Raw genomic sequence first — 120,394 nt, 5'->3', positions numbered from 1 at the left:
AATATTCTGAAAGGGAGGAACATAGTTGTTGAAAACAGCGGTTACATGTGGCTCTTAGTGCTTGTCCTTGTCCCCTTCACTAACTCTGCACCAGTCTCTGCTCTCCTGTCCAGTTGTGTGGGCTGCAGGCAGCCCCAGAAAGGGGTTGGAGGTGGGTGGCAGCCAGAAGGAGTGCAGACCTGTCATAATTTATTTAAGCAATAAATTAATTATTAATTTGTTATTTAGATAGTAAATTAGTTCAAGGATTTTTTTTTTTTAAAGAAAGAAATTATATAAAATGCAATGAAGCAGTGATGTCCCTTGTGCACTTTTGTATAGTTCTCATAACTTCTTGTGTTTATGTATATTAAAATATTGCACAAAACTAAAAAATGGAGCTTTTTTTTATGTTGAGGGTGGCAGAGCAGTGGGACAGGCTGCCCAGAGAGGTTGTGGAGTCTCCCTCTCTGGAGACATTCAAAACCCACCTGGTTCCTGTGTGACCTGCTCTGGGTGACCCTGCCTTGGTGGGGTGGTTGGACTGGATGATCTCCAGGAATCCCTTCCAACCCTAGTGATTCTGTAAGACACAGTGAAGAGGGAATTTGTTCCACAACCACTTGCTTTGAGGCAGAATTGTCAGTAGGAACACTTTTTGCCTCTTCTCCGTGCTCTGTTCTTTGTAACAGGCAATTGCACAGGGGCTGTGATGGGCTCCAGGAAAAAAAAAAAAAAAAAAAACCAAAAAAAAAAAAAACCAATAAAAACCAGTGCTGAAATGTTGGGTGTATGCAGAACACATGCCCTCTGCTCCTGTGACTCGACAAGTAAGATGTGCTGGCAGCAGCGTGACTGGGGACATCTGCAGCTTGTGGGATGGTGGCTGCCCCTCGGCTGGGTTATGCTTGAGTGTAACGTGAATTCCAAGGGTGGGAATTCCTGGAGCTAAACGCAAGGGTGGCGGTGGAGTCGATGGGGTCGGGAGGGGCCCTCCCTGTGGCAGTCTGGGCTGTGGGTTGTGCCCAGGTCCTGCCCCGGCAGCGCTGATTGCCTTGCAGCTTGCAGACAGCGGCGGGGTGAGCACAGGCAGCGTCCCCTGCCCTGTGTGGTGGCAGTGCACACACGGAGCTGGGCTCAGGACATCCTGCTCTGGCCCTGCAGAGCTGTGCTGCATTAGTGCCATCTGCAGGGCTGCAGCCACATTCCTGCTACAGGAGCCAGTGATGGATGGCCCGGAGATGGCCTGAAAGCTTTGGTGGGAGTGGGCATCAGAATGTCCCTTCTGCATCGTGGGGTGCTTTGGGCTGTCATCTGTCATAGGCCACGGAATTGCTGCAAGTACAGCTTTCTATTTTTAGCCCTTGAAACACAGCCTGCCTCCCTCTGTCTGCCAGTGGATCTCCTGGGATGTATTTATGAATGATGTATTTATTTATGCCTGTGTTTATTACTTAATCTATAAGAAGTTAAGCAGACTTAAAAATAGGATCTGAAACACAGAAGGCATTTTCTCTACTTTCCTTGGCTTCAGTGAGAATGCTAATCCACCAATTCCTTTGTTTTGAGCAACTAATAAAAGCAACAGATGGTTGCTTTTATTGATTGATCACTAGAGGCATATGATAGATGAACTTTTGAATACAACTAAAATCCAACTGCCTCTGTATGTTAGAAACAGTTATATCATAAAAAGAATGATTCATGCACAAAAATATTTGGTAAAATTCAGAATAAACTGATGTAGTCTGTGTTGAAGATCAAATAAATACGTCAAGGTGTTAATTGAAAAGCTTTTTTCTATTTGCAAGTTAGAAAATTTGGAGTGTATAAACTTATAAGCAGATTAAAAAATATTCCCAGGAGCTGTATTTTCTGCAAAGGCTCCCTGAACTTTATCAGTTCTGCAAATGTTTTGTCATGATGTATGAAGGAGTTAGATACATTAAGAAAATCTGATGTGCTGTGTTTGTCCAGAAATGAAAACCTTCCAGATGTGAGTAATGCTGTTTTATTTTTTATTGCCATTTTTTCCTTTTCTTTTGAAGGATAGTATTATGAAAACATTTGAGCACGATCTCTTATTTGAAATTATTATGTGAATCATGAAGATGCACATTGGCAATTGCATACTGGAAGGTATATGAATATTCTTTTGAGAAAGCTAAGGATGTGGAGATTTTAAACAATTCTTTAACACACATATATATATACACACACACACACATGTCCTCTAAATTAAAAATATGAATAAAACTTTAATAGTATAAATATGCAATAGTTTGTCATTAATTCCTAATAAGTCTCCGTTGAGTGGGGAGTGAGGGACATCTAATGAGGAACTATTTTTCTTTTATCTGTTTGCAGAATGTTGGAGCACAAAACAAAACAGGGGCTGGAGAATGTAATGCAAGAATGCTTTAAATTCAAGTTGAAAAACTGCTGTTCAGTAAAAAACAATGAAGATACTGTTAAGGAAAATTATTCTCCCGATCTTCCAAACCTTTACATTTTAGATTGTACATTTTAGTTGTGACAATCAAGCGAAAATTTTGTTTGTTTTAAATAGAGAAGAAGGTAGATGTCACACCTCTGATAGAATCTGCAAAACTTGACTACATGCTGTCACTTATTTCTAAAAGAACTTTAGCTTTCCTTGTCTTAACAAGTAATATTCCCCCTCTTGTGGGAGGACACATTACAAAAACTATGATAAGGGTCTTTTTCTACTTAGACCATTTGGGAATTCTGTTATTTTTCATGAAACATTTTTGATGCTGTCATAATTATCCACATAATTGCTATGTCCTACTTATGCCTGGCTGAGAGCCTTCTGTCTACTTATTCTTGCCATGGACGTCACTGGAAATAAAAAGAAATGTGAAATAGCTTGTGTGGATACAGACTCTCAGAAAGGACAGGCTGGGATGCTGAGGAGGAGAGGGATTGCTTGGTGCTCCTCTGTGGGACTGGTCTGTTCATAGCTCATGGGTCAGGAGCAGAGAGGGGTGGCCTAAGCAGGCTTTGAGTGGGTCCCTGTTACACACCAACAGACATATTTCATATTTTTATTAAATTTGCTAGTAGTGTGGGCATTTTGCACAGTTTGAGCTCCCTGCTCAACTCCAATGCCTTAATGTAAAAATAGGCAAAGCAGAGAAAATTTGACAATTTTTGCTTCGTAAATACAATTGAATATGAACTCTCAGTAAATCCTGTGTCTGAAATTCTGTATTTTTCTGCAAGACTTCTTTATGCATTCGGAGAAGAGCACACAAGACAGGTTATTTGAACATCAGAAAGCAAGTCTCGTTTTCTGCTAGTCTCACTTCATGCAATGTAAGGTACACATCACAATGATGCATGTACCCTCGAAGTTTGTCTGATGCACAAACTAAGCTGTTATTACTTTCACAGAGTGGCCTTTCCAAAACTCATTAAAAATGTTACATGAGTATTCAAATAGTCTTTATAAATTTCAAATGCAACTGCAACAGTTTGCAGTCAGAAAACATAAAAATACAATTTTACTTAGCCCCATCCCTGTGTTCAAGACCAGGTTGGATGGAGCTCTGAGCAATCTGGTCTGGTGCAACATGTTGGAACAAAGTAAACTTTAAGGTCCCTTCCAACCCAAACCATTCTATGATTCCATGATCATTTCAAGTACTGAAATCTAATACGCATTTTAATAAGTGGTGAAAAAAATCCAATCCTGTACTGCACACTGTAAAACTAGATGAGAACTACTGACTATTATATTAGAATCTAAGTAAACAGGCCAAGAAAAGAATCAACTGCTAAAGGTATAAAGCTTAATTTTTGTTTATTAAGGCACTGTACATGTTAACTATATATTGTTCAGTGTAAACTCTCAGTAAATTTTAATTGAAGAGCCTTAAAAATTATTAAAGTAAGTTCACTTCTAAATTTTGCACATGGTATATCTCACAAGCATTTCTTTTTGAAGTATTACAGTGAGGGAATAGATAATCCATAACTATACCAAGTAACTCAAATTGTATTTTAAATTTTGGAGCTAAGATTCTGCATGTTATTCATGTGCACATGGACATACAAAAAACACATGGACATAAAACATATGTTCTCCATATTTGGTACTTGAGTTCATTTTCTAAAGTAATGACATAGTTAAATTTCTGCTGTCAGGGCTGAATGTGTCACTGGCACACAATGCACATGACATTCTGTTCATTCAGTTAATGGCTTCAAGGATAGTTTAACCAAGTATTACTGGCACACAATGCACATGGCATTCTGTTTGTTCAATTAATGGCTTCAAGGATGGTTTAGCCAAGTATTTGAAGAACTATACACTAAGATTAAAGATATGTATTGAATAACTTTTTATCTCTTAAATAGTAGTCACTTGTTTTCATAATAGCATAAATCAAAAAGCAAGGCAGTGCATGTGCCGTGGGAATATGGGTCTCAAAGCTGGGAAAAAAAATAGTTGAGGAAGTTATTAGTAGCCTCAATAACACATTTTAAAACCGAGCAAGTACCTTCCAACAGTTTACAAAATACCAAAATTTGATCACATTTTTCTAAATGCAGTGTAAAACAAATGAGTAAACATGAAGCATGATTTTCAAAGAATATTTTAGTTTTAAAGGGATCTCTGGTGGTCCTCCAGACTGACATCCAGCTCACAGCAGCACTAGTTTCAGATAGAGCAAATTATTCTGTCTTTCATTTTATGAGCATCATCTTGTATGTGAAAAAGGGGGAAGGAAGGCAACTGAGAACTCCGTAGACACAGTCAGAGGAGAAATGCATGTTCTGTGTGTTTGCTTCAGGCTGCAGCTCCCTTGTTTCTGTGTCCATGCCAGTCAAAGGGGCCTCCTCTGAAGGTTTCCCCAGTTTGAGCTGAGTTTTGCCGTTTCTTCAGGCTCAGTCTCCTAGGTCATAGTGAGGGAGATGTTTGCTTGGGGTTTTCTGATCACTTGGATTGATAGAGCCAGCTGACAGACTAGAACAGCTTTGAGGGTATTTCTGCCTATTCAGCCTATTTATAATACTGGTGTGTTGTATTCAGTGGAATTAACTCACCTTATTCCTTTAGACAAGACTTTCATTCCATCCTTATTGTTGACTCTGCCTTTCTTATATGAGCTATCATGCTTAGTGCTTTTCAGACAAATAATTTTATTGGAAAATGGCTAAAGAGTTACAGAAACTGTAAACTCGTTCTGCTAGGGATTGTTTGAGTTACTGAGGCATGGGTTATCAGTTGTTTCTTGAGACTCCCTGAGCTCTCAGCTGTGTACCCTGCTGGTTGTGAGCACATTCCTTGGCAAAGAAATCTGCTTACCATGTTTGGGCAAATGGGGAGCAACTCACCCTTCATTTTCTGCTTGAATTTCAGTTTGTCATTTTTTGTTTGCAATTTTCTATTTCCAAGGATCTTTTTTTCATGATCACACCTCCCTCTAGTTTAGCAGCATCTCCACATCTCACTAAAGCAGTTTCTATTTCTTGCACCTCTTTTATAACAGTGTTCCAAGACTGAACTGGACATTACTAATGAACTTTGTCACACAGCATTGGCTATCCCTCTCAGCAGATGCTTTGAACTTTTACAATTCTCCCCGAGTCTTTCTACATCATGGAACCAGTCCCAATGAGCATGGAGTGTTTCTGACACACTTTGTTATGTGGCACCAAATACTTTGCTAGTTGGATGTAAACTACACAAGTTATTACACAGAAATTGCTCATTTCATAGGCCTTTCACCTCTTTCAAAAAGATTTCTCCATCTCAGAGTAGGTAATAATTTCTTTGCATGTGCAATTCTTGCTGTGACTGCCAGGAAGAGTTCCACCCATACAATGATTTTTTTCAAAATCTGGATTTCATCCATGAGTATCTGGTCTCAGGCCAGGGAGTTAATATCAAATAGTTTGCAGCAGAAACACACTGTTATAACTCATAGAGTACGTAATGAAAAGAGTGACTTGGAAATGGAATGTCCTAAATTCTTTGGCCATCTCCCTCAGCCATCCAGTCCTCAGAAAACATTTGGATTTTTATTTACTTTCTGAAGTGCTGATAGCCCTAATTTTTCCCGAGATCCTCTTAAAGTTACAGAGTTTTGGGAGTAAAAGATTTGTGTGTTGGATAATGAACTTTCAACCCCATATGAAATGACATAATGCTCTTGAAAGAGACTGAGGTGGATATGCCTCATTCCAAATGTGGGTGACTTAAAGGGTCCCATTATGGAAAAATAAATGGGGCTTCATACTCATAATTACTTTAGCTGACATGTTTAGCTGAGCAGCAATAAAACATACATCATCTTAATATATATTGTTAATCTTGCCAATGATTTATACCATTCAAGCTGAAATTACCTCACCCAGTTAGAGAAAATGAAGTCAGTGAAAAGCAGCCAAGGATAATTAAGCTAGACAAAGTGGCAAGTAGGTTTTTCACTGCTTAATATATGCTATTATGAATTATTTAACTACTAAAAGACAACATCAAATTCCTTTCTTTTAACCCTAATTGGTCCTGCTGTGGATGTGCTTGAACAAAAAAAAAGATATTTCAGGAATTTCATAACAGTAAATAAACATGGTTTTATTTCATTTTGACAACTATATTAGAATGTGCAGATTTTAAACTAAGATCTCCAGCCTTGACATTCTTCTGATAAATCATGGATGCAAAGAAACAAACAAGAGAACTTTGCTGTTTGGGGGGTGAGTCTGAATACACTTCTGCTTGGGAGAGAAAATTTTTCTTTAGGTGTGTTTCTTGTAGTCTTTTCTAATCTGAGAGAAGTCAGCCTGGTGATGACAGGAGCTGGGAATCTTTGTAATAAGAGACAATAAAATTGTGTACTCCTCTACCTTTTCTCCTTTTCTGTTTAAGATGATTATTCTTTAGATAAAACATGCAGAATTTATACTTCTTGGGATATTTTCAAGCACTTTAGCATAAAAGGAGGTAATTATATTTTATTTTCTAACAATATCCTTCTTTTCAATTTGGCACTCAGGGCACTTTTTGTGGCATCACTGTGCAAGATGGGCTGGTAAGGTTCATGTACTTTTTAAGTATTCCATAATGAAAATCAGATGAGCAATTTCGCATACACAAAAAAAAAAAAAAAAAGTAGTAGTTCAAACCTAAGATTTAGAGAAAAAGAAAATCCATATGTTTTTAAATCTTTTGTCATTGTTGTTTGTCATTTTGTAACAGCTTGGAGCAATACTTGGTCCAAGATTTCAAACAGAACATGGTTAGCTCTTTAGTCATGGTTAGGCAGTCGCTTAAGGCCACCATCACTTATGTTCTGTATGCCAGTGAACACAGGAAAACACACATTTCTTCAAGGAAAAGGCCTGATTTAATAAACTGGTTTCTTAAACCAGCTGCTTTCCTAAAGTTTCTGGTTACTCCTAGCTTTTATTTATGACTGAGTTCTAAAGTTCTAAAAAATGCTCCTATGCAAGCCTAATTTTGTGACATGTTGTGAATTAAATTTCTATGCTGTCAGTGGAACACAGGTGCATCTTTGTGCTTCTTATACAGGCCACTGATTTGCTGTGGTAGATAAGGCCATAGAGGTTAAATGTTTTGTCTGCAATATGATGAGTTGTTCAACAGGAAAGGGAATTGCTTTATAAAAGGATGTGGGATGAGAAAATGAGATGGCTAGGAAGCATTTGGATGCACAGTTTGCAGAGAAACAGGAAATCCTGAACCTGTTCAGCATGAACATAAATATCTATGGAAGTAAATTAATTTTAAAGTGGCCAAAGTATTTGCATTTTAAAACTGTTATTTTTCTGGTTCTGGATGATCTTAGAGAAGAAGATTTAGAATACTATTCATTGAATGAATATTTGATTGATTTCTTATACAGCTGCTTAACTAAAGGCTTTATTCTGGTTTATAATTTATAGTTTTATAAAGCATTTTAAAGACATCACATATGAATGCATTTTGGGTCCCAGTGTAGGCGATAGAAAGGAAGATTGAGGATGGTCAACACCTCGGAAACCCAAATCTCTTAAGAGCCATTTGAATGTGGAGCTGCTCCCAGCCAACAGTAACATCTGGATTCCACTACAGTTTAAATAACTTTCCAGATGGATGTTGCTTATGTTCCCATTTCCATAGACAGGGCTGACATTGCGAAAAAAGAGTGAAAAGCTTGAGGATCTGTTTACAGCATCTGTATAGTGCTTAACTTGTTCTTACTGGCAAGTCATCCATTTCATGGAGTCTGAGAGTCATGGAATTGCCATGGTTGGAAGGGATCTCCTGAGATCATCGAGCATAACCCCCTGCCCAGGCAGTTCAAATCTCTTGGCACGTGTCCTGGTTCTGGCCCAGAACAGCGGGAGTAGAATGGCCAAGACTGTAATGTCACTCGATACCAACTTATGTCATTGCCAGGGGTGGGGGAAAGGGATTCTCCCTTTTTCCAAGATGAAGGACATTCTTTTTCGTGGGAAAAAGCATGGTGTCGTGGGGAGGAGTCAGATGGCATTTGTTGTGTTTTTCTGTGTAAATAGTTTCTTTCTCTTATATTTTTTGTTGCTGTTATTGTTTGTTTTCTTATCTCATTGCTGTTTCCATTAAATTGTTCTTATCTTAATCCACAATTTTCACCTTTTATGCCTGCAATTCCTAGAGCAGAAAAGGGGAGGGGAAGGAGGGAAGGGTGAGCAATCAAGCAGGATCTGATTTGGGAGAGCCCTGGTGGGGGCACTGAAGTGGGGAGTACCATTCCTGAACCACAAGAGTATGTTAGCTATGGAAAGGAATCACATTTGGTTTCTGAAGATCTTACCCTGAATGTTGAATAGAGAGTAATATGAAGAGTGTCTTGAATTCTGAAGGAGACATTACTGATCTGCTGGGTGCATCACACAGTGGGGAAAGCAGGCAGAAGGCTGCTGCAGCCCCTGCCAGGCTCTCTGCTGGACTCTGCTCTGCTGGACCCTTCATCCCTTATGTGCTCCTCTCATTTCAAAGTTTCTGAAGCAAGCTGAGGGCAGTTTGTCCAGCTCAGGAGGGCTGTACGTTTGTACAGAATGGAAGTGAAGGTATGTATAAGTGCATGAAGATTTTTAGGGGTTTGTGGGGATGGAAAGACTTCAGGGACAGCACTGAAGGGCTGAGTATGCAGAAAAAGGCAGAACTGATGTAACCTTATCCATACTGACTTTTGGCTCTGGTTTTTGAACTGAAACCTCCTCCAAACTTTGCTCATTTTGCAGCCCAAGAGATGCAAGGAGTAAGGGAAAAATGAAGTGTGGACACTGAAGGGTCTAATTAATTTTCTGGCCCTCAGTTACTTATCAGCACAGATGTTTTCTATGAAGTTCAATCCTAGTTATAATATATTTTATACTGCAGTATAAATAATAAATAAATAATAAATTAATTTCTTCTTCCTAAATTAAAAATAACCTAGGATAGCTTTTTGATTTGGAAAACTTATGTTTTCTTCACCAACATTACTGTCCACTCCCCACTCAGGGTTGCATATGACATGACAGATAACAATGGCCCTGTCCTAAAGATCTCTACATTTAAATATTTTGTCTTGAAGACAAAATTTGAGTGTAAATTGTGTCCTTGGTAGCCTTTGGGCCTTCAAAGCCATTTAGAAAGAACCAGCACCATACAGAACATCTGACAGAAAAAGAATTCAGCACCATAGATTTGTGGAAAGTAATTTTGAAATGTTGGCATTGCACTGGTATTTCCTCAGAAAACATGTGCGACACCTCTTATTTTCAGAAGAAAAAGAAAGTAAGCTGAAGTGTACCCCTGCTAGAATAGAGACAGTGCTGTGCTCCTACCCAGGCTAGTCATGGCTTGGACGCTGCTGCTGCGCCATAGAGCAAGCAGGGAATGCACTCACTAGATCAATCAGATTGCTCTCTTTGGTATTGTTTACAATAATTGCTAATTAGTTTCCTAGGATAGTACCTCATTTGCGGTCAAAATAAAATGTACACCAGATGGAGAGAAAATGAATTCCAAAGCAGTAATCTATTCATATACATAATTATTCCTTGGAACTCTAATGGTGGTGGTTTTGGCTGTTTAAACTCCAGCAACAGATAGATCAAGCAGATGACATTGCTTAAACATTATTCAGGATTTTATTGGATAAACCATAAACAATTGATATATGATTGCTTTTTGACTGGCTTCTTTCATATGTTTTAATTTGATACTGTGATTAACATTTTTTCATTTAGAGACTTTGAGTTCAAATTTTAAAGTTGCAGAAAATATTTGATAATATAAAATAAATATAATATAAAATATCTGATAATTCATGTAATTTCTCTCTCCCCTAAAATTAGAGGTTTTTTTATTTCTCACCCTTTGAAAGAATCATGTTGTTACAAAGACAAAACTGATTCAGGAAACATATTCCTATGTAATTAGTAAGTAATTTCAGTGGGAATCTCAATGTGCTTGAATTTAAGGATGTGCTTAGTAAGCTTCTTTAACTGATCCAAATTTACTTACTTTGGAATAATTCTAGTATGTCTATTACTTCTATAGTAAATAACTTTAGGGATAAGTCAGTCAAAGTTCCATAAAGTGATGCGGATTTTGTTTTCCTTATGCAGATATTTTTTGTGCTTAGAATAAAGGATTGCTGGAATGCAAATATTTCTGGAGACTTTTGGCTCTGTGGTGGAGCCTATGGGGACTTTGGGCTTGATCTTTTTGCTTTGAACAATGAAACTGGCTGAGAGATGAACTTTTATACCGCTGTACAAACTGTGAAGGATATCTTGGCTATACTCTAAATTTCTGTCACCTTCCTGAATCTGAATGTTTCAGTAATAGGGTGTTTAAAGAACACTTAATTAGATTTTTGTTTTTATGTAGAATATAAATGTAAAAATGGCAAATTAAATTTGTATCTTTGTCCCATTAAGATGACGTTAAGAAGGCTGTAGTAGGTGCCCAAATATATGGAGGTAACAAAACCAACAAAACCAGAGCTGGTCAGGGGACTTTATTTGTGCTTTGCTTTTAAAGGTCTTTAGAAACCAACATTTTATGTGCAATCAGATTGTACTCCCAAATAAATAAGATCAGACTATTTTCATAACTGTCTAAAAATATAACATTAAACATGATATAAAAGAAAATTATTTAAAATATGTAAAGAGATCCTATGAAGGTTTTCTTTTTGACATTCACCTAATTTATTTAATGGATATGACATGTTTCTGTTGGGTATGGGATAAATCAAAATCCATCTCTGATAAGGAGAAAAGCATATTACTGAAGTTTATACAGTACTGTCACAGACCAAATATTCACAGGGCACTGGCACAATGTCTTGGCTGTGTAGGAAGACATCCACACATACAGGTTAACATTTAGAAACCTAGGAAAATAAATGTACATAGATAATTCTGTAGAACACTAAAAATTATACATAATTTATGTATAAAATTGTTCTGTACAGGTTTTATTGTTAAATGTACACATTCTAATTTATGCTGAAATATTTATTTTGTTTGCTTTTTCAAAAGAAGTTTCATTACATCATGAAGTTTAACAGTGTTTCCTGTGTGATATTATATGGATATTGGTTTAAGTTGACTTTTTAAATAACACAATTTACAAATACATGTAGAAATGAATAAGGCAACATCAAAGTGGTAGATATTAATTATGCTGGCAAATGGAATAAGTCTTTGGTGGCAGACAGGGAGACAGGAGCCTCATTTAAGAGCCACTGGGATCTAGCATGGCTTGAGGCAGCAGAAGGTCAAAGAGGAGTTGGAAAACGGAATCCTGGTGCAGCCAAGTGGTGCTGTCTCTAACAGCTGCCCAAACCTTTGGGCTCCAGTGTAGGCTCTCTTCACTCCTTTGTAGTTCTTTCCAGTGGTGTAAAGGATGGTCATGAGACATCTCACTGCTTTAGCTTCTCATGAGCTGCTGAGTAAAATTTCTTTCTTCCATTTATGGATGGACAGAGAGTGTCTGAAATGTAAGAGATGATCGTGCTCAGATCTCCCATGGACACCAAAATGGTAGTTGTACGTGACAAGGTTGTGTCAGCACAGAGAGGTGAAATTAGTCTTGTTTCTCATTCAAAATGCATAAGTGAGCATGCATTCTGGTAACTAAGTTTTCTGTAGAAATAGTCCTGAGGTGTGTTTTGAAGCAAGTTGGGTTTTTTTAAATTACTGTATCTTGAAGGAAGTTTCCCCTCTCACCAGTGAAATCCTACTACAATTTCAGCTGTGGCAAAATTCACTCAAAATAATTATAGTTTGAAACAACAAATCTGTGCTATATATGCCTTATTTTATGCACTGTCCTGCCCAATGTCTAACTTACAAATACTGTACATTTCTGAATCAATGATTCATTTGAGGGAAGTAATTCTAAACTGGGAAAGTGTGCAGCTGATCAGTCATTAAGAAACCCCCAGTGAGTAATTACATCAATGCATTTGAGCACATGGGGACAGGTTTTAACAGGGTGGAAGGGAAATGCTTGTATGGAATATGGGAGTCAGAACAAAGAAATCTCGCAAAAAAGGAGGAAAATTATTTGTAAATCAGTGTAAGAGAAGACAAAGGCAACACAAGAGCTAAAAAGTCTAAATCTTGGAAGTAGCAATGGAAAAGGAAATATAAAGGGGAAGTAAAAAAAATGGTTTGTCATTTGCAAAGATCAGGAACTAAGCTAAAGCAACTGCTAAGCACCTGACTCAGCAAACTATCCAGCCATATGCTCAAGTGCATTTTTACTTAACAAAGCACTTCACAGTCAATTAAGCAATCACTGGGGTCAGGAGGAATCTTTCCATAACAGCTATGAGAATTTAATCTCTTAGATTTTATTCCTGTTTAATTTAGTAACATGTAGGTTTTGTGCCCCCATTGTTTATGGCATTAGACAAAATGAGGCTGAGAAAAAAAAACAAAGATTTTTATAGTTTCTATGTAAAATTCTAAATGCATGTATGATGAAAAGCACTCTCTTTCTGTTTACTTTACAAAAAGTATTTGAAAAAGTTGCATCAATCGCTAGGTTTCTGCTTTGGGAATATATCTTAAAAATACAGGGTTTGAAGTATGTAGGAGACAAAATTGGCATGAAATTATCTCAGTTGTCTGTACTCCCTCTCTGTAACAAGGAAGAGTGGTAACTTTATAAGATTTGGAGCTATCTAGGAGAAATATTGATTATTTGGGAAAGTGTAGAGTTCTGCACCAGTTGTTCAGCAGCAGTGGTGCATTTCTCTTGCCCTGATGAGCATCCTGCTCCCACAGAGAGCCCAGAATGGTCTGTGCCAGCCCTCTGTAAAAGCTGCCCTCCACCCTCTAGTTGGTGCCATGTTCATATTCCTAAGAAAAGCAAATACTGTGTTGTGTGATGTAGATAATTGCCTTAGAGGCCCAGGAAAGGGATCATGTTCAAAACTTTGAGATATTTACTAAGACTACCTAATATACTATTATCTATTGGTAAATTGTCTAAACTAAGTAACAGTAGATAATTAAAAAAGCACATAACTGCTGCCTTTTCTTCATCAAGGAGGTCATTAGCAATCACATCAGAAGAGGAAAAGAATAAATCCTAATTAGTGTGAGGCAGAAATATAGAGACAGAATGCATTGTTCAAGGTCATCTAGAAGAGATTTTTTTGCTGTAAATATAATTAGGACAAATTGTCAAACTCATGGAGTCGAGTACATGTAAGCATGATCATACATGGAATTAGTTTTTAAAATGATCAGTTGTTTAAAATAGCACCCATTTGCATAAAATGAACAAGTAGCAGTATTTGGTTGGCTTTTCTTCTCAATTCTGTAATATTGTGCAAATTAATATGGACTGTGGTTTGGGATTTGGGGACTTTGGAGCTGAGTAAAGGGCATTTTGAATAAAATATATGGACTCATCTATAGGGCCTATATGATTGAGCAATCTTTTTTTTTTTTTCTTTTTTAGTTGATTTTAATGGATTCTTAAGCACCTGGCATGTGAGTCATGGTGTTCTCAGCTATCCAGCACCAGTGTACCAGTGGGTTGTTTTTGTTCCTACACTTTGGAAGAACTTGCTTAAGGGGCAGCAGCATTCCTGATTTCAGGGCACTTGGCAAGTATACTGGGAGATTTAGTTTGAATCATTTGTATACTTTTGAAATTTGTAATTATTATATTTTTATAATCTATGGATGCATGTATGGGAAAGTTTAAAATACATTCTTTCAAACTGAAGTATTTTGTGTGTGTCTAGTCACTAAGTTTCAGGCAAGGATGAGAATTTTTATTAAAGTAAGCAAGATAGTTCAGTGCAGCTGGTTGTTGTGTGACTTTTCTGAGGTTAGTCTTGTAATAGTGAAATCATTTAGAGAACTAATGTTCTTATGTCTCTGTATATCTTTCCTGCTTATTTCTGGAACTAGTAAAAGCTGATGTTACAATTCAGATTATTATTAGTATAAACCTTTTTGTTTACTCTTTAATTTGGCAGCAATTGATTTCCTGTATACTCACTCATTATTATGAAGTCAGTGTGGCAAACAACAACTTTGGGGAGAAAAATCATTAAAATCACAAATTTAAGAGTAACCTCTTTTTTTATTCAGTATCTAATATGCATTCTTCATGTGAAAATTTCTGTTAAGTGTGCAGACTACTAGATAGTGGTGTCATAAAATATCTTTTCAGATATTTTAAATTGCAATGAGGTAAGAAAACACTGTGTGGATATGTTAATGCTTTTGGATTATTTCTCCTCAAGAACTGTTTTAGCTTTCTCACAGGCTGCATGGAATTTGCTCAGCTGTGATCCTGGAATTCTGTCAGTTTGCTGTCTCTTGGGGCAGGAAGATATTAGCTACTTAAATACTAAATTTTAATTATTACACTTCATAGGCCTTCCTTTCTGAATGGCTGTACTTTCTGTCACATGTTGTAAAATCTATTACCACTGTGATTTATATTATGACAGCCTACAGTTCTGGATTAATATGCTGATTTATAAATACACTGTTAACTTAGTTTCCTCAGTGAGATAATTAAGTATCTGTTTCAGCTGGATGAAATTAATTTAATGAGTGAAGTATATGGACACTCCAAAACTGCAGCTTTTTCTGATTAATGCTTTCACTGACTGATGTGTCACTCTAAAATACTTAACAAGACCACACTTTGTTGTAAGAGAGGATAGAAATGAGGCACTTAGAGGTTTTTGCATAGGGAGAGAAGAATGTGATAAGTTATTTTATCACATGATGCAAAAGAAAAGATTTCATCTGCTGAAGAGTCTGGAGGCAAGGTATTTCTGATTAACCAGATAGTGATATACTCTCTCTTTAGATTGCCAGAACAAAAAACTTAGTATTGAAGAAAGGTTATGTATTTTGGGATAATCTGTGATTTAGTATTCATTCCACTGCCATGAGATGATGTAACCCTCTATAGAGAGGAATGCAGTGAGAGGGTTAAGCACAAGAACAGTTTGTCCCTCCTGAGCAGGGTCCTCAGCACCTTGATCTGGCTTTGAAGTTATCCATTCTTCGAGGAAGTGTTTGGATGAGATGGTCTTCAGGTGTTCCCTCTCCTCTTAAATTATTCTATGCTTCTCAGGTTATCTGGAGATAAAGTCCTTCAGGAATGCTTGTTTCATAATGCTACTTCCCAAATCGTTCTCTCATGAGACAATCCATAATAAGTTAGCACCTAAATGTTCTGTGGTTGATGACATTATGTTCATTCAGGTAAATGTTAACTTGAGGGGTTGCACTTCTTGAACATAGGTACATTTTAGACCTATCTGCTGTTTGTCTAACTCATAAGACTGTTTGCACCTGAATTCCCAGGAAAACAGAACCCTGTCGTGGGAGGTGTTATGGAAACTCCTGTCTGACCACCCAGAAGTGACTCAGTCACAGTCCCATCACCTGAGCTGGGACCAAGGCTGCTTCACAGAAGGAGGCCCCAGTGACCCCATGAGTGCCCTGCACAGTGTGGGATTCCCTACACGCTCCACACTCACATCCTCCAACCAGGCTCTCTAACTGGCTCAACCCCAGGTTTCCCATATTACTCTTAGAGCTCTGGATCCTTAAAATAATTTAATCATGGTGCAACAGAATAACCTCTTGTGCTGAGAAGTGGAGCCTGAATAAAGGACTCCCTGGGGCTTTTATAACCTTACCTTAGGTGTGCAATAGTTTGGGGTGCTCCTGTTGGTTCACTGGCTCCCGCTGTGTCTCGGTGCCAGGTCACCTGGCTGGTGCCACAGGTCCCCAGCCCTTTGCAGCTCATGGCTCTTGCCACGGGCTCCTGCCACCCAGAGCTGGATTTGCAGCTGGCTCTGCAGCTGCACCCTGAGCTGCCTGCATTGATTGTGTTCCTCTACAGGAACTCAGGTTTGGCCCTCCCAGCTGCATCTGTGCCCCAGCGTCCCACAGCCTCTGGTGGGCCAGGTCTCAGCACCATCCCTTACAGATTAGGTCTCAGACATGAGAATGGACATTCAAGATGTGCTTAAAGGCTCAGTACACACTGCTTTGGAATGAAAGGATGCCCAGAGTGATCAGAAGCTTTGACTCATTCTCTGGAGGTCAAGGCTGGAAATGAAACCAGTCAAGATCTGCTTCTGTGGTGTGGTTACTCCATTCCACAGGCTGCTGAGCACCCACCAGTCAATAAGATATGCAAGAGAAGGGGTCACTTGAGTTTGAATTGTTTGGTTTCCTAAGTTGAAAAGTTCTCCTTTATTTTCGTGGCTTACAGGCTGGCTTGTGCACTCAATAATCACAAAATCTGGTTTACTCTCTCTGTCGTAACTTTTGGTTAAGCGAAATAATATGAAGAAACCAACGCCTGTGATTTAAATATTTTTTCAACATGTGTTTTTGATGTTGAAACCTAAAACAGGATTTCTCTTGCACAGACAAATCTGTGTCAAGGGGAAGGGGTTACCACAAAGTATTTCTGTTAAATGCCACTGTCTGTGTATAGAGATTTATGAATTTTGGCTATCAAGACGTTTTCTCTAATGTAAGAGTTCTTAAATCTGTTTCTAGTCCATTCGGTGACACTTAACCCAGTTTAAAAAGAAAAAAATAAGCTGTCTTTTACTAATTTGAAGGTAACCTTCAAACAGCTGCTAGAAACAACCTTAAGAGTAAATGAAAAATTACATTTTCTTTACAGATATTTTTAATAAGAAGTGGACACTGCTATGTTTCTTATTGTCATTTTAGATATGCTAAAATTATCTAATATAACTTGCTATTATTTTAGCAAAAAAATTTTTTTAAATTTCATTAGCACCTGTATGTCAATTTATTAGCAGACAGCTAATCTCATCAGGATCAGAGGATCTCATCAGGAGGATGGTTGCACTATGACTTTTTTTTTTGCCTATTCTACACTCCCTGCACAGAGCAGACTGATCCTGAGCATAAGGACATCCCATGGTTCAGTATCCTGCTGATCAATCAGCTGACCTCCTGTCAAATTTCTGGCCAGTAAACACATTGGAAATTTAGGGAGCAAAGCTTTTTTTGATGCTACAGATATCTGATTTTCAACTAACTGTGTTAATAAACTATGTAGTTCATATTATCCACTGTAGTGGACAATATAGTTCAGTACCCACCATGTCGCAGCAGCGCAGCCAAAGGGAAATACCGGGCCAAGCCACTCGATGTCAGTGTTGCTTCACCGAGTTCTGCCTAGCGCAGCATCCTTAAAAGAGCTGAAAAGTCCGTTTTACAGGGAAGATGTTTAAGTAGAGCCCAAGCCTTTTGAGCCATGCCTGGCTTCTGTGTTGCCTCGGTGTTACTGTCCCCATAGTCCCGTCAATTATCTGCATGATGAGGGGATGGAGATTCTAGCTTTATGTGTTTTGTTAAGGGTGAGAATCGTATCTTTCTCAGTTTAGGTCCACATTCAAGTAATTGGTGACTGAAATCAGTGTTTTTGAAGTTAATTATTACTGAAAATGCATTGCATCCAAGCGTGGGAGACAAATTGGCAAGATTTGGAGTTTGTGGATTTTGTCTGGCTTTGATACAGCAGAATTTCAGAGGGGGAAGTTATTTAAATATCAGTAATAAATGATTTGCATACTTGCACATATGCTTCTTCTCTGCCTAGTGTTGTGGTTTAACCCAGGTTTATATAATACATGTGGTTGATAACCTACTTTTTTACAAATTCTCAAAATTCAGGAATTCTGTTTTGAACAGTGTGGATTTCTATCACTGTTTTTGTGCTGTTGCATTTGTCAGCACTCTGTTTTAATTCTAGTAGCTTGTATTATATTCCCATGTGCTATGTTCTGCAAAATATGAACTGCACAATTTGGTCTCTCTAAATTAGTTCCTATCACCCTCTTTTTAAAACTTGACTTTCATTCCTATCCAGTTATGCTTTGTGAAAATACTTTAAATTTTTCATAGGAAAAAATTGTCTAGGAGTTTTAGCCATAATTGCTAAAGACACAAGCTTTATGTGACCAAGATTTTTGCTTGTCTTATTTTCCTAAATCTTTAATTTAGTATCACCTTAATCCTTTAGCCGTACTTGACTTCTTTTTTGACAGACACAGAGCAGTACCAAAACAGAGTTCATAAAAATTTTTGGTCAGGATAGAGGACAAGAATGAGCAGCAATTATTTTCTGCACAGAATAGAAAGGTGAGGAAAGCTCAATCATTATGTATTCATTATCTATTCAGATCTAAATTTTAAGATCTAATATGTTTTTGCCAGTGGCCAGCCAGAAGGTGTGTGTAGTTTTGGATTAATGATAGCACATCCTTCCCTTTACCCAGTGACGGTGGAAGGGAGAACTTCAGTGAGTGAGTTGGGTGCTCTGGATGTTCTTGAGGGGAAAAAAATTATGCACAGCAGCAGAGCACAGGTTCAGTTAGCTCAAACTGGTTTAATGCTGGATGTTTGCAGATATTTAGATCCTTCCTGAGAAAACTTACGAAGATCAAGTCACACTGCAGAATCACAGTGGGATTCTGTGATTCTGAAGGAAGGGAGCACAGTTGGTCACCTGGTCCCACCTCCCTGCTCCAGCAGGGCCATCCCAGAGCACATGGCACTGGATTGTGTCCACATGGTTCTTGGATATCTCCAGTGAGGGAGACTCCACATGTTCAATTTTTTCCATCTATGCCTGTCTGAGGTGTGAATAACTTCATTTAAGTTCTATGAGGGTCTGTACACATAAGTATAGTTTTTGAACTTGCCTGCCAGTTTATGTGACATCTAAGGGCAGTTCTCATGCAAGAATCCAAAGATTTCCTCCAAAGATTTTCCTGCTTCCATATGAAGTGAGGTTTAGGGCTTCTCTGTCAGTGTTTACCACAATTTTTTCCTTTTGGGGTCTAAATTGGAGTAAGGTGTCAAATTATTTTTTTTTTAATCCCTTGAGGCCAGAGATAGAGAATCAAACCCCCTTTCTTCATATATCCACCGATGTATGTAAACTTCCCATGTATGTAAATGTTAGAGGAGCTGAGGTTACCCCATTTATTTTTGGAACTTTTGCAAATCAGTATTTTAAAGCCCACCATATCTGATTCATGATGCCATAAATATCTCCTTCTATATACTATCTGAATTCTAATTTTTGACTTATGGTAATTATCTTTTTAGCATTGTACATAAATACCCTGCTAGAATTAAATTTTTATGCTTTTCCAGAACAAACAAAAAACTACTATGGGAATCACTTGAAGAAAGATTTTACTCATATGAGATTATCAAAAAAGCTAATATTGTGAAGCATCTAATATTACAAAAATATGTGAGAATACACTGACTTAAATGTATAAAACCAAAAATTTCTCGTGCTTATCCTTTGGTGTTCCAGAAAATGAAGTTTTATTCACTTGTTTCAGAGCAAGAGAGGGTCTCAGAATCCTGATAGCTCAGGTACATCATGAAACAATTCAGCCTATGGAAAGCCTGTGTAGTCTGGGAGTGTATGGACTAAAGGAATCTTGCGAACCCAAACAGAAAGGCTTGCAAACACTCTGGAAAGGAAATAGGTTCAAATGAATGCTCAGAATTCTCGGAAGATTTATAACAGCTGATGGGAAGGAGTTCAAACATTATGTGTCTGATACAACGTGTTTCCATAAGGATACTGAGGTGTTCTAGGAAAGTGGAGGGGATTTTATGTTTCTTTAAGATTCTAAGGCTGTAATATTTTGTAGTGAAGTACAGGCTTGTTATACATACCTATACTTCAGTTTTCTCTTAAAAGTGTTGATTTCTCTGGGGGTCTGTAACTGTTGCTTTGTGTCACAGGTAACTAGGATTATTTATTTATTTGAGTTACAATGAAGAATATATTTCAATAGTGATAGTATTATCAACTTCAGATTTATGGATAATGCAGTTTTTTACTTATCAAAATTCTTGTTAGGGTTAAACAAAATTTCCACAAAAATTCCACAACAGCTGTAGGATGTTTGAACTCATGCATGCACACACTTAGAGAGAGATACCATCCTCTCTTATTGGTAGGGGATAATATCTGTTGATAATGGAAATCCTAGGTGTTCAGATACTAATCTGGGAATGAGGTAAACTTGTCCAGTTTAACTGACTCTGCAATTAGGAGGTGGGAAAAGCTCAATTACAGACCTGCTCAAACATCGTCAGCATTTTGGTGCAAGAACTTTGAGGACTGGAGAATATGTTCTTGTGTGTTTAGCCATGGTTCTCTGGTTTCCCACTGTGGGTTTTTTTGCCTGTTTCAGAATATCCAGAGCTTTTAGCAAACAATGATAAAAAAAAAAAAGAGGCTAGGCTCATTGGCTCTTTTACACAAGTACCTATATTTGGGGATATTTTTGCACATGCATATTTATGTGTAGAAATGTATTTTGATTTTTATTTCATGGTAAATACTGTTATAGTTAGAGATACTGAACATTTCATCAAAACTAAGCAGCACCTTACTGCTGAGTAGCTCTCATTGTAGCTCACATAGTGGATTCCTGTCCACTTCTAACTATTGAAAGGAAAATATTTGTATTGTGAAAACTTGGCAGGCATAAATGCCTCAATTATGAAATCCTTGAACTGCACTTTCAAGTTAAAAAAAACCAAAGAAAACAAAAAACACAAACCACAAAAAGAATAAATAAAAAATAATTAATGCTTAGAGGTTTATTGTAATGAACAGAAGTAAGATTACCTGTCTTTAAAAAGTGTATGTTGTTAATGGGTGGGCAGGGCAAAGAGTAACTATGCCAGGAATAGTAAAAAGTAAGGGTCTGTCTCATGCCAAGAAATCCTTTCTTTCTCTTCCTTTTTCCTTTTTATCTTTGCAATTCTATGGGACACAGTTGTGGACATCAACTGAATGTCACTCAGCAGAATGACTTGATGCATTTGTCTTTGTACCAGTCTACCTGTTGCATTTGGAAGCAGTCTCATTTTTCTAAAATTGTTTTGGGTAGAAAATGCTTCAGGGTTTTTTTGCCTTAATTTAAACAATAAAATGTAAATTAATTTCTATTTTTAAAAAAGGAAATATTTAAAAAATATAAAATTTGATTTTTATTGCTTACTACAGAGCAGTGATTGGGAAGACACTTCCCCCATATAATGGATCTTGCATTTCAACTTAAATTTCTTTGCCATCCAGAGATACAGAAAACTTAGAGGAAAGCTTACTGTGTCCTTGCTCCATAACAGTCAAGGCATTTAAATGCCTGAACATTTAAAGCTCCTCTATGTCCTTATCACTTTGTGTCTGAGCACTTTGTATCGTACACAAGGTGCATGACATTATTACAAGAACAAATGTTACTGGGTGAACAGCCTGTGCTGAGAGAGCCTTTGTGGAGTGGACAGCCAAGAGCAGAAAGGACTAGCTTTGAACAAGAATGATTGTCACAAGAATTTTTGGCACAGCCCATGTGAAGCTGATACCTTGCAGTCCCTCGCTGCACTTTGAGCTTGTTACTCCCAAGTTTGAGTTTTCAGCCCACAGAGAGATTCTGTGTATGTTTCTGGTAGGGCTTATTGCTACCTGATGTTCTGCATTTGCTACATAAACAAGCTTTTTGTGTCATTTAGAAGACAAAATGCTGATGGAGTAAGACAAGTCTTCTAGCACGAGCTTTACTGAGGTCCCGATGCCTCCCGCCTGCGGCCAGGAAAGCTCCCCCAGGAGGGACCAGGCTGCTCTCCCAGGCTTGGCAGGGAGATGCCTGCTCTGCTGGGCACTTCTTGCTCAGATTAGCATAGCCCAGCCTATATCACACACACACCCAGTAATACCTCATTTTGCCACTGGAATGAGGCCAAAAGCACGAGCATTACAGGGATATAAAGCGGGAAGTTACTGGAAAGAATCACAAACTAACTTGAGACTAGATCAAATTTTTGCAAACAGCAGAAAATATGATCTTTTTCTGTAGACAGTTCTTGTGTTTAATGTAGCTGTTTATATGATTGAAGCACTTAATAAGTGTTTTCATTGAGTGTAGTTACAGAACAGCTGCAGAAATTTTAAGTGCTTCTGTTCATTTTTTTTTCTTTGCAGTTTGGAACTGAAAAATCTCAGAAGAAAACTGGACACTGGCAGAGATCAGGGTGATTCCTCAACAGTGCACTCCTCTGACAGAGGCACTGCTTTTGTGGGGTAGGAATGATGACAGGGGCAAAAAGGAAGAGAAGTACAGTCTGGAGGAAGATCCAAGCTGTTCGCTTAGAAGATATCAAAGCCTGGTGTATGAGGAGGCTGCCTATCTTGACATGGGTGCCTGTCTACAACTGGAAGGAAAATTTTGTTCCTGATACTGTTTCTGGGATGATGCTAGCCATCCAACAGGTGACTCAAGGTACAGTTAACTCATTTCAAATTAATATTTTAAGTTTGTCTGGTCATATTGAATGTTGATTGAATCTAAATAAAAATACAAGGAAAAATATATAGTCTTAACTAATTTATAGAGTGGATGTGTAAATGTGGAAAGAATTCAGTTAATTTCTGTGTAACTTTACTATTTATCCTTTGACATTTTTTCAAACATTGATTATGGAAGGTGAGAGAACTCTCTTCATACAGGATATATATTATATACAATGTTTTATCATGTTTTATATATAATGTTAATGTTTTATATATAATGTTTTATTATATTATACACAATGTTTTTAATACCATCTTTTTCTCCATTTTACATGAAAAACAAAATATAATTCAATGATAATTGCACTATAAAATAAGCTGTTGTGGAATAAACACATGTGATACTAATACCTGTAAAATTCCAAAACACCGCAGGAAGAGGTCACAACTTTCTGTGCCTAAAGAGTATTCCTGCCAGAGACATTATCCAGGGAGAGGATCTGTGGCATCCATGGCTTGTGTGCTGATTTAATGCTGTATTGCCTTACCTACCACACCTCTTTTCAAGCAGCAATACAAAGCAGGGGTGGAGCTAGACTCCATTTTACAGCTAAAAAGAAAAAAAAAGGCAGAAAAAAGGAAAAGTTTCCCAAACCCTGCACAATGACCTGCAGAAACTTTAAGTTCCAATCATCTTGCCTAGTAAAGTGATTGCTGTGAGGAAATAAATGCTTTTGTCAGCTTTTGATGTCTCTCTGATAGTGTCACCCTCGTATGATAATTTCTTATATTTGTCTCAGACAAATCACAGCTCCTTACCTCAGATGGACTTTACCTCCTTCCTTCATGTGAATGATATCTATTGTTTCCTAACAGTCTTCCATATGAAGTGTGCTTAACTATCATTCATGTTGTTAAACACTCCTTTAATTGAATTATGCTGCAACTTGAAACAACTGATTTCTATAAGTATTTGTGCTTTTAAAGTAATTAGGAACATCTGCATTGGCATGATTTAACTTTAGAAACCTTAATACTGTAACTCTGCAATATATCCAATTTCACTGGTATGTGTGCATACAACAATTGTAATTAAAATGCTGCTAATAACAGTATGTTGAAATTCATCAAAAATGCTACGTTAAACATATTTCTGCAGTCCTGGGAGTTTTAGCCAGGATTTTAAAGTTTGTACCAAGAAGTTGTTTACTGTCACAGATAAATCTGTGAAGACAGAAATAATAATGTCAAAATATGAAAGTCACTGTCCTTACTGTGCTGTAGTGAAAGCAACAAAACTGGGCTGGGGAAAAGGAGACTGAGGGGTGTAACAAGATGGAAAGTGAAGGCATGGGATTACCATAATGTACTGCTGGGCATTTGTGATGAAAGAGTCATTGCTGAAACCAAGCAGTCATTCTGAAAATGTTCCTGTAGTTGTTTCATTGTCTGCTAAAAATAATAAATATTAATTCAGAAGTCCCAAAATTCAGGGATCTTTACCTTATGAGATCATACTTGTATTTTCTCTGTATGTATCCCCTAGTTTTAGAGTCCTTTATCTACTTCTACAGAATATGGAGAAAGAAATGTCAAATATAATTATGTTTCTAAAAAATTTATGAAAATATCACATAGGAAAAAGACTCTACAAGTTCTAACAACAACAACAAAAAAAGCCTTTTCAAATACACCAGTTGGCACAAAGGTCCAGCTGGACTTGCACAGTCTCAGACTGCAAAGTCAGCCAGCCACAAGTCAAAACTAGTAAAAGAAATCAGGCTTCATCTGTTCCAGCTATTTAATATTTGTTCCAAGTATAATTTAATAATGCTGATAAAGAATCCTTATTCTTACTTTGATACTTAAGGTTGAAAAAATAATCTTTAAATCTAAAATGAACATCATGATGCAGTCTTGAAGTTTGCTATGCACTGTAATAGGAAGTTAAGAAATTTGAGCTTTTATATTGTGGTAATCACAACACAATTTGTATAATTTGTCTCAAAAAGTTCTCAAAACTCTGTTATTGATAGACCAGAGCAATATGTCTCTAAATTAACAAATAAATCCCTAACTTTCTTGTTGGATTAGCATTCATTGTCCTGTTCCCTTTCCCTTTAAAACTTATTAATACCACATCCACAGTCATTCTATGAAGAGTCTTTCCATTTAATTTTCTATCCCTCATCTTTGCAAACAAATTCAACTGCTAGATCCATGTAGATGTCCCATAAGTGTCTAACCTTCTTTTTCCTTTCCAAATTGAAATCATGCTGATAAAACAAAGGGTCTGCTGTGCAGGTAAGTAGTTCTCAGCAAGTTGTTTCTGCGTTCTTCACTGGTCAATGAAGACTTAGTTGATGGGAGTTAATGAACATTAAGTTATTAGAGAGCATCCAAAGGAGGGTAAGGAGGATGATGAAGGGCCTTGAGGGGAAGCCAGATGAGGAGCAGCAGAGGTCACTTAGTTTGTTTAGCCTGGAGAAGAGGAGATGGAAGGGAAACCTCAACATGCTTTGAGAGGAGGTGGAAAGGCATGCACTGATCTATTCTCTTGGTGACCAGGGACAGGACTTGAGGAAACTGAGTCAGGAGGGGTTTAGGGTGCATATCAGGAAAAGGTTCTTCACCCAGAGGGTTGCTGGGCACAGGAAAAGGCTCCCCAGGGAACTGGTCACAGCACCAGCCTGGCTGAGTTCAAGAAGCATTTGGACAGTGCTCTCAGCCACATGGTGTGACTCTTGGGGTGTCCTGGGCAGGGCCAGGAGTTGGACTCAATGATCTTTATAGATCCCTTCCAAACTTAGTTTATTCTGTGATTCTGTTCCTGTGAGAGGTGGTGAATGACTGCATTTACATCACTATTTTTTCCTTTTCTTTCATTCTCTTATTAAGTTGTCGATCTTGACTGACAAGTTTTCTCACTTGTGCTTTTCTGATTCTCTCCTTCATCCTTTGAGGAGGAGTGAGTGGCTGGATGGGTACTTAACTGCTGGCTAGAATCAACCCATCACAGGGCTGATTCATCTGACTAAATCTAAGCATCTGCTTTGTTAAGGTTCATTAATTATATTAATAAGTTTCCTGTGAGTGTAACAGGGATGGGCTCAAGTGTAGACACTGATGAGGCAGACATCAAAGTTTAGGTGTCTTAACCATTATATCCATGTCATTGTGGGTAATAAATAGATAAAGATATCATGTTTAACAGTTCATGGTTAAAGGCAGATCTTACTGTTTTCTTTTCTGTAATTCATCCATTGACCTGTCACAATAGAATAATTTGCGGTTTTTTTGTGTGACTCATACCCATACCCGTAAAAGAAGAATACTTTGATCAGCCTGGGTCTGAATTTTTCTTGGTTTTCTTACATGATAAAATTAAGATGCATGATGATACAGTCTTTCCATGTAGCTAAATCTCACTAAATTGTCATCATTTTTTTTCTGTAGCCTCCTGAACATGTGCTATAGTCCCATTATAGCTCTTCAGAATGCATCTGCTTAGCTTATTTGCCCAGTGGTAACTTTTATTGCACCAAGCAAATTATTCATCTTTACTTTCATGGCCTTTCATAGGTGATCTTTCCTGATATTATCTATTCACTATCAAGCTCTTGATCCATCTACCGATAATCCACTTTGCTATTCTTCTTCATTCAGTCTTGTCTTTTCAAAAAAACAGCTTTTACTCAGGATTTAAATTTTGCAGCGTATATGTTTTGGTAGCCATTCCTCAGTTTTTTTGCTATTTAGAATGTGGGATTTGGGGATTTTTTTTGCCTGTTTTGCTGTTTGTTTTTTTCCTGGGCAGAATTATGCACACTGCTTACAAAGACTGGCTTATAGAAACCATGTGCCATGACCCATCAGTAAGCTTCCCTGAATGTCCCTGAATGCAACAGAATTAAAACCAAGTTTATCTGAAAAAGTTTATAAAAGATACCCTCTGTCATGCAGATGAGTTAATTGCCAGGGGAATTACTACCCAAGTTAGTCGGCTTGAATATATACTTTATTTTTTGAATGTATATTTTAGTGTATGTAACTTATTTATCTTGTCTACACAGGTAGGGGACACAGATGTGTCCGAAGTATTTTGGTAATGAAATGCTGTGAAAATTAAGTGCTCTGCATAACACCTGAAGTAGTTTTACTCTTTCTGGATGTAAATAGCTAATGTAGGTACCTAACTTCAGACAATGTCAACCCTTCTCTCAGGCTTCTTCCAAGATCTCTCTTGAGGTTTTGATAATTATAAACCTCATCTTCAAGCTATTAATGACCAGACTGTCTCCTGCTTACGCAAACATTTGACATAAATTTTTTTTTTTTGGTAATTTTCTGGGTGATGATAATACTTATACCCTGCACTTTTCTTTATAACAATTTAAAACTCTTTACACTTACCAATAATAGAAAAGTTTATGGGTAGGGAAATTAGACACGCAAAAATGATCTTGCTCAAAATAGAGAAAGTACTTGTACAATACTACACTGAGAGTTTATGGTGCAAAGAATTCAGGTTTCAGTAGTTTGCTACTGAAATGCATGTTTGACAGTGCAACTGAGTTAAACCCCTCCAAAAAACCTCAAACCTACCAGTGCTTTTACAGCCTTTAAAAAATAAGTACAAAATACACTGTTTCATTTTGGTTATCTCTGTTCATAGATGATGATCTCAGTAGAAGAAAAGGCTAGGAGAAGGAGTAGAAAAACAGAGATTATATTTGGGAGAAAAATGGCTCAGGTTAATTAAAACATGAGAAGGTTTTTTCTTTATCAGGAAAGGCGTTCAAATTAAAAGACAGTTGCAGCACATAGAGAAATGAAAATAAAGTAACTTGAATCTGTTTAGATTTAAAATTGGGAGTAGTTCTAAAAATATTGTATTTAATTATTGGGTTCAGAAGATGGATCTCCTTATCACATAATCCCATTCATGGATGTGCTAAATTACAAACAATTGTGTTTGGCTGTCATAAGGGGGAGCAGACCACAAGAGAAGGTCTTCACAATTTTATGCTCCCTTTCAATTTTATGATCTCTGAGCTGCTGCTTTTTTTTTTTTTTCCCCCAAAAAAATAAAAGTGAAGTTTGGAACTTCTGTATATATATGAAAAAGTTAAGACAAATGTGTGGGAGTTTCAAAATGAAAACACTGTCACTCTATTTCTGATTCAGTCTTTGCTTGCTAAGTTGTAGAATCATAAGCATTTTTCTGTTTCTTTTGAAATAAATATTTTTCTGAATATTATATTGCATGTACTCAGTAGCTGCCCGCTGGAAGCGTGAGGGTATAAGATTTGGACTTTCAAACTTGCCAGATAGCAATGATGTCAGTGTTTGTAGTTTTAAAAAAATATATTTTTTTGTAGGCAGCAATTACAGGGATATGCTTTATGTAGAATTTATATATAGTATTATACATTTGCTGCCTTTCCTGTGACCTATCATGAACAAGAAATGCTTTGGCTCAAGTGGATTTTGGTGGGCTGTTTTTTTGGAGGGTGGAGGGCCCTAGAGACATATTTCCTCTAAAAGTTAAATATGTAGATGGCATCTGATGAAATCAGTATTGTTGTTTCTGCCAACTTCTTTTCTTTTTCATTCTTCAAGCCCAATAATAACTCACTGAGTCTTGGTGTGGTTTGTATGTTTTAATTAAACTTCATTTAATCTGGAGCTGGATTTATTGCTGAACAACTAATTCCTTAACACTGGCTGGAGACCCTGACATTAAAAAAAATTAACTATGCTGCCTTCCTGCATTTCAGAACTGGTGCCCAGTGTTTTGGAAGGCATGATGCCAGGAACTTATATAATTTTTTTTCTTAGCTTTTCATGAAGGAACCCCAGCTGTGTCGTCTCAAGAGTGATAGTTGCCAGGGGTTTATTTCAGGTTCTGATCATAAATGTAGGCATAAATATACTCTAAGCTCACTAACTGGAGCTAATAATTTTATTAAGGGGTAAAGCTGCCTTGTAAATATACATCTGGCTTACAAATAACACGTGTAGATGAAATAGAATAGGCACATTTGGAAACAGAGCCAGAAAAACCTCCTACAGAATGCATTGGAGAATCCATGTAGTTCATGATTTCTGGAAGAGTGTCCAGTTGAACTCTGTAAGAGTTCTCTCATGCAAAGAATAATGATGTAAGCAGAATATGAAATTTAACATGTTAGTGAGAAAATGTGGGACAATGTTTCACACTTTACAACTCTCCAGTGGAGCATCAAGGCACTTAGGCTGCTGTGCATGCAATATTTTCTTTCTAATGTCTATAAAAGTTCTTCCAAGTTACACATGTGCTAGTGCAGACCTGTCTAACAGACTGCTAGAAATGTGAATTCAGCTTCTGGATGACCTCTGGCTCCCCTGGGGCCTCCTGTCCAGGCGCACTCTGGTGTGCACTCACTGCGTGCCCAGGTGAGCTGCATGGGCCTTGGGGTGCCTGAGCACCATGGACAGAGACTGAGCAACCCAGGAAACATTGATCCTTGAAAGAAGAAATGACACCCTACATAATCTTCCAGATCAGAAAACTGTTAGTGTTCAGATCCTTGGCCACTGATTTGCCAAAATGGATGCCCTTTTCATGGATTTCAGCAACTCCAGCTCTTCGGGATTAAGGCCTCAAATCACTCATGACAGGTTTTTGTTTCTCCACAGCATTGATGCTTCTCAGAAGATTACCTCATAGTTACCTGCTTGCCAGAAACTTCTGAAGGCTTCATTCTCTGTTTATTCTTACTGAAATACAGAGATTTTTACCTATAATCCACTGTCAAAATCCTTCTTTGTTTCTGGAGGTGGCCGAATTTTTCCGGTTTTAAGGCTGACTAGTGGATAATAGGACTCCCCGTGAAGCAGTTTATAAAATCTTTGTGGTGTTCAGATATGGTGTCAAATTTATCCTAAAAGGATCTTAACATTTCAGATTGTCTGTCAAGACTGATAGATTTTTTTGAGGAGCTCTATTAAAAGAAAAGAAAACACTAGGAATTTTTTAATGCTCTGTTTTGCACGTATCTATTTCATACAGAAGGGTCAAGCTGTCTTGAGCAGTGAAATCATAAGCTGGTCATGCCATCCCCTTACTTCTTGTACCATAATGCTTGCATATTTTCCTTTTGAACATTAAGATACAAATGTCAGTATCTGGGAATCTGTAAAGCGTCAGAATAACACAATGTTTTCTCAAATCCACCTTTGATGTGCTTGTCAGATGGTACACTGGGAGAGCTGCATTTCAGAATCTGTGAAATACTGCGAATTCAGGTACTATGGCTAACACAGCTGAGGTGCTAAACTCTCACCAGGCTGAAGGAGACTGCTGCATGGGCAGGAGCTGCACTGAAGGATCCTTCAAAAAGAGTGGGGTTGCCAAATCAACATTGTGTGGTCTCTGAAAGATTTATGGTTCGTTTTTGAGGGCCTGTCCTTCCATTTTTTCTTTACATTCTCTACATTTGCCTCAGGCTTTGAATGACAGAAGAACCAAGGAATAATATTAAGCTCTTGGTATTTTGTCACTAAATAAGGGAGACAGAAGGTACGATCCACTCGTGCAGCCCCAGTAAATGTGCATTGAGAGAACTGACATTGAGCTGCCCAGTTTTTGGAAGTTAATGATTTCCAAAAGATCATTTTGTGTTAAGAGCTTTTATGATGCCATTGTTAAAGAACCCTCCAGAACTAGCAGGTTTGTGTAGGAAGACTTTTCTGAAATATAATGTTATTTTTTTTCCTATAGTGGAAAAACCTTTCTTGTTTTTTCTTCAATAGAAGTTACTTATCCTGGAGTTAGAAATTAAATCCTGGGATATGAGTCATTGGTTAGTTTGATTTGTTAGTTCTCCAGGAAGTATTGATAGGAGACTGCTTAAACATGTGTCAGTTCTATATCCTCAGAAAATACCCTTCTTGCTACATAATAGAGCTTTGTGAGAAGAAGGAGTAGAAATGGAGAAATTATATTTTTCTGAAGCATTAGAGAGTGCCCACAACTGAAGATAGCATTTTTGAGGGGGATAAGATGAATTAGTGACATTTAGGGTGCCATAAACCTGGGCTCTGACCGTCTTAGAATAGTCACACTTAAGAGTAAAAGGTCACAATTACAGAAAGTTATTTGAATACACACTCTATCAGAAAAACTTTTAAAATATATATAGCTTTTTACAGTAAATATTAAATTATACTCATGTTGATACTCCTCAAATTAATTATTGGCTTAATACTTTTCCTGCTTCTAATTTAATTTCTGGTTTGCACCTAGTATTTCCAAAAGATGTGGTAGAGTTTTCCTCAGAACAGATGTATGTATCATGAGCATATTTCCAGATGCAGAGAACTGTTAACTAGTTGACTATACTCTGGTGATTCATAGTTCTTCCTATGGAAAATATTTTTTTATTGCTGTAGTTTTGGCACTAATCTAATTAGCAGAAACTTCCAACTCAAACTGAGACCTTTCTCCTGCAGCAGGAGATGGCCTTGTTTCTCTTTGTATTGAGTTTGTTATTTTGCAGTTGCTTGCATTGACACCAAGTGTTAAAGATCCCTTGCTTTTCAGCCTGGTGTGCCAGAGGACTGGAAAGCACCTGCTGCTAGTCACAGGTCATGGTTTTCAGTGAAAGTGTGTCCCACAATGTTATCTTATGATAAGGAGGTAGTTAAAACAAGCAATATTAATGTACTGTATCCAAACATACTGCTCAATATTTGTTTGCATTTCTTTTCATGGAATTTATATTCTTATATGAAAACCTTAATGTCACTGCCATGGGGGCTTCTCCATATTGCCATTGAAGATTATGGGAGATCCTTACTTTATGATCTATTTTCTTTAAGTATTACTCTATGGAATAAAAAAAAAAGAAAATAATGTTTCTTGTCTTTTGACGGGAAAGTTCTTGAGCAAACAGAATGCATTGCAGTGAAGTTTAATATGAAAATTAATGAAATAAGCTTAAATATACTACTGATTACACCTTGAAAAGTATTTGAATCTTTAAGGCATTTTATGCCTAATAAGAAAACCTGAAGTCTTTACTGATTCTATTTTATAATGCCCCTCTGCTCTTACATACTTCAGTAAGTGCAACACATGCTTCAGTAATGGGAGTAAAAACCTAACAAACAGAGCCAGGACTCAAATCAAAGGCTGGTAGTTTTAGCTCTGGCCTGATTGCCACAACCTTACCATGAAAAAGAATGACAAATTTCTTCTAGAAACTCAATACAAAATGTGAAAAATCCAGGCATGAAATGGAGAAAAACAAGGGCCAAATTTAAACTCAGATTATCTGCCTGTAAACAAGTGATATTTATCAGCAGCAGATAATCTGGATTTATAACTATAACCAGGATCAACAGGCTCTTCCCTAAAACCTTCTAAAGTACATATCTGGCTCAACATTAAGTACTGAACCTTGTGTATTCCCTAATACTTGGCAAGCACACAGACAGGTCACTCCATTTCAATTATGTTGTTATAATTAAGATGAGACTGAAATTATACTGATTTTTTTGATTCCTTCACTTTTTGGAGTCAAATAATTAGGCTAGCATAATGCTTTGTTGCAAGTCTGGACTATGTGTGTGAGTAGTATTCAACTAGTAAATTAATTCCAAATTTTCTCTTTCTGTTTGGTTTTGTTCATATTCAAAATGGTTAAAATGTAAGAATTTTCCAATGTTAAACAAGATTTAAAATTCCTTTCTCCTATTCTCTATTCCCGCCCCCCCCCCCGCCCATGCTCAATTTTATCTGGATTGGGTCATGTAGTTCTCTCCTGTGCTGTTTTTATTCTCCTCAGGCACACCCTTCTGTGTTGCTCTTGGTTCAGAATCTTCTTTTACCTCTATTGATCATGTGAACATGGACATTACACTACAATTTCAAAGAGCTTTCTGGCTTATAATACTGCTGTGCTAAGAGAAAAATACAGAAGTGACTATCAGTAGATGCACTCATCATAAGGCTGAAGAGCAACCAAGTCAATTTCTGCTTAAAAGAAGTTTAAAACTAAACAGATTTAAAAATATCTCTTCCCCAAGTCATAACAGATAGTGATACTTTGCTGAGCACAATGTGGATGAAAATGATCCATGTAGGATTCACCTCAGCAAAATCTTCACTGTGAGGTTATTCTAAGAACAGATGAACTGCTTCACTGAGAACTTGACACTTCTGACCTTTTTGTATTTTCTTGCCTCCCCCCCATCACCACGTGTGCTTTGTTACAGACTCAAATGAAAATGCGAGAAGGAGATTTTGAATATAAATGTTCAGAATTGCCTCTCAAAACCCATAAACAAAGACACTTTTTGGCACTCTCCATACTATCAAAGCCCCATAACACCAACATTTCAGGCAAAGAATGCTTTCTGGAGCAGTTAGGAAAGCTCAGTGAGAACAATGAATCGTACAGGTTTAGTTTTCTTTGGGGATTTCACATGGACACAGAAGGCAGCTCCATTGCACAGATCTGAATCTCCTCTGTCACAGACACAGGTGCTCCTTCTCCCAGTGCACACACCTCTGCCCTAGGCTGGTGAGCGCACTCAGGTTGAAGGTGGACCTGAGAGAGGCATCTTGTGTGTTACACAGCCAGTCCTTTCTTCCAGACTGCATCATGAGGCATTCACCAAAATTTATGGAGCAGCTGTGCAAGCCAGCTTCTCCTGCTCTTAGTTTCCAGAAGTAAGAGCTGTGACAAGGCCGTGGAGCCTGCTGATCTGGAGCAAGTCTGGGGAGTCTCCTGATGACTTGCAGGAAGCCAATGCAAGATAGCCACTTGCTATCTTAGGTATCTCAATTTGAAAAGCAACCAAATCTGCTGCTTTGCAGGAATGTTTCTGTTGAAAGATGAATTCCTGTCCACCACTTTCTAAGAAAAGTATGGATGTTGTCCTCTGTAGCTAAGCAATGAAGGTAATTAGTAAGTCTGTAAAGTTAAACCTGAACCAATTCTGCTCATTCCCATCTCAACATGAAAGTCAAATACTTTCTGTTTCTGAACTGACAGCTTTACATGATGGAAGAAATGTTAATGTCTAAAGGCTTATAAATCCCCCTAAAGAAGATGAACTCTGGAATTGTTTTTTGTTTAAGAAATTAGAAGAAAGCAGATTGAAGGGGCTCCATCCAAACCAAAATTACAGGTTTTGAAATATTTGTAAAAAATAACCATCCCACTGCCTGGAGACCGCCTGGCAGTCTCAAACCCACGTTTGTGAGGGTGGGGGTGAAATATTGCTGCCTCCTCCTGTGAGGCCTGGCTATTAAAAGAGGCTTGGAACCACTAATGGAGACAACTTGGAAACATGGTGGGATATATGGATTTGGATGATGAAATGAAAAACCTTCCACAGTTATTTCTGATCCTTATTGTATAGTAGTTCACTTAGAATCTAGATTTTAATAAAGGAAGGTGAGATTTTCCTGCTCTTAATAAAATTGGAGACATTTCCTCATAAAAATAAAAAACAACAAAGCAAACAGAACAGTTTTATCATCATACAGTGAAGTATTTTTTAATTTTAATTTTCTGTAGGGCTGGCCTTTGCTGTTCTGTCTTCAGTCCATCCAGTTTTTGGTTTATATGGATCTTTTTTCCCTGTCATTATTTATTCCATATTTGGAATGGGACGTCACGTTGCAACAGGTAAGTGTCTGTCTTCTAAAGTAGTTTTCAGAACTGGATACTGAAATTTATTCTTGTGTAAAGGTCAATGGAAGGAAAATTATCTATGATTAAACAGAAATAAGATGGTTTTGTGCTTCTCTTTACAACTATTTTTTGTCAGTTTAAGTACTTTAAAGAGCCTCGTTAAGAATATACTGGAGTTACTCCTGCCATTATAATTTTATATTGCACTGACACTTCCTTTGTAAATGTACTTTACTAAGAGCTTTTGTATTTTAACTTTGCTTTAGAAATCTGCTTCAGGCTAAGAGTTTAACACAGGGCTCTGCCAACAAGATGTATGTAAATGGAAATGAAAAACGTTCGACTGCCTCTTAAACCACAAAAAACACACATTACTTCTCACCTGTCTAAAACACAAATCCTGCATTTCTCAGGAAAAGAAAAACAAAAGTGACCTTCTGAGCCCATTACCTGCTATTGTATTAAAGCTAGAGACTCTCCCAGTAAGGACTCTTATCCTCTTGCAGAGCAGCTGGTCAGGCAGTGAAAGATGCTGCCCGGCCACTCTGCTGGTAGTTATGAGTTACTTGTTTACCCTCAGCAGAGCCTCACCAGCTCAAGAATTGAATGGCTTTGGGCTCCTAATAGGTTGATGAATGCTCTGTTTCTGAGCCCAAAGGACAAAAGATGGTTCTGGGTAGTCACACTCAAAATGAACTCTGCAGAGTCTGATTGCACAAGCGTATGCATGTTTTACTAAGAAGTTAGCAACACATTCTGAGCTCCCTTTTTGATCAAAAATATTCCATTACATTATAAAAAAATACAATTCTGAACAGCTATAAGTTGTCTTAGAGAAGAAAAGAAAGTTGAAAGTTTGCTTTCCCTAGATGTACAGAGAATATTTGAGCCTTTTGATGTCCAAAAAGGATCTGTAGATGTGTTAGTATCATAATGTTGTAATGACTGTATTCAACTCATGTTAAAGCATTCCAAGAAAAGGTGGAAATTTAGAATCTGGAAAATAAATTTTTCTCTTGAATACAGATAGATTAAAAATATAGCCTATATTAAAAAGCTGTTTCAAAACAAAAAAAAAATTTATAAGTGTATTGTCAGAAGTTTGTTGTTGTATGATTATTAGGAAGACAAGAATCCATCATATGTAGGAAAGATAAGGAAGCATCTGGGTGCCATAAATTCTAGTAATGAAAACAGTTGATAAAATAGGTAAGTATGCTGTTAAGCCTGATGTTTTATCCTTGGGAGGGAATAGTGTTCAGAGAATGCCTTGCTGAGTTCATGTCTGCAGATTTCTGCATGGTCCTTGGTGTGGAAACTCTTTCCATTCACAATTCTATTTCAAAATTTAATTTCAATGAAAAAAAAAAAAAAAGGCAACAAAAGACTTCTCTTGCATATATGGAATTTTTTAAATTAATAAATTTGAGTGACATATATTGTTGATCTTTTCAGAGAGAAGGTCTCATGCACTTGTTCCCCCAGCCCCAGTTAAGGCATTGTGGTGTGTACCTGAGTGTACAGGAGCCATGCTGCCTGCCTCAGCTGCTCCATAGTTCCTTATGGACTTTGGAGACAACCTCTTCACTTACCAGAATTTTCTGTAAGATCTGAGATGCTCTCCATATGTACACAGGCTGTAAAAGTGTTCTTTGTTAGTGAAGGCAGTCATGTTAGTATGAAATAGAAAATCCATCAATGGCCCTGTTCAGTTAACTGTTATTCACTTGAAATGCCTCTTCTTTGAAAAGGCTGATCTACCTTAAAAGATTTCTCACCTGAGCAACAAATACATACAGCTTGTGACTTTTGCTAACATAATTGATTTTGAACCATTCTCTGAGACAGTTTTATCTGCCATAAACAGCACATACACATCTTTGATTTAAGATAGAATTTCATTTAAGGTGTTTACAAATTGAATTTTATGCAAACAACTTACAACAATAGAATGGCCAATTTTGAAAGGAATCTTAAAGGTCTTCTAGTTCCAACCCCTCTGCCATGGTCAGGGACATCTTCCACTAGGTCAAGTTGCTCAGAGCCCCATCCAACCTGGCCTTGAACACTTCCAGGGATGGGGCAAAAAAAGCTATGTGTAATCAGACCCTGTTGGAGAGGAGTTAATGTGACTGCTGTAAAGGAAAATCCTACCTCACTACCATCTAGACTACTGCATGAATGTCAACAAGTGCATGGAGAAAGGATATACTTTGAATATAAGATATCAGAATGGTCAAACAGCTACTGATAAGGCTCCACACCAAAGGTTACTAAAGAAACTAAGTTGTCCTTGTGATAGAAGAAAAGTCCTTTTATTAATTATTAGCAGGTTGAAAGATATGGAGCAAAAGGCTGGACCTCGTGGTCACTTTTCAGGGTGGTGGAATCCCTGGTGGGTTCCTGAGGAATTCACGCTGTGAGCTTTACTCTGTGAAGGCCAAGGTGAGGGCAGGACTGTGTACAGCAGATCCTGCAGGAGTAGAAAAAAATGTGAGTTCAGAGAGAAATTGTTTTAGAAGACTTTTAAAGTATAGATTAAAGAAAACAGTACAGCAGATGCTGAACTTCTGAAACCTGCTCTCAGACAACATTGAAAAAGGAGAAAATACAGGCAGGTTCAGACAACCTTTGATAAATTCATGAATTCTAGTCCACAAACAAAATTAAAAAAAGCCAGCTAAGGAAGTACTTCACTAACCCAACAGCTATGGATGCTGGCAATAAGAGCAATGGCCCACAGAAAATGGCCAGGCTTGTGTGCATTCCCCAGGTAACACCTCTGACTATCACAGCTGGAGGCAGAGTACTGGGCAAGATGGGCCATTGGTCTGACATAGCAAGATATTCCTGTGCTCTAATATCTCTGCATGTTTGTGTCTTTTAATGTTGAATTGTCACCCTCATTTATCTTTGTGTCATGAAATATGCTTTATCTCTTTCAGCAAATAAATGTTTTTCTCATAATTTGCCTCCATTTATTAGAGTGCTAGGTACTATTTAATGGGCTAGGTACTATATATATAGTGTGAATTAATTGCCCTAGACATTTGAATAGTGAACACTTGGGATTCTCAGAGAAATAGCTGCTTGATCACATCCAGGGCGAGTTAAAAGCATTTCTGATAACTTGAAATAACTTGAAATCATTTTAAATTGTTGTATTTGAATGTCTTTTGTAAACCTGTCTTAATAAATGTTCTTAAAAAAGGATTTTCATTTAATTTGCCTGTATAAATGGTATTTTATGGGAAGAAATGTGTGTTACATAGAAAAAAAAAATCTTAAAATTGTTCTTATCATGACAGGAATGTAAAAAATGGCACTTTTACTTATAATGGCCATTTTGAAAAAGAGACCATGAGTGATGAGTACAGACAGATATACAATTATTCGTGACTAATGTGTGGCTTTTTTTACAGGAACTTTTGCTTTAACTTCCTTAATATCTGCCAATGCAGTTGAGCGTCTTGTTCCTTCAGTCAGAACTAATTTCACAGCAAACAATAATTCAGGAATTTTGGGTTTGTCAGAATTTGAAATGCAGAGGATTGGAGTTGCAGCAGCAGTTTCATTTCTAGGTGGAATCATTCAGGTTGGTGGTGATCCCATTTTCTGTATGCTAATGATGTACTGCCTTTGTTACAGCTATGACATTTATAATAGTTTTTATACTTCTCTGAGGAAAACTAATGAAAACATCTACTTCAATGGGCACAAATGATGAAATTAATGCACTTTAAGAATTTGCTAATCCTTTGTTGAGATGTAGTAATTATCTGTATACATTCTCTCAGTGTTTTACAATATGAAGCAAAATCACCTTCAGTCAGCTTTACCATAATACTCACTTGGAGTTGGTGTCTCTTTTCCTTCTTCAGAAACAAACATGAATCAGCTCCTGGTAAGCACTGACATATTCCTGTGGCTTTCTGTTGCCCTTGGCTTGAAAAGCAATACTATACAATATCCAATAATTAAAAACAGTAGGGAAAGTTTTAAATTCTCTTTAGAGTTCACACACCCATCATTAAAGTGAAATAGTAAAACAGATGTCTTCAAATGATTCTCTAAAGTTTATTTAAATGATCAGAGGTCTTTTAAATTTCTTCTTTTTTTCCTATTCTGGCTAAAGGAGCCAAGTTTCTTCATCCATTGCCAGTTGCTAAGGTTTTCAATGAAGGCTTCCCTCTTTCCTTGTAAACATTAAAAGAGAAGTAATGTTCCAGCATGTGACATTGCAACTCCTCCTAGGTAGCTGGGCTCCTGAAACAAACCCTGACCCCTCCACCTGGTGCTTTGGATCCCTCTCCCATGCAGAGGATGAGCAAAGGGGCCCAGAATGGGATCTTCAGTAGCCTACGTGCTTGGCAGGAACTGGGGCGTGTACTCATGTTAGTCAGTAGGAAATATCAAGAAGCATTGTTATTTCTGGTGTGTTCTTATAATTCTTTTATTGTTTTGTGACAAGAATTCTTTTATTGGATCATGACTTAGGAGCATGAGGGACAGCCTACAGACAGCACAGACAGCAGAGCTGATGCAGATTGTGCCTGGCTGTGCCTGCACGTGCTGTCCCAATGTGCAGCCCAGCACTGCATCTAACGCATGTGTGCAACAGCAGAGCATGAATGGAGCTCTTCATGCAGGAGTCCTGTGCCCACAGCTTTGAAAGCTCCTGCATCATCCCCAGAGAGGCCAAAGTGCCTTGTGTGGGAAGCTGGTGCCTGCATTCATTTGATGTAACTTCAAAATCCAAAGCAGAAATTGTTTTGCTTGGTGGCTGCAGTATCGCGTTAGGCGTGTGAGTCCTCTAGACCTCTTACACTCCTTCATCCTGAAAAGTTCTGCTTTTTCATATGCCTTCCACTGCATCAGCTGATTTATCTCAGCCTATGTCCTCTTTAATCCTGACTGGAATGAGAAGAACTGGTAAATCCTTTCTGCATCTTCAGATGCAGGGAACTGTGCCATGTGCATGGGCTCCTCTCCCAGGTCAATAATGTCACTTGCATTAGAATTATATAACACAACTGGTGCTTGTCATGCTGCCACCCATCCTTTGTGTGAGTTTAATGGTTGGAGGCCAGAGTAACACTTATAAACACTTTATTTCCTAAAGAAGTGCCTTGAAGATACTAATACTGCAATATACAGGTGAAAGTCCTGATCAAGGCTGAGATTAAACTTTGGCATCTTCCCAGGTGCTGTTAAGTGTGGAAATCTATGTCTCTAATCAAGATTCCAGTCTCCCAACTAACAGTTGCTACAAACCCCAGATAAGGTGACAGGGCATGTGTTGCTTTTAATGGGTAGCTGAATCAGTCACCTTCTTCTATTTATCAGATTAGATTAGAAATTACCTAGTAGCCTGAAATTAATGTGTGTTCTGGGACAAGATGAATAGTACAATGCATTTTGGGGCAACAGCTCTTCATTGAAGACATCCTGCAATACAAAAAGAAGTTGGATTTTCTGTGTAGTTGATATCTGGGATGGTGCTGCTTTGGGAAGGGAGCAGACCTGGGTTATGTTATCTACTATAAAACTTTATTTTTCTGAGAAACAGTCAAAATGCAGTTCTCTAATCAGCCACTAATTGCATAAAAACAACAGATGCTTTGACTTATGCCTACCTTGGGCATCTTCCAGACAAAGGATGAAAAGTCCTTGCCAAAACAGCTGTTTCCTTCTTGAAAAGAGTAGGTAAAGAGCTGTACACCCTTGGCCTAAAAAGCAATTTGATGCTATTTTTCCAGTAGCATGGCTAAGTAATCCAATCAGCAAATAATGTTAAAATAAGAGAGAAAACATAAAAAATAGTGAGTAATGGAGGGAAGGTGGGGGAAGGGGGAGCAGTTTTTGAGATGAACTGCTGTTGGCTAGCTTGTGTTTATTGCAGACCACAACTGTGCATTTGTGTGTGAGGCAAACTCTGAGCAGGCTCTGTGAATTTCAGCACCATCTAGACATAAATTAGCACTATTTTCTTATCATAAGACAAGGATAGGTAGAGATTTTCACAATTCAAATTAGGGCTTAGCTGCTTAAGTTTTTCTCAAAGTAATAAATTTCAGAGTCCTGAACTACTTCTGAAATCTAATGTTTAAGGAAGTGCTCATAAAAGAGAAAGAATACTTAATTATATTAAGAGGCATTCTAATGAAGTTAAAATAGTATTAAAATAGAAAATAAGTAAACATAAAATAAAAACTTCAATTACCAAACCCATTCAATATAATGCATGCGTTATTTCATTTTAAAAAGCAGAATGGAAGGCATATGAATTTTTTAATGTTTGTGTAGCTGCTACTCTATAAAAATAAACAGGGCATAGAAAACAAATCAAACTAATTGAAATCTTCATTGATATCAAATACCTTGGAGGCATTGATGGGGAGAGAAAATGATGGAACATAGCAGACATATACGGGGTAATGTTGTAATTAAAATTGGATGCTGCCTTTATAACATTAAAAAAATCCTCAAAAGTGCTTTTGGGTAAGATTTCTTTTCCCTATTAATATATGTGCAAGAATGCTTGCATAAATATATGTGTCTCTAAAATAATCTCAGCATACTAAAATGAAATTCAAGATTAAGATTTGCTGAATAAATAGAGGAAAGCTCCTTGCAGATCAAACTGAGGAAAAAATATCCTAGGAAAAAAACCCCTGAATTCTCTTAAGACCACAGTGTTATAGACTTCAGTTGGGCTATTCTTCTCTAGAGGAGAAACAGCTGCTTATTGCATTCCAGTCTTGGAACATTTTTATTGGCAAGTTTTTAATCTACAGTATTTTAAAAACTAACATGTAATTAGTTGCTGATATACAGCGTTGGATATAAAAATATTTCTGGTTTTCAGGAGAACAAATTTACACAGTCTCTTATCAATTTGGTTAATAAAAAACGAGCACATTTGAATAAGAAGGGCATTTTTGTAAGGCAATATTCTTGTCCAAATCTCTATTACCCTGTGAGAAAAATGATGCTGCAATATTCTGTCACCGATAGCTCTGCATGAGGTAAATACATGAGTCTATTATACAGTGATAATCAGGGAAAAATTCATTTTCCTTTTACAATGGAAATACCTTATTGCAGGCTCTTATTCTGCATTTTGAAAATTACAAGTTTTCAAAAGGGAGTTCTGATTCTCACAGTTATGGTAGAACATACTACCATATGTGTTAGTACAGAAAGACCATGGAAAAGACTTTTTGAGGTCCTGGAATGAGGAAAGTTCACTGTGCACACCATCAGAAGCTATCAGACACTCTCAGGACACCCAGAATGAACATAGGAGCTGCAGCTCAAAGAACCAAAAGCTAGTGGTCTATCAGTCAGATGTCCATTGAAACAGGCCATGGAGATTTTAAATTGGTAACTCAGCTGAGTTGAACTGTGTCTGAATGTTGTCTCCAGAGGGTCCATAGAAGTCTTCACTTTTGCAAACTTAGATTTTAAGATTATCAATAAAACATACTAAATGAGAGGCTCGCAGCCTGTGCTCCAAGAGATGCACCCAGCCCATGCAGCAAAAGATCAGGAAGGGCCCCACCATTTGTCTGCTGTGACACTGGAAAACCCCTTCCAGAACAGAGGAGTTCTGAGGGGTTTAAAATTCACTCTCCAATGCTGAATCTGTGCAGCAGGCAACACCATGTCAGTCTTCCAATTTCTGGGAAGTTGGAAGACAGAAATTTCGACATTAGTGATTTCCAAAGAGCTGTTAAGTGATAAAAATTTTTACTGGCCATGGAGTTAAATTGACTACATGTTGAATGGAATTTTAATAATAATAATAACAGACTGAGCATGTTGTCATGGGAAGAAAGTATTGAAAGTGGAGAAGAACCAAAGGTTCTGGATAATGAACATAGAGGGCTTTGCTTTTTGCGATTGCTCATTTTTCTTCTCCTGGCTAAATTACCATTCTCTTCTACTTGTCAGAGTAAAATTATGGAGCAGTAAAGATGGCTGCAAAAAAGGTTCCCTTTGCATTGTCTTTCTTCCATTTTGAAATTTACTTATTTTTTCCTTTTATTTTTTGGGAATCACACCTTTCCCTACTTCTGTCTAATCACTTCATTGCATACCTTTTTTCTGTGATCTTTTCTCCTTTACTGTGCATTAACTCAAGGCTGCTTTCCCTCACTTTATCTTATATTGCTTTTTCTTTTCTCTGAAAGGTCTTTATTTTATTTACATGAATTTATTCAAGAATTTATACCTGGTGAAAGCAAAATTAATCTCAAGACAGTTACTTCTTAAGGGACCTTTTTACAAAGTATTATGTACTGGAAGTGCCACACAAATAATCAATAGCCAAGTGCCTTTCAAACCACTTTTATATTGAGCATATTCTTTCCCTGAAATCTGCTTTTATCCTCTAGGAACTAAGTTCTTAAAAATTAAAAATTCTGGATGCAATTCTAAAATAAGTGAAACTTTGTTTTCTTTTACAGGTTAAGAAAATCTCAGCATTATTATAAATAATAAAAGGAAAAAATATTTGCTTTTTTTTTTGTTGTTGTTGTTGTTCCAGCACTTTAGTGGCACTTTTCTCCGTAGTTTGTCTGCATTAGGAACAAAAATAAATCATAAAATATACCAGAAAATAAAGTGGAAGACCTGCAAATATGAGCATCAGAACCAATAGCCAAAATAAAGCAGATTTTTAGACATTTCTTTAAGAATATTGAACTTTCTACACTTTGGTCAGTGTTGCTGGGTGAAAGATTTTATGACATAATGCAATGTAATGTAATTGAGTGCTGTCAGCTTAGCTAAGTTTCAAATGGTGTTTATTCAAAATGCAGTGGCAGCCAAGCTTAAATGGCTCTTGCCCAGCATGGAGGGTTAATTGTAGAGTCAATCTGGGCCTGTGTAAATGCTAATAATAATTTTATCTGTCAGGAAAATTCACATGCAGATAGATTTGGGAGGCTTGTTTCAAAACTTTTTCCTCCTCATGATCCAAGCAGTTTCTGTCCATTACTCATGTTGCAGGGACAACATGAGGTACCCATATCAGTTTATGCTAAAAATTACACCCTCCACCCAGAACGTTTCTTGTTCTGGTTGCTGCATTTTTAGATCCTCTCCATGGAAGTTGTATGGGTGCACATCATATTTATTTCTCTGTCATGCAAATAAAGAGTAGGATGTTCACGCTCATGAAGTATTGCCTTTGTCTCTGGAAGTCCTGAGCTGCCTTCTGCAGGAAGGAGAGGGCACCAAGTGTCGCTTGTTCAGTTGAGTGGCTACAGAAATTGTCTAACTGAAACCATACCCATGGTTTGCATGTATTTTACATAGCCCATGATTCCATGCAATCAATAAAAACTGTGTTTGAAATGTGTTCTTTTAGTTAGTACCTGTGAAGCATCCTCTTAAAATGCTGAAGATTAAACAAAAAAAAAGTAAAATACCAAAATGTAGACCTGAGAGTGATGCTGAAATTTCTAACCTCAGCAATCCTTTTGCTGTAACTCACAATAATAACTTTCTCTGAAATGCTAATAGTAACTAATACTTCTCTGTGATATTATGTAATACACAGAATTGTCTCTGTGGTTTTGATTCCATGGCTAAATAAACATCCAATTTCCTGGAAATGAAGCTATTACACAGTTAGAAATTTCACATTCTGACAATAGAAACCAATTTTAGAAAACAAACAAAAATTCCCAAGGGAAGGGAGAATTGAATTCTTATTGAACTTTGCTACTGTGAAAAATGTTTTAAATATAGTAGTAGACACACTGTTAGAACAAAGAGCTAAACAAAATATCTGAAATTAGTAATTATCAGTTTTAGGCCTGACTAACTAAATTACTACTCACTGAGGGTACACAGTAATTATCATTATTGGAGTCCAATCTTGAATGACAATCAATGTTCCAATTGCTCATAGTAAAGAGCAATTTACATGCTATTAGTGGGAAGTAGAAGAAAAATCTCAGATTTAATCTCTCAAATGGAAGAGGATATTGCTCACTAGAGGTTTTGTGGTTAATTAAAAGCCACTTATTTTGATGGTTTTGTTTCTTTTGTGGTACTGTGCTCAAAGTTCTCTGCATACAGGTGAGCTTTATGGTGAGAACATGAATGGTATTCAGGCATAAAGAAAGATAACATCTGAAAATAGTTTTAGCTTCAGAAAAAAAAAAAATACCCTAAAAAAACCAACCCCCAAAAAAGCAAGGGAGACTGTGATATATTCCAAAATGATGATGTTTAGTATGGTAAACACAAAATGAACCTCTTAGAAGGTATTGTAACAAACAACTCTGTGCCAACAGCATGTAACTTTTCAGGAAGAAAAGCAGCAAATGCAAAAGACCTCAGAAGTCAGAAACTGCAAAACTCATTGTGAAGGGAGATAATGTCAATGTAACTTAATGTGGATCAGAAAAGCACAAAGTGTTGTGTAAACCACAGTAGCAGCTGTAGTCATGTAGCAACTTTGTGCAAAGAATGAAGGGTTATCAAATCTCATACTTTGGAGAGAAAGAATGTTCCAGGCACAGGATAAGGGGAGAAAAGAATTGAACACAACAGTACCTACAATAGTTGCTTATCCTGCTGTAGTTTAAATTTCTGGATTAGGGATCTCACCACAAGAGTCTCTATAGCATCTCATAAATTTAGTATCTGTTGAAATTACTAATTTTGAGAATCCTGATAATGACATTTTGGCAATCAGTAAGCTGGACCAAGATATGGCTCTTGGCCCATTTAGGCTGCATAGCAGTGGAACAGGAATAAGTCTCAGAACCAGCCTCAATTTTTGAGTTGCTGTACTTGTTGCAGTGTTGAGTTGATGTTTTTATAGTGTTTATTGTGCTTACATATTTGAGCAGGAGACAATATTTAGAGTTTCTCTGGGTCTGCTTTTGCTACTAAACTAGTATTAGAGTCTGGTAAACTAGTGAGTAAAATAGTGCAGGTAAACCCACAGAACTTCAGTGGGTTCCATTTTCAAATAGATTTACCTTCCAAAGGACTTTTGCTTTGTATCTTTAGCTCATTTATCTTATAACTTATTAAAAGGACTCTGACTCATTGTCCTATCACCAAGAAGCTGCTGATCCTCCTGCCTTTGCTTTTTAGGTATTGATGTTCATGCTGCAGTTGGGCAGTGCCACTTTCTTGTTAACAGAACCTGTCATAAGTGCCATGACAACAGGAGCAGCTACACACGTCGTGACTTCGCAAGTGAAGTATCTGCTGGGAATGAAAATGCCATATATATCGGGACCACTGGCATTTTTTCATGTGAGTTCAGTTAAAGAGATGAGATTTACTTCATTAGATAAAATTTTATTATATGCACTATTTGTCTCTGTGTAAGAGTATGGAATTTGTTATGCACATGTGTGAATGAACAGATGAATCTTCATCTTACTTTAACTGTTTGTAAAACAAAATTTGGAAAACCTGATAGAGAACTAGCAGGGATGGGTACAGTAATTAATTTAAAATATGTTTCTTAATGTTTCATAATCCCTTTTATTATCCTGAGCCATACAGGGAGGGTAATCTCTCTCTGGGTCAGCATGTGGAAGGAATATAAATTTAAATATATTTTCTTTATATGCTACTGAATGAAATCTGACCATCATTGTGGTGAAAGGAAAACGACCCATGATTTGTGCATCTCCTATGCGAAAATTACTCTAGATACGTTATTTATTATTTTATTACATGATACTGTGCCATAAACACAGCAAGTGGATGGCTTGAAGGTAATTTTTATAAAATGCATGCCACATTTCACGCAGTATTGTTGCAAATGAGTAGTAAGGCTGCTTAAAGCATCACCATCAGGAGTATTGGTAAAAAGTAGGTATGAGCTTAATATGAACTTATGGAAGTGTAACTTTAACAGAGTTCAGTGGCAAGGTTCACTCTCTTACTTACTGCAAGGATGAGGCATTCATAGGAAAATTAGATTCGTAACAATTTAGAAGAAATTACCTGGAGACTGAGGATGAAAAAGGGAAGGGCACAATGGGTATGGACACAAAAAATAAGGTGTGCAAAAGGGTTTAACAGAAATTCATCACTGAGTAATTTAACATTTATTAGGTGATTCAATGGGAATTTTTTATAAATATAACCGTGGCTTAATTACAGTTTCATCATAACAACATTCACACCATAACAATTTCACATGCACATAGGCGGAGATAAATGCATGTCTGTCTGTCAGTGTAAAGGTGCTTATAAAAAATTGCCCTCCACTTCAGGGAAATATTCATGGCAAATGGCTGAGTGTTTGCCACCAGGCAGGGGTTGCACCTCAAGGAGTCTGTGTGCATCGTGTGTGTGCGTGTGTGTGCGCACGTGTGTGTGTGTGTGTGCGTGTGTCAGCCCAGGGGCTGCACCCCAAGGAGTCTGTGTGCATGTGTGTGTGTGCATGTGTGTGCGCGTGTGTGTGTGCGCATGTGTGTGCGTGTGTGTGTGTGTGTGTGTGCGTGTGTGTGTGTGTGTGTGTGCGTGTGTGTGTGTGTGTGCGTGTGTGTGTGTGTGTGTGTGTGTGTGTGTATCAGCCCAGGGGCTGCACCCCAAGGAGTGTGTGTGTGAGTGTGTGTGTGCGTGTGTGTGTGTGCGTGTGTGTGTGTGTGTGTGCGTGTGTGTGTCAGCCCAGGGGCTGCACCCCAAGGAGTCTGTGTGCATGTGTGTGTGTGTTTGTGTGTGCGTGTGTGTGTGTTTGTGTGTGCATGTGTGTGTTTCTGTGTGTGCGCGTGTGTGTGTGTTTGTGTGTGCGTCTGTGTGCATGTGTGCGTGTGTGTGCGTGTGTGTGTGTGTGTGTGTGGGTGTATGTGTGTGTGTATGTGTGTGTCAGCCCAGGCCTCACCGTGATGGGCTTTTGAGCATTTCAGATTTGAGGGTTCCGGAGCTCTGAGAGGGCCCCACAGAGAGGGAGGTGCTGGCACAGCCCATGCAGCCCAGAAGGGCTCAGAAGGCCTCACTTAGGACTGCTGTGTGCAGGGTCACAAGGTGATTTGCTTTAGTCACCAGCTGGTTTCCATCCTGACCATAACCCATGCTGGCAACTGCTGGAGTTTCCAAAACATTTGGAAATTGTTTCCAAAACTTCGGCAACAATGGTGCTGCTCTGCTCGGGCTCCAGCTGAGGCAGGGAACGTTCCAGGGCTGTCAGGGGATGACTGATCACCCTTTGCTCCCCACCCCAGCCCCACAGTGGGTGCTGGTGTTGCAGCACCTGCTCTGCTCAGGGACTCGTCCCCACCTGGCTGGTTTGGGCAGGGCCAGGGGGTGATGCACCACCACCAGTGCCATGGTCATAGCCCTTGGAAAGTTCATATTTTTGACTGATACCCTAAAGAGCAAAGCTGAATAATCTTATTAGAGAGTCACAAACATATTCTTGATGGTAACTTATTCCAGCAAGCCCTGAATTTCAGCGCAGTGAGCATAATCTCTTGGCATTATTTATGTTACAACAGTGCCTGTCAAAATTATATTTTGCTCATAATAAAACTGTATTTACTTGCTGAGGTGATATCTACATTGCACTGATAGTGAGACTTCATCTAGGCAGCCAATAAATTAGGACACCTTATTTAAAAGTATTGACTATGTCTTTGTGCCCTAGTATGTGCTTTATTTTTTCCTATTATTTGGAAAATTTGTTAATGTGAAATCTTGATTAGAAGATGTTGCTTTTTAGAATGTTTTTTCATAGTATTTTATAAATTTGATAGCTTTTCTTATGGATAATACATTTGTTAATTTTTTTGCAGGAACAATTCATTAATGAAAATTAAGAGCATGTTATAAACACAAGTAATTTTCCATTTATCTTGCAGATATATACCTAAAAGTGTCATAGCTATTTTTATGAGTGATCAGTTGGCTTATTAGACTATTAAAAATGGTTCTTCTTTTTTTATTATTTAAAAACCTTTTCATAAATGATTCTTAATATAAAATGTGAATAGTCTCTTTTTTGTGGCGTTTCCATGGAGACTATACTTACATATAGGAATGTTGTCATCTTGTAGAGATGACTGGTGTTAAGTACTGCAGCCAAGGCATAATCAAAATACACATTATGAGCAATAATAAAGAACAGCAGTGATATGAAGAAATATTTCCACCTTGGTGTGCTGATGATATCATAAATGAGGTCATTCAAATCCTTTGAAAGAAATCTATTCCCTTATCCCTTGTATTTTTAATGCATTTGAAACAAGTTCTTTGCCTTTCTCTTCTCTTTTGAAATCAAACCCCTTTGAACATATTCCAGAGAAAAACTCCTGATTTTTTTAAGATACTGAATTGCTCTGTAAATTGTGTGAAAGTAAATGACAAAAAAAAAGTCTACTCTGTACAACTTAAAAGAATGATAAAAAAGGGGCAATTTTACTATATAAATAATTTAAAATATTTCTGGTGTCTGTTCAGACTTATGAATTGCCTTAAGAATATCCAGTATCTCTGTCAAAAGCACCAGAGCTAGACTTAAACAATAATTTTCTTCTGTGGTTGTAGTTTCATGTGAAAATTATATTAAGTAGATATAAGGTAGTTTGCACACGTATCTAGAGAGTGAAAGGCAACTTTGGCATGTCTCTCTGGACATGTTCTTCACTTCAAATTCTCAAAATCCAAAGACTGGTGCTTTTGTTACATTTCTTTTCTTTGACCACTCCAAGACACCTCCCACTCACAAAACCAATTGCTTTGCCTCAGGCAGCCTTTGGGTTGGCAAAGCAAGAATAAGAATGTTTAATAAAGTGTGATAGCAGAGTTGCAAGCAGAGCAAGCCAGTGAAATGAATTCTTTATAGCATGTGAGATCATGGTTAAATACATAGGAAGGAACTTTGCATATGGAGAACAAATCTTACACACTGGCCCTGAGCCTGTGGTATTTCTGTGTTTACACACAGGTTATGTAACAATAAATTTTGTTTTCCCTGTACATAGTTTGTCACATTTCAATTGAGCTCCACAGTGCAGCATCAGCTGGTATTTTGCAAATTGAAAAGTGAAGGTGAAGAAGAAAAACAGTGAGAGAATAATGCATGTGAGATCTAACTTTACAAGGGAAAAGAGTCATCAAGTTTTACTCAGTATCTGAAAATGAAAGAACATACTTGAATTTCCCCCTTATTTGTGTATAGATATATTTATCTTTCCACGTGTTTCTGAGAAAATAAAACACTGCAAAATGAGCTGTAATGTAAGAAACTTGCTTTGCAAAATGGGGTCTTCTGTGGCTGTGTTGCAAAATCCTTGTGTGGTTTTGTTGCAAATCTGAAAAAAAAAACCCCAAACATTCACATTCTGTTATCAGTCTTTTCTTTTCACTCTTTTTCCCCCCAGCTACCTCTACAGTTTACTGTATTTGCTGGTACATTTTCCCTCCAGTGTGACATATCTAAAAAACATCAGAATGAAATTTTTTTGAAAATGAAATTAATATGTCCACTCTTAAAATATATTGTCTTAAATAACATGTTCCTTTAATTCCTTTGTTTGCTTCAGCCTCTATATATATTTTAGAGTTAATTTTTTGGGTGTTTCACATAGGCATTAAAAAAAACTAACTCAGAGCATTTCATTAATACATCCAAATACACACCCTTTCTAGAACAGAAATCATTCCAATGTTCAATATCACCTCAAAACTGATAGTTTCCCATGAGAAAAGGAACACTCAGTGTCTGTATATACATGTGCAAAGCTCGAATAGTGCTTGTTTCACTTAGGTCAAAATTTACATTGATTAGAAAAAAGTCCACTGATTGTTCATAATATTCTTACATAGTTTCTATTAAGAATATTTACACAAAACTAGCAATGGAACTAAAAACATAAGAGGCAAACAGCTCAATTAATATATCATTGCTGATTTTTAAAATATTTTATAGAATGAAAAAGATTAAAAAATTTTTTTTAATTACATAATGACAAAGATTGCTTCATACACTGCAATATCAAGCTAAATTCTGCTGCATAATTTCCAAATTACATTTTTGATTAAAATATTTGTAAACACTTCTTTTGAATCAGATGCCAATGCTGTTGGAAGCTTGAGCTTTAGGTATTTAGACTCAGGATTTATAGTTTGATCTTGGATGAGTAGAGTAACTGACTGGGCAGAATACAATGTAAAATATACAGTTTAAAGAGAAGTCTGTGGTATGTAATTACATTCCTGCTAAGAGCCACATGCTCTTTTTTTCTTGTGAAAGGGTCTCCTCATTTCACTGGTCAAACCATTAATTGAGTGGTTTTAGGTTTTCAGAAAATGGTTATCCAGGAACCCACTAGTCAGTGGAAGCTCCTTAGTCTAACGCAGTCATTAATTTAATACTAATGCATCACTGCCAGAATTGTTTTGGTGTGCTACAGACACTTTGGGGATAGTGCTGTTTGGGCTGCTGAGTTTGAATGAGATACAGAGTATTGGTAGTTCCATTATTTTCCATTTATTGGCTGATGTAGACTGCATACAGAAGGGTATGACTTAAAGAAACACCAAAGGATGTACTAGGCAGTTCATATAAAGATTTTGTTGCAAAATCTGAAAAACCTATGGCAGAGGTTTTCAAGATTCGGCCATATATATTTTTAAAATTAAATGGAAATGCCTTTTTTTATTCAATTTGAAAGACAAAAATTCTTGAAGCCTGTGTATATTTCTTCACTAAAATTTTATTTATTCACTCAGTATTTTGTCTCACTTTGTCTCAGAAAATTAGATTTGATGCCACGAGCACAGATAGCCAATGCTAACACTTTAATAGACAGCATTCATTTAAAAATAAATCCCATCTTTCTGACTTCAGCAAGTAGGAATCAAACAATTTCTTCCATTTTCTTGCCTCTTCACCTTAGATCTAGCTCAGTCTTTGGTGAGTTTGTGGGCTCAGTTTTCCAGATTGCCTCCTTTTGTCTTAATTAATCACAGCTTCTGTTTAGGCACAGAACCAAGTCCTGTGCCCTCTTGAAAATGCATTCTTGGAAAATTATGGCTACAGATCTAGTCCCAAGCCACTCAAGACACAATCCACATATTTTCTGATTACAGTGGGGCAATATGTGGCTAAAAACTGTGGTTTAATTGCCATTCTTCAGATTTAAGAAATATTTAGATCATATTACTTAACAAGTTGACTTTAAAATATTTTCCTGGTTTCTGAGAAATGTTGGTGCCGGGTTATATTGTGCATACTTAATCGAAACTGCAAGGGCTACATTGGCTCTTTATGAGGAAATTTACTTTTCTGAAACCATATTTAGGTTGGGTTTATTTTCCCTTTCTAGATTACGAAAATATCTTCAGAGAGAAAAAAATCAGGAAGTCATTTTAATTTACTCATTCTTCAATATGAGCATCACTTCTTTAATGAGTGACAGAGTCAGAACAGTAGAAATAAATTCTATCATCATATTGACTGCCTTTCTGCGAAAACAGGGTTCTCTCCTGAGATAATTTTTCTAGTATTTTTTCCTGTCCAATATAAATTTATGAATTTAACCTCCAAACTCACAAAGCTTGTTAGCATTATACATGTATTTGAGAATAAATTCTCTGAAGCAGAAAATTATTAATCTTTATTTTGACAAAACTATAAGCGACACTTTTGATTTATTTTAGTGGTCTTCTTAGTCATTGCCAGAGAAAACATCTACTTTTTAATACTACTATTATTATTTCAAGCTTCACTTGCTTTATTTTATTATCCTTTATGTTGGGGTTTAAAAAAAAGTTATTTGTGATGATGTCTAAATCTGCATCCTAATCTTACCTTCTGTTCTCTCCATGGTTTATATTTCCGTATGCACAACAGTTCCCAGAATTTAAATGCAGAACTCAAGGGACAGAGCCTATCTTGTTTTTTTTCCCTTACAGCTTTAGTAAGCATGTATTGTATCCATTTTTATGGCTTGCTGCTCTTTCAGGCAATATTGCTTTTCTTCATGAGGTCCAAAAAGAAGTTGTGATGAGATCTCATGATTTCTTTATCAGGATAGATGGTCTCTCTAACTTTCTTCACCCCTTCTGTTTCAGCAAACTTGTAATTTTTTCATTGCTTTCTGTTAATGTACTACCATACTGATTTGCGCTTTATTTCCTGAACCCACAAATTCAGCACACAGCAAAAATTACAGTTCACTGTGTCATCTGTGCTGGTGCAAAGGGAACTGCATTCTCCTGAGCCTGTTACTTACAACATGGTATTAATCACCGAAGACCTCTGTTTCTCCTCACCATTGGTCATTCTGTTCCTGTTCTGTATTTCTGTTCTGCATCTTCCTTATAATTCAGCACTGATGTTTCCTTTGTTCATCACAGATCCAACCACATTTTTCTAACCTGTTTTACAGCTGATTGCAGCACATGTTAACTGCTGAAAAACTGAGCTCCATAGCTCTGGCCTGGTGTTCTCTTTCCCTCTGAACTCTGCAGTGAGTAGAAAAGGAGCAAACAGGGCTAAGCAGATAACTTCAGTTGTTTAAATAGCCAGTAACACATGTATGCAAGCTTGGCATCTATGGAGTGTGTGCAGCACCTGGACCTGACCAAAGCAGCTCCATGGAGCACTGTGCAAGGGCCAAGGGCAACCAAAGGGGGGGCTGAGGGCGCCCTGCTGAAATTACTCTGGGAAAAAGTTACTCTGAAAAAATGACCCACAGACTGCAGAGAATGCCCTGAGGAGGATGCTCATCTTGAAGATTCCTGTTGCATCTCTTCCCATCCAGCCACTACTGCATTTTTCTTTCCCTTTTCTTTTATCTCTCCTTCTCTTTTCTCCTTTTTTCATATTTTAATTTTTTTTTCAGAAATAACTTTCACTACTAGCATTGGTGGATGTTATATACTATGGCCACTACAAATAAACCTTTGTGCAAGAAACTTTTCTCAACATTTTAATGCGACACTCCTTTATCTCACTGAACTTAATGAGACTGAAAAAGAAACATCACATTTATTTGAATTTTATAGCTTGCTTCTACTAATATAAATTTGTAAATGAATATAAATGAATATTAATTGCATTTTTTAAAGTTTTCAGAAGTCCATAAGAGTGGTAAATTGATGATTTTTTTCTTTCTAAAATCTAAAATACAGGCCAAAAACTTGTCCAATGACTCAGCTCCTGCAGTATTGATTCAGCTCTCACTCATTATTTGTCTGAAGTTGTGAGAAGATGCCATGGCCTGTGATCTAGAATATGTTTTTTGATCTGTGATTGTTATTTGCTGTTCACTGTAGATTTATGCCTATGTGTTTGAGAATATCAGATCAGTTCAGTTGGAGGCATTACTTCTCTCCTTGCTGAGCATTGTGGTACTTGTTCTTGTTAAAGAACTGAATGAGAAATTTCACAGAAATATTAAAGTTGTCCTTCCCATCGATCTGCTTTTGGTAAGTACAAAATTATATATCAGGCTTTTTCTTACAAAGCTTTCAGTGGCTCAGTTTGCTGAAGTTTACTGCTACTACTGTCTATAGTTACCCACACCCACACCTGCCACTTATTAAACAGACAGCTGATTTTCATGGCTGTAAGTTCATTGTAAAAACAGGAAACAGTTTGGCTTAATAATTAAGAAAGAAATTACATAAGCTCCCAATTTGTATAATATTTTTCATATGTTTACTACTTTTTACATAATTACAAGAACATAAAGCCTAGAATCTTAAAGTATAATAAGTTTCAAATAGAAAATAAAAAGTAACTGGCATATTGTAACTCCAAGCAAGTCTTCTGCTGGGTAGCTGTGCCTTAGATGTTGCTTGTGATTTATCTACAACAAAGTTAAATAGCTATGCTATTGCTTTCTGTCATTTTACTAACATGTTTTCTTTTAACAGTTTTTAGTTTTCTTTTAACTAAATTAAAATTAGCAGTTGCATTATAAACCCCTGCTTTAAGGATTAAGCTGTAGTCAAATGATTAGCACAAGATCACCACTAGAAAGTTTCTGTTTTTCTCTAAACATCTAATAGAAAATGCAAAGTATGAAGGACAGCTCATTTTCAGAGTGCATTACTGCAATTACTCTTTTGTTGCTGGAAAAAATATTTACAAGGGCAAAATGCTGGAAAAGGTAGGGTGGTCCTGGTCTCAGTGTTACCTTTTTAAAAATATTGGATAAAACGTACCAGCAAATTAAGGATTGCAGCCTGGAACCCCGCTCTATTGGGATTTGTGTGTTCATCTCATTTGAAATACAGGAAATTAGTTTGAACCTCCTCAGGGTCAAACTTTATACTCCTCTGCAAGATTTGTACCTGACAGAACATAACAACAAGAGGCAGACACATCTGCTGTGCTCTGTGCTGAAGTCAACACAGCCAGTGTGGATTAGATGTGCTCAGAGAACATGAGCTGGGTCAGATTGCTCAGGAGCACCTGAATCATGAACTGCTTTAAGCTGTTTACATGAATGGCAGTGCTCTGGGGCAGTGCTGAACAGAGGGACTTTGGACACTGATTGCCAAGGTTCCTGGGGCTTCACACAGAGCTATACAAATCTCTTTCATTAACACAGAATGTACAAACTGCACTACAGTCTCACGTCTTTATTGTGTCCAAATCTTAGTTTCTTTTGACTCTCTTACACATTTGTTAAAAAAACCAAAACCAACATGATAATACTTTCCTGTTTTACTGGATTGATCTAAGGATAAATGTATGAACAGCGCCATATGCTTAGGTATGGCAATAATAGATACCATGTCAGGAGCACAGAAATGTAACATCTTTTTCTGTTTGAATCAATAGATAATTGCTACATCCATTGCTTGCTACTATGCTGATATGGAATACGTCTACGGGATAGAAGTTGTGGGAAATATTCCTAAAGGGTAATGTGGGTTTATTAGCTTCTGGCTTTTAAACACTTCTCTTTCTGAGAACAGTCCCTGAAAAGGTCAAAGGAGTTTCTGAAATAAGAAATGGTAAAAATCTATTTTGTTTTTTTCCTGTCTCCTCAAACACTCTCTTACAACTCAATCCCATGTTAACAAGTTACACATGCATAGATATCATAAAAAAATGCATCCTTATATGTTTTCATAGCTTTTTATTGCTGTGTGGAATAAAAAGTAGGTACTAAGTACTTGATGATGTATGACAGGAAGGCAGGATGCTCTTTACAAGATTATTGCAACCTGCTTTTTGAGGGTTGGGTTGGGTTATTGTCGCAGAACATTCTCCACCCATACAGTAATTTTAGAAAATGCAGTTTCTGAGAAAATGTGAAAGATTTAATTATGCTGAATCTAGAAAAGAACATTTTTACTGTAGTTAATGATACACTTTCCTCCATGACCTTGAAGAGAAGGCAAAAATTTCAATATAATTTTCTAGAAAGAGAAATTAGATTAAATGTCAGAGAAAATGTTCACACTCTACAGGTTGGTATGGAAGAGCACAGCTGTTGTGTACTCTCCTGCTTGGATATAGGAGGGTTTCCCTAAATTTCACAAAACACAAGGCCAAGACAGCATGAGTGCATGTGTGGCAGCTTGCACTGAAAGAGATGAAATAAGGGACATTTCTGAGAAAGAACACAGTTTTTAAGTATTTAGAGCATGCTATGAATCTGAGACTAAAACACGGCTAAGTGTGCCCCTTCTATGTGTAATGAACAGGTCAACTGTATTTGTGCAAATTTAATCAGGAATTTATTTTCTGTCAAACCTCATACAAGTAGTGTTGAAAACCAGAAGCAGAGCCTGGATAATTCCTGCATATTTTTAGGCATTTATCCAAAATACCTAACTGCCTTGTCAGTGGAGAGCATCAGAAACTTTAAGAGCACAATTTGCTTTTCAGATGGTGTGATTTGTGCTCTGGAAAGACCAAAGTCTTTTTGAAGAGTTCAGAGACAATCTGTGGTGATTTGGTTCATAACTTGAGTAGTTTTATTGCAATTCTCATTAGATGGAATAAGTGTCTGTACTGTCAGTAACCGACAGGAATACAAAATTTTTTAAAGATTTAAATTTAACTTTACAGGAAAGTCAACTGTATTAAAAAAGGAGAAAACATACAGTAGTCTCTTCTCTGAACATTACAAAATTAGTGAATGTTTGCTAATTTTATTTGTCAGTTGTGGAGTTATTTTATCAACATCTCTTTATAATTTCTCAAATGGAAGTTTTCAAATTGAATACTCCATCTGAAACTGTTTCATCTTCTACAAATTCTCTTCTGCTGTTCCCAACAGAGAGATCTTAAAATATTGCAAAATGTCACCTTACAAGTTTACAAGTAATACAAAAATTAGCTGTTCCTGCAGAGATTGTTTCTATGGTATTCACATAAATTGCAGGTATATAGAGACTACATACCAAGTTTTTTCAAAAATTACTGTCTTTATTTTTTATAGGTTGCCATCACCAAAAGCACCATCCATGAGTGTCCTGCCTGAAGTAGTCACTGAAGCTTTTGGAGTGGCACTGGTTGGTTATGTAGCCTCCCTAGCTCTTGCTCAGGGCTCTGCTAAAAAGTTTAAATACACTGTGGATGACAACCAGGTAAAGCTCTTTCTTCTTAGTGTCACTGAGCCCTGAAATCATCATTTGGGAAAAGTATTATAGATGAATACTCATAGGAAAAGTTCCATATAGCATCCTGACGCCTTCTAGTGTTTACAGTAACACCCAAGTTTTGTTTAAATTATCTCTGCAGAATGCTCTCATTGGTTGAACTGCTCCTTTTGGGGAAGCTCATCCTTCAGGATAAACTTGTAATGCTACATTCAGTGCAGCATTTGGGTATCAATGCATTTTTCACTGCTCTAGGATGAGACAGCTTCTCCTCTGGCAGCTGAGCTCTTATAGACAAGATGTGATGTTAAATCAGCCACCATTAATGAAACAAAGCAATTCTGAAACAAAACCAGATAGTTTATAATAAGAAATTATTTACTTATGCAAAGTAGAAGTCTCACCTGAAATAAATTAATAATCATTATTTGTATCTAAGAAGCTGGGTGAGTTCAGAGAGTGCTGCCAGATTTACAGCCAAAGGAGATTTTTGTTCTGAGTTCCATTTTGCAGAGAACATGCTTAAATAAAAGTGGGCAGTCTCTACCCTACTACAGTGCTTGTCATGGTGGGTGGGTAACTCCAAGCCTGCTGCAAATCCATGGAGATGCTAATTCAAGCACTGTGGGAAGAAAGGCTCAATTTCAAATAACTGGCACTAGTACTGTGAGATGAAAATGTTGCCCCCACCTTTATGTTAAGTGGTTTGGGATAAATGGCATAGGGTTGAATGAAGAGCAGCTGTTTTGCAGCTGGAGGTCTATTTGAACACTCTATCTAGACAGGTTGGTCGTGCTGCATCAGGTCCTGCCTTTTACAGCTTGTATGCGATTGAAAAACACAGTGGGAACGTTCTTGGCTGTTTAGGTCTCTAAAATATTTCTCAGTTTGAATACATTGGGCCATGAATTTCCATTGATGCTTCAGAGCCTTCTATGGAGCAAAGGGAGAATGCTTTGAGCTTAGTGCAGATCAGATTCCAGGGAGACACAATGCTTTGTTTCAAGGCACTCCATGGAAGTGTTTCAAGGCACTCCATTGCATCTGTGTTTCAAGGCACTCCATGCATCTGTGTCCTTCTGCACCTTTGGAAGTCTTATAGCTTACACAGGTTCATTACTGAAGTCTTGGAAACTCTGTGTATGTCCACATCAAATAATGGATCACAAGAACAAAACCTCCATGAGAGGAGAGCAGTGAGGTGGCTGTGCTGCCTTCAAGGACAGACAGTGCTGGGCACGGGGCCTGTGGGGGTGTGAGGCTGCAGGGTGAGCTTTAAGGGGGTGATGTTCTGTGCTGTGAACACAAACTCAGGAGCTGCTGTTCTCCTGGCTGGATACAGCACCATTTTCCTACACATTTTCCTCAGCACTTGCTCCTTAAAGTCTGTGATGCTGGGTGGCCATGGTGGAACACTTCCTTAGAAAACACTGCTCTTAGGCTGCACATACACGGTGGGTTCTCCACCTTTTCTTCTATGAATCCTTTGTTCAGACATGTCTGCATTTTGGCAGTGAACAAACATCAAATACATTTGTGATGAAGGACAGCGTGCATAAAGTATGGCTACCACACCACTACACTTTCACTAAAGCATGCTCTAAAGGAAGAGAAATCAGTGGCTTTTTCCAGTGAGCCATGCACCAGAAATGATCTGGACAATTTACAGACACCAGGACTTGGGGCTCTGTTTAAAAGCAGACATGGATCAAGATGTAAATATTTTGGTTGAACTTAATCTTCAAAGCTTAACAATAGCATTTATTCTGGGAACAAAATGTCCCTCCTGCTTTTGACGAATCTGGTTCAACAGCTCTATCATTCAAATTAGTTCTGAGCTGGGAGAAGGTCTATTCTGTTGGGAAGCCCTTTGTCATGTACCTGTGGGATTTTTTCCCTCAAAAATGTGTCCATCTTTTATTATTACTAATATTTACATAGGGGACTCCTTTGTTGGCAAGAGGCATTGAAATGACAGCACAATAGGAAAAAACATCTTCTATTTAACAACTTTGCAGGAATTTTTGGCTCATGGCCTCAGCAACGTGATTCCCTCATTTTTCTTTTGCATACCAAGTGCTGCAGCGATGGGACGGACGGCACTTTTATACAGCACGGGCGCCAAAACACAGGTAATGAGTTTTAAAAACACAAGCTGTAAAAAACACCGGCTTAGAGTGAAGTATGTCAGAGAATTAAAGCTATGATTCTGCTCACTGCAATTTGTACTGATTTATCCATTCTATTTCCCTAGCCTCCCTTTTCCTCTTGCCTGGGTATGCCTCTGCCCTGTCGTTTTTAACAATCTGCATGAAATTGCATCTGATCAGTGATGTCTTTCCAGGAAAAACAATGGTTCCATTTATTAATTTTTACTTGTTTCATTCAATATGACATATAAGGTCTGTGGCAGCAAGGAAGTTAGGAGTTGTGTTTTCAGACTGCAGGAAACTGCATAAAAACCCTTTCAGTTTATGTGAATTTGTCAGCGTTGTAACAAAAGTGCCCTCTAATGGTGTTTAATGGATTTAATGCTACAGTCTAAGCCAAGTTTAGGAAAAAAAAAATCACATTTCATTTATCTGATTTAATTTATCTTCTATCTGATTTCCAAAATAACATGAAAGTAACCTTTAAAGCTGTTTGTTAAAAAAATACAAGTAATCTCCCAGCTTCTGCCTTGTGACATGGTGTGCTTGTCCTGTCCCTCAGTGTACACTGAGCCCACAGAGATGACATTTAGATTTTTGAGGATGTTTGTTGCTATTTCCTACTGAGGAAACTAAACCCACAAAGTGTTATTACAGTAGCTCAGGAAAGAGGGGACTTTAATAGCTGAGATGATAACTGTGCCCCTGTCACCTGTCCAAAATGTGCTTGTGAACAAGAGAGATGGCAAACCACCTGGGGCACCCCCATATCATTGCCTTTTCCTCTTAACTCAGGGGCCCTTCAGGGGCAGCCTGCCGCATCAATGTCATGTCCTTTGCCATTCTCCCAGGTAACAAGTGACAGGACAAGAGGAAACACCAACACACTGATCCAGGGAAGGTTTAGATTAGATATCAGGAAACTTGTCTTCACAGAAAGGGCTGTAAAGCATTGGAACAGACTGCCCAGAGTAATGGCAGACTCACCACCCTGGGAAGTTTTCAAATATTGTGTGAATGTGGCACTTGAGGCCATGGTTAAATGGTGAACATGGTGGTGGTGCTGCGTTGATGGTTGAACTTGATGACCTTAAAGGTCTCTTAACCTTAACAGTTCTATGATTCAATGATTCTAATTTCATTTTATAGCTGTTTCTCTTGCCTTGTCTTGTATAAATGACATCAGTTGCAAGGAAAAAGTTCATGAGGTACAAGACTAAATATAATCCATAGGTAGTTTCTCCTCAACCATGTCTTGCAATTATTTGTCATGCAGATGCCACAATATTAAGGAATCATACAGGACTTTACTCCAATAATCTACATGTTAAATAGTTGCTAATTAGCCTACAGAGTACTTTGAATTCACTTAATCATAATGAATAATCTAACAAATAATGATCTTGAAAAGTATTTATATGAAAATATTTTAGCTACCATTTGGCTATTAGTTATTTATTGTATTTTAGTTGAATTTAGTTGAATTTTATGTCATACAATGAGCTGTCATCCTCACAGACATTCTCTTCTGTAATCTGTTAATGTACTGAATGTACAATTTACATTGTACATACAGTTGTAAAAGTACATACAGTTGTACTGCATCATGCTGTACTGGCTTTTCCATGGAAGATTTGAGGTAACCTGCAAACCTATAATCTTGAAGCATATGGGATCCTTGAGCATCCTGGCTCTGGTACATGAAGGGAAAGACCCTGATAAAAGGTTATTCAACACATGAAATGAAAAAAGAAACCACTGTAATTCAATTTCAAGACAGCAAACACACAATAAAAATCTGCTTGGTTTACCCATTGGTTTCACAGTATAGCAGTGCCTGTGTCTAAAAGTTAAGAGTGTGGTTATGAGAGTACTATGAGAGTATTTTATTATGCATAACAATCTCTCCCCTGCCTTCCTGGAAAGCAACACATCAACTTAATGCTCTCCTTTGTGGCTGTCCAGACACAATGAGGAGATGACAAGATCATCACTTATAAATATTGGTCAGGTCATAGGCAAAAAGAGGCCTTTCCTTAACTTAGAGGGAAGTCAGTTTGGCAGAGCACATGGAAGAAATGCAAAGAGCCTTTCAGGGGCACGGAGGAGTCTTTTTATCTCAAATTGGCTATACTCTCCAATAGCCAATCCAGGGCTATACCTGGATTGCAGTTTTGTCATTTGTTCCTCAGTGATATATTTTCCTGGGAGAAAAGTGAAAAACTCTGTCATGGACTAGAAGCGTCCTTCAAATAGAATCAACACTTTTTTTCTTGCTCTTCATGAAGGCAGAAAGAGGGAAAAGTTCCTTGTGACTTTACCAGCAGATTTTCTGTCCCTTTTTATGTAAACACTCTGTCTATCCTTCTTGATGGTATTTTTAAGTACACCATGACTTTAATTTTCTAGTGTTTTAACAACTTGTCTGGTTTTGTTTTTAACAACTTGTCTCTTAAAATGAAACCTAATTATTTTAGTAAAGAAACATATTATCAATATAAAAATAAAGTGAGCATCTGTCTACTTATCGTCAAAAACCTTCTGTGAATCTGAACTGTATATTTATAAGAGCAGAAGTACTCAGTGAGCACTCACAGCAGAATGGGACAGTGCAATTTTACTGTCATTTTCCATCAGATTAATATCATATATACTGTGAAGAAATATGTAATTATTAGACCATATATTTTTCTGAATTTATATTACTTGCATTAGTTATAATCTTTAATGTACTTTTTAAATGGTACCTACATTTTCTTAAGTAAATACACTGATATTAAAATGAAATTGTTAGTGGTTTCTGGTTTAAAAATAGTTTTCTTTTGGTGTTAATCCCAACAAAAGAAGTCAGAAGTCTTCTCTTGTGGAAAAAATGATAGCATACATCTTGCTTAGTGCTATGACAGATCTGTTATTTAGTACAGCATAGGGTGCATGGCTATAAATATGTTGCAGAATGACAGTGGGTGCTGAGAAACTTCTGGGATGAGACATTGCACACACACGTTCCACTTAATACCCAAATGTGAAGTGATGCTCTGATCTGTGTCAGGGTGCTGGCAGCAGGGTCAAGCACAGATGTTGAGATCTCTCACTATCTCATCACTGTAGCTGATTAAAGGTAATAATCAGAGATTAAAATTGAAATTATATGCATCTGCAATCCACAGATACATTAATAGCTAACACCTTCAACATCTGACTCTTGACTTTGTCTACAATATTTTAAAATTAGTCCTTTTCACAATTTCTTTGTTGTTTTTGTTGTTAGGCTGAATGATCTGCAACTCTTGTTTATTGTTTTAGGTGGCTTGCCTTATCTCTTGTGTATTAATTCTTGTGGTGATCTACACAATTGGACCTCTGCTGTACTGGCTTCCTATGGTATGCTACTTAACTTTTTTAAAGATTAAGATGTCAAACATTTTCTAAGGACATTTTCTTCCAGGGAAAGACCGTGCAACATTTAAAACAGCTCTATTTAATTTCAGTGGCCGAAAGAATAGTAAGGGTATGGTAAATCTTGAAACCATAAAGTACAGAGGTGACAGCATAAGACATATAGATTTTAGACATACATAGTTACATATATAGGCTATCACATCAGAGTATAGAAGTGAATTCCTCTTCTACTTTCTTTTGACATGTAGTTTACAAAAAATATACATCCAGGTCACTGCAGATTTGTAAATTGACAAACTGTCATAGAAATTAATGAAGATTAATGATATTTTTCCTGATATGCACATGATACAAATTTTGCTTTTCAGATAGATATGATGCAAATTATTTTAAATAGTGATATAAGCTTATGACAAAAAGATTATAAAGTATTCTTATATCTCTGTCATACATCTATTATAAGACGCTTTAAAGTAGTGTGACATCTTTTCACATAAGCTATATCTAGCTTTTGGTATTACAAATTAATAGTTAATTTTAACTAGCGGCATGTCAAAGCTGCTAAATACAGCTCCAAAATTATCCACAATTCTGCCATGTATGTACATGAAGTTTTAACTCAACTATGTTTTAAACTTGCTTGGTGCTATTGTTTACATGGTGTCATGAAAGTTCTCACTTTTCAAACACTGATCCTTTTATAGCTTATTTTAACCATGCAAAGTAAGGACACTTGAAGATGGGTACACAATATGTCCTGGGTTTTTTGCTATACTTCTTCCCTACTTTCATTTGTTTTCATATGGATTATAGGTAAATTTTGACCAGTTTCCTGTAGGTTTTTCTACCCATATTTTAAAAATACTTTTTGGTTTTTGCTTTCTTGATAGTTTATTTCTCTTCTAATATGCTTTTTCAGCCCCATTTCTGCACTGTAAGTCCATTGGTTTGTACTCCATTATTTTTGGCTCTAGATGATTTCTTCATCCATCTCCTCTTACTTCCTGAGTCAAAGAACAAAAACAATATTTTTTTTGCCTCAAAATTAATGGACCTTTGCCCTAGAGGCCTTCTCTAGGGATGGGAAGGAAGTGAGGAAAGGGAGTTACAATTCTTCACTGCATAGAAGTTGAGTGATTTGCTTTCGAGTCCTTCAGACTGTGGGAGAATGTGTTTGGTCTGGTGAGGCATGGAAGAGTCTTGAGTAGTCCTGAGGTTTCTGTCATTTTCCTCTCAGTTAGGTAGCCTGTAGATTGCCTTCACAAAAAAAAATGGGGATAGGGTGGTTGTTGTGGTTAGCAGCTGTCACGAGGACACCTGTGCTTATCCCTTTTTCTAAACACCTACCAGTTTTTTTATAATTTAATTATGATATTGACTGCTAAATTAAAGAAACAGCATTTGTTTTCACTAACAACTATGCAAATGGCTTTTGTGTTTATGTCTTTGCAGTGTGTGTTAGCAAGCATTATTGTTGTGGGCTTGAAGGGGATGCTAATGCAGTTCCGTGACTTAAAAAAATATTGGAATGTGGATAAAATAGACTGGGTAAGTAAAACTTAATGTAAGGAGGTTTTCCTGAGACCATTTGGCAAACATCTGTTAATTAAACTTTAACAGTTCTGTGGCCCTAGAAGGAATAAGTGCAAGATATTATTAGTAGTGCTTTTTGTGCACTATCAGCTCAGAATAACAGCTTCTGTAATATCAGTTGTATTAAAAAATAACATTTTAACCCACGATAAAGAATCAAACCTGATGCTAGAGATATGTATGCAGACAGATCAAGACAATATGAGCAAATATGTGTCTAATTTTTATGTCTTTCTTATCTCTTTAAGATACTTTTGTTATTGTAGTGTTATTGAAGAGATTTTGGTATCATCCTATCCTCTGGGAATAGGGAATGACCACACAGGTCAAACAGAACTGGAAGCACTAGTGATGCAGGAAGATAAATAGTGAGGGGTGCTGCAGGTAAATTGCCTTAATTCTTTCAGATTTTGCAGAAATCTATCTACTGTTTGAACAGAGTGAAAGATTCTGCACTATGAGAGGAGGAATAAATCAGAAAAAGTAGATAGGTGAAGAGATAGAGTATGAAAATTTAGTTTGATGCAAAGTCTAAATAGTCTGAGAGAATTTGCAAGAACTCCATAGTAAAGATGAATCCTGGATGTAAGAAGACTCCTGGATTTCTCTTCTGTGGAGATTTTGGGTGTAATGGCCCATTAGTGGAACCAAAATTTCTGCTGACATCCTGCATGTTTGAGTTAACAATATTCAGAAAGGTATTTTGGCCATATAGTCCTTGTCTGTGGTGGGAAATGCAGGTAATTGGAGTTGATAGGACTTTTTTGAATCCACCAGTTACTTAGCATTCTATAGCAGTAATAGTTAAGTCTAGAAAGAATAAAACTTTTTTTTTGTTAGACTACTGCATTTTAGTATGGGGAACAGAGCTGAGTAAGCAACATCAAGTTTGTGAGACTTTTCACACTTGGTTGCAGAAAACTAGAGGTTCAGAAGACTTGTTTTTGGAGGTTTCTTTTGTATTATCCAGAAGAAAAGTTCTGTATTTCCTGAAATATTTTCTTCCTCAAGCAGTAAAATTCTGAAAATATTTTCTATTTCTTGTTTTATATTTGATCTTCAGCTTAACCCATATTGCCAATGACAGAAATTATGGATGATGTGGATCAAGAATTATTTTGGGAACAATAGACTTAAAAACATTTAAGTCATTAACATTTAAACATTGGTAGTTATGGGAGAGAGATATATCTTCTCCATCAGTTCATTGAGATAATAAGTAGTTACACTTTCCAGCAGGATATTTTGGAATCTCACTAAATTTGACATATCTTCACAGATAGACTAACCTGACTGATTTTTGCTTTTCTGGTTTTGGCAGAAAAGGTTGTGTGAGTAGTTAGTTATTACATCTCTGACATCTGTCATCATTTCTAAGAGAGGCTATAGAACGGGGGAGTTTGCTGGGTTCATCTTTTTGACTAAACATACTTGAGCAATGATTTATCTTCAAGTAGTTTAACCATCAGTCCTCAGCTTGACAGGATAAATCATCTTGCCTTAAATAGCATAGTTTAAAGAAAGGTTATAAACATTGATCTTGCATTGCTGCCTGCTCTGAGGTGCCCCACCAAGGCCAGTGATTTGTGTAACTACACTGGTTATTTTGGCCTGAAAGGATTCACCCCAGTAACTGACAGAACACTAGAAATGAATCATTCCATCACCCAGGTTATCCAAAGTGTTCTGAAGACAGAAACCCTAACAAAACATTTGGAAATAATTAGCAGTTGTCCTTTCTGGAACTGATTCTTTGAAGGGTGTGTGTCATGTAGAATTGAAGTCAGGTTTGTTTTGGTTATAGGTCTGGCAAATGATTGTGCATGGAAATGGAATATTATGGAGTTTGTTACCTTGTTCCTTTACACTTCTTTAAGCATGTCCTTAGACACAAATGGGATGAATATATTTATTTGTTGATTAGTTCTCCATAAACACAATCCTTTTAAATGTAGAAGGTATGATATTGTTCAGGGGTTGGAGTTGAGGAAATCCATTGGTTCCCTGAATCACAGGATATTCTGTGTTTCTATGAAATCTCTTCTTTCAGCCATGGGTGGCTTTTTCTTTCAGATTTACATTTTCTCAAATCACATTTGATTGCTTTTCAGCTACTACCCCACTTATTCCAGAGGTTTTTTTCTTGCCACTTGAACTTCAAATGTCTCCTGCTTCAGTTAAGGTCTTCTGTCAGTCCCTACACCTTGGCTTCAACAATCTCAGATTAATAACTGCATTATTCCACTATATATGTTATATTCATAACTGAGAGTGATTTGTCTTGATCTTTTCTGCTTTTTCTGAGAAAAGCCAGGAAGCTAATCTGACCTTGTCTGTAAATACATCTCACTTCTCAGGTCCTCGGGTCAAAAGATTATTTCCTTGTCCTTCCTGTAAGCCTAATTTCTTATGCAGGCCAATTTTACTAGCTTGCTGTTTTTATTCTCCAGCTTGATATGGCTGGTAATACCTGTGATATTCTCCTAGTATTACTAAAAAGGCCAGTGAAGTTCTTGTTAACTTTTGATTTTAAGGCTCAGGATCACAGATAAGCTGCCTTTTAAGACAGGCAAAAATACTGCCTGGCAATGGACTGCTGAAGAAAAATGTTCTCTTTGCTGTTAACAGTTGGACTTGAAAGTAACCAGAGATGGGGGGAAAATATTTCAGAAGGTGATGTTCTAAGTGAAAAATTATAACAGAATAAGGATCGTTTTCATGAGTTAATTATATACCAGGGATTTGAGAAGCTCAGCAATGAAATACTCTGGCATTTAAAGAGAAAAAAAAATGTTTTAAAGTTACATATATGTCTTGACCAGAAAATGACCACAGCTGAGACAAAGCCAGGTTGGATGCCTGACTTTTAAAGTAGAACAAATGGCCAGAATTTATGGTAAAAATGACACATTCCCAACATGTTGTTGTGATGAGAGGCAGTTATGGATGCATGCAGCATGAATTATAATTGTATGCACATATATTAATATTAAAGGATGTAAGGAATGCTATTAATTCAGCAATTAAAGTAGATCCAAGAATGAGGGTCTCATTTTTGACAAGTATCCTCCAAGATCTTGCCATTGTGAAATTCTGGGACATGTATCCAATATCCTGTCAATCTATTTTGTCACAATATTTAGAGAAGAGGCCCTAGAAAGGGTCTTCCTTGAAATCTGGAGCTCATTAGTGCATTTTCTTGGGGTTTTTTAAAACTTCTTTTGATACTATCCTCAGGAGGAAAATGGCCTCTTAAATTTGTTCATCGCACATGAGTCCTGATTTGTGAGAGGGCTCTGAGAGCATTCAGGGCTCTGCTATGCTTTACAAAGAGAGTGCTCTGCTCTGCTTTCCTCTGCAAAGTAGGAAACCATCTCTTCTATGAGAATTGTTTTACATCAATGATTCTATCTTATGGCATCCTAGGGAGATTTTCTGTTTTTCCTGCCTTAGTGAATATGCTAGTGTGAGTTATATTACTTGTGCTGTAGGTGGTATCAAAGAACTACAGCACCACTTTAGGATCTTTTAGGTTGGGAAAGACCTTTAAAGACCATCTAGTCCCACTGCTAATCCAACACTGCCAAGTCTACTCCTAAACCACGTCCCTGAGTACATTAGGCTGTTCCTGCCCTATGGCTGTGGTGGGCTTCACTTGAATGCCAAGTTTTCATGAAGGGTATGCTGAGGATGAATGCACACGTTAGTCATTTGTCTGCAGAAGGATGTGGGACCATGGTCATGTCACTCAGTCCTTTGAGCCTCATCCAGGACTCCAGCATCCTCTGCTGAGACAGTTTTGGAATGAGCAGGACTTTAATGGGATTCTTTTGGCTATATGCTGGAGGGCCTCTGTTAGAGCAGCTCATCCCAGCCTCACATTACAGACAGCACAGAACTGGTCAGCTGAGACATATTCATCTCTTCCTCCATTAAGCTACAGCATAACCAGGTAGGAGTTAGATGAACTGCATCCTAAATTTTATTCATTCTGATAAGTAAATCCATTGATTATGGTAGGAGACTAGACTGTGTTGCAGATTATGACATGCAAGGAACCCTACCCATTCAGGCAACAGCTGATCATCTCCTCAGTTTGCATTAAACAAGGCAAGTGCATAATCTGCTTTTAAACTGGTACCTAAACATTTATTATCACCATACCTTAGCATTGCATTGTTTAGCTCTAGGTTCAGAAAGTATTCTGCAACTTGTTTATATGATTTTTTTTCCTACCAAATGCAGATTTTAGACTGTCATCAATGGTGGATAATTAGACTCTATGAAATGGAAAGTCTAGAGGAGGCAGCTGCTATACACAGTCACTGTACCTCTCAGTGCTTCTGATACTTTCTGGTACATACAGGAGTTGACAGAAATCTATTTCTTCTGCTTGTTTCTTTTCTCCCCTCCCTCTTTAGAGTTTTTCTTTAAATTAGTACAGTACTTTGAAGGTGGATTTTGTTTTGGTTTTTGATATTAGCATGTGCCTATAACACATTGTTGCTAAGATCTGAAGACTGAATAGATTCTATCTGTCCTGGAGTATGCAATAACCATATTGAAGTAAGCTGCCAAGGATAACTTTGATATTTTTATCACTTCTATGTTGAACTTTGCAATAAGCCATTAATTAATAAAGAAGTTTATCAGATCAACATAACTTCTTTCTACAAGTTTGATGCTACCCTAATTAAAGAAGAACTGCTTCCAGGCCAATATAAAGCACTGAAAGAGTGGTTGATTAATGAGAGTATGAGTTTTGGCCCAGCCTCTACAACAATGGCAGCCTCTGAATACAGTTAAGATGTAAAGTACTGAGCTGCTGGAGAGGCACTTAACTAACTATCTCAGTAGTCAGCAGTACTTAAACATTTGTGGCTTTGATTCTTCCTATGCAGACTTTGTATTGTGTTTTTATGCTGTTTTCTTCTGAGACATAAGAAGTTTGCAGGTCTGCAGTAGTGATTTAGTCAGATGTGATGAGGTTCAGGTCTGCAGCTGAACTGGATTGCACTGGAGTGGATTCAGGTGCTGTCAAGGGTTCAGCCTTATTAATAAGATAGTCTAATTCTTGATCTCACTGATTTTCAGGTTTTCAGTAGTTCTGTTAGACTTAGGTGAGCTTCTTTATAAATGTATGTTGGATTTATAAATCTTAGCATTACTTTCTTATTCATTAATCAGACCTCAATATCTGCTGTTCATAAAGGTGGTCTTTGCAAATATATGCACAACACTTCATATAAGATGTCATGTCAAAATACAGCTCGTGATTAAGGACAGTTTCAGAGGATGAGCCACCTCCTTACCTAGCAGCCCTCCTGTTGAAGAAACTGAAAAGTCTTTTGCAGTAGTTAGGAATCTTGAAGATGAGGGGGGAAAAGGTTTCTCAACAGTCACGTAACATTCTGTCCTCTGTGAAGCACAAGTTAGCATGGTATGAATTACACTTAATAATTCATAAAATAACAGTTCTGAAATCTGCTCAAGCAAAATCCCTGTGCTTGGGCTGAAAGTATTCTATTGTTTCTGGCTTTCGTGAGTTAAGTGAAGGAAACAGAAAAGATAATCTTCAAAATGACTGTGCCATTGTAATGTGATCTGTTATTGTGCAAGCATGAACAAGCAGCTCTGTAATTCTTAAAACAGGCACCTGTGGGGATCAGTATATCCAGAGAAATGAAATACTTTCCAGTATTTTTTAACACTTTTTATATAAAGATTAGATGGCAATCTTGGCTTAAGGCTCCCTCAAGGAAAGAAAGATGTGCTTTATTATACCAATTAGGTTGCTATAAGAAATCGAGTAATTCGTACTTTTCTTTTAATTGTAAAATCTGCATGTCTCTTGGTTGTACACATCATTGTAGTATGGAAAGAAAAGTGGTCATTTCTGGTAAGAAAATAATTAAGGAAAAATTGAAATGTGAAAGTTTTGTAAAGTTTTTTAAAATTTCTTTTTAAAGTGACCTTAGTTTCAGATATGCTTCTGAGTATTTTTTAAATTTGCATTTAAAATTAATCCAAAGTTTTAGTAATCAAACATTGAAAGATGGGGAGGTAATATGAAATCTCACCATTTCCATTGGAAGGAATTAATTCCCCAGTAATTTTTATTTGTAATAGAGTTGTTTTAGTCAGCTGTACTCTGACAAATGCCACTTTTAATCAGCCTCCTTGCCAATCATAATTCCCACTTGTATGATTAGTGGAAGAAAAGGTCTCTGTGTGTGACCTCATTAGGGCACCTCTTTATGGGAAAGGAAAGGAGGATTTAAAATCTATGCAGCGAAGAAGGTGATGAGAATTTGCAATGTAAAAAAAAAAACACAGGTTTCCGAAACAACTGAGTTGATTCTGACTTAAGCTGTTAGCAGAAGTACAAATGCTATTTTGAGTAACCCTGGAAGGAACCTCTGTGAGCAATGGGAAGAGTTGTGCCATGCTGCATGTGGTTCCCCGTGGGGAGGCATTACTTTAATTGCTAATTCAGTCTTCAGTATTTGCCAGTTCAAAGATTCAAATGTTCACATCTGAGAAACTAGCTTAGTTTTAAAAATCTTTATTTCTGATTCATAAAATGCACATTGCTATAAAATTTGAAACTAATCACTTCTTTTTGCTCCCCTCCTTAAAGAGCATCTGGGTTAGTACCTATGTGTTTACAATATGCTTTGCTGCTAACGTGGGACTGTTGTATGGCGTTGTGTGCACTATAGCAATCGTGATTTTCCGCTTTCCCAGGTAAGAAACAATTTGTTGAAATGTTCCACTAGCACCTCATTATGTATTCCTTCTGCATATTTCTTCACAGTCAGGATAGACATACGGTATACTAAATTTAACAACTAAACTTCAGGTTTTTAGTTGCAGAAAATTGCAAGATAAGACAATTTAAAAGTCACATCTGTCATTTACCGTAGACTAAGGAATCTCTAAAACATTTTATAAAATGGCATTGTTTTGTGATTTCTCTTATTATTACACATCTGTAGGATTCATTAAGTGAAGGTAGCATAAAATCAACTGGAAGATTACTAATATTTTTTTCCATTAGATATTTATTTGCTCTTTAAGAAAAAAGTGTGTTTGGCAAGCTTTATAACTAAGAGCCTTTATAAACTCCTAGGCACTATGTTGCACAGGAATGGGTAGCTGATAATTGCACTGCTAATACAGATTAATGAAACATAACTGTACAACTATTCTAATGTCTAGCAAAATGTGTAAGTTTTGTGCACAACTTAGAAAAGTCAAGACAAATAAACTAGAGCCATCAGAAGTTTGGGGTTTTTTTGTTTGTTTGTTGTTTTTTTAAAATTTTTTATTAATATATTATAGTTGCTACTTTGGATCATGAGTAAAGGGAAATATAGCTGAGGTTCATGATTGATTTGTGCTACAAAATTAATCCACAGCTCACCAGTCCTGGAAATGACTTGCTGCTTGCATGCAGTTGTTTGCATGAACATTTAATCCCAGTGAAATTAAGCACAATATAGACAGCTCGATTATATGCTTGTTAAAGTTAATGGTGTTAGACATTTGTGCACAGCTTTATTCTCATAGAATAAGTTAAAGAACCAGCATGAAAATAGTTCAAAATTTCAAGGCAGTTTAAAATAATGGGAGATTGCTTCTGCTTGAATTAACTGATACATTTGTGATAACATTGTGCTACTCAGCAAACTAAAATTTTGGTAAATTCTGTAGTAAAGCAAAAGGCAAGCTTTCATGCTGTTTTTGTCCTGAGCCTGGATGTTAAAGGCTCTCCAAAAGCAGAAAGTGATGGATATTTAACAGAAAGAGCCAGATGTGGAGGAGACCTCAGTCTGAACCTGCACTTATTAATGTAAATAAGACTCTTCTTGCTGATCTCTGTGTTCAGTAAAGCTGCACATGATTGTCCACACCATCTAAAGGCATTGAACAAGGCAGCAGCCCTAAAGCTGGCAGGGCACAGATGGGGTTAACGAGATAATGTGTAGTAAGCCATGCAATCATGAGCAGAAGTGTTAGCAGAAGCGAAGCAAGGAAAATACCATAGATTATTTATTGTAAAGTTTCTGTTCAGATGTCAGAGTGCTGGATGTGGTACATGTTATGTATCAGACTGTATTAAAAGCATCAGCAGCTACAGCTTCATTTATGCCGAGATGAGAGAACAGCTGATGTTTGCAAGGCTCATTTATCTGGCCCCAATACCTGCAAATGCTCCTGGTATATTGGTGCATCTGTCTCAGAGGATAGATAGTTCCAGTTAAATGTGTTCCTGTAAATGACATGTTGAATCAGAAGATTCTAACACTGAGCTCCTTTTCCAAGGGATTTTTCTCTTTTCTCTCTGTAGAGAGCATAAGAATACTGGTGCTTTCCAGTAAGTCCCCCATTTTGATAGCTAGAATGCAATGTTCTGCTTCATCATGTAAAGATGTGTCAATTTCAATGACAAATTAAATATCTTTGTTTTGCATGACCCACAACTATTATACATATTTATTTTCCCTTTCCTTACAATATGATCTTTGCAGGTAAAAAAAATTAATTAAACTTCTTTACTTTTGAAGATATAGATTATATATGAGCTACCTTGACTTGAAAGTAACTCTGGCCAGCAAACAAAAATTAAGATTAAGATATTCTTCACAAAATAATTTAATTATTCATATTTTCAAAGTGATCTCACAATTCTAAAATGAGCTTTTTACTGTTTAAGAGGATGATTATCAGAAAAGAAAAGGTCTGTAATAACAAGAATACTCCCAGATTGCATTTTTGGACCTTTAAATTGCTATGCTGTAGCTTGGGGTGTGTGTCTTTTTGTTTCTGTTCAAGACTACTAATGATTAACTGTACAGATTTTTCTCTATCTATTGATCACAGAGCAAAGACACTGAATTTGAAAAATATGAAAGAGGTGGAATACAAATACAAAGTAGAAGATAATTGTGTAAGTTAATTTCTTTTTTAACTTTCTGTGTGTGTGTTTCACTAATTCAGATTTGTTTGCTTTCTCTAGTTAGTTACTAGATCATAATCGGGGAGTCAAGGGAATGCTTTTATGATATGACCACTTGAAATCTAAAGCCAGGATAATATAATAATATTATAGTTGGCCATCACTGGAATATTTTCATGGTGGTTCTGCTTGTCTGCAAAGTGAAGTTAGGCAAGTCCTCTTAGATTTATCTATCTTAGTTTATTTGTCATTTATAGTTATGAATTGCTCTTTCTCAGTGTTTCCTAATTCCTAAATTTAAGTAAATATCTTGCCAGGAACGGCAAGGGCAATCTGAGCAGACAATAGCAGTCTCTGCATTATTATCAGTTTTCCTAAAAGCCCTTTGGTATTTTTATCATCCCCAATCTCTTTTCTGAAACCATTTCTCTCCCTAACCCCTCGTGACCAGATTGTCCCAGAGGACACCACAAGGCTGGGCAAAGAGGGGCAGCACCACAAATTGGTTACAGACTGCTTCGCAAATTTCATCACCCTGTGTACATGAAAAATGGGTGGAAGAATCTCTCCTAAAGACTGTGCCTTTTAAATCTGGCTTCTTAAAAGCTTAAACCAACCAGTCAGATTCTTTGGTTATTTTCATTGCAATTATCATCAAAGTTGCTTTTTGCTCAGGTCTGTGGTAAGGAGAGAAGGGTAATGACCCAGAGAGGTGAACTCCCTCCTCCAAGATGAAATGGTAGGTCAGCAGCCAAGAGAGAAGTAGAACCATGTGTCCTCTCAGCAGAGAGCCCCATCACCAGGACATCCTGCCTTTTCCGCTGTGGCAGTTTCTCTTTCCCTTCTTTGTGCTTTTTCCCTTAGTGCTGATGGAGAGTCTTGTGTATCAGTAAACTACATGCTCAGCAGTTAGTGCTTCACCATTAAGCAGATCTTCTGTAAAGAATTTATTATTTCTGGCAAATGTCTTCCATCAAAGCTATCTTGGGCTAAAAATCTGAACTTCCAAGGACTCAAGGGCATTTACTGTTTTGGCAGGCTGGCAAACGTTGGAATGTGAAAGGTACATAAGAATGGGGAGGACTCTGAAATGTGAATGAAAAACACTGTTGTTGAGGCTGGATCAGCTGTCAATTATTATATTACTTTTCATTCTTAATAAAAATGTTGGAGTAACTTTGTCAGAGATGGGTAACAAAAATTTGATTTGCCTGCTATTTTTCATATCGGTCCATGAAGCACTTTGTACAAATGCCTATACATTTTTTTTTTAAAAGGCTTAAAAAAGCTGGTCCCCTGCTTTTTTTCCCCCTAATTCAGTAAGATTAACGCCAGTAACCTAATAACAAACTAGTGTCTGCAGACAGTGGGGAAAATAACATTATGTTAGAGACGCAAATTGCTCAAGAGCTATTACACAAAACAAAGAAGGAAAATATGCCTTTAATTGAATTTAGAGTCACTGGGTTGCAGCAGTCATTTAGGGTAATTTTTAATGTATGAATGTTAGACTGATCCAAGTTTCCCTGGTAAGTAACAGATTAAACATAAACAACAGGACTTTTAAACATGAAAATATGCAAGCTTAATGATCTACCCTGCCATTAAGGATTTATAGGGGTTATTTCATCAATAAGAGAAAAGACACTTTAATGTGGAAAAAATCAAAGGGAATTTAGAAGGTTATGTGAAACACATTTCATCCCAGGCGTTCGCTGGCACTGAACTCGCACCCGAGCAGAGTGTGCAGGGGAATCGCTCCGGGCCTTCCGAGGGGTGGCAGGAACAGACACCTGATATAAATTTCCTGCTTTCTTAGCAAGGACACAACAAAGAGGAAGTTTTGGTTTCTTCTGAACAGTTCTTGTCAAAAAAGAGTCAAACCAGAGCTAAATTAAACCTGGCTGGTCTAATTTAGGTCCAGTTGACCTTGTCCATTCTGGACAAAAATTATACCTAAGTCTGCCATTTGCTTGATCTGACCTTATGATCAGAGCCTTTCAAGTTTTGGACTTTGTACTTATGGAAGCTTGATCATCACAGGATTTGATCTTTGCACATCAGTCTTCCTTTTTTATCTTTTATCTTCTACTTTGCCATGGCACTGAAGTGTCCACTTGTCTCTACACCAAGCTGTCTATAGCACCATTTTTGTGGGAATCTGTGGGATGTCAGAGCATTTCTCCATTCAAGCATATACCATGCTTTGTTTTGCCCTCAGTTTAGAGCTCTATTCCATACAAACAGATACATTTTAACTGCCAGTTGAGTTTTGCCACATATCTGACTGCGGCAAAACTCATTTGTGGTATTTTCTGCAATCACATCCATAGGTTAATTGCGCAAAGTCCCTACACAGAGTCTGGGGTTCCTTGCCTCAGTTGGGATGTTTGAAATGTTTCCTTTATTTCATGGTCACTGTGGTGGTGTCTGAGAGATCATCTCATTCCCAGAAGTCTGAATAGCATTCTACAATAAGGAGATAGTTTATGTGGTTTGTGGTTCCATTTCTGTTTTGCTTGAAAGTCTGTTGGGAAAACTGAATATCTTCAATGCAATCCTGAACAATTTTTAACTACCTAAAAAATGGTCCGTGTCAGCTCCACTTACTTGTGTTTGACTGTGACGTTGTTACATGATTTTTGTTAGGAAGAAAGAGAGTATTTTTTGACCTTTATTCTCTTGCAAATTCTTGATTTTTGCTTCCATTGTCACACAACCTGTGGAAGATTGGGAGTTCAATAGAAGCAACTTCTACAGAAGTTCCCCTACAAAACCAGTCTTTAAGCATGTCTTACTGCTGTCCTATATATATATATATATATATATATATATAAATATTATTTTTCTTACTGGCTTTTGACGATTTTTTATATGTACACCTTGAGAGTGAGAGAAATAACACTTGTTTTGTGCAAAATGTCTGCCACTTGTACCTGAGGGTTTTGGAACATCATCTGGTGTCCTTCCAAAATTGTTCTGCTGTATAACATTTATGTTTTGAGCTACACAGTCTGACTGAAGGTGCTGGTAAGCTCGTTGTAGCTTATTTAGTGAAGTGCAGAGACAGGTTCAAGGGCAATGGAGAGTTGTGAAGATTATTGTGTTGGTGGTATAAATGTGCTGGTAAAGCTTTAAATGTGCCACTCAAGGTTGATCTGTATCCATTAAATATTTTCATGTAGAACTGTCTCTGTACTAAGGTCATCTTCAGATGAGCAAGATGAATATTGCCAGCTTTCCCCAAACCACCTGCAGTGTTTGCCCTAAATCCTTGTGTACTTTTTACAAGATGCGTTTGTCTAATAAAATATATTCCCTGTCTGCAAATGTTACCCTGTCTATGCTTGGGAATCACACCAACTGAAATAATGCTATTATAATTGTTAGCTAATAGTTCTTAGTATTATGCCTCATAATGTGTGTGCTTGTTTTCACACTAAATAGTATTATAGATAATTTTCATTATATATTACTTGTGTTTCCATTCTTACTTCAGTTATGTGTGAAGGCTAATCAATATAATTATCTGTTAAATCATTTTCACAATCCAAAGCTCCTCCTAAGTTATTTCACAGGTATTTTCAGGTTTTTGAAAGAAATGAGTCCGGGGTTTGTTCTCCAAATCCAAGATGAACTTTTCAGCATTATGTTTATTTCATTCCCCAGGAATCACTAAAACAGGTAAAAATAGTTTCAGTCAACAGCCCGTTAGTCTTTTTGAATGCCAGAAAATTTCACGCTGACCTGTTAAAGATAATCCAGAAGGATGGCATGAGCAGCCAGGTATGTGATATTGTAAACAAGGTGGGATGTGCTTTACACTTCAGTAATCACCATGACTAGCTTGAAGATTGTGTTTGCCTTCCTTGCATTTCTTAGAGAATGCAATCAGATACTGAAACAGGTATAAAGAAGCAACATTTGAAATTATTCATTTAGAATAAAGCTAATTCTAATCTTAATCAGATTCAATATGGACTATTTTTGTATTACTTGAAAATAATATCCCTTCTATTTCTGCTTATGGTCCTGTAAGAGACATTAAAGCACTTATCCAAAACTCAAAAATTTCTAGAAGAACTTACATAATCTCATCTGATATAAGGCTGGGATTTTAGAAAGACAATGAGTAGCTAAAAATGTGCTTGAATAAAATGTGATTTTTTTTTTCCTGGAGATAAATCCCTGAGAGATGGACACTTCATTTCTAACTATAAATAATTTTGGGAGAATTAGGAAGAAAGTGGCTACATTTTATCAATGGTATTGCTTCTTTTTCCTCTTTTGCACTGATTGTATTAGAAAAATAAACAGTATACAAATTAGGTATATCACATTTTTGCAGAATATCCCTGTAAGTATAGTATTTTTCCAAGTTCATCTGCACATAACTACTGCAACTTCCTGCAACACTTCCTAAAAGGGAAAAGATAAATTATCATTTTTCTATCAGTGCCATGAAGACATTCCAATATGATACAATGCTTACTGTAGACAATTTCATCCATTTTGTCAAATTGGGCTGAGAAAATCCAAGCTGTGTCTTAGATGGGTTGTTAAGGCAGCAACATGTCTTAACCACCTATGCTGTCCCCTGTCAAAGAGTTGTGCTACTCATATGTACTTAGATGGGTGGAAATTCAGCTCAGAAAATGTGATGCCTTTTTCCCTTGGCTTTTCTAGGCTGACTGATTTGGATTAGTATGATAAAAAGCCTCCAAACAGAGAGAAATTACTTAGGGTTTACATGGAATTAATTTGAGTCAATTCAATAAGTTAATTTGTACATTACTTATAAAGGAGATTTTACCCTTTGTCTCTTCTGTAAGGTACTCAGCAGTACAGCTGTCTGAAACACTGTGCTTTTTTATAAATTTTTTTTCTTGAGTAAATGTCTTTCTGTAGCACATAATGGGTGTGAAAAAATGCCGTTTCACTTTTGTTTCTGTTCTCTGTTTCTGGTTTTAACTCATGTTTCTATGAGAACTTGCATATTGAAATAACCATTATAAAAATTGTTGAGATGAATGTAATTTTTTAATAAATTTACACATCAAAAATGTTCTTACTAAAATATTAGCATAGCAAATGAGATTGCAGCAAGTAGAAAATTAATCAAAAGTTAATCTTATAAAATCACTGCCAAGAATTTTTCTTGTCAAGAACATTTTTCCCATCTTTTGACCACTTCTTAACCACCCCCCACTTTCCAAAAGCATTGTTTCCAAAATATGCTTTCTAGTGAATCCAAGCTTGACAGAGGTTGAGCCAGCTAAAAAGAAATGAAAATATCAGTTTGAGTATGTATCTCAGCATTCTTCTAAAGTTATACCAGAAAATATTATACATACAACAGGCTATTGCATAGGGCATGATTTTGGAGAGAATGAGTTAACGTTGGTACTGAGAAACAGAATTCTTATGTATTGCATTGATTTTCTCTCTTCACTGTGCAATGGACTGGTTTTCCTTGATATGTTAATAATGTGCTGCTTTTATTTCAGTGTGAGCAGAACACATTGCTCTGTTCATTTTCCAATGGAAGTTGCCATGGTGAGTTTGTTACCTACAAATGGTGTTAAAACAAGATGGATGTAAGTGTGCAAAATAGTTCCACATTTTTCTATATATTTCTAGGTGCACACAAGTTCTGAGGAAATAAATATTTTCAGTTAGACCAAACATTCAATGAAGCATGAATGATAAATTAAATTATGCTAACCTTGGCCTAATAAGTCCTGTAATTCATTCTGGTTTTGACAGACATTTTAAGATTTCAAAAGCAGGGAACCCCTTGAAAATGCCTTTTTTATGGGAGTGGACCCTTCTATTGGAAGTCTCATTGCCCATCACACATGGGTTGGAACAGGATGATTTAAGGTCCCTTCCAACCCAGCCCACCCTCTGATTCTGTGTCCCTGTTTACTGCACTGGAATGAGTGTGTGTGTAAAGAGACAGGTACATAGTGGGGAAACCCTTCCCGTACTGTTGCCTGGACTCATCTTCAGACCAGGCTGAAGAGACTGTTTTGCTAAGCTCTGGTCTTGGGTTTTTTTTTGCATGCAGAGTATATTCATATGAAAAAGTAAAAGTAAGATTAGAACCATGTAAAATCTTTGGGATCTTTAATGCCACATAGGAGGAAATCTCAGAAAATGTCAACTGAATTGTTACTGACACGATAACCACCAATATTATACAGTATATCAATACAATATATAATAAAAACTCCTAGAGCTTTCCTTTCAATTAAGGATTAAGCTGGAAACTCCACTCTTTCCACATTTTGTAGCACTTAAATCAAACCAGAGCACATACATTCCCATGGGAGAGCTGCAGCAACCTTTTGCAGTGGATACTTCATACAGATGATTTCATTGTGGATAGAATTAAAACAGTGTTTATTTAAAACCCTTATAAGCATTAAAGCCACAGTAGAAAACCTGATTTGGAGGCTGTTATCTGAATGTTTGCATTTGTTAACTAGACTCAGGACATTTTTATGGTACTACAATGTTTAGTTAACTTAGGGGTGACAAAGTGCTTTGCTGTAGTATAGCAACCTATGAAATGGGTTATTGAAGATGATATTGTATTTTATTGACTATATTGTAAAATATTATTTTTGAGATCTTACCAGTACATATTTCAGTCATCTTGAAGATGAACTGGTTTGTCATATACAAAAGTGACAGAAAGCACAAGACCTCTTTTCTGAATGCCTAAGACCTGCCTTGAGGACTTAAATGTTGTCATTACTTATATCAACCAGTCTATGGTGATTCTTCATAGGGTCTTTTCAACAACAAACAGAGAAAAAAGAAAAATCCCTTCAAAAACAAAACCAAAATGCTGAGCTTAAATTTTCAAGGATGGGAGCATGAGGACACAATCCTTAAGCTTTATGGCAGTTATCCAGGAAAACATGGGAAAAAATGTATGCTTTCATCAGAATCTTCCCTTTATCCCTTTGGGGAATACTGTCTCTATCAGCACCAAGTGAAACAGCTGTTCTGGCTCATGCCACTGATCCAAAGAGGGTGTAGGTCTTTACCTACCACCCCATTTAGAAGCCAGAAAGCCTCTATTGCAATTCAGGATGCAGCAGGGAATTATTACACTGAGCCTGGGAGATCACATGAACCCCTCCTGTGTTTCTATCACAGTAATTTTCAGGAGGTTCCCTCTAAAATCCTATCTTTTTGTTTGTATGTATCTATTCATGCACATTGCACAGAACAGAGACAGTAAATGTCTGGACATGCAAGTCCAAAAGTCTTTGCTCTCAGACTACTATCAGAAAGGAATTACCATCATTACAAATTTGCATCATGGGAAAATTCCAAGTCTCCTCAATAGTTTAAAATCTTTACCTCTGCTCTGCCAAAGCCATTCAGCTTAACTCATCTTTACAATCAGAATTGCTTTCCTTCATTTTTTTTTTCAGTTGCGTGCATTGTGAACAAACATTTGTTCACAGAACAATGTAAATAAGATGTGCAGTATTTTCTAGTTTTCACTTTATGAAAGCCAGGAATCATTTATCTGTGTGCTAGCTCAGGATGCGTTTAGAACAGAGTATGTTTTGATTAAACACAAGATGGCCTGAGGTTGAAGAATGAATATAAGAATTTTGCTAATCTTGCCAACACAATTTTCTTCTCCAGCATGAATGCGTAGTTGTGTATTAAAAAATTACCCAGTCAACAACCAGCATAGTAAAGCCTTGGGAAAATTAAACACTCCACTTTAGATCTATTTCTTCCTTATGGGTGAATATTAAGTTAAGCCATAGGCAGGTGTTTAGGGCCTATGAAAATCAGTGTCACATCAGAATTTAAAAAAAAAAAGATATATTGTCTTTGTATACCATGAAAAATCTTCCAAAGAAGCCAACTCAATGAGAAATTAAAGTCTAAAGAAGCAACTGCTTAATTCTTGAGACACTATTGCTGCCTAAAACATCACCATTAATATATTCTGTCTGTCATCACTTCTTTCCATTGCCCTAAAGGTTCTTCATTTGTTCTTCTAAAATATGGCACTTGCTTTCCTGGTACCCCAGCACATAACAATGACAATTTTATTGTGATAGTTTGGGCTTATTTTGTTGAGATATCATCATTCTTATACCCATTTCTTGAGTATTCTGCTTTTAATTAAAGGTTTTCATTTATCAAATGTGTAGGTGAGTTGGTGCAGCCGTGTCACAGTGACAGACATGTTTTGATATTAGACTGCAGTGGACTGAATTTCTTTGACTACACTGGAGTCTCCGTGCTTCTTCAGGTATTCATGACACTAGAAACATTCTGTATATAATTATACATGTGAGTTATTGGGGCCAACTACTAGTCACTCCACCTATGTCACTGGATAAATCTTTCACCTATAGAAAAGATGAACAGAGATTTGGTATTAAATTGTACTGTGTTTATATACAAAAAATTACATTAAAATATTTTTATTGGGTAACAGAGAGAACCTATGCTAATCTAATATTCTATTGGGTAACAGAGAAAATCTATGTATCTATATGTAATGAAAAGGAGTTTTGGAACTTTTCCCTTTTTTTAAAGTTGGTGTTTCATCATATTTGACCCTGCCATGTCAGTTGTAGAGATGAGTAAATTTACTGCTTTAAAATTTCAGCTTTAATTCTGTGATTTTCTGTGTATTCTACTGTCTGCTAAGCCAGAGGTCAAAACATGATCTCCATCCTTTCTCCTGTGGGCAGACTGGGTTCAGGCAGTGCAGGAGTTCCAATATGCTCCCAGAAGAATAAACCCAGCAGTCACTGGTTACTGTGGTGAATGGAACCATGTCCAGATGGTGGCTGGCCATAACTGGTGCTCCCTTGGGGCCAGTCCTGTTTAATATTTTTGGTGGTGATTTGGACAAGGTGATCGAGTACACCATCAGTCAGTTTGCAGAAGAGACCAAGCTGGGTGGGAGTGTTGATCTGCTGGGGGGCAGGAAGGCTCTGCCGAGGGGTCTGGGCAGGCTGGATCAATGGCCCAAGGCCAGATGTGTGAGTGTCAGCCAGGCAAAGTGCTGGGTCCTGCACTCAGGTCACAGCAGCCCCAGGTGGTGCCACAGGTGGGGCAGAGTGGATGGAAAGACATGGGTTAGTGGTGGACTTGGCAATGCCAAGTCACTGCTTGGACTTGATGATCTTAAAGGTCCTCTCCAACCGAAACAAGTCTATGAGTCTATAGTTTCACATAACAAGTAGTTCTATATAGCAGATAAAAAATTATGTTCAAAGCTGTTTCTTACACTTCCATCAGATCTGGAGTTTGAAAGTTGTGTAGTGAGTGCAGCATTAAGTGGGTATGGAAGACTTGGTTTGCATAATTTTTCTGAGTGAGATAAAGGGCTAGATCTGAACTTGGGTCTTGGCCCAGACCTCTTGTTGCCCTAACAATTTTCTCAATTTACTGCAGTGATTGCACAGTGAAGCAAATGTTGCCTTAAAATATTTTAAATTAAAACTACACATACAGGCAGGGATATAATGAAAAAGAAAACTGGAAAAATAGGGTTAGTGAGAGTGACTATTAGCTATTACCTATCAGTACTTTTCCTATCCTTTAGTACTGGGAAGAGTTCATCATAAATAGAAACTGACCTGTATTGCTCTGGTCTGAACTCAGATCACATAGGACTGTTAATTGTTGAACAATAGTCACTAATAGTCTAATATCCATTTGAAATATTGAGCATTCAATATTGTATTCGTTTAAAAATTTGTGAAACTGATTTTCAAAAGGTCTTAGAGACCTCCAAGTTACAAATTATGTCAAAGATGTGTTTGACAAATTTGTGAGAGGTAAGTCTGGATGGGCTGTGAAGTGCACAGGTTGGTAGTGCAGCCTCTGGATAAATGGTTGGTCCAAAACCAAGTTGCTCCTCCTCCTACTGAGACGACCACACTCAACATGTCCTTGTTACACTCCTTCCCAAAATATCATCGCTGATGTCAGAGATGGAGGATTTTTGAACTGAGTAAGATTTTTGCTCTATTTTAAAAATAGAATATTCTGATGGGATTTTCACTGAATCTCCTCCCAGAATTTTTCTACTTCACAAGGATTATTTAAACATTTTTTGAAGCAGTAACTGCTTAGGATATTCCTCATTTGGCAGGAGAATTCCCTACTCTGCTTTTAGAGTTATTTTCACCTTTTTTTCCGGTTTTGTTTTGGTTTGATTTTGTTTTCTATCTTATTAATATTTTGTCTCTGGGGAGCTGAACATTTTCAAAGAAATAATAAAGAACAACTTACTGCTCAATGCAGCATGATAACTGTGGTGCTTTTTTGATATAAGTCTCAAAGTTTCCTAGGTCTGAGTCCTGTCTGTGTGGACTGGAAGTAAGCATATGGTAAGGACTGAAAAAAGATAAGTGGAAATAATACCCCTAAAAAATACAGTCAGAAACTGCAAAATTATTACTCAAATTCAGTTTTAATTCTCAGCAGAGCTGTAGAATACTGTGAAGCAGTGACAGGAAATAAATGTGGCTTGGTGATGTTTGCATTATAGAAGGGCTCGCTCTGGTGGCTGCTGGCAGTACAGCTGCTGCAGCAGTGCTCCGGGCTCTGCCTACCTTGAATGTGGGCTTTTTGAGAACTTTCTTCCCTGTTGGTATTTTAAACAGTTTTTTTTTCTTAATTTCTTGTCTTCAAACATAGATTTACGTGGACTGTAAAAACAGATACATCGATGTGTTGCTAGCACACTGCAAAGGCAAGTATCAGCTTACAGTAAAAATTTTAGCATGATGGTTTATATATCTTCACCATCTTCTCAGTGCTCATGTGTTTGTTTTACTGCAGGTTCCTTGATAAAAGCAATGCAGTATGGTGGAAATCTTGACTCTGAAAATCCTGTATTTTTTGAATCTATTTCTTCAGCAATTGATGCCATTCCGATTCACAGGGTAAGACTTACAAGCAGGAGTAGGTGAAGCCTGGAGGGCTTCTTGGATGCTCACAGCAATTTGTTAAAGTCTGGGAAAGTATTACTCACCCAGTGAACCTTTTATGTAGAAATCTTTTATCTGTAATCTACAACTAGTCCTCAGGCTGAGAAATGCAGTTTTCCATTTTTTGCTGCTAGCACTCTCTTCCCATCACCACATCTACTTTTGCAACAACATCTCCATCTTCTATGATAGATCCAGAGGAGCTGTGTTGTGGTGCTTTAATCTGGGCTCATTCTCCACTGGAAAGATTTATGTCATCTAGAAACACCTAACACGGCCCCTCAGTGAGACAAATTAACTCACAGCCTCTTCTGCATTACTGAAACAACACTCCTGTTTCTCAGCCTGGGATGCTTGAAGCTCTTCACACATCAGAGCACTGGTCGGACTGAAACGGTTCTGGATCCCCAGCTGGTTTGGTTTGAGTTAGAAATTTTGTCTCTGCCCTGCACTGTACCTCGTTGTGTTGGCTCACTGGTGGAAAGAGGGGAATTGCACAAGGTAGAAGAGAGAGCAAGAGGGAGAAGGGAGGCTTGAGCATCTATTTACTTGTTCAATGATTCCTGCATTCCTTTTTAAAAAGATTGTAAACCTGGACTTTCCTCTTGAACTATGTGATTCTTTTCCACTGTCATGGCAGTGCAAGTGAGTGTCCATTAAAAGCAGTGTGCTTTCCCATGGTTTTATTTATGATTCAAACTTGGCTAGAGCTTGGCTCAGAGCCTTCTCCAAGAGACATTAAACTCATCATGGTCTGTGGTTTGGTCGTTTGTCTTTTGTTCTTCACTTTGTATTTAACTAATTAAATCAGACTTGCCTATGGACAAAACCACTTTCCATTGATTTATCCAGATTAAGGTGAGCTGGCATAGTTGGTCTTGTGAATTGACCAGAAAAACATGTTCTCTTCAGCGCTTTTCAACATTTTTCATTATGTTGTCCTACAAAAAATAATTTGTTGAAATGATAACTGCAGGGCAAAAATAATGGGGTTGGCTATTGTATATTTTGTCTGGGTCTGATTAGATGAATTAGAATGATCGGTGGGTTATAAAATGTCTGCTTTTTATATTGACATTATTAACTTTCCTAACATTCTTGTAAGATAGTTATGTACCAGCATTCCTATTTTATGGAAGTGAAACATGGATAGACCAGGACAAATGTTCATGATGAAAAGGGGGCGTTAAAATTCAAAGTGCACTTTTTAAGGAACTGATTACTTGTTTCTATCAGAGCTGCTAGGCAAGTCAAACCTAGTGGCTTAGCTGTTTAGTCTGAAAGGCTTACATGCAAACTCAAATTTTAAATGTAATCATGAACAGTGTACGTATACTGCTGGTGCTTCTTCAGAATATTCACAGCATGTGCTTCAGGGATTTTTATGTATTCATTGTGTTGAACACCTGAAGATAAGGTGGACAGGAGTGAAAAGGCAGGGTGACTGCAATAGCAGCAGCACACTGTAGCTGCCAGTCTATGTACTCCTCCTGTGCCTTTTTAAGGTGCTGAGGTCAGTAGTACTCTTCAGTGTTAACATGACAGAATAGGCAGAATAGGATAGAAAAAAATACGAGGAAGGAGCTGGAGACTAACAGAAAGTTAGATTTGTTCTGATTCACATTTCAGCTTCCCCATATAGCAGGAAATAGTCTTCCACTGTCAGAAAGGTAGAGGTAAGAGGGCTTTGTGGTCCATTTTCATCTCTGCTGCTGTTCAAAAAAGATATTCTTATCTACATGCTCCAATGAAAATGTGTTGTTCTCATTTTTATGTTTATAAATTGGTAGGATACTTGCCTATTACTTTATGCAGTTAATCTTAAATAACATTTTTTAATCACAAAAAACTTTTTTAAATATTAGTGGTGTTTTCAAGCTAGCACTCCTTCATATCCTAATTTTACTTTATATTCTAGGAAAACATTATAATGCTTTTTTTTCTGTTTCTGTCATTTTAGAATTACAGCAAGTTCAGTGAACAGAGTGAATTGTGATGCCCACCCATTGAGCATAGCGAGTTTCATCTGCTCATATTCAAAATGAACTACAACATGGCTTCTCCTTCACTTTTTTCTCCAGCGGATCTCATAGATGATCTTTTGTATACCATATATATTTAGTACATTCAGTAACGACAGATCTACCTTTCAGAGAGAAAATCTTTCAGCTGTGATCACTCAGAGAATTTTTATGCAATTGTTCTATAGTGGTTTTATAAAATATTTTTTATATACATTTATATACAAATTATTAGAAAGCAGACACAAGGTACTGTGTTTACCAGTTAGGTGTATTCATTTAGTATCTTCTATTGGAACATTAGTTGTAATATTCATCTGTAGTTTTGTGTATGGAATAGAGACATGAATTCTTAAAAGAGTACAATTGATACAGTATCTGCAGCAAGGCATATACCAATGCATACATTTTCTAATGGCTGTTCTTACTCTTTCCTCTGTTCAGTACAGCTATTTGCAGTAACAGCATCACAAATATCATATGCTTTCACTTTTTGTACTTGGTTTTGTATGCTTTTTAATGCCTGCTCAGACCAGTGGGAGAACTCACAAGTCTATGCAGAAAAGTCAGATACATGTTGACTAAGAACACTGGATTGCCTCCCTCTATATTTGTTTTCTTGTGCTATTATGGTTTGCTACATTTTCAAAGCCACAGGTATTCTTTAGTCTCAGTCTGAAGAGGAAAAACTGGTAATATTTTTCCAAAACTTACTCTTTTTTCCAGCATTTTTCCACATTTTTTCCAGTCTGCATTTCTACTTTGAGCTGTGATTTGTTTGGTGTTGAAATCTTCAGCTGAGGAAGCTGAAAGGTGACTGTAGTGGCACATGAGGTGTGGGCCACATTTCAGCCACAATCCTGATGTGATGTGCAGTATACTTACTGTGTGTGAGCACACAAAGTGGATGGTGGAACTCACAGGTTGAGTACTTGGTTTGTATTTATGGGTTATCAGCAATTGTATTTGATCATACTATCACACAGCTATCATGTTATTTGGCAACATATTAAAGCCTTCCAGTACCTGAAGGGAGCCTACAAGAAACATGGAGAGAGACTATTTGCAAGAGCATGTGGTGATAGGACAAGGGGATGGCTTCAAACTGGAAGACAGTAGGTTTAGACTAGATATTAGAAGAAGAATTCTTCACTGTGACAATGCTGAGGCACTGAACAGTTTGCCCAGAGAAGTTATGGATGCCCTGACTCTGGAAGTGTCCAAGGTGAGGTTGGATGGAGCTTTTAGCAGCTTGTTCTAGTGGAAGGTGTCCCTGCACTTGGCAGGGTGATGGAACCAGATGATCTTTAGGGCCTTTAAAACCTAGGCCATTCTATGATTCTATGTATGATTTTTCTCCTCTTACCTTTGTTCCCTTATGTGGACACCAGCAGTCAAATGTGAATTGAGCAAAAAGGAATCAACAAATGAGAAAAGAAGTAGGGGGTTTTGGTTTTTTTCACCAACTTAAAAAAATCTATGGAAGCTATAGATAAATGAATATGGCACATCTGTAACAGCCATCTTACACTACAGAGAGGAGGGAAGTACAAGGAGGCTTTGTGCAGCTGACACATATAGGCAAAATCTAGCTCTAAGCCTTCTGTTTTCAGCAGCAGTTACATCTGTATGCTTGTCTGGACCCTCCCTGCTCTCTCTGCCCAAAGCTGATGCCCGTGGGAGATGAAGTGGCTCATGGAGTGACTTCTGCATCTCTGCATAGTTAAGACATTGATATGCTTTTCCTCAAGTCTTGGTCACTCCACACTAGTAGATGATAATGGGAGAGAGCCGTGGGGTTTCTTGCCCTTTCAATTATGAGTGACTCTTGTAGTTATTCCCTGCTTTGTCCCACAGAGGACTAGAAATGTTCTGTACAAGTTCTTTTGAGACTGCTTTGGTAATTACTATGCAAAAGGCTGATAAGTGAGAAACTCATTATATGCAGGAGAAATAAATTCTGTATATTGTCCCAAGCACATTAATTTCAGATGCTATAGTTGACTGCAAATGGCTCATTACATCACTGGACTCAGTAACAGGCTATAACATTTGATTAATAATTTCTTGAAACAGTTTCAGTAATTTATTAACACTTTAAAAACTATTTACAATGTCCTTTAATCACAGAAGCATCAATTTTATGTCACAGCTGAATGGAGATTTCTACTTAACTGCAAACTGAATAAATGAATAAATGGTATCTTTTCTACTAGGTTCAGCATTTGTTCTTTGTCAGCTGAATGTTTTTTCTGAAAATTTATAGATTAGTTGATTAATGAAATTGTTAAAAAGAGTCTTTAGCAAAGATAACATCACTTTTCAGGAGACTTTCACTTTATTCTGAATGATCTTGTAAATGGAACAACACAGATGCTTTTAAAATTCCTTGTAGTATTAGCCTTTTAAGAAACCTTTTGCATTTAATAATCAATTTTGTAGTGCTTATCAAAATAGCTTCTAATTTTTATTGCTTTCAATAGGAATAATTTTTGATCAGTTTAATGACTGGTTTAGGGATGAACATTTATCTCCCATTAGCTCCAACCTTCCAACACTGGGATTTGGGATAATATTTCTGCAATCTATTTTGCTATATATAATTAGTCTACATAACTTTCTGTTTCTGAGAGCATGTATTGTTAATTACATACCCTGTCTGGCAAGTGGCATCACTTAGGATAGTTGTTTCTCAGCAGAACAGTGTTTAAGGGGCATGTGAAGATAGCTGCCCTTTGAATTTCTTCTAAAATACCTGTACTGAGTTTAAGCTCTGTCAAAACAGAGCTGCTCTATACAACTATGAGCAGTGGGGGATGGAGTATTATTTCTTTTTTACCATTGACTTGGAAGAACAAATTTCAAATTACAAACCACTGACACAGTTTCCATTTCTCCACCACCCACTCTTCTGAGCTACTGAAGTTTACTAAAACATGTGACTGCACCTGGCCTGCCTTCAAATGTCCAGGAGACCATTGCCATCAGACCTCGTGGACTGCCAGGTCATGGTTGGTCTGCTGATGGGAAGGGAGTTGCTTCATGTCTTCCCCGAGTTGCTCTTTGCAAATCCCTATTGATGGTGTGTTTTTGCCACTGACAGACTCAACGGACAACTGTTTAATTCTTTGGTGAGGATTTAAGGAAACACCTTAAAACTTCTGGATTAAGCTTTGGAGGCAATCCCCACTATCAATTTCTACCCTTCTCTCAATGCTTTTTTATGCAGACTGTCCACTGGCTTTCCTCTGGCTCTCAGAATTATTATGTAAATACATGGAACCCAAAACATCACAATTAGCTTTACTGGAACGGAATAGAATTAAATAGAATAGAGTAACATTTGAAAGAAACCAACAGGCATCATCTAGTCCAATTGCTGTTATTATAAAAGAATATCTTAATTACAATAAACCGTACTTATTCTTCTGACCCAGAAAGGCCAAGGAAGCCAAACTCATTCTGTAGCAAAGAGCCTGCACAAAGTCTGTGTGTCCTTATGGCTGTGCAGGCCTGGCCACACTATCCCAATGGAGTTGGGAATTACAGTCAGGAACAATAAGGGGTTAAGTTATTTGTGCCCTGCTGCTGCAGACATTCATCTTTGTACCTTCAGCCTTGTTTGCTTGAACATCCCTAGGGACTTTTCAGAATAATGCAAAGTTTTATCAAGTGTGGTTACATCTGTGAGCTTCTGCAGTGTTAGCAGTAAGAGCAAACTGTGGAGTTTCTCTGTCCTCAGTGATTTCTAAAGCAAGAGAGAGACTGCATCTGCCAGAGAGGCTTGAGGAAGTCTCTCATTTGCAAACGGGTTTCAAGTAATGAAACTAATGAGTTTACTACTCTTGGTAAGCAATTCTGAAAATCTAACCACTCACTTTGCTTCTTGTATGGATACTTACATGCTCAGACTTTATATTGCAAAATTCAGTGTGTATGAGTCACCAAGCTTTTGCAAATCAGTGCTTCAATTCTGCACATTTGGTGTATTCTGCACTTCATAGGAGAACCTAAATACAATGTTTTTTTTGCAGAGGTGGTCCAAAGTTATCAGAGATTATACATTTAGTTGATGTGTTTAGGAATTTTTAGTTATTTTTAGGAACTTATTCTACATTTTAAATAGTATATCATGTGAGTAAAGAGTTTTTCTCAACATTTAAGATTTGATAACCAGAGTATATTAAAATGGTGATCTGATCATATGCGCTTACAGAATTTGTTTCACACATTCCAAAACAAAGCAAGCAATGAGGAAAAAAAGAGAGAGCAAACTGATGTTAGAGAGTGAATATAAAGGCAATTAAAAATTAGGCATAAAATATGTAATAAGGAAAAGACTGTTAACATTACATTTATGCAAATTAAATGTTTCTAATTCTTGTCATATGTCTTTCATTTTAAAGGTTATTTGCCCTGATTCTATGATTCAAGTGTCACAAGGTCTGGCTGTAGCTGCTTTGACATAATTTATTTGACAGCTCTGTGTGTCATAAATATATAATGTAACAAGGAAAGGTATCTTCACTGTTGAATGAAAACATTAATGTGTCAATACTGTGTATGAATACTGTTTGACATTTACTAGTTTCAAAAATAAAATACACAGTATGCCTTGAAAATGTGGTATTCCTATTTTTGGAAGATACTTTCTTTGTCTAGAGGAACTCATAAATAAATGAAGGAGCGCAGTTCCAGAGTGCATGCTAAATGGTGCCTTCATCATTAAGATAGATTTTACTAAAGATCACATAATCTGTATGTTTCCATATGTTTTATAATGCATTTAAATATTTTTTCTTTTTCTGATTCCATGTATTAGCATATGCAAGAATAAATTTATACTGAAATAAATTGGAATATGAGACAATTTGCATGTAGAAGGAGGAAAAAGCCCTCATTATTTCAATTCTCTTTTTTTACATTCTGTACTAGCCACTTTGTTAGGAGATATGCTGCCTTCTCCAACCTCAAAATGTATTAGATCTTAACAATGAAAAAAGAGAATTTGCCTTACATTCATAAGTTTTAATTCCTCACAGCTCTTACAGGAGTATGGCATGTAACACATTTTTACCTCTATGAGAAATACAGAAATCTTGGTCCAATTTCCCCAGTATTGCCTCTTTGCATGCACAGTCATTTGAATATGTCTTTTTTAAATTGTCATTTGCATCTACAGATGGTGCACCTCATATCCAACTGGCACATACTGACGGCACTGCTTATGTACAGTCTGTGGCTTATCCCAGTAGAGAGGAAATGATGGGCAAACCTTCCCACCACCTCCCAATAACTGTAATGACATTAATGAAAAATGGATTGACATATCTTTAAAACTATGGCCCTGAATGTAGCAGCTTAATTTTTCAAGCCTAGTAATTTATGAAAGCATTTGCTTCTACAAAAATGAATGCAACTGCTACATTTTTTTGATTTTACAGCAGTATGAAAAAGTATAAACAATTTACAGTTCCATAAATTCCTAGATGCTAGACAGCTAAATATTCTTAATCTTGATGACATAGGCTATTGTCTAGAGCTAGGCTATTTTTTAGAGCTCTCCTTTCCAATTAAACTCAGACAATAGCAAGGAAATATCCAAGTTCTCTTTCTTTGGGGTGAGAGAACAGAAAATATCATAATTTTTATTCTCAGAATGAGCATGTAGAAGTTGAAGATCAGCTCTCACCAGGAACTTGAAAGGTAACTTGAAGTGCAAGTCCTTCCCTACTGGGAATCCTTTGGCTGCACAGCAGTTCTGAAGAGTATGACATGCAAAAGCAGAGAAATATCTGCTTTTTCTCGTGTGTTTTCCAGTAAAGAGGTCTTTTGTGCTGGATAAATTCAGGTGGCTAATATTTAAGAAGAACCAAGAGAGTGGCTTATGTTGTTGCTCTGATTGACTCAATGAGGAGAAGTGTTCTCATTCCCATTGTGCTTTGACTGTGATATTGTCGCAGTTTAAAAACACAGCAAAATTGTAGGAATTCTTGAAAACTCTGCAATGCTGAATTAAGCTGTACACTGTACATTCACTTATATCCCACAAAACAAATGTCACTAATTTGGACACACTGTTTTATATTTCATTTGAGAGGCAAAATTATCTACTCCCTTAATTGTTACTTGCAACTAATAGTTTTAAGATTTCGGGGAAGGTGCTTTTTTGCACATTTGCTCTGATTTGCAGGCTCAGATAGTATAGTAAAAAATGTGTGCTGCTCATTGGGTCTGGAAATAAAGTCTCTCTGAGTTCACAGCAACAGTATTGGAATTGTGAGTTGATACTACAGAGTGTGTAGTTTATATTCCAGTATAAATTAATAATTTCAAAAACCCTCAGCATTTTGCTTCAAGTTCCTTTTCCTCTTCTCTCTTTCTCTGTGACCATTTTTGCATCTCAAGAATTTCATTATTTTCTGGTTTAGCTTGGTTCCTATAACCAAAATCTTAATTCAGAATACCTCCATCATAAAGGAAGTTATGTTTTGAAAGAACAAGAGCAACTATAACTTATCTGTTACCAAAAAAAAAAAAAAAAGCACTTTTTTGATTCTGGAGTGCTTCCAGATTTGAAGCATGTTTTGGAATATTACATTTGCAATATGCAATTTGTGATAATTTTTATCTGTTTTTTAGTAATAAAATTGTGTTTAAATCTGCTGATCACAGCTCAGGTTTGGTGCTGGCCTGACTCCATTACTGCCCTGATTTCAGAGGTCTCCAGTATACCTCATCTTCAGTTCCCAACCCCATGAAATAGAGACAGTGTTGTAGGTGACCCGTGCTGCTCTGCAGACCTGGGGATGGCTCACTTTGCTGCTTCCTTCTGCCTCTCTTCTGGCAGGAGACAAGCTCCTCTACAGACTGCAGAGCACTAGTGGCTGCAGAAGTGATCAAAATACAAGTGAAATGCTGCAGATGCAGAGCTGGAGACCAGGGCTAAGATGCTGGTGGGCTGTGAGACTCTCAGCCATGCATGGGACTGGGAGGAGAAAGGTGCTGGGGTGGACAGAAGAATATGGGAGGAAGTTGTACAGGAGAAAAAGAATCAAGTGAACAAGACTGTGATGCTGCACATGAATGAAAAAGCTGAAAAGCAAGGATGCAGCTGGGATGTCAGGCTGCATGGAGGTGCTGGATGAAAGGGAGGCAGATCACAAAAATTTGAACAAACTCCTATGGGGAGGTCCTTGATCACTACATGTTATGGGCAGCCCTTGCAAACCCTGTGCTCAAAGCACTTCAATCATTTCTCTATCATTTTCACCATTCAGATACTTCACCAGGATCTACCTGGGGTACTGGCAGCTGCATTCATGTCATGCATCAAAGAAAATTTAGCAGAGGATAGAAGTGTGCAACAAAAAGAAAGTTAAATGGAAAAATTTTCAGTTGAAAGACTAATTCTAAGCTAGGATAAGAGTTTTAGAATAACCAGTCCATTAGGGCTAATCAACAGTGTGCTATGGGCAATGTTGGTAAAGTTTTATGGGCACCCTGTATGCTGTGCCTTGGTGAGTGCCTCCACTCCGTCTGTGCAGGGAAAGGCCAAACCAGACAGTGCAGTACTCTCAGTACTCAGGAGAGCTGCACTGAGATGTACTGCCCTGGAGATGTGCAGACACTACACAGAGGACCACTGTGACCCACTGAGCAACCAAGCGTTAGCACAGGCAGAGACAATATTGCACTTTTTATCAGGAGAGTGACATCCCTGTGGCTTTGGACAGCTGCTGAATCTGTCTTTGTAAACATGGCCTCAGCCTAGAATGGCATCATCCTGCCTGCCTGGGCTGCGCGCACCTCGGTGCGGTCTGAGAACCTGAACCAAGCGTTTCCAGACCGCTAAAATCTACAGCGCCCAAGTCTGGACTTACCTCAGGAAGGTGCCTTAACTCTTCCAGGATTTCTCCTTCCTGTGGACATTATCTGGCTGCATACAAAAGAGGGCAATAAGATTCACTAGTGACAAGAGCAAAGACAGCAGAGAGCATGAGCTGGCAATCTAAGTTCCTGGGGTCTGGTCTTCATAATGGTGGATTAACATTAAATACATATATTGTCCTAGGAAGAGGGAATGGTGCCCAGGAGTTCCCCACTCCTATGACTTCCCCAGCCACAAAAATACAGTGTCTCCTTTTGCCAGGCAGCTCAGTTAAGGCTTAAACTCTTTTTGGCATAATTTTGTTGTAAGGTACCCCAACCAACCAGTAGAAAGGTTTTTACCCTGAAGATAGAATGACAGATGTGAATTTTGCCAGCCTGAGAAGGAAGTTGTTTCTGCACTTCTCAACTCATACAGCAAAACCTGGGCTATTGTACTGAAGGACCTGCCCTAGGTTATCCATGAAAAGAGGACTAGCAATATGTTAGCTCTCTGCCAACACTGGAACGACCAATGCGAAGCACCTCTATATTTCTGCAAGGGATAAGGGAAATGCCTCACTGCTTGGTCAGGTCAGCGGTGGACAACTCTGGTGCCACCAAAGCCACAAGTCTGGACATTAGATAGAAGCAAATGAAGTGTTCTGTACCTGAAGTCATAAGCACTTCCTAAACCTATTACTAGTTGTTGGAGGTATTTCCTCTGCCCAAACAGTTGTCAAAAAGGACCGGAAAAAAAAAAAGGTGATGTTTAACTCTGCGGTATGTAAAGTGTTTCTGCATCAGTGATTTCTCCCCCATGGAACACAGCAGGTAAGTCTTGGTGACAGTCAAGCTTAAGCTTTTTTTTTCCCTTCAATTTCCTAGCATTTGCAAATATGAGATAGGTCCTTAATGTTATATTAACATAGATTTTTATGTGTCAATTAACAGATAAATTCATTATGAAAACTCATTTAGGAAAGGACTGACACCAGACAAAGCCTTGAGGCAGCTGTGGAGCGCTGGGATGAAACATCTGCTCCATCAAATTGCACTCAGACGCTCCCATTTCTTGGCTGTTCACCCCTGCTCCACAGCATTTCAAGCAGCCACTTACCTCCTTGGGACATACAAGTTCAGACACAGACCCACATAAAGGCCAAATGTTTCCATCAATTCTTCCAGGCATAACCAGCTAAAGAAAGTTGTCAAGATATGCAACCCTCTGACATCATGAAAGAAAAAAATTCTGTACAAGCTATATGCCATGTTCACTTTTCTTGTAAGATTTGTTTTTGTTGACTTATTTATTGGAATAAGAATCCCAATATAACCAGTTAGATGGTGCCTGGGCCAGTTCTGACCCTCGCTGCTGGGCCAAAGGCAGCACTGTGGTGTTTTACCCCAGAGATACCTTGGCTGCTGGAAAGTGCAGCGGGGCAAATCCAGGCTGTCAGGACTCCGTTTCCTCAGGAGAGAGCGCTTCTGGCGATGGTGGAGAGAAAGGGAGTGGATTCTGCTAGAAGGTTGCCAGATGTTTATTCTATGGGTACAGAGATGTCTGCACCGGGCCACTGCTGCTAACAGAAATGGAGGCCACATGGTCTCATTAACATTTTAAGCTCAGGACAGGGGAAGGGGAGGGGACAGGTGAGCCACCAACCAGGTGAAGGGGCAGGGTCTCAAGGGACTAGGGACACCTATCACACGACGCCTTGCTGGTATGTTAGCCTGATTGACAGGGCACACTCAGCGAGGGGCGAGGGGGAAGGGAGAAGGTAAAACAGGATATTGCAACACACCACAACACTTATTTACTCAGTATTGAATTTGACAAGCATTTCAAATATTGAATCTACTTCTGAAACCCACCTATTTTCTATGTTATGGACCTTGTTTGCTATTTTAGCTAATGCAAAAATGCCTTCCATTACTAGCTGTGTTGCTTCTCATGACATAATAGAAATTGACTCAGAAAATAGCATATGCTGTTATCACCCATAATAGATCAGCCACATCTCAAGGACTGGAAGCCAAAATTACCATTTGGCATGTCTGTAAATTCAAATATAACGTCTGTCCCAAGTTGGAAATTAATGGAATTTTATCTATTTTATAGATATATATCAAAGCTTTCTCTACTGCCATAAGAGATTTTTCATTTAGTATTTGTGTTAAAGAAATTTTCCGTGGGTGTTTAATGTTGTTGAAGAGCTCATCAGGCTGCAATTTGTAAAACACATCTCCTTCTGCCTCCCTGCAGATTGTTTTCTCCACTTTGAAGTTCAGTGCTTCCAGAAACAGAGAGCTAGGGGAAGCTCCTGAGAAGTTGCTTCTCTGTCTCCCTGTCCCAAGGCGGGACCCACTAAATCATTTCCAACAGTTATTTCTCAATAAAATAGAAGGCAATACTAAAATATTTTACACTTAAACACATCCCTTCACATATGTATAATGTACATCAAAAATTCTTCCCTGTTGGTTGGAATTATTTACCTTTAATTTTTAGAGGGCCAATAATACAGAAAAAGCCAATTATTGAGGACTAACCTTATCTGAACACTTTCAGAACAGAAAGCTCCCTGACAGCAGTCAGATTTCCATGCACATACATGGCAGGATCAGACCTTTCATGAGCGGCTCAATTCTTACCTGTAGCTGGGGTGCATTTTCAACCAGCACACAAGCTCTGGTGGGGACTTTTCACCCAACTGTACAGACTTTTTTTCATTCTCTGCCACTCATGTTTTAGATCAGGATTTCTTTTCAACAGCTATGGTTTCTAAAAAGGACAAATTATGCGTCCAGTTCTGCAAACCTGCCTGCAATGAACGCCTTTAGAAATCAGTGGAGCTTTCACATGGCAGATGGCTCCCTAGGATTGAGCTCTACATAATTTTGCAATATTTTAGCTGGGGATATTTTAGTGGCTTTTTCCCTATGCATGACAGCATGATTTGCTAGCTGCTAGAAAATGTCATCAGACCCTTTCTCATTCCACAACCAAATCCTTAGATTTGTTTTAAATGAGCAAAAATGTTTTCCTTCCCCGTTTTACAGGACACTCCTATCCTATGAAAAATATTTCCAGATAAAAACAGTGACAGTAGAAGGGTAGAAAGGTAAACCAGCCATGTTGTGATTCAAAATAGAGGTAAAGCCAAAAGAAGGGGAAAGGGGTTTTGCTAAAAGCCTTTAAACACGTTCTATAATTGAAAATGCTTCCATCCCCTAAAATCCTTCTGGAGGACTTCCTAATTATTTCATTTGTGGTGTCAACTGATATCTCTAACAAAGCAATAAATACAATACGATAAATTCACCAATTTCAGCTTTTTTGCATTTGTTCAAAAAGGATGAATTCAACGATCATTGAATGTCAGTCAACATCTAGACTGCCTCCTACAAAAACACAGGCAAAGCAAAAAGGAAGTTGCTTCAAACCCCTCTCTATTTTGCCAACATTTGTCCCAGTCTCAGAACTAATTAATTCACTATCCCTGGTGAGGCCTATATCTGCACACAGAGATTGAAGTGGAATATTTTACACTGGTTTTGCCAATATACTCTGCAGGGAACATTCCCCTTCAAGCTGGTCACACAACTGTTAGAGGCAACATACATGTTCTAACCACTACTATAGTGCTTAAAATGGACTTGGCATGTCCAACTGATGTTTGAATTCAAAAAACCTGTCAGTGACTGAAGTAAAGGTTACCTGGATCCCTGGGTACAGAACGAAAGAGGAGCCCTATTTAGATAGTTTACATTTCCCACTGTGTCATTCCCCTGGAAGATATATGTAGCTATGGCTTACCATCTCTGGCTAGTAAGACTGATTCTACTGTTCATTTTTTTGCATTTTTTTAAAATCAAAACATCTATGTCTCTATTCTGAAGCAAAGCAGATACTCTGAATACATCTCACTTAATCCTAGAATTCAGTCTGTACTATCATTTACAGCACACACAAATACACAACTCCTTTTGTAGTTTTCTCCATTCTGATCTTGTGACTAATTATTCCTTTCCAATGTTTCCACTTGTTTTCAATAAGGCATTCCTACTTCTTTGACCCTTCAGTAGGATAGCTACTCAACAAAACTAAAATTAATGTGGCTTCCTTGCTTCCTTTATATAACAGTGCAATCAATAATACCTTCTGACTTCTGGAGAGAAGGACTGTTAGTTAACCTTCCTTGCTGCTCTTGTCTGAACACTGGGCACTGCAGCATGTAAGACATTGTAAATTACAGAAAAATAGTTGCTATCTTCAAAAATGTGGTGATATACCAGTCATTTTAACAGCAGGATATTTTGATTCATTGCTCATATTCACCACATAATAAACAATTCAGGACTTGAGTCTGGGCTATTGAAGAGGGGGTTTTTGTTCAAAATAATTCTTAGCCATTGTACCAATGGTATTCTGAGCCAGACACTTGATCTGAAAGGTCTGGAGTGTTGGGAGACTATTCAGACTCCCATCTGAGACCTCCATGCAAATTTCATGTGATGTTCTACCTGGGCATGGAAATGTAAATGGGAAAAAAACTCACTAGTCATGGTAAGGGATCATGTTTTGTTTTTTTTTTTTTGATGATATTTTATCAGATGAACAAGAAAAAGTTATAAGAAAGGAGAATGAATAACAAAGAATTAGCTTTGGCAGTTGAGAATCATAAATGTGTTTTGCAGCTGGTAACCAACATAGCCAGGGAGGAAGAGTGCTCATTACTGAACCAGTGATAACAAGTCAGTACATGAGGAGTTAATAACACCACATTTAGAAAATTAGGGAAATGGGACCTTAAGGAAGCACTCTAAGGCATAACTTGCAAAGCCATTTTTACTAATCAAAGAGGCATTGCAAACTTGGCTGACATTTGCTTTAATGAAAGACTTTCATTTTTGTCCAGCTCCTCCACAGAGTTCAAAACTGTGTAACTGAACTCTAAACTATCTGGTATTTTGTGTTGAAGGTCTGGACCTCTTTGTTAACAGAGAAATCAATGGATTATGCATTCCCATTTTTCAAACTCTGTTCAGCCAGTGTAGTTGAGCTCTTGCTTACAGTCACAGACTTGTAGGCCTATGCTAGTTCATGAGGATGAAACAGGAATTAATTTTGCTATATTGCTAGATCCAGTTAAGCATTCTTGGTACAAACTTACTGAACCAGACCAGTAACTTCCTTTATACATTCCCTTCAAAACATTCCCATTTCCTCAATATACAAGCAATCCTCTCTGTTTTGGAGGAACGTGTTTGTTGTCATCTAAGTAGAAATCTACACATATACATGCACAATATTCCAGAAACAGGCAGTCTCTTGGTCTCCTTTTATAGTCTGAAAGATAAATTATATATTGGATTATAACTTAAAAACTGATATATCCATTTGAGTTTTTCTCTTCCAGGGTCCTTAAAAAGTTTAGTTAGTCTAACTTACATCAGAATTCAATCAAAAAGGAGAGAAAATAAGGAATATCTACTATGAGAGATAATGTTTTTTAAAATTGACGTAATTTTTATTACAATTTTTTTGTGCAGTCACATCTGGAATAAAGGCAATACTGTTGTCTTCTCCAATCTGAGATTTGAGGGGAAGTAGGTCTTACCGTGGCAAAAAAAGGCAGAGCATCCCTGAGATCAGTTTATCTGCCATCAAAAAATATGATCAAAAAAGAGTTGGATTTATGGATTGAACCCCTAAGAGTTGATGTGCTGAGACATTCCCTGCCTTGCCTCATGAAGTCTGATAGCACCCAACAGCACCACAAACTAGAGCTGGCTAAAGAGGGGGTAAGTGTGTAAAACCAAAATAATTCTTGAATTTCCTTATGGAAAACCCCCTTTATTTTCATTCTCTGAGAAGGGATTGAGCAGGGGAAATAAACTGTTTTGATTAAAAATGCCTCTTGTTCCAGCTTTACTGATTTGGTACCTGACACATGAAAGTGAAGTGTTTTTTGACCACTGGAAACAGAAAAATATTTAGTTTTTATTTGAATTTTTGCACTATTAATTAAAGGGATGAACATTTAAAAATTATTTTAGAAAAATTTCATGTTAATTGCAAAATAGTTTTTCACTGGGGAAAATATCTTGATAGAAAGTTGCCAATTTAGCCTGATGTAAATGAGAATTAAATCCCTTCCATGTTGCTAGAGAATAACAATGATGCAAATGAAATTATAATCTACCAGGGAAAAGCAAGCTTATTTTATAGGAGATAAGAGCCTCAGTGGCTGTTCAGCTGAAAACCCTTAACATCCTTCCAAAGGCTCAGTCTGAGCTGCATCCAGTGTTTTAGCTGCAAGATACAGATTTTAATTTTACAAATTTTAATTACAAAACACAGATTTTAATTCAGAGGATGGAACTGTCTTGACCAAAACTTCTGTAGTGTTGTGTTTCCAAGCTGTTATCCACTCCAGGAAATGCTAACACAGGCAGACTGTGAATGGCTGACATCCTTTTATTACTTTGATGCTGTTCCATTAACTTACACTGAGCTGAGCTTTTTTTTTATTGTTATCCATTAACAATAAACAGCAACTCAGTTAATTAATCCAGGTCTTTCATGGACTGTCAATATTGAAAAAAGGTGAGTTTTGGTCAGTATTTTGCACATAATTTTTACTAACACTGGAACAACAGACATGTAAAGTTTCTCTACTCTTTGACAGTGGTTTTGAAGAATGCACACCTATGCTTGAACTCTATTACCAGGAATGAATGCAAAATAAAAATGCTCTTAATCTAAGAACAAAAAACAATGCTCTATTTACACAAGATGCTTACAACAATAATATTGTTTATGTAAACCAGGCTACCATTATTGATTCCAATAATTTGTTGGTATTTAGGGAGATTTCTGCTGAAAACACTTTGCAGTCAACTTGCATTTGAAAATGTTTTAAAAAGCTGAGCTAAAACTGAATAATGAACTATATGGGTATTTCACTGCCTAGCCAGACTTGCAACTCACTATCTGAGAGACACATAAAACAATCTTATGAAACAGCTTCTTGATAAAATTTCAGTTTCATTATTCTCAAATCCTTGGTTTAGAGCAAATGTATCATGAAAAAAAACCAAAAAATTGATTCATTATTTTATTTGTTCCATTTACTATCCTATTCAAATGCATTGAATATCATGCTCTATGTAAATGAGAATTTAATATAACATAAAGTCCAAACAAAATATCTAGAATTATAACTGTAATCTCAAGAATTTTTATAATTTGAAATAGAGTAATTTTTATTTTGCTAGACTGATATTATTGAGTTTAAACTACAATAACATGAGATAGATTGCCAAAATAGATTGCTTCAACCAGCATGTACTGAAAGATTTTTTTTATTTAATGAGAAATACCAGAATTTCAGCTCTGCCCTTAACTTAATTCAAAGGAGAAAAAAAGAGAAATTATTACTCAAAAATTTTAATGGCACTATGTAATAATAGAAATTAAAAACTATGAAAGTGGATGCTGGGAAATCTTGGTCTATGAGGCTGCACGAAGACTGATGTTTCTTATTATATTAACAAATTTGTATATGTGCATATGTTAAATAAAACCAAGTATTTTGGCTTGACAGTTAAAATATTTGGGGGTTTATTTTTGAGGGTTCAGGTTTGTATTGTCTTAACTAGTTAGGTATATTTATCACTTTTATGAGGGCACATAATTTATACCTACTCTTCACTTGACCCAAGCCACTAAAGAAAATGGATTACCATCAGTTCAAGTCAGTTTATACAAAGACTCTTTTCACTGACAAAGCACTGCTCCAGCACAATAACTTAACAAAAGCCTCACATAAAAGACTTTGTAGTGTATTTTTAGGATACTTTGTATAATTTTGATCTACTTCAGTATACTTTGCATACCTTCTCTGTGTTGATATTTTTGAGTTTTAAGTACAAGGGACTTTGTATAAAACTACAGAGGAATGAAATAGGGAATTAAAGAAAAAAAAAGAAGAATCCATTCAATGCTTTCATTTGTGGTCAGTCACCACTGTACTCCCTCTCATTTCTTTTGAGATTTGTAGCCAAGCCGAGAACTACGGCCATCTGTTTTTAATCTCTATTCAGGATGATAGTCTGTGGATCAATGAACTCTAGTCACAGTCTATAGAGAAACTGCAAATCTTTTGGGGATAATTTCCAGAGGATAATAATATTCACAAGAGACTTCTTTTGCCTTCCTTATCTTCAACTACAGTTTTTCATAAAAGAATGGTATCATAGCTGCCTGTTCCACCAATTGCTTCTATCATGATGCATTATTGCCAGTGAGCTAAACAACTGAAGTCATAAATCTTTGAGCTTTTAGCTCTGCTACCACTGCCCAAAGGAGATTTTGTGAGACACAAGTGAGCTAAAGAGAGTCAAGTGACTAAATGCAGGAGGGTGAAATGGGACAGAAAAGCTCTCCTAATATATTGTCCAGATTTTCTTGCAAGAAAACATAGCATGAAATAAAGTTCCTTCACAAGTCTGAAATTAAGCACAGTGCACTTGCTTCAGTTAATGCCCACCAGACACCAACCATACTGACAGAAACGAGTAACTCTACTAACTGTACATTACATTGAGAAACACATAGGAGGAGAAAATAATAGCTACTAGTTTCTGTCCTGGTGCCCATTGACTTGGCATCTGCTGAGGATAAAATGCACAAATGCATATGCTAAGAAGGGTTAATCTCGCTGGGTCTTGCACAGTTCAGTGCTGAGCACTCCCCTACACTCCCACTTCTGTGCACGACCTGCAGCCATCCTGCCAAAGCCAGAAAACACATGGCTTTGTAAACCCTTGATAGGGTCTGCACTGCTGCTGCTTCTCCCCTCCTCATACTGAGGAAAAAGTGGGGAGAGCATCTGGGACTGAAGGAGGTGCGGGTTACCCAGTCCCAAACTGAATTAACTACCGGACTGGTGGCCAGCACAATACTCCTGTCAGAGCTGGCTGAAATCACTGACTCTAAAGGGTCATTACCACATAAGCAGGTCCATTCCCTGCAGAGGGGCATGAAGGCATGATAAATCAGCCTACCAAACTGCTCCAAAGAAAAAGCAAATAAGCAGCAGTCCTTAACCCTCAGCTCTCCCAAATGTGCTTTGTTATTTCTTTCAGACAGCTGTCCGAAATGAAATTGGCATAAACTCAGGACATTCTTTCTGATCTGAGATTTGGGCCTCTTATCTGAATTGCACTTAAAAATCACATCTTTGGTGATGTGAATATCCATCTTTTCAAATTATTGTTCTGTATGTCATGCAAGTTGCAGCATTCTTATCTCTCTTGAGAAAAAAACTAAGCTATTTTTTCAGCTTCTTGCTACATTTTTTTAGGATGTTGAGATTCTACATTTTAAATATGAACAGCTGAACTCCCCCCTTAGATACATAAATGCAATTCCCACTGAAATCAATTAAAGCTGTCTTGAAATCTCACAGAGTACCCTTAACTTTATATCCATTTATATCTTGAAAGTAATTGGACATATATAATGTGAATTGTCTAATGGAAAGATGAATCATCCCCAGCTCACTATCTGGAAGGAGACTTTGGATACTTGATACAAAGCTTTTCACTTCCTGTAAATTTTCAGAACCACAGCTTCTCTCTACACCTCCATTTGTATAAAATATTTCAATTTCATGGTGCTAATCCTCTTTTTTTGTGAGCTTTATTTCAAGATCTTGCCAAGAAAGGAAGAACTGTGGGGGAAAAAAATTAGTTCTTAACTGAGTCTACTCTCATATAAAATATTTCTACTCTACAATATTATGGGCAACATTTTAAACCAAAACAGACTTTACAAGAAAGCTGCAAGGCTATGGTATTAACCTGAGAAGTATTTACAAGGAAAATGATTACAGTGATGGAAATTCCAGTTGTTCCAGACCAGTTTTTACCCCACCCAAGTCAACAGATTTTTTTACCACTGATTTTTGTGCTGGACAGTTTCACTCTGCTCAAGGGCTGGGACTTTTCTCTTGCCAGTGGAATCTTCAGAGCATGTGATAAAAAAATGGAATGGAATTTTCTTGAAAATGTGAGTCCATATCAAGAGTCCATAGTAACACTGATAAGCATGTTGCTTATTCTAGAACAACTTAATTCCAAACCATTTCTAGTTTCCATTAAAAATAATTATAGCATTATACAAAATATTCCATATTAGCTGCAATTTTTTTTTCAGAAGCAATTCCTGAGATAATAGTTTCACTGTTGAGATACAAGCATTTTCTTGGTTTTAACATCTTTAATTGTGATTTAAATAAGGTTAGGGTAGGGTGGAAAATCCACTTTTAAAAACACAGCTGGCTGGAAGATCAGAAGCTATCAGAAGCCTTTTTAGATATCCAATGTGAAGCACCATTCTTGGGAATGGAAGTGTGAGGACAACTGGGAGGCAGCATCTGGAGCCAAGGACCAGGAGAAGCAGCTTTTCTGTCTTCGTTCTGTTTCTACCACAGAGCCAGTTAGCTATAGCTTTACACACGACATTGTAATACTCATGAAATTCCTGACTATAATTTTAATTGAAGAGCCATAAAGTTTTAATCATGGGTAATCTGAAAGAAACAGCATATTTTCATAGAGTAACAGTCTCTTGCTGGTGGCACACAAGGCGTTTACAGAAATGAGATTTATCTCCAAAGCAGAAGATATCGATCATACACTATTACAATCACAGCACTATTTCTTGCACCGGGTGATGGACGGTGAAGCAATGATCTTGACTGATGGATGTCAGTACACAAGAGAAACAGTGCTGTAATGCTTTTTTTCAATAGCAGACCTCTGAACAGTTCAAGTTATAATTGCCCCTTCTGGGGACCAGAAAACTAGGACAATTTTGAAATGAGAAAATAATGGGTAATTCATCCATAGAACAAATTTTCCATTTGAAATACCATGATTAGTCTATTTCTCAATCAATGGGCTTGTAAGTACTCAATTACAGTAATTTTAAATTATTTCTATTCTTTTTTCTAGAAATAAAACTATTTCACTAATAAAGTATAATAGAGAATAAAGAATACTTTTTTTTTTTTGCATTCAGCCTGAGAGTTTCACCCAAGATTCATGAATATTTCTATGAACACAGAGTACTTCTGCTGCAATCACCTGCTTGTGTATTTTTGGCTGTTGACTTCGTTTGTCCACAAATTACCCACTGGGACTTCTGGTTCCCCTCTCCTGTGGCTATAAGAATCTCAATTATCTCTTAACATCAGTGATGAATTTTTTGTGTATCTTAAGAGGTCAGGGACCTGCTTTCTAAACTCTTGTTGGGGTACAGCCCTGCCTAATCCTACTTGGTCATCCATTTGCTCTTTAAAAACATCTCCACAGTTCATTCATCCTTTCTCAACATATAAAGAAAGTATGTGAAAATACAATTTTTTTAAGAGAGGTGAAACTCAGGTTTCTTTTATATTAGCCATTTTGTGCTGAAAGCTGTAGGTAGGATATCTTATTCCATAAAAATGTTAAGACCTCTAGCTATGACTTCCTTATCCCTTTCATTTCTTTTCCATTTCATTTTATGTCTTGCTCCTGAGAACTTGTTACATCTCACAAATCATGGGATCTGCCCTAAATATTGTGACTTATTAGCTTTCCCAAGATCTGGGTCTTTCTGCCCTAATGATGATGCAATATATTGGGTAAAAATGATTAAGCATTTTTATCCTTGTTTCTACTTCTTTAATTAATTTACTGGGGATTTAGAAGCTGTGAAAAAAAAATTCCTGTGGCCTGTTAGATATTATGGTGAGTTGGGGGCCCTACAGAACACATGAGAAATTACCCTCATATCTATTTTCACAAGTTTCTTTGGTTGGCTTCAAGTCCTCTGTACTTTCAAAGAAAAACAGACACAGAAATGTACAAAGCATTTTTAAGTTTGGAAAAAAATATTTTGCAAAACAGGGTGTGTGACAGGTCTGGCACTGTCTGCCAAATGTAGATTTGTGCTGTGGGTACCTAATCAAACAGCGCTGCTAAACTCAGTGCTTATATTCCCTTAAAAAGTGATGGAAAAAGGATAAGAGGCTTTGAAGACCTCCACAGACGTCTTTCTGGCAAGCTGAGGCATTTAAATGACTCCTCCTCTCTGCGGGCCTGAAGGGGTATCTGGGGTTTTGATCACTGATCATACAGGATGTGAGACAGATGATGCAGTCTACGTTCCCATCTCTGGTCACCCCCTTGCTCAAATACTGCATCCCTCTTGCTCCTGCTGGAAGGAGGGCAGGACAAGGGCAGGGACTTTTGCCTTTCACTCGGCATTTTCTTGGCTCACATCTTGTTCTCTGATATCAGCCCCAGCTGGGACGGGCTTCTGTTGTTGGTGGCAGACAAGGTGTGCGGTACAGGGATGGATCGAAGTTTGGGCATGAAATGAGGAGCTGGGATACAGATGAGAGTGAAAATGGAACTCGCCTTCTATTTTTACACCTGTCTTTGCCACCTTGCTCGGTAGGATGGGCATTGTCGGTATTTCGGGGCCCCGTGGAGCGGCTTGAGCGGGCTCTCCCACTGCCCGGCTCTGCGGGCTATGCCTCAGCAGCTGCCCGGGGGCTCGGGCAGCTGCCCAGCCCCGGAATGCCGCGGTCATCAGCCGTGTCCGGCTGCTCCCACAGGCGGGGCGGTGAGCCAGGGTGCGGCTCGGCCCTCTCGGCTCCCCCGGGGCGGCCCCGGCCCGGCCGCGCACCCTGCGGGCCCAGACGGGCACGGACCCTGAGCGGTGTCCGGTCCCTGAGCGGGGCGCGGACCCTGAGCGGGGCACGGACCCTGAGCGGGCACGGACTCTGAACGGGGCATGGATCCTGAGCGGGGCACGGATCCTGAGCGGGGCACGGACCCTGAACGGGGCATGGATCCTGAGTGGGGCACGGATCCTGAGCGGGGCACGGACCCTGAGGGGCGCACGGATCCTGAGCGAGGCGCGAGGCCTGAGCGGGCACGGACCTTTCCTGGCGCCGCTGGGAGCCGCCCCCGGCCCCGCGCTGCGGGCCCGCTTCGCCCTTCGTTTGAAAATAAAACCGTTATCAAAATCACTCGTATGATTCAGCTATTAAACCACTTAATTCGCAAATCCGTGCCACGGGTGATTTAGAAAGGACAATTAAAAAGCCAGGGGGTGCTCTCTGTGTTTTTTTATTGTGAGCTTTATCAGCCGGGAATGCTGCCTGCCATCCTTTGCACTAAAAAAAACCTCGATACACAAATTGCAATGGTGTTTTATAGGTGCCTGCTTGGTTTCCCCTCTTCTGCCCCAGACTGTCAGAAAATGTTTTCTTGGATATAAATAATTATTTTATATTTTATTTTATTATTTTTTATTTTATTGCATTTTTGTATTTTATTTTAGTTAATTTTATTTTATTTTGCTCTGACTGTAGATTTAGGGCTGGATTGAAAATAATCAGAAAGAGAATGGCAATGAGACAATCACCTAGCGTGAGATCAGCCCTGACTTGCTGTGAGCTTAACCATGCTTCTCCTGGGCAAAGTAAAGAGCAGCGGGGATTGGGAATGAGCCAGCTCCATCACAACTCTGTTATTATGCCAGCAACCCTGGAACATAACCCTCCTCGGGACCAAGGGTTCAGTCTCACCTTGGCTGTCAAAGCCAAAGAGGATAGGACTTGCAATTAAAGCAGACACAATTTTGCTTTAATGTCTATTAATTCTGGAGTAACAAAGCTAAGAGTAGAATGATGAAAACAAGAGTCACAGCAGGATTAACAAATTAATTTTTTATTCTCATGTTGTCCTCCTGGCTGCTCAAAACCAAGCTAATACCATGCTAATGTTCCTTTTAATAGACACTGCATGAAACTCGCCTGTTCACACCCTGCAGTATCTGTACAAGAACCTGGCCCAGATCGTATGTTCTGCGTCTCCATCTGTGCTGATGGGTCAAACTGCTCTGTGAAAAGAGCTCTCCAATAGCTCCTGTATTCAGCTAAACTAGTGAGAATCTGAAGTGCCAGGGATTTGGATTGAATTCAGCTTTCCTTTTGATTCAAAAAAATCCAAACTCACAACTGAAAACCTTCCTGTCTTTCCCAGGTTAAAAAGGAGGGTGAGCTGGAGTGGGCAGGCCTTTGCTCTCTCTGCTGGAGCAGAGCAGGGCATGGCGCTAGAGCAGCAGGAGCGGAAGGTGCCTCTTGTGCCTGCAGTGAAACTTAGCAGACAGAAGTTGCCCCAAAAGAGGGGATCCAGTCCACAAAAGAGGTCCCTGGCTGTGCTGTGTCCAATGTGTGAGCCTTTGTGAATGCACTTTCTCTCTCATTCTTCACTCCAGACAATTCATGATGCTCCCTGGATAGCATTAATGGCGTTGTGTTTCCTTGCATTTTCCACAACTGCCTGTTTTTCTACTTGTCTCCCCTTTTCCGTTTCCTGTTGGCACTGCATCCTCAACTTCTAACCTATTACACACATGCACTGGATTTTTTCACTTGCTGGAGGAGGTGCTGCACAATGAGATCCATGTAGTGAGAGTTCAATTGCTACATGTTGGAGCACGGCATATGCTAGCCAGTTTTCTCACCCACACCCCTCTCTGTGGGATTTCTCAGCACATTTGCTTCCCAGCTCCTGCACTCAACATGTGCTGCAAAGTGTAGTGGAATATCTGGGTCTGAGGCCCTGCAGTGTACAGGAGGACTCTTCCTGACTTGTATTAATATTGCTGCCAGTGAAATCTATGGCATTTTGATTGCTTTGGAGCTCCAGTGCTGAAACGTCTTGCTTTCTGCCTACCCATATGACTCTCCTTTCAGCTTTCTGTCTTCACATGAAAGAGAGGGCAAAAAAATCTTTTGATGTTTTTTGAGAATATTGCAAGATATTCTCATGAAAACACCATTTCATTTGCTCAGGCTCTTGTTCATACAGACTTTCATGACTTCCAGGATTGACTATTTTAATTTGTTCCTGGTGGTGTTCCAGATTGTTTGCTAAACTGGCTGCAGATGGTTTTGAATGTTGCTGCTGCCAGAATTGTTACTAGGACTTGATCTGCAGATCATATTTCTCTAGTCTCACGTTCCCTCTACCCTGGTGCCTGTTAAGCAGCATATGGCTTTAAAATTCTTTGCCGACTTTTAAAGCTTGCACTGGCCCTGATTCTTTTTACCTTCCTGGCCTTATAATGCTTTAGACTTTGGCTTAGGCTCATGGCTTATCTGATGTAATGGCCACTGACAGTTCAGAGCCAGCATCCAAAGACCAGGGTTGAGTATTGCTTTGGGTTTTGCTCCTTGTCATACTTTTCTTTCAGTGAAATGAAGGAAGTGAGTAGATTTTCTGGTTCTCTTGCCTAATATTCTAATGATTATTCCAAGCTTTACACTCAGCTTTTCTACATGGATTTACACACAGATGCAGACACACACAAAGTCAACATATAGCCACTACCCTCCTCCTTTAAAATTCAAAAGTGCAAACAAAAGAAGCTTGATTCCCAGCTGATGTACAAGAGAACTGGTCTAATTAATTCTGGAGAGCCACTTCCTGATGACACTGGGTGAAGAGGGATACGTCCTTTTATGCACATGGCATGGAAAAATTTAGGAACATCATCTTCTCTTATTTGCCTGCCCTTCAAATACTTTGATTAGTGGAAGCTAAGTAGTGTCACTCTTAGCTGTCTATCAACTTTGTGTTGCCTCAGCTGAAAAGGAGGTATGCAAGAGCATTGTCTTGCATGGGTATATTTCATCACATGTTTTGTTCTCCCCCTAACTAGTGAGACCCTGCTGCTGGATTGGATCCCTGCCAGATGCAGAACAAAGGACAATAGAAGGGGGCTGGGTTCTTTTCATCTGTCACTGAATGTACTCATAGAATTTTTATTAATGGTGGTACAGCCCAAATGCACAATGGGTAAAATTTTGTATTTACTGAAATCTATGGGAATTTTCTTGGTGGCTTTATTAGAGCCACCAGGCTTTAAGGAACAAGGTGTGGAAGCAGAGATGGCTTGTATTGCAAGGTCAGCAAGTGCGTGTAAAGGGTTCTTGTTGGCAGTAGCTTAAGTGAGGGTTGCTCTGGGGGTCGCCGAGGTGCAATCAGGAATTGCCATAGGTTTAGGTCCCCTGCCAGAAAGCTACTCTGCAAGCCCAACCACTGGTATTTATTCTTCAAGGGTTAGTTCAGGAAGAGTTTCTGTCCTCTTGCTATTTTTGAGCCCCTCTGGACACTGAGATGTTTGTCTCCATGTGGAAAGAATTCACAGTGCTCCCTTCTGCTCCCAACTCAATCTGCAAGACCACGCCAGGACCACTCCAGTGTATCCCAGTCCTTTACGTTCACTGACTGCAGTGAAGTTATTTCTGAGAAGATGTGTACAAGTTTCTTTGTCCTGACTAGTTCTGAGTTTGTAGATTTCTTTTTCTTCTTAGTCTGTCTCTTGGTGAGATCCTATATATTTTGTACTTATTCCTTTTCATTCTTTCAACAAAGTAGAAAGTAGAACACAGGTTGTGCTTTCCCTATGGAAAAACATTCCAGACTTTTTTGCTTCTTTCACTTCTTTCAGAATTGACCAGAGCTTCACATTACATAAATGTCTAGAAATGAAAATTAAAAAAAAAAGGGGGGGGGGGAATTTGACTAGGGAAAAAAGTGGTAAAAACAGGAAAGGAAGGGGAAAATTTAGAAGATTTTGAAAACTTACATCCATCACCATTTGGTCTGAATGTATTCTGTGTGTTTTGCTTTTGTGTGTCCTGTGTGTTGTCAAAAAAAAAAGGGGGGAGGAAAGGGAAGAAAGTATGGACATATCAGCACTTCTTCATAAAAGTCCTTTTCTCAAGAGAGTTGTATATTTTATGAAAGAAGAAGTCAAATTTTAGATTAGTTTTTGGATCAGAGAATATATTAAATATATTCCTGTGTGATAAATTTGTCAAGGGAGAATTGTAGTATTCTATAAAAAGTTAAGAGTGCCCTAGTAAGGTTAGAAGGTATTGGGAAGCAACTGTAGCTATTATAAGGCGCGGAACACAAGACATAAGACATGGAAACTCATTAAAGTTCATGACAATTTGCTGCCATGATATTGAAGCCAGATGACTTATGAAGTCCCCAGGTATACAACCAGGTCAGTGATAAGTAGAAATTAGGAGTTACTTTTCTCCTGTGTGCGCATTTTAAGCCTAGTGTGGGAACATGACACATGGGACTGCAGTCAGCTTTTTAAACAAGATGTTGAGCAATTAGAAAAAAATAGTTCTGGAAAATAAGGAAAAAGAGTTAACAAAATTAGCTGAGAGCTAGAGAAGTTACTATCCCTTCATTGACTGGAAGGACAGTGTGTTTATTGAAGTAAAAAGGTGGATGTTGAAGTAATCTCTAATCAAACAGATATGGCCACAGCAACAGTTATGGCTGGAAGCTCTGGCCGTATGAAGATGAAGTCAGAAGAAAACATGAAACAGGCCCTGAACAGCAATGGCAAGAAACTACTGCAACACAATACCAAAAAAACCCCAGTGATACTGCCTAAACAAGTCTAAATGCTTTCTTTGGGAGACTTTTGTTCACACAAATTTTACTTTAGTCACACGTATTGCTGAGTTCACTCACTGCGTGGACACTGGATAAAATGCGGTGCTCTGAGATGTCCAGGAGAGCAGACTGAAAGAGGTGTTGGCTCATCCTTGCCTTAAACTTCAGCAAACTCTGAGGTGACTTTCTGGGTCAGACTACGTTTCTGTTACATCTTGCCTACACAGAAAGGTAGATCAACAACCCCAAGACATTACTTGTCTTTGCATTTTAAGGGGGAGAACAAAGAATATCAATATTTTTACAGAACTAGTTAAAATGCATTTCAGCAGATGCTTTCAATTCCTTTGAAGTTAACTGAAGTGAAATTTCTTAACTCCAAATAAAATTGTTTCATTTTGATTTATTTACTTGAACATTCTGAGTTCAAGACTCAGAGGGATTTGGATTCCTCACAGGAATTGTAGTTCAAATGCAGCATCCCCATTTTTCCTTGGTGGTTTGGGGTCCCCAGATCAATTGGACCTGGTCTGATGTTTCAGCTTCAGGAATGTCTAAGGAAGCTTTTGCAGAAAAGAACTAGAGCATGTATTATCTGAACTAAACTGCCCTGAGACATTTCTATGACTTTTGTGACCATGAGGTAAGGTCTAACTGATCTCGTCTGAAGTGTTTTTACCAGCCAAGTGTTTTTCTTGGAGTCAGTGTTGCCCAGTGAAGATTCAGAAACTTCAAGGTATATTATTGTTTCCTTGCAGTAAAGTTCAGCTTTGCAGAAAATGCATTTTATATGAGAAAGCATTTGTGGAAATTTCCTGACTAGTTTTATTTAAGAACTAGAGAACCACCTCTTAATTGAAAGGGGGATAGTGCCAAATATTAGCAGCCCAGGGACAGCAAAACTGATTAAATATGTGTCTAATGTTCTGTTTTTAATCCAAAGGAAACTGCTGCGATGGCATACATGTTATTTTAAGTTTTTTTCATTTTCCTGAAAAAGGGTCTAAGTGAAACAGCATGTTCTTTGTGCTGGGGTCCCATTCCCTTGGGTTACTCTCATCGTGCTCACAGCACATAAGTGCTGCTCTTTCCTCTGAGCCAGCACTGTGAGGGCTAGAAACAACAGTGAGGAAAACACTGGAGTGGTCCTTGTGTGTGCCTGACTAACTGCTGGGTCGTGAGCTGCAGGGATTGGAGACCTGAGCTTTTTTAAAATTGTTCTGCATTGATGTGTCCCTTCCTGAAGCTGCAGCTCCTATGAACAGCCCCACTTGATGATTAAAATGAATGGTGGAACACTAAACATGGCAAAGTTTTCATCTCTTTTCAAAATCACAGATTCACAGATTGCTGAAGTTGGCAGGACCTCTGGAGGCCATCTGGTTTAGTTCACCCCACTCAAGCAGGGCCACCCAGAGCTGCTTGCCCGGGACTGTGTCTAGATAGCTTTTGAAAGTCTCAAAGGAGGGAGACTTCACAGCGTCCCTGGGCATCCTGTGTTAGTGCTTGGTCATCTTGACAGTAAAAGAGTGTTTCCTGCCATTCAAAGGGAACCTCCTATGCTTCACTTTGTGCCTTTTCTTCTGGTCCTCTCACTGGGCACTGCTGAAAAGTTCCTATAGCCATTGATAAGGTCCCCCTTGAGTGTTCTCTTTTGGTGAGCAGCCCCAGCTCTCTCAGCCTTTCCTCATAGGACACATGCTCCAGATGCTTAAACATCTTCATGGCCCTTTATTGCACTCTCTCCAGTATGTCCGTGTCTCTGTGGCTTCACCTCTCTAAGTAGAGAGGCTGGATCACCTCCCTTGACCTTTTGGTAATGGTTTGCTGAATGCAGCCCAGGCTACCATGTGTCATTTCAGTCAGGAGGGCACATTATTGCCTCATGTTCATCTTGGTGTCCACTGGGACCCCAGGTGCCTTTCACAGCACTCATTTCTAGCAGGGTTGCTCCCAGAATACAATGGTGCATGGAGTTATTCCTTCCCAGGTGCTGAACTTTGTGAGGATTTCCTTATAAAACTAGGTGTTACCTGATAATAATCTTTGCTATTCAGACACAAATTACATTAAAATATATATATTACATTTAAAATAATTTAAATGAAATTGTTCTGATCTTTTATCAACACTTACTGTTATGTATTCACCAGCAGCACTGTCAGTCATTAAAGTATCCTACCTCCTGCCATACCAGATCCACCTTCTCTAGAAAATATCCATGTTGTTGATCTATATGCTTTAGCAATGATGAAAATTTAATGAGCTGGAGCTATGGAGGCTACTTTTAATTCTGAAATAACATTACCAAAGCTTCCAAACCTCTGCTGCCAAGAGAAGAAAGAAAACATCTTGATTTTTATCCCTTGACTTACTACCATTGCTGCACATGCTGAGAGCACAGTGTTCCGTCTGTGAGAAAAAAGACCTCTCTGAAGTACAGACCTTTAACTTACAGACAGTGATCAGATGGTCTATTGCAATAGAGCCAGGTGACTTAAGGAGATATGGATCACAGTCAAGGTTGCCTTGGTAGCTCTAGCTTTTCAATGGTTTTAAGTCTCTAGGATGAGTTGTTGCAATGTTACTGGAATATCATCTGTTTTAGTGCTTATTAAGCTGCATCAAACTGCATGATTTTTCTTGAAAAACATTGCATATTTATAGGTATGTGCATATACAGTTTTTAAAAATTAAATTTGGAACATGAGCAGCTGATATAAATCGAGGTGCAGTGCCACATACTTTATGGTACTTACTTCCTGGAAGGGCTGATGAATAATTGTGATTCTGGCAAATACATTTGCTTAGGTGACTCTAAGGCTGAAAAAAGTCTTTATAATCTGGTGCTAAATACCATTTAAGAAAAAAAAGTCTCATCCAAAAGTCATGTGCAAATGTAGACAAAGGTTAAATCAAATCTGAATGTCTTTTACAGGACAGAAATCCAGAGCTGAGGTCACATTAAATCACAATCCAATTCTGTATAGAGTATCCTGAGAAAAAGCTGAAATTCTGAGAAAAACTCATCCATCCATAACAAGCAGGTTCTTCTCATCAGTGAACACAAAACCAGAGGAAGAGAAAAGAGCAACAAAGTATTACTTTACTTTGACCACTAATTTGTGGATGGCTAACTGGAGATGACTGTGTAACAGCAAGCAACAAATGCTCAGTGTTTATATCAAGTAATCCAGTGAAATGGTCAAAGACAAGCCAAATCATTTACAGGAGGCTTTCAGTGTGCAAAGTGTTTTAGAGGGGCTTTGCCAGTAGACAGCTCAGCTCTGCTGGAGATGTTGCATTTAACTGATTCTTCATGACTGATCCTGGGCTCTGGATGCAGGAGTAGAACCAGGTCTTGCCTGTGTAAAAGTATGAAGTTTCTGGCTGCTGTTGTCTCTCAGATGGTTTGGAACATGGAGTTGGAAACCCCTTTTGGGAATGCCAAATACAATCTCTAGAAAATAAATGCATTAAATATTTCCTTTCATATAGGCACCTGTAAAATATGATATAGAGCTATTAAATTTTGAAGTCACAATAAATCCAAATTGGGAAAGGTGGGAAAATGTTTGAATAGCAATGTTACAAAAAGATAAACCGAAGAGTTCAGTGTGTACAGGTAGGAGTTCATCTCTTATCTGCAATGCCAGACATGCCTAAGGGAGGAAGCAGAAGAATTGTGGTGATTGGCACTTGTTTCCAGATCTGTTCCTGGATTAAATTAGGACTGCTGTATTTGTGACAAGGGTTTCCTGGCCAGAAGTATGTGTGCATGAGCCACCCAGGTGGCCTACATATGAACTGGAAGTGCATCCCAACCTCAGCATGTCTGATGTGCTCTGCATGTGCTGTGCAGCTGTGCACAGACAGTCAGTCAGATGGATCCAGTACACGCTGCATTTACACTGTCATCTGCACAGTCTATAAACTACCAGGGGAATCAGACAAATGACACATGTACACAGTGTACGATTTCTGGCTGCTTTTGGATTTCCTACATCCTAAGATTCATTATGGAGGTAAAAGGGGACATGCCTGGGACAACCCAGACACATGGGGAATGTTCTTTCTTATGTATGATTTACCCAAAAGGTGATTTTTTAGCAGTTGTAAAATATCTATTGTGCATTTATGGAGTGGGACACAGTATTGTATGACCAAAACCAATGCTTTTTTCGCCCAATGAAAGAAAGCAAGTGTTTAATACATGACTCCTGGACCAAGCTGAGAATGAAATCATATCAAAGCAAAAATGCACCATTCAAGCAATGCAACATAGCTCCCAGATGCATAAACCTTTGGAGTAAAATAAAACCACATGATCCCCATTCATAAAAGCAGCCTTTGGTGGCATTTGCTCTGCCTTTGGCTTGCAAACATTCAAGTGTGAAAGCTTTTGTTCATGAGGATATCTGCAGGGATGTGAATACTCCTACACATGCACTGCTGATATTAAAAAGTATATAGGTATACAAACCCCTGTGTAAATAGGCATCTCCTATAGTGATTCTCTTGAAAGCTTCTCTTCATTTTAGGAGTCAGGATGCAGGTACTGTATGGTTTTGATGAGCAAAGGCAGACTGGGAAGAACAGAGCAGATAAGGAGTTCATGTAAACTGCTATTATACAGAAGTATTTGAAGAAATGCATGAAAATCAATCCTGTACTTTGGTAAAGCAGTGCCTGGGAAAGGGAATATAAAGGAGATGATGTGTTGCTTATAGTGATAGGTGTGCACAGTTTTCAGCTGTTTGTAAGGTAACATTTTATTGTTCACAAGGAGAGAGTCTTCAAGGATTTACAGAAAGGAAATTCACAATAAAATGCAGCGAGTATTTTTGCCAATAGCAGAACGTCTTGCAGCATGTTTCTTTCCCTTGTCATTTCAATTCAAGACCTAAATGTTATTCACTGACACACAAACTAACAATGACATTTTAAAGCTTGCACAGTGCACATGCATCCAGCTCCCCTAGGAAAAGCCAGGCAAACACCTGATGCCTGCTGGGAATTTCGCTGTGGGTGCCAGACAGCTGCTGCCCATCAGTGTTTCCAGGTGTGCTTATTCGGTTGGGAGGTCGCTGCAGCTGCAGACACAATCATAGCAGGGACTCAGGCAGGCTGGAGAGACAGAGGACATGCTCAGATTTTGCTGCTTGGGCTGCCTTGGTTTTGCCCTGATTTAGAGCACCTGGCTTGTTTCAGGATGCAGATGTTTGCTCTGTTGCCCAAGAACCAGCACTTCATTCCCTTTATAATGAGCACTGTGACCTGGGGGAGTTATTAAATCTCTGGTTCAAAAGAGTCTAGTTTTTCTCTCTTTTTGTTTCTCAGCTGACAGTCTAAAGTTCACAAACAGATTAGTGGAAGGAATATATAGAAATTAAAAACTTAATTTTCAAACTCCTCTGAGTCAAATCTAATTGACAATTTGAATTATAGCCTGCGCTGTTCTTTGTTTCATTTTTCTTTGGGGAAATCCCTGCTTATAGTTTTGCTTTGTCCTTTACTATAATTTTACAAGCCTATATTTAAAAATTATTCTGAAGCAACTTCTAGAGGCTGAAGCAATTTTAGGACTACTGCAGTGCTGGTGTGAGACCATGCAATATTCAAAATTGAAAAGATTATACCTTACTCAGGAGACTAGGTACCTTTTTTAAGACCACCAATTTAATTAAAAAACACAGGCTCTATATTAGCAGCAAGCTTACGGATCACCATATGCCAGTCAAACATAATGAAATACATGCAAATGCTAGATGGTGTATTCTTTTGTCTCTGAAATTAGCTATTTCAGTGAACAGTCTCTGTGCTGTGTGTGGGGATGTAATTTTCTTTTCTTTATATTTAAAAAATAGTGCCTGAGTGCATACCTTTTGAATGATAAGAAAGGTAAGAAATAATCTATTGTCAACAATGTTTCTTTACAGCTTAAGGCTTGGAATTCTTGTCTTCCATCATGAATGTATGCATCATGCACAACATTGACATCACATTGAGGTGTCCTCTTTCCTATAAACACATTTCTGCCTTTGGAGGTTGTTTGCATTGAAGGGGAAAAAAGTCATGAAATTGAAGCCCTGGAGAAAATCACTTATGCTCAAGAAACACATTTCAGCCTTTCTGTCTGAACAGGTTTGTTTTCAATTCCAATTTCATTCTTCATCACTGTCACCCATCCACTCGGCCATTTGTATTTGAGGAGTCGGGACAGGAGAACCTTTGCTCTTTGTGTTGCTGCCACAGTCAAGAGCCCTAGCAGAACCTGCAGAGCTGTAATGCAACAGCTCCACTGACTCTCTCTGAGAATCTTAATAAAAGAAAACTAGTTTCAAGTAAGGGACAACCTCACAACTGATAAATGTGCAAATAGAGCAACATATATTGAGAAGAAAATCTAGAGTGTGAACCTGATGTGAAGACAACTGCAAAAACAATCTTTCTGATTAAACATCTGATAAGAAAATAGTGTCTTAAGATTTAAGTTCTTCAGGATGTCACCAGTATATGACACTAAATTTATACCAAAGGGAAGGAGTTCTGAAGTTCTTTTCTTCTACAGAAGTCTGTTATGTTACTGTTGCAAGGCCTTTGTAAAATTCCTTTAGTATAATTTTCGGTACATTATCTGAAAATAGTATCTGTCTAAAGATACTATTTCTATAACTACACAATTATCAGAAGTTCCATAATGACAAAAATAATGTAGTAAAAGGGTCTCATGAGGAAATTACTTTTTAAATTAATATATGAGATTTTTTTTCCTTTGTGAATATGACCATGCTTTGCTTAGTTATTACATTTGCTGCTGCTCTCAGCTTACCCTGAAGACATGCCATCATATTCTGAATGAAGTCTGTTCTTTCAAATACATTCTGCTAACAGTGATAATCAAAGTATTTCCAAAGACAAAAAGGTGCTTATTAAAGGAAGGCTTAAATCCTAGACCTGATGAGACTTTATTTTTCAAAAGTCACTTTTCATACCTATTTTCAAGTCTTTTTCTAAGTTATTTTCTCTAATTATTGTTATAATTTAAAATAACTATTTTGATTAGCATTAAGCTAGAATGTCACATTTATTAAATGTCTTCAATTTCTTCATGTCTGTAATCCCACATATACAGAAAGATTATTTCACAAGTGAATCCCCTTTTTTTTTATTTTGGTAGCTAAGATTTAGATTCTGTTCTTGCTAAGTTATATAGAAGAGGAGAAAACACATCCAAGGAAGGGTAGTGATAAAATACATGTTTTTACTATAGTTGAGCCACAGGATGTCACTGTTCCTCTTTCACAAGAAACAAACTTTAGCTGTGAAAGTAGACCAGATTCTTCTTAAAATTACAGAAATGCACAAAAATGACATAAAAAGCACAGAAATTAAGTCAGACATTTCTTTTTGTATGTGTGAGTCAATCTAGGCAATGTGTTGCCTATGTAGAATAACAATTTAATATTCAATTCAGTCTCATCATGTACCAAGATTGATATATTTTTGGTACATCCCTCCAGACAGAACTGACACATATCAATATGTCCCATATTGCATAAAGAGTCAGGCAGAGCTGAATAGAGTTCAGGCGAAAGTTAATGTAAGACATTAAAACTTCTTGTAGCCTTCCCTAGTTAGCACTGAATTTCTAAAATTTAGCACCCTTTGCAACCACAAAGCTGGATCTTGACAAACACATGCTGCTTCTAGAGGTTTAATATGATCCCTCCATAAGATCCTTGGTTGCCTTCATATATAGAGTTCCCCATCCTAGATGTCCCAGGAGGAAGGTGGAAATTAGCTCAGAGAGGCTTTCAGATGTCAGTGTGCCTCAGGCAGTGTTTTTCGTCTGAGGGCACTGCAGAATAAAAAGTCCTTTCCGCATGGTCATCCTGATGCCTTCCTTCACACACTTCCATGTGTCTGTCTAAAGATACTATTTCTATCAGTAGAGAATCATCAAAAGTCCCATAATGACCAAAATAATGTAGTGTAAAAGGGTATCATGAGGAAATTACCTTTTAAATCAATATAACAGGTCTATTTTATTCAAGTCTTTTCTCATTGCAGTACATAGGGCAGCTCCCTCATTCACTTCAAATCTCCTCCAAAAATACCTTGTTCAAAACTCCAGTAACATTGATCTGCCAGTTCACACAAGTCCAAATCCAATTTTTTAAATTATCATTGGTATTAATTCCACTTTCAGACTTGCATTTTCTTAGGGAGTTATCTTTTTTTTTCTGAATTATTTCTCTATACTTAGTGCATTGCACTATACATGATGAAGGAAGTGGATTAGTGGCAAAGGTTTTAAGAAATATTGTGTGTGGAAGGTCACTGCTCCCTGTTTTTTGTGGAATAGCTTGTGTGAAATGGAGGCATCCTGGCATATTTTACTCACCTTTCTAGTTTCTATACTCTTCTTCTCACAGCTTTGGTAAAATGGACTCTTCTATTTTCATTCCTTTTGTGGGATGACATGTAAAATATATGGAAAATGTGTAGGAAGACTTTTCACAATCACCAGTTCCATCCCTGCAGCCCACTGAGATCTCGAACTGAATCACACCCCATCTTCTACATGTCTGAAATAATTTCCATACTGTTCTTTAAAATGGCAGCCAGGAGTCAGTGAGAGGCGGGTGCAGAGACATGAAACAGAAGAGAGTGCAGTACCTGCAGAAATCTTTTTCTGAAATCAACAACTAGATCATCTGG

The 120,394-nt window shown here is 37.7% G+C and overlaps 1 protein-coding gene across 3 annotated transcripts; it reads left to right on the top strand.

Annotated features, from left to right (window-relative positions):
* The first annotated feature begins 15,248 nt into the window (after nucleotides 1-15,248).
* Nucleotides 15,249-90,861, top strand: SLC26A7 (solute carrier family 26 member 7). 3 transcript variants are annotated; one of them, XM_064706526.1, is made up of 20 exons: nucleotides 15,249-15,305; nucleotides 18,588-18,681; nucleotides 22,562-22,859; nucleotides 34,444-34,554; nucleotides 37,983-38,155; nucleotides 45,682-45,846; nucleotides 53,830-53,982; nucleotides 55,346-55,428; nucleotides 56,958-57,105; nucleotides 59,136-59,249; nucleotides 62,574-62,651; nucleotides 64,122-64,217; nucleotides 70,903-71,009; nucleotides 73,149-73,215; nucleotides 76,894-77,010; nucleotides 78,732-78,780; nucleotides 81,417-81,517; nucleotides 83,926-83,980; nucleotides 84,070-84,173; nucleotides 86,179-90,861. In XM_064706526.1, exons 3-20 carry the CDS (start codon nucleotides 22,667-22,669, stop codon nucleotides 86,212-86,214), a joined length of 1,950 nt encoding a protein of 649 aa, XP_064562596.1. In that variant the 5' UTR covers nucleotides 15,249-15,305; nucleotides 18,588-18,681; nucleotides 22,562-22,666; the 3' UTR covers nucleotides 86,215-90,861. The 3 variants fall into 3 exon arrangements, with proteins under 3 accessions (XP_064562596.1, XP_064562597.1, XP_064562599.1); XM_064706527.1 differs by lacking the exons at nucleotides 15,249-15,305; nucleotides 18,588-18,681 and having other exon boundaries at nucleotides 22,402-22,859; XM_064706529.1 differs by lacking the exons at nucleotides 15,249-15,305; nucleotides 18,588-18,681; nucleotides 37,983-38,155 and having other exon boundaries at nucleotides 22,773-22,859.
* Nucleotides 90,862-120,394: the final 29,533 nt, after the last annotated feature.

The sequence above is a fragment of the Zonotrichia leucophrys genome, chromosome 2 (assembly GCF_028769735.1).
Source record: "Zonotrichia leucophrys gambelii isolate GWCS_2022_RI chromosome 2, RI_Zleu_2.0, whole genome shotgun sequence".
Classification (NCBI taxonomy): domain Eukaryota; kingdom Metazoa; phylum Chordata; class Aves; order Passeriformes; family Passerellidae; genus Zonotrichia; species Zonotrichia leucophrys.
Note: the sequence above shows the minus strand (reverse complement) of the source record. Positions and strands in the feature narration are given on the sequence as shown.

What these genes read in the sequence shown, in the direction of transcription:
- SLC26A7 (XM_064706526.1), top strand. Translation starts at nt 22,667, where the DNA reads ATGATGACAGGGGCAAAAAGGAAGAGAAGTACAGTCTGGAGGAAGATC. An exon ending in GAGTCTCCGTGCTTCTTCAG is followed by an intron (nt 81,518 to 83,925) that starts GTATTCATGACA and finishes CTTCAAACATAG; the next exon opens with ATTTACGTGGACTGTAAAAA. An exon ending in GTTGCTAGCACACTGCAAAG is followed by an intron (nt 83,981 to 84,069) that starts GCAAGTATCAGC and finishes GTTTTACTGCAG; the next exon opens with GTTCCTTGATAAAAGCAATG.